Source organism: Oryctolagus cuniculus, chromosome 1 (genome assembly GCF_051225735.1).
Source record: "Oryctolagus cuniculus isolate XC-2025 breed Fujian yellow rabbit chromosome 1, ASM5122573v1, whole genome shotgun sequence".
NCBI lineage: Eukaryota > Metazoa > Chordata > Mammalia > Lagomorpha > Leporidae > Oryctolagus > Oryctolagus cuniculus.
In genome coordinates, this window is record NC_142867.1 from 34,064,501 (window position 1) to 34,207,753 (window position 143,253).

The 143,253-nt window shown below is 47.8% G+C and overlaps 1 protein-coding gene and 2 long non-coding RNA genes across 8 annotated transcripts; 2 read left to right on the top strand and 1 right to left on the bottom strand.

Moving 5' to 3' along the window:
* Window positions 1–36,272: 36,272 nt before the first annotated feature.
* On the bottom strand, window positions 36,273–113,994 carry LOC138849270 (uncharacterized). The gene is made up of 3 exons (XR_011387855.2): window positions 112,782–113,994; window positions 44,430–44,597; window positions 36,273–36,864 (listed from the first exon to the last, which is right to left on the bottom strand). It is a non-coding gene; the product is annotated as an uncharacterized LOC138849270 (long non-coding RNA).
* A 2,832-nt stretch (window positions 113,995–116,826) lies between these two features.
* Window positions 116,827–118,271, top strand: LOC149128355 (uncharacterized). Of its 2 annotated transcripts, none has more exons than XR_016218031.1 (2): window positions 116,827–117,099; window positions 118,155–118,271. It is a non-coding gene; the product is annotated as an uncharacterized LOC149128355 (long non-coding RNA). The 2 variants fall into 2 exon arrangements; XR_016218030.1 differs by lacking the exon at window positions 116,827–117,099 and adding an exon at window positions 117,728–118,055.
* A 4,071-nt stretch (window positions 118,272–122,342) lies between these two features.
* PAX6 (paired box 6) lies at window positions 122,343–139,384 on the top strand. 5 transcript variants are annotated; one of them, XM_051818783.3, is made up of 12 exons: window positions 122,343–122,424; window positions 122,795–122,856; window positions 126,404–126,534; window positions 127,316–127,357; window positions 127,452–127,667; window positions 128,407–128,572; window positions 134,397–134,555; window positions 134,999–135,081; window positions 135,288–135,438; window positions 135,547–135,662; window positions 138,041–138,191; window positions 139,230–139,353. In XM_051818783.3, the coding sequence occupies exons 2-12, from the start codon at window positions 122,847–122,849 to the stop codon at window positions 139,313–139,315; spliced, it is 1,311 nt and encodes a 436-aa protein (XP_051674743.1). In that variant the 5' UTR covers window positions 122,343–122,424; window positions 122,795–122,846; the 3' UTR covers window positions 139,316–139,353.
* Window positions 139,385–143,253: the final 3,869 nt, after the last annotated feature.

Here is a 143,253-nt window from a genome sequence, read left to right on the forward strand (position 1 = left end):
GGTAAAGCTGCTGCCTGCAGTGCCAGCATCCCATATGGGCACCAGTCTGAGTCTTTGCTGCTCCACTTCCAGTCCAGCTCTCTGCTATGGCCTGGGAGGGCAGTAGAAGATGACCCAAATTCTTGGGCCCCTGAGCCAGTGTGGAAAGACCCAGAGGCAGCTCCTGGCTCCCGGCTTCAGGTCAGTGCAGCTCCAGCCATTGTGGCTGTTTGGGGAATAAACCAGTGGATGGAAGACCCTTCTATCTCTCTGCCTCACATTCTCTCTGTGTGTAATTCTGACTTTCAAATAAATAAATAAATCTTAAAAAAAAAAACAATGTTGGAGATTTATGGGATACTATCAAACAAACCAATATACAGGTATTAGGAATTCCTGAAGACATAGGAAGAGAGAATAGATTAGAAGACCTTTTTAGTGAAATAATTACAGAAAATTCCCTAATTTGGAGAAAGGAAGGGACATCCATTACAGGAAGCATATGGAACTCCTAAAAGACATGACCAGAAAATATCTTCACCACAATACATTATAGTCAAACTCCACAGTAAAAACATAAGAAAGGATTCTAAAATGTGCATGAAAGAAATGTCAGATTACTCTTAGAGGATCTCCAATTAGACTCACAGCAGACTTCTCATCAGAAACCCTACAGGCTAGGAGAGAATGGTGAGATATATTCCAAGTATAAAGAGAAAAAAATTGTCAACCCAGAACACTGTACCCTGCAAAGCTCTCATTTAGGAATGAAGGTGAAAGTGAAATAAAGGCCAGCGCTGCGGCTCAATAGGCTAATCCTCCGCCTAGTGGCGCCGGCACACCGGGTTCTAGTCCCGGTCGGGGCGCCGGATTCTGTCCCGGTTGCCCCTCTTCCAGGCCAGCTCTCTTCTGTGGCCAGGGAGTGCAGTGGAGGATGGCCCAAGTGCTTGGGCCCTGCACCCCATGGGAGACCAGGAGAAGCACCTGGCTCCTGCCATCGGATCAGCGTGGTGCGCCAGCCGCAGCACGCCGGCTGTGGCGGCCATTGGAGGGTGAACCAACGGCAAAGGAAGACCTTTCTCTCTGTCTCTCTCTCTCACTGTCCGCTCTGCCTGTCAAAAAAAAAAAAAAAAAAAGTGAAATAAAGACCTTCCATAAAAACAGAAATTGAAAGAATTTGTCACTACTTGTCCAGCCCTACAAAAGATGCTTAAAGATGTGCTACACACAGAAACACAAAAACATGGTCACTACTACGAAAACAGGTGAAGGCAGAAAGTCTCCCAGTAAAAGCACAAAGGAAATCAAATAAACCAATGGGAAAATTTAAGCAAAAATCACAGGGCCAAGTCCTTACTTATCAGTAGTCACTTTGAATGTGGGCACCGGTTCAAGTCTTGGCTGTTCCACTTCTAATCCAGCTCGCTGTTAATGCACCTGGGGAAGTAGAAGAAGATGGTCTAAGTCTTTGGGCCCCCACACCCATGTGGGAGACCCAGAAAAAGCTCTGGCTCCTGGCTACAGGTAGACTCAGCTCCAGCCATTGCAGCCATTTGGTGAGTAAGCCAGTGAATGGAAGATCTCTCTCTCTCTCTTTCTGCCTCTCTGTAACTCTGCCTTTCAAATAAACAAATAACTTTTTCAAAAAGTCAAGAAATAATGGGAAATATAAATTTTTGAAAAATATAAAAACAAGGTTATAAAACTCATAAAAACATATCCAAGCGAACAAAGCAATGAAATGAACTGAAAATAATTAGAAATAGGAAAAAAAAACTTCAACAACCTTCTGAAATTTCCAGATAGTTTTGTAATATTCCTTTCATGTTTTATTACTTAATTTTTCATAATGTCAAAACCAGTACAAGAATATTACCACAAATCAAAATATAATACTAAAATTATAATTAACATACCCACTCACCCAGAGACACCCAACATTGTTAATTCCATCATGTCTGTCCATTCAGACACATTTCTGTATACACACACAGTATGTGTTGTCAGAATATCTCTAACATTTACTACTTATAGTACCTAATTGAACCAATCCCCAATTTTAGAGCATTCAAGTTGTGTTTGCAAATCGTATAATAATGAAATACACAAATGAAGCTCAGTTTAAGAGTAAAAAAATGAAAAATGAAAAAAATTTATAAAACCCTCTAAGGGATTGCAAGTCCTTCCCACTGTGTATAAGTATAAATTCAATGTCTGTGGGAACTATTTTTCCTTGATCACTGGTTCAGCCAAGAAGTTAACTCAACCATCCTGGTTTTGACCAAAGTTTTTTTTAGTTGAGTTACTTAATGGAACTATTAGCTTTGCATAAAACCAACCACGGAACTGAGCTCTGCTGAAATTGCTCCCTCTACTCAGCTCTAACTGCTTTCTGGAAGAAGAGAGTTAGTAGCCATCACATAAAACTGCTCTCAAGATAGATTTTCTTGATCAGGAAACAACTTTATTTCTCACCCAAACAATCAAACCCAGGAAGAGTGAAATAACCTAAAAAACTTTAATTCTTAAAACTCTTAAAGTCAGAAATGCAATCAGTAAACAGCTGTGTGCTTCTAATCTGGTTGGACTATAGGGCAAAGATGGGGGATTCCTGTGAGTTTTTTAATAGCAATAGTTAAATTTATGGATACCAGGAACTGCAAAGATGAGATGTTCATGCTGACTCTCCATCTTCCTGGCCACCAACAGACATCACTAATCAATCTCAGCTTTTTCTCCCCAGGTCTTACCTAATGCCATCCTCCAGTTCGTTAGCTACCCTCTGATCACCCTGGTTCTTTCTGTCCATTGATGCCACAATTATTTGTCCTGAGCTCTTTTTCCCTTCAAGTCTTCTCAGCTGTCACTTCTTAGGCAAAGTATCTATCTAGAGTTCTTCTGCATCTTGTTATTTTGTATTACAGCTTTCCATTTTATTTCCTTAATAGCAAGCATCTTATCTAAAACTATATTGATTCTGATTTTGTTTGCTTGTTTACTAATTTACCTTCTGTCTCCCCACTAAGATCCAACCTCTTTGTCAGTGGGAACATAGCTATCTATTTTTGGCTCTATCCCCATCATTAGAGTGTGCCTGGTGCATAGTAAGCCTCCTGAAATACATGAACTAACTTCAAAAAGTTTGTGGAAAATTGTTATGTTCATACAAAAAAATTGAAATCTGTGTGTAGTCTTTTCACAATATGCATTTTCCATGAACTTTTTGAGGACCCCTTGTATGTGTGGATTTAAAATTTTTATATCAACATAAATGTATCTTTTAATTCCATTTTCCCAGAACTTTTTGAAATACCGTTGTTTAATAAGTAGAAGAATGAGTTCAGCACTTACCACAATAACTGAAGTCATGAGCCAAGATGATAATAACAATAATAATAGCAGTAATAGAAGAATTAGGAACTCACATTCACTAAACCCTCATTATATGCCAGGCATTAGTCTAAGAACTTTATTTTTTAAATTTTTATTAGTATAAAGAGAACAGAATTTATATGTAAATTAGGCTAAGAACTTTAAATGCATCACCTCAAACATTTCTTTTTTTTTTATCTTTTATTTAATGAATATAAATTTCCAAAGTACGACTCATGGGTTACAATGGCTTCCCCCCCATACCGTCCCTCCCACCCACAACCCTCCCCTTTCCCACTCCCTCTCCCCTTCCATTCACATCAAGATTCATTTTCGATTATCTTAATATACAGAAGATCAGCTTAGTATACCTTAAGTAAGGATTTCAACAGTTTGCTCCCACACAGAAACATAAAGTGAAAAATAATAGATGATTTTTTTTAAATGATGATGAAATCAGATCAGACCTATTGTCATGTTTAATCCCAGTGAGAGTCAAGTTGGGAATTGACAATTTCTTCTTCTTTTTTTTTACAGATCAGTTTAGTGTACATTAAGTAAAGATTTCAATTGTTTGCACCCCCATAGAAACACAAAGTGAAATATACTGTTTGAGTACTCGTTATAGCATTAAGCCTCAATGTACAGCACATTAAGGACAGAGATCCTACATGAGGAGTAAGTGCACAGTGACTCCTGTTGTTGACTTTACAAATTGACACTCCTGTTTATGGCATCAGTAATCTCCCTATGCACCAGTCATGAGTTTCCAAGGCTATGGAAGCCCCTTGAGTTCTCCGACTCTTATCTTGTTTAGACACGGTCATAGTCAAAGTGGAGGTTCTCTCCTCCCTTCAGAGAAAGGCACCTCCCTCTTCGAAGACCTGTTCTTTCCACTGGGATCTCACTCGCAGAGATCTTTTTGCCAGAGTGTCTTGGCTTTCCATGCCTGAAATACTCTCATGGGCTTTTCAGCCAGATCCGAGTGCCTTTAGGGCTGATTCTGAGGCCAGAGTGCTATTTAGGACATCTGCCATTCTATGAGTCTGCTGAGTATCTCACTTCCCATGTTGGATCACTCTCCCCTTTATTTATTCTATCGGTTAGTGTTAGCAGGTACTAGACTTGCTCAAACATTTCTTACAACTGTGTAAGAACGATCTTTTATGAACTCTGTTCCACAGTTGAACACATAGAGACCACAGGGAAGAGACTCACCCAGTTCACCTGGCTACCAAGCAGGAGTAGAGAATTGAGCACAAGCCTCAGAGAGTGTATTCCCCTGAACTCCCAACCCCCTCGTGTTTCAGTCACCTCTTCTTTGCTTTTCCTGACTCTGGCTCACAGGTGACAAAGTCAACAAAACCAGTCCTAGAGGATGAACCAGCTTGCCCAGTGTCATACAGTTAGTGAGTGGCAGTGAAGGGTTTCAAACTCAAGTCTCAAGTCTGAAAACTCCAATCACTCAACGACACGTCTGGCATGCTTTTCCCTCCTTGCTTTGCTGTCCCTTGCTAGAACTGGAAGACTTTGTGTCTTGAATGGTTTGTCTACCTCAGCATCTCTGTTTGGCTCAAGAACACTCACAACAATGCCTGGCATGTGTTTCAATCAATATTTATTAAATGAACGAACACTCATTCACTCATTTCAACACACCTTTTGGTCACAATGTTCCATAGTAGAAAGCTATAGGGAGATGTTACCCACTAAAATTTGTTAGGATAGCCAAGTCAAAGTACAAATGGCTGCTCTATTTTAGAGAGATCAGAAAACATGAATGCTTAACAATGAAGATCCTAGTGTGGGGAAATCGGGTTATGCAAATATCTTCAAAGGCTGTAAAAGAGACTCTCTTCATTTAAGGGGATTTATTAGCAATTTATACCTATTTTCTTTCACTTGCCCTACTTTGCATTTCTGCTGCATTGAAGTTGAATGCCCCATCCAGACAATCTTCAATACAAACATAACAGCCGAATTAAGGCTAGTGAAGAAGCAGTGTGTTTTTTTTAATAGTGAGGCTTAAGTGCCTGAACAAATTATAGCCCAGCTAGCCAGAGCAGCAATGAGCCATTTCAATTGTAAATAAACACACGCAGAGCCTACAGACAGCTAGGGTGCATGGGAGACAGTTCATGGAATTCATTAAAGCCTCTGAAAGGTTAAAGAAGGCAAGATTGCATTGGAATCATTGTCACATCCCAGCACCTGGAACATGAGCAGCCATGCAAATGCTGAATTGAAGGTGCTGAGATAAATATTTGCCAAATGAAGAAATGCGTTTGGTTTCCATGTTGGCCAGCTTACTTGACGTTATGATCAGATGACTCCTGAAGAGGACCGGGAGGGCTCAGCTCCTTTCTTTATTCAAGGCAGTAATACCTTGCTTGAGGTTCAGATCCTGGAGGAAGAGCTCCAAGGCGCACCCTGGAAGACAAGGGCTGTGTAACGGACACATTCACGCGTGGCTGGCATTCTTCCCTGCCTCTTCAAATAACACCTTCCTCATTCTTTCCTGGTGAACTCTCTCTCCCATTCTCAGCCACTCCTGGTTTAGGTGGAGATGACTCCTGTCTAGCTTTAGGGCAAAGTATGTCACCCAAGCCTGGCCAAACTACATGATATCCTGTGGCCATACTTATGTGTCTCAGACTAGCCCTTCACAACCAGTGATTTTTAATCCTGGAATTTTGATGGAATTCATGGGAAACAGGAGATACACTTTTCCCACTGGAGTTGCTAGGAAAATAGAGTGAAAATGAAGCTGCTGTAATATGCATATGAGCAAAAAGTGAAACCTTGACTGGGCATTAAGCAGAGAAAAAAACAAAGCTGAAGAATAAGGAGAAGTATACCAAGATCCCAAATCCAACCTCACCTGAATGCATATTGTCTTTGGAATTTTAATGCTTTTAGATGCATGAGAAAATTTCATACACCACCTCAAATGTTTGATATTGAAAAATCAAGGTCCAGAAATATCCTATCATGGAGTGTCTTGAAAGATACATCAATATAAGGGAAAAAATAGCTTTAAAAAGAGAATAGTAACACCAGAAGTGGTCTTGAAAGGCATCAAATTATCCCAACATGACAATTTCTACTTTGCACTGTGGATTAAGAGCTGTAAAAATGTTTGTCCTTTCTGACTCAGTAATTGCAATTCTGGGACTCTGGCCTAATGAAATAATCTTAAATAACAAAAAACTTATATATTCATAGATATTTCTCACAGCATTATTTAAGATAACAGAAAATCAGAAAAAATCTAACCACCTAATAATAGAAATAGTCTAATAAATGTTACCAAAAATATTATAAAGTTACTAAAATTACATTCATTCAAGATTTATGGGGCAGAAATTTGGCACAGCAGTTAAGCTCCTGCTTAGGATGCCTGCATTCCATATCGGAGTAACTGAGATTGAGTCCTAGCTGCTCCATTTCTCTCCATTTCTGATCCAGTTCCCTGATTCTGCACACTCTGCCAGGCAACAGATGATGGATCAAGTACTTGGGTCGGAGCAGGCACAGAGTAAAGCTTCCACCTGCAACTCTAGCATCCAATAAGGGTGTCAGCTCGAGACCTAGCTGCTCCATTTCCAAACCAGCTCCCTGCTCAGGTACCTGGAAAAGCAGTGGAAGATGACCTAAGTGCCTGGGCCCCAGCACCCATGTAGCAAATCTGGAAGAAGCTCCTGATCCCTGGCTTCAGCCTGGGCTAGTCCCAACCATTGTGGCCATTTGGGGAGTGAACCAGAGGATGGAAGATTTCTCTCTCTCTCTCTCTCTCTCTCTCTCTCTCTCTCTCTCTCTTCCTCCTGCTGTTGCTGTTGCTGCTGCTGCTTCTTCCTCATTCTCCTCCTCCTCTTCCTCTTCCTCTTCTTCCTCTTCTTCTCTCTGTAACTCTGCTTTCAAATAAATGAATACATCTTTAAAAATAAAAGTACTTGGAGTACTTGGGTCCCTGCCACCCATGTGGGACACTCAAATGGAGTTCCCAGTTCCTGGTTTTGACTTGACCCAGCCCTTGTTGTTGTGGCACTTTAGGGAATGAATGAGTGATGGAAGCTCGCTCTCTCTCTCTCTTTTTCCTTTTCTCTCGCTCTTTTTTTTTTTTAACAGGCAGAGTGGACAGTGAGAGAGAGAGACAGAGAGAAAGGTCTTCCTTTGCCGTTGGTTCACCCTCCAATGGCCGCCACGGCCGGTGCGCTGAGGCCAGTGCATCACGCTGATCCGAAGGCAGGAGCCAGGTGCTTCTCCTGGTCTCCCATGGGGTGCAGGGCCCAAGCACTTGGGCCATCCTCCACTGCACTCCCGGGCCACAGCAGAGAGCTGGCCTGGAAGAGGGGCAACCGGGACAGAATCTGGCGCCCCCACCGAGACTAGAACCCCGTGTGCCAGCGCCGCAGGTGGAGGATTAGCCTATTGAGCCGCAGCGCTGGCCTCTCTTTCTCTTTTAAATGAAACTAAATAAAAATGTTTTTAAAATCAGCTCTCCTTTAAAAAAAAGCAATTTTAAACAATATGTTTACATGTTACCAAAAAAACAAACAAAAGTTTTGTATTGTGCAATCATACTACATATTTTTTTTATTCGTGACTGATGAGAAGAAGTATCTCTGAATGTTAATGTTGGTCATCTTTAGGTGGTGAGGTGATGAATGATTTTCTTCTCCTCTTACTGTTTATTTTGGGGTCTAAATTTTCAATAATTAACAAGTTGTATTTTGAAGTGGAAAAGCACATATTAAACTTTTTTAAATAACTCCCTAACCAGTTCCCTGAAGAAGTCAGCCGGCTTCAACTTGGATATGCCAGGTCTACCCCCTCAAAATCATGAATACTGGTGAGCTCATAGAAGCCCAGAAGTACAGCCATGGAGGAGGAGGGGCAGGGGGACGAGGAGGAGGAGTTTATTTGTTGTCCATTCTATGAGTTTAAATGAAACAGGTTGAAAGTTATTATCACTCATCAAGTTTTATCAGTGCAGAGGCTTAAGCAGTAACTGCTGTTGTCGAGAGTATCCTTTCACTGTTAACCTTATTAGTGCAGAAAGGTCAAAGCACACTCCTCAGCATGATGTTTTTCAGGTATTTCTGTCCTGCAGTTGCATAAATGGGGTCTCCTAAAGCAGAAGTGGAGTTCCCTTCCCCAGAGCTCTCTTTCTTCTTGCATTACCCAAGCAGGCTAGCCACTGAAAGGACCTAGCTAGCATTAGTTCTGTTCCTTGTCCAGAAGAATGGCCACAGGAGGATAGAACAGGAGAGAAGGAGAAGCAAGGGGACACATTGGTGAAATCAGTGGCTTGGCTATTTCTGTTATTAGTTGATCTGGCACTGGAACCATCCAAATCTCACTCAGGACCCTGGGCAAACATAGCTCTCCCTCCAAATGCCAAACTCTTGGCCATCATGTGGAATCCAATGGAAAACCATTTTGGCTGCCATTTTGTTTCTCAGTGAATGAACATAAGGCATGTTCTGGGTCCCCTTGCTAGAATAGCATGCTGAATAGATATGGATATGGCAGTTCTTGTAGAATTGCCTGGATAGGACTTACAAGCAAGGGAGAAGAGTGAAATGAATATTTGTCCCAGAGAGGAACAGGGAAGGGGGAGGGGTTTAGGATTTGCTTCTTCACATTCTTGCATCTACCTGTGGACAAATAGAGAAGCAGCAGGTTCTCCACAGAGCCATGGGCACAGCAGAGACTCTCTAAGGTGCAGAGGCTCCTTCTGAACCCTTCTTGATCTCCCCTTTTCCAAAAAAGCTGGTAGTGAGAATGTAGAACTTGGTGGAGCAGTTAAGATGATGGTTGGGACACCCACGTCCCACATTGGAGTAGGTAGCTTGGAGTCCTGTTTCCACTCCTGATTCCTGTCTACTGCTGGTATAGACTATGGGAGACAGCAAGTGATGGCTCAAGAGGTTGGTCCAGCCACCCATGTGGGAAATGTGGATTGAGTTTCCTGCTCTTGGCTTTAACTTGATCCAACCCAGCCATTGAACACATTTTGGGGAGTGAACTGACAGATGAGAGCTCTCACTGTCTGTGTCTTTCAAGTAAATAAATAATTTAAAACAAAATAGCTGTGGTGCCAGTCACATTAGCCTCAGAAGGACATTGGTACTTGGTTTTATCTCCATATGTTAACAGGCAATAGCAGGTGGTTCCACGGCAGATAATTGATCATTAAGCACTCACCATGAAGTAGCTTATGCAAAGGACTTTATGCCCATCAACTCCTAATAACAACCCCGTGGAATAAGTATTATTAGCCGTCAATCCCCCCTTCCCAATTTTACCTTGGAAGAAATTGAGGCTTAGAGAGTTTAAACAAATGGCCTGAGGTCACACAGTTGGAAACCGCTAAAATGATTAAGACATAGGGTTACCTGATCCTGACCCCAGAGCCTGTGCCCCTCATGATTTTGCACCCTGGGGATGTGTCATTTCCACAAGCCTCCCTTTTCTAAGCTCTAGACAGAAGTTCAGAGGTAGATACAGTGTGTGAAGATGGTCCCACAGCAGCCTCTGCTCCACCCAGCATTCAGAGCGTCTATTTTCAGACCATGCAACTATAGATCACAGCTGCTGGATGAGACCAGTGTCTTGGACCAGGAAAGCTTCTGGGCAAATGGAGATCTCACTTTCAAGGGGAGCCAGGGGAGTAACCATTGCACCTGCTGTGAGGCCCACCGGCAAAGGACTAACAGTGGCCCCAAGGGTCAGGAGCTGGATGCAAGGAAGGGATGATGCCTAGCCCTGGGATCAATGTCTTCCAGGAGTCTCTTTAAAGACCACAGTACCCAGTGTCTGCACTGGTAGCAGCTTGGCTTTATGTGGCCCCAGAGGTGCCACTCGGACACCAGGGAATCAGGGAAGAGGACAAGGGCTAATGGTCTCCCTCTTGCACGGCCAGGGCCTTCTGCCCTGAATGCTCACGTAGGGCTCAGACCTCTTAGCACCTCTGTTCCCTAAAATGGAAGGAAGACAGCAGGAAGCTAATACCCGAGCCACCAGAGTGAACACAGTCATTCCTCCCAGAGTTCACTTCCGTCCCTGGGTCCCGGCCACATTCGTGGAGAGGAACTGGGAAGGGAGGCTGCGATGCAGCAGGCCCGGGAGGGGGAGGGGCCCGGGGGCTGTCGGGCCCATGTCACATTTGTTTTCCCTCCTAAATAGTCTACAGGTGCATCTGGCAGAAGAGGCGTAGAATTCTAGAGAGCAAGAGTGCAGAGAAATTTCTCTGAAGCATTCAGCAGCTTCGCCCGTGACGCTTCTCACGACGGTAATAATGTAAACACTCACCCGTTAGAGAAAAAAACCTCCCCACCATTAACGACACCGGCAACCCTATTAAAATACAAGTCTGATTTGTGTTTAATGATCTTGAAAGGAAAGTAATTGCTTGAGTATTACCATTCAAATGTTCTCAGAAGCGCAAATAATATTTACAATCGGATTGTCCCTCAGAGGGGATGGGTAGGCAGTGCTCCCCAGGCCGGCGGAGGCTGAGGCTGGGGAGAAGTGACCTCGGCAATTGGCTTAAAGGTTTTGAAGCTCAGTATTTATTTTCCTTTTTCTTCTTTTCAATTTCAATTGCACTCCTGGGAAGGTTCCTACCCTCGTTTGCTTTTAAGGAAGAAGATGTTGAGAGGAATGCTTTTATGGTACAAAGTGTTCTTTTGGAAAGCAGTAGAAGGCATTAATGTTGAGTCAGTGTTTCAGGCAGTTGGGGAGAGCAAGATTACATGGTTCCTGAGAGAAGTGAGGCCAAACCAAAACCGCCAGGATAAGGAAGAGATCTAACGAAGTCGTAGCCCAGACAGGTCCGTTTTCCTGTCCAGGAGCAGCTCAGAGACTGCAACGTGGGTTTACGGTGTGGGTTTACACAAAGTCAACCCTGCTCCTACAGGAGACACACAGCTCAAGGCAAGGAGACCAGGCTCTAACCACGCCCAGTGTTCAGGGCACAAACAATGCGAGAGTTCCCAGTTCAAATCCCAGCCTTGCCTTTAGCAGTTGTATGGCCTTTAAAAAAATAGTTTAACTTCCCTGATCTTCACTATCCTCATCTTTAAAATTGGAAGTGACAACCAGTCTCATCTCATGGGATAATCCTGGGGATCCAGACTCGGGAAGCAAAGTGCTTGCACAGTGCCTGGCAAAGGGTAGATCCTCTGCAGATGCCCTGACATTATTAATACTCAAAAAGGCGGCTGGTGCCGCGGCTCACTAGGCTAATCCTCCGCCTAGCGGCGCCGGCACACCGGGTTCTAGTCCCGGTCGGGGCGCCGGATTCTGTCCCGGTTGCCCCTCTTCCAGGCCAGCTCTCTGCTGTGGCCCGGGAGTGCAGTGGAGGATGGCCCAGGTGCTTGGGCCCTGCACCCCATGGGAGACCAGGAGAAGCACCTGGCTCCTGGCTCCTGCCATCGGATCAGCGCGGTGCGCCGGCCGCAGCGCGCCGGCCGCGGCGGCCATTGGAGGGTGAACCAACGGCAAAGGAAGACCTTTCTCTCTGTCTCTCTCTCTCACTGTCCACTCTGCCTGTCAAAACAAAAAAAAAATACTCAAAAAGGCGAGTGAGGCTCTGCCTGCCTCCAGTACCCAGCTGGCATCATCACTATTTTGATACTTGTGTTTTTTGCACGCTCAACATTCCTAGCACCTTGGTCTTCTGCTTGTGTGCTCAGTTCTTGGTACTCTTGCATCCAACAGGAAGTAGAAGCCACAGCATTTGTGCCCATTTTACAGATAAAGAACCTGTGAGAGCCTTGCAAACCTCACAAAGGAGTGAGCTTGGTGTCATGGGGGTGCTCCCGTCCCAGACCACACAGTCCTCCTGTCACCACCTGCCAGGTATGGACAAATCTGGTCTTCAGATCTTCCTTCTGAGCTGGAAGTCTGGGCCGGGAGGGTACAGATAGTGAGCTGCTGTAGTGAGAACAAGAAAACTATTTTCTTCCAGAGTTGGAAGACAAGGAGATGTAGCAAAACAAAATCTCATGTCTCTGCTAGATCACAGAGGGTTGGTCCCAAGCCAGAGGCTAACAAATGGCGGGTGGAGCAGCGAGCATTTGGCCAGTAGTGAAGTCACTACCTGGGATGCCTGCTTCCCACATCCTAGAGCCTGGGTTTGAGTCCCAGCTCTTCTGCTTCCGATGCAGCTTCCTGCTAATGTACACCCTGGCTACTTAGGTACTTAGGTGCCTAATACCCACATGGGAGGCCTGGATGGAGTTCAAGGCTCCTGGCTTCTGCATGGCCCAGCCCTGGCTATTGCGGGCATTTGGGGAATGAACCAGCAGATGGAAAATCTCTGTCTCTCTGCCTTTCAAATACTAAATAAGTAAGTAAATAAATACATAAATAAATTTTTTAAATGGCAGGTGCACCTTTGCCAAGAGTATGCCACACACTGTCTGTGTCCTGTGTATGCTTCCTACGGTCCCCTTTCCCCTTGCTGTCCCCTGTGGCCTCTTCCCCTCTTCCCAGGATGAGCTAAGGCTTTGCCAGGGGAGGGGTTCTCTGCTTTTCACTGAATAACAGCAGCTTACAGATGCCTGCTGCTCAACAGACTTCATAACCAGCAAAGACTTCCTTGTGTTTTTATCCTTAACTTTAGAACTGAGAGTCAGAGTCGTGTCACATTAGACCTGGAACTTATCTTTTATTGCTAATGGTACCATATCCCGGAGTCTTAGCATGACTCAGTGTTTCACCGCCGAAGGAGCATTCTGGCATCATCAGCTCCATCAGGTTATCCTGCAGAAAGGAAACTGGCCCAGAGAGATTAAGTGACGTGTTCAAGATGCCCAGCTGATACGAGCTGAGCCAAGTTTTCTGATTCAGGGTCCCAGCTTCTCAATTAGCATTAGATTAGGTTTGTCCTATTTGTTGGAGATTTGACTGTGTGTGTGTGTGCATGTGTGTATGTGTGTGTATCTGTTTAGAAGAGAACATGGCCATTTTAGAGGGAGTTGGGTAAGGCAGGGTTACTAACATTGAATAATGGCAGCATCCGTAAGCACCCCTGGAAATCTACAAGACTCTCTGTTCCTTATGCCTGCTTTGCTAAATAGTTTCTTTAAAAGTATTCCTTGAGGAATGGTCCCTGAGCAGCAGTGTCAGCATTTTCTGGGGGCTTGTTAGAAACCTGAATTTTGAAACACTGAGCAACTAATATAGCCTGTTTCCTACATCAGAGTGTCTTTTTTTGCCACAGGCAGAGTTAGACAGTGAGAGAGAGAGAGACAGAGAGAAAGGTCTTCCTTCCATTGCTTCACCCCCCAAATGGCTGCTACAGCCAGCACGCTGCGCCGATCCGAAGCCAGGAGCCAGGTGCTTCTCCTGGTCTCCCACGCGGGTGCAGGCACCTGAGCAGGATGGCCTGGGCCATCCTCCATTGCCTTCCCGGGCCACAGCAGAGAGCTGGACTGGAAGAGGAGCAACCGGGACTAGAATCCAGTGCCCATAGGGGATGCTGGCACCGCAGGCAGAGGATTAACCAAGTGAGCCACGGTGCTGGCCTATTTCCTACATCAGAGTGTCCTAATTTCATATGCAGGTCCAGCTCCTGACTCCAGCTTCCTGCTAACGCAGATCCTGGGAGGCAGCAGTGATGGCTCAAATGATTGAGTTCCTGTCACCTGTGGGAGAAAGCTGGACTGAGGTTTTGGGTTTTTGCTGGTCCAGCCCTGGCCATGGAGGGATGATAGCGAGATTCTCTCTTTCTCACTTCTCCGAATCTCAACTTTTAAAAATTAACGTGAGTTTTCAGAGTCTGGGAGACTTGGAGCATCAGATTCCCTGGAGGCAGGCCTGTGTGCTCCATTAACAGCAGCTCTGAGTTAGGACCCATCCTAGTGGTTAAGGGCCTGTGTCACAGTGGAGTAACCAGAAGCATGGGCTGGGACCACACAGACTTGGGTTAAATGCTTTTCCTGAGCTCCGACACTGTTTCTTTTTCCCAAATTTCTACCTCACCCACTCCCTCACCTCCTCAGGTGTTGTTCAGCTATCACTTTTCGCCGAGACATCATCTGACCACCCTATTAAAAGTAGCAGTCTACCCGTCCCTACCACCACTATCCTTCATGCCCCATTTATTTTTTCCTATAGCACCCATCATCTATCTGTCTGTCTATCTATCTATATCTATCATCTATCTATCTATCTATCTATCTATCTATCTATCTCTATCTACCTACCTACCTACCTACTTACCTAGCTATACACTCGACATATACATGATTTGTTTCTTGTTGTCTCTCTCTCTGGTTCCCCATTCAAATGTAAGCTTTGCAAAAGCTTTGCAAAGGCAGGCAGTTGTCTCTGTTTTGCTCACTGCTGTAATCTCAGCTCCTAGGGCAGTGCCTGGCCAATTCATGGGTGTTTGTTGAATGAATGCATCACTTACTAGCTATGTGACCTTGAGAAGTCATATAACTTCTCTAAATCTCAGTCTCTTCATCTCTTCATCAGGAAAATAGGCATAATAGTCCTGGTACAGGGTTACTAAGAGGCATAAACAAGATTTTAAATTCTCATGCCGTAAGCTTCAGAGAATGGACAGAGTTCTGCAGTGTTCATTTATTCATAATACATTTTTCAGCCAAAAATTTTTAATTTTTTTATTTCTATTTTTTTTATTTAACAGGTAGAGTTATAGACAGTGAGAGAGAGAGAGACAGAGAGAAAGGTCTTCCTTCTGTTGGTTCACTCCCCAAATTTTCAATTAACTTTCTACATAGAAGACCAACTCTATATTAAGTAAAGATTTCAACAATTTGCATACACACAAAAATCGAGAACAAGTTTTACAGCTAATTCTTGTAGTATGACCCATTGAGGACAGAGGTCCTGCATGAGGAGTTAGTGCACAGTGACTCCTGTTGTTAATTTAACAATTAACACTCTTACGTATGACATCAGTGATCACCGAAGGCTCTTGACATGAGCTGCCTAGGCTAGGGAAGCCTTTTGAATCCACAATCTCCTTTTTAATTCTTTCAAATAGTATTAGCAGACACTAGTCTTGTTTATGTGATCCCTTTGACTATCATTATGATCAATTGTGAACTGAAACTGATCACTTTGACTAGTGAGATGGCATTGGTACATGCCACCTTGTCCATCTATACTATTGATTACTGTTACTATACTTTTTTCCTCAAAAAAACCTTTTGTTTAAGTAATATAAACTTCATACATTTCATAAGTACAACTTTAGTAATATAGTGATTCTTCGCACCATACCCGCCTTCCCATCCACTCTCCCACCCCTCCACCTCCTCCCTCTCCCATTCCCAGTCCCATTCTCCACTAAGATCTATTTCCAATTATCTTTATACACAGAAGACCAACTCTATACTAAATAAAGGTTCAACAGTTTGCATGGAAAAAAAAACTGTTTCTCAATAGTCAAGACAAGGGCTGTTCATTTCATCTTGAAGTTAATTTCACTTTATTTTTTTTTAGAAACTTAATTAACTTTAAAGAAGCACCCAAGAATGAATTATCCTATTTTTCAGGAACTGGGCACATAGCTCTAAGAAAATCAATGCATGCTTTTGTGAATCTAGCAAATGAGTGCGTTGCCTTCTCATTATGACTTTATGCGTTTTGGAATCTGAATGCTAGAACTGGAAGATCCTTTAGGGATCAAAGACAAACTCTCAATTTATGGTGGAAGATGCTGAGGCACAGAGAGGAAGGGGGACTCAGAGAAGGTTGTGAATTTGGTCTCTTTCCATTTTTTTGGCCATTGTTGTTAATTTTCAAATTCTTAAAAGAATTTTGTCTTCTTAACTTTTCAGGAGCTTAGAGGCTTGGTGCAATGATTGAGACACTGTTTGGAACACCTGCAATCTATATGGGAATGCCTGAGTTTGAATGCTTTTCTTCCAGTTTCAGTTTTCTACCAATGCACCTTCTGAGAGGCAGCAAGTGGTGGCTCAAGTATTTGGGCCCCTGCCACTCATGTGAGAGACCTACATGGAGTTCCAGGCTCCTGGCTTCTGCCTGGCCCAACCCCAGTTGTGGGCATTTGGGCAATGAACCAGCAATGGAAGATCTATGTCCGTCTCTTTTCCTTTCAAATAAAAAAAAAGAAAATAAATAAATAAAGCTTTAAAACTAAATTCATAAGCTTTGCAAGCAGGGCTCAGTTTGGGAGACTAGTGAAAGAGAAGAAGGAAGGCAATTTATGGAGCAAAGAACAGAGGAAGAGACGGGTGGTGTTTTGTGCCGTGATTAAGATACCGCTTGGGATACCCACATCCCATATCTGAATTCCTGCTCTGCTTACAACCCAGCTTCTTGTTAATATGCAGGCTGGGAAGCAGCAAGTGATGGCTCAAGTGGTTGGGTCCCTTAAATTCAAATGTGAGGCCTGGATTGAGTTCCTGGTTCCTGGTTCCTGGTTCCTGGCTTGAGTTTGCCATTTTCCGGGACGTTATAATATTTGTGAAGTGAACCAGCAGATAAAGATTGATATCTCTCTCTGTGTTGCAAATAAATAATAAGTTAATTAATTAATTAATTTTTAAAAAGACAAGAGGGAAAGAACCACCTAGACCTGTTTTACAGAAACAAACTTTTTCTAGGAGCAGGACCTTCAGCATAAGTTTGGGGAAGATTCAAGAATCAGTGTAAATCAAGGATATTCATGAGGACAGAAAGAAAATCATAGGGATAGTGTTCTGTATTTGTGTGTTTTGTGCTCTGAAGTTATTCGTCTGACATCTTCTGCTCTGGTACTATAGCAGGCCTGCCTTCCAAAGATGTTTGTTCCAGCTGTTTATTGCTGCATAACAAGCAAGCCCAACATATGATGGCTTAAAGTGACAACCATTTTGTTATTTCTGCCATTATTGTGGGTCAGAATCTGGGCAGGGCTCAGCTGGGTGATTCATCTGCCTCAAATGGTATGAACAGTGGTCACTTGGTGTTCAGCTGCTGGATAGGCTACTCTCAAGGGTCTAAGTTCAAGGCTTCACTCACATGTCTCTGTTTTGGCTGGGATGGTTTCAAGTCTGAACTGACTAGGACTGGGGACCAAAGCCTACTCATGGCCTCTACATTCAGAGGCCTTATAGAAAGCAAAGCTGAGTCACAAAACTTTCTATGACCTAGCTTTAGAAGCCACAAAGCATCACTTTGACCGTACTCTATTGATCCAAGTAGTCACAAACAAACTAGATTTAAGAGGCAGGGACTAGAAGCCGGCGCCGTGGCTCAATAGGCTAATCCTCCACCTTGCGGCGCCGGCACACCGGGTTCTAGTCCCGGTTGGGGCGCCGGATTCTGTCCCGGTTGCCCCTCTTCCAGGCCAGCTCTCTGCTATGGCCAGGGAGTGCAGTGGAGGATGGCCCAGGTGCTTGGGCCCTGCACCCCATGGGAGACCAGGAAAAGCACCTGGCTCCTGGCTCCTGCCAGGATCAGCGCGGTGCGCCGGCTGCAGCGGCGGCCATTGGAGGGTGAACCAACGGCAAAAGGAAGACCTTTCTCTCTCTGTCTCTCTCTCTCACTGTCCACTCTGCCTGTCAAAAAAAAAAAAAAAAAAAAAAAAAAAAAAAAAAAAAGAGGCAGGGACTAGACCCATACCTCAATGAGAGGAATGTCAAAAAGTCAAATTTCCATGACTCCAGTGATGAGTACATTTATCTCAGTGTCTCTGAATGGACCTTATGACTACTACACCTGACAGAAAGTCATGGAACATGGAGCCCTCATGAAGCAGAGGTCCATGGTAATTTTGTACAAACCAGTGTGTCTCCTCAATTAAAAAAAAAAAAACACATTATGGAAAAACTCCTAACTTTCATCTGGTTTTCTGATAATTGTAGTATGCACAGAATTTGATATGACCATTCTGACATATGTCTTTAGTGACCCTGAAACTGAATGATTAGGAAGTTTGGCTGATGGGGCCGGCGCCATGGCTCACTTGGTTAATCCTCCGCCTGTGGTGCCAGTATCCCATATGGGCGCCAGGTTCTAGTCCCGGTTGCTCCTCTTCCAGTCCAACTCTCTGCTGTGGCCCAGGAAGGCAGTGGCCCAGGTGCTTGGGCCCCTGTCTATAACTCTACCTGTCAAATAATAATAATAATAATAGGAAACCATCACTGAGTACTTTTTGAGATACTCTGCTATGTACTGCATGTGCATTCTCTTATTTAATTCTCACAAAAACCCAAGGAGTAGGAACTAGTGCTATCTCTGTTCTGCAGACAAGAATAGTGAGCCACAGAAGGTTTATGTAAAGAAGCTCAAAGGTACGGAGATAAGATGCACTGGAGCTGCAACTGGAAGCCAGCTAACCTACATAAGAAGCCCTGGCTCTTGATCATACCTGTAGTGGAGAAAAGGGCAAGAAGGAAGGAGCCACAGCATCTCAGCCTATGAATATTTGCTTTGGATACAAGGTGATTGAAAGACAGCAAGGGCCAGCACTGTGGCACAGTGGGTTAATGCCCTGGCCTGAAGCACTGGCATCCCATACGGGCTGCTCCACTTCCCATCCAGCTCTCTTCTATGGCCTGGGAAAGCAGTGGGAAGATGGTCTAAGTTCTTGGGACCCTGCACCTGCGTGGGAGACCTGGAAGAAGCTCCCAGATCCTGGCTTCAGATGGACGCAGCTCCAGCTGTTGCAGCCAGTTGGGGAGTGAACCATCAGATGGAAGACCTCTCTCTCTCTCTCTCTCTGCCTCTTCTCTCTCTGTGTAACTCTGACTTTCAAATAAATAAATAAATCTTAAAAAAAGACAGCAGAGATAAATAAATAAACAAAAAACAATACTAAGCCCTTGCCTTTTCTCCTGAGCTGCCAGTCTCCCCACGTTCAGCCTAGAGTCCCTCACTGGCCAGGCTTGCAGACAGCAAGTGATTTCTTCTTTGACACCTCTCTTCTGTGGACAGGTACTTAGCTTGCTTTCAGTCCCCACACGGAAGAAGAGCCAGCTGAACTGGTCTCCTGCCAAGCAGCAGGAGGCCTGGCCAAGGCCAGAGGTTTGTGTCGGGGGAATCCCTCATTTGAGAAAATGTCCAGGAAAGGGCCTCAGGGAGGAGCCATAATTCGATCTGAAATTAAGAAACGTATCTGTGGCAGGCGCTGTGGCGTAGTGGGCTAAACCTCGGCCTGTGATGCCGGCATCCCATATGGGCACTGGTTCATGTCCCTGCTGTTCCTCTTCTGATCCAGCTCTCAGCTGTGGCCTGGGAAAGCAGTAGAGGATGTCCTAGGTGCTTGGGTCCCTGCACCCACATGGGAAAACTTGGAAGAATCTCCTGCCTTTGGACCATCCCAGCTCTGGCTGTTTCATCCATTTGGGGAGTGAACCATTGGGTGGAAGACCTTTCTCCCTCTCTTTCCCTCTCTCTCTCTATAACTCTGCCTCTCAAGTAAAATCTTAAAAAACAAAAGAAACATATCGGGGTTATGTTTGGGGAAAGAATTTTCAGGGCTTATAAGTGGGAGCCAGCTTGGCCTGGGACAGAGTTCTATGACCTGGAAGCCAGGTGACATTGGCCCCATCAGAGCTCTGACATAGATATCCCATGTAGACCTCAACAAGCAGCTTCATCCACTGGCCTCTGTGTCCTCTAATGTCACTCCTTGCTGAGATGCCCCTCGTGGCCCCTGTTTCCAAATATACCCCAAAAGAGCTTGAGACATAGGCTCAGTTTGCAGCTCAGAGAATGTAGCAAAAACCCCTGGCCCCTTGACCCAACCCTTTAAACAATTCAGTAAGAAAAATACAGTCACGGGCCATGTGGTCAGGGCAGCCAGAATCTGTTCCCTAAACGTCATCAACCCCAAATCCCCTGTTCCATCACAAAACTGTTGTTCAGGCAAAAGAACGGCTGGATGTCATTCTATTCCTCATATCTACCGCAGGAAAAAGTGGGGCTCGGGGGCGTCAGTGGGCATTGTTACAGAGGCTCACAGCTGGGAAGGCATCCTCACCCTCATGTCACCCAACCCTGCTTGCTCACTCTTGGCCTCTGTCAATACGTAGCTTCACAGAGACGTGTTGCTCTCTCACTATGAAGCAAGTTCACACAAATGGAAATTGTACCTGATTGGATCAGAACCAGACTGCATTGCTCCTAATCAAGACAACACACTGCAGGCAGAACCGCACCCCCGAACCTAGTGGCGCGCTTCCTGTTCTCTGAGTTCAGCTGGTCCTGGAACTCTTGTCTCTACACTAACGTCCATATTTCCAAGGAGGCTTGCTGCAAGCTTGCTCATCCTCTCTAGAGTTCCCTGTCTGTTTACTTGTCATGTTTCTCCCCCACCTAAAGACCATCACACACTCTGAGGGGGTTCAGTTCATTCTTCTCCCTGTTAGGACTTTCAATCATTTCCTCTAGGGCCTAATCTCAGGACTCTGCGTCTTTTTTATTCATTTCTTTGTCTCAGTTGAGCAAGGACCCCCCAACAACTCCAAAGAAAGCATGACAAAGCCACCAGCCTCAGGATCTACCAGGTAAGACATAACAGGACTTCATTGATATGCTCAGGCCTGGTGGTTGAGGTCTCCTGTAGTGAATGATTTTCCTTTCTATGTAAGAATTTCTATTATTGTTCCAAGAATTCTTGCTGCCCTTATCTGTGAGAAGATTGTACCTCCTGCCCAGTTTACATCAGGCATGGGTATGTGACTTGACTTGGTCTCCAGTATAGGAGTCGTAGTGACACATGTCACATTCGAGAGCCATTGCACAGTGCTGTCACTGCCCTCTTCCCTCCCGGGAGAGCTGCATGACCTACCTTGCAGCAGCTTCTTCTTCGGCCTGGATCCCAGGGTGAAGGAGTGCAGGAGAGTTGCAGCTTGAAACGGGCACTCGAAATTTCACAGCTTGAAATGTGACACAAGCAAAGAAGACACCTTTTTGGAGTGGGCCATGGAGTTAGAGCCATTTGCTACCGCAGCACAACCTGGGAACAGCAAACACACATCTATGGTGAAAACAAAGCTGTTCCCGAAGGTCTAAACAGGACGGTGGGTCTGCTGTCTTCCTAAGAGAAATGCCTTCTCCTCCTGCACTGTTCAGAGAGAGCTGGTTATCACAAAGACCCTCAACGAGTGGAGGGAAAGCGTGAGTATGTACACAGCCCTGCCCAGCTACCACGGTCTTCATATTACACAAGGCCTCGCTTGCCCCATCCACCAGCTGAGGTGTGGTGGACAGGCCCTCTTCTTTCCACTTGGACAATAGAGAATCGAGAACCAAAGGCTTAAGGCTCTTGCCCAGGGCAATGTAGCTCTTTAGTAAAACAACCAAAACTGGTGCCCAGGCCTTGTGCTTCTCAGAGCGTTTCTGCTCCACTAAGCTTCTCACTGGGGAAATGGAGCGCTGCCTGGGGCCTCCCATGTTTGAGTGCTTTGATAGGTCACGGATCAGGCAGAACCTTAGGTGGTTGGGTGTTCCCATTCCACTCACCTAAGTGTGCTTTTAACACAGCATGCGGGTAAACGTGTAGGCTTTAAGTTGACTTTTGGGGAAAGGCTATTGCATTTTGAAACATTCCATCTGCAACATTAATTGAACAGGACCTCTTCAGATATTGGCTTAGAACAAATGAAAGCTGCTATGCATGCTGTGAAATATACAAAACAATACTTGTGCTGGAAGGTCTCTGGGCAAACCTCCGAAGAGATTTTGAGCCAGTGCAACCAATCAGAACTCAACAATACCCAGATGGTTCTTCAAATGATGGAACTCAATATCTGAAACCATGAATGACCCTTGTTTAGTGAGTAAATACAAATGCTAAGTCATTCATTTATGTTTATATAAGAAATTCTTTTATGTTGCTGTAACTACTGTGTTTGTATTAACCTCATTGCTATAAATAATGATTATAAGACTACTAAATCCTGTCCTTGATAAAGGCAGAAATTTTGAATCAGTTTATGTGAAAAGGTACAAGCAGGTGACCCAAGAAGGATGCACTTTGTCTTGTAGTGACTTTGGCTTCCCAATGGCCTGGCTGAGTTCCAAGCACCAAACCACACAGCCTTGCAGAAGGAATGAATCAACCTAAAACCCAAGGCCACTAGGATCCTGAGAGACACCTGTTTCAGCACCTCCCGGCAGCAACTGACTGTCAATTTGTGGGTCCAAGTCAGAGCTGCATTTCTGGGCTAGTATATTGCATTTACGTATTTATCAAGCATCTATTAGAGACCCAGTAGTCAATTAGATGTTCAGAAATCGATAACTGAGAAGTGGAAGTTAATTTTGCCCTCATCCTCCCTCATTTAGTAATTCCCTCACTGACTCCACACTCGGATGTTTTACCTCTTCACCAGCATTTACTTGTAGCTCATAAAAATTGCAAGGATTCCCTTTATATGCTTGACTCAAAATTATTTAATTGGGTGGCACAAGATGTTAGTAAGAAGGGGCTGGCGCTGTGCATAGTAGGTCCTATGGTGCCAGCATCCCATATAGGTGCAGGTTCATGTCCTGGCTGCTCCTCCTCCACTGCAGCTCTTTGCTTATGGCCTGGGAAAGCATTGGAAGATGATCCAAGTACTTGGGCCCCTGCACCCATGTGGGAGACAGGAAGAAGCTGCTGGCTCTTAGTTTCGGGTCAGTCCAGCTCTGGCCTTTGCAGTCATTTGGAGAGTGATCCAGCAGATAGAAAATCTCTCTCTGTCTCTCCCTCTCTCTATCTGTAACTCTGCCTCTCAAGTGAATAAATAAATCTTTAAAAATAAAGTCTATTTAAAAGTGTACGGAAAACATAATCAGTGTTTCTTACCCCTAGATGAATGATGCCATAATCTAGGGGAGAAAAAAGAAGAGATAAAAGAACAGGGAGTATAGGTATGAACTGGTCCCCAAGGAAGTACCTGGTGCCCAGGGCCAACTTCAGGACATGTGATATGGAGGGGCTGGGACTGTGCTTGGGTGGGGCCAGGAACATAACAGGCTTCTGTGTTTTCTTATACCAAACCATGTGCGGGGGTGGTCGTGGCTGCAGCAGCTCCAAGTTGGGTCTAGACAGGCCATATGAGTTCCCACAGACCATGGAATGCCATGGCTGGGGCACCCAAGGGTGGCACAGAGATGATAACTGAGCCTCGAACAGCCTCTAAGGTTTCCATGGCCCCAGTGGAGCATGAGGGGGACGGAGAAAGGGCAACACTAGGGGTGCCCTTGAGGTCAGATGAGAAGTTTACACAAGCGACCCCTGAGGACCAGTGCTAAAGACCCAGCTGAAGCAGAAATCTCACAGCAAACACTGGACGGGCTGCTTGATGGCAACTGAGGACCCGGGGTCCCAGTCTCCAAACTCATTTAACCTCCTTCCCCAGAATAAAAACCAAATTACTACTTTGAAAACAAGGAACTGAGTTTTTTTAATTAATTAATATATTTGAAAGGTAGAGTGACAGTAAAGGAGAAAGGGAGAGAGAAAAAGAGAAAGAGAGAGACTCATTTCCTATCCACTGGTGTACTCTCAAATGGTCACAACAGCCAGGGCAGGGCCAGGCTGAAATCAGCAGCCAGAATCTCCATTTGGGTCTTCCACATGGGTGGCAGGATCTCAAGTATTTGATCCGCCATTGGCTGCCTCCCAGGTGCACTAGCAGGGTGCTGGATCAGAAGTGGAATAGCTTGGACTCAGACTTACAGTCTGATAATAGAAGCAAGCATCCCAAGTGTCAGCTTAGCCCACTGCACCACTGTGCCCAGTCCGAGACCCTGAACTGACTGCAATTATGATTCTTAGCAGAATGAAAACCAAAGTATGAAATTAATTTCATTTGTAGAAAACTTAAGTTATGTCTCATGCACATCTGAATTTGTTCTTTTTCTTTTACTTTTTTAAAGATTTATTTGTTAATTTGAAAGGCAGAGTTAGACAGAGAAAGAGAGATCTTCCATCTACTGGGTCACTCCCCCAATTGATCACAAAGGCCAAGGCTGGGCCAGGTCAAAGCCAAGAATCAGGAGCTTAATCCATGTCTGGCACGTGGGTGCAGGGGCCCAAGCACTTCAGTCATCTGCTGCTGCTTTCCCAAGTACATTAGCAGGGAGCTGGATCAGAAGTGGAGCAGCCAGCAGCTTAACCTACTGCACCACAATGCCGTCTCCTCTTTTTCTTTTTTAGGGCAGCCTTCACTCTTCACTGATTCTCACAGGCATTTTGTGCCACATGCTCTCAGTGACAATGCCAATGAACCAGTTCCAAGGACTGGAGAATCAAGATTATGAGAAGGAAGGAGGGGACTGTTTTATCCTTTAAGACACGAGAACTGGTAGCACATGTTTACCTTTTTTTAAAGTACTGACTACAAAATAAAAGACAACCAAAGCCATATGTGATGTGGTTGGTTTCCATGTCAAAACATTAGTGATGGCCAGTGTGGGTGATTCATTTGTACCATGTGTTTCATGTAAATATCTCATGTCAACAAACTGACACTATACCAGCCCCACAGATGGGAGTAGTGGCAATTAAGAGCCACACTCTTAGCATTTTTGGAAATCTGGAAGGAATCCATGCAATGTGGTTACAGGACACAGGTTCTTGGCCATCTGCCTCCAGGGCCTCTGATGCCTTAGCACGGCAGACATGCCCAGTCAATGCCCAGCTCACTCCAGCTCATCCCAGGCCTCCTCTTTGCATGGGTAAAGCCACAAAGACTTGCTCCCACTCAGCGACTTTAGAAAGAAAGACCTCGGCTTCAGAAAACCACTTTGGACAAGCTCCCGATGAGGACTGGGTTTGCTTTCACACACCCCCACACACACGTTTGTGTCACCAAGACAAGTGCTAGTGGCTATTGCAGAAAGCAGAAGGGGGATCCCTGAAGTGCAAGAGGCCAGGTAGGGTCACTCCTGCCCCCCGCCAAATTGTATTTAGGGTTGAGAAGGAGAAAGCAGAATGGGTGCAGTTAATGGGCTATTTGGTCTCTCTCTCACTAAGCCATGTGAGAAAGTGGGTCAAGTGTCATTTGTTTTGGACTGAGCATGAGAAGAAAGCATCAAATACATCTCACAGGGGCTGGGGGGTATTTCTTTGTTCTGTAATTGGACGCTCAGAGTGGATACGGATGACACTAGTGGAGAAAGTAAGTCAATTAACTCCTTAGTTTTGAATGTTAATGAAAGAACATTTTCTGCACAAAACCTGGTGCTGGAACTCCTGTGGGGAAGTTCCAGTCCCTCTGCCTAGAGGCCCAACCATAAATTCGGTACTGTTTGTCCTGCCGCCACCTAGCACAACGCTCTCACCTGCTGCCAGGTGCAGGGGATGGGACCCGACCAGCTTCTGGGTTATTGTTGGACATAAAGTGGTCTGGCCCTGGATCAAAACAAATTTGGCCCTTTAAAGTCTTTGAGGGTGGGGGAGAGTCCTGAAGACAGTGACAAGACCATAATAGATCCTTTATGAAAGTCTCTGTTCTCAAATGACATTGAGCCTGGTGTTCCGAGGTGCTGACCTCAGAAGTGCAGTCTCAGAGGCTTGGAGAGGTTGTGCTATAAATGGATGCTGTGCAGCTGTGAGGGGAGCTATTTTGGGATCCCAGGGGGTCTCATTTGTACTTTGAGTTAGGAGGCTTCCAAAGTGAAGGAGGATCATCCTGGAAGTGGGAGGACCAGACTGGACCACACACAGTCCTCCCTCCTCCTGCTCCCTCTCCTGCCGGAACCATGAGGCTCCATTCCCTCTCTTGCTTTGTAGACTTTCGCAGCACAGGGTTCTGGGGCCCTGTGAGAATAGAGGAGAAACACAAGAGGGAGAAAGGGAAGCCAGTCGCCTCCCAGCCTAGAGTCCTGGGGAAACTTTGTGTCCTCAGCTGCATCCTAGATAAGACCACGCTGACCTTTGCATGACGGGCAGAGTTGCCAAGGCCTCGGGCACTTCTTGCCTCTTGCATGCACTTCAGTGGCTTTCAGTCTGGAAGTAACTTGGGAGCTGAAGTGATAAGAGAGGGTGTCAGACTCATCTTCACTGCACAGTTCTGGCGACTGTGAGGGACAAGGGGGACTGGCTCCTTCGCCCTCGTGGCCCCAGTCACCCAGGTGGGGGTTGGTAGACGTGCGTTTCTGTGGCCTGAGAGTCCTCTGAGCAGCACAACTCTCAAGGGCAGCTCTTTTCCCGCTCCTTTCTGCCTAGTCTGGAATCACTCATTTGGTCGGGTAAAGCTAGGAGCCAGGGCAGCTTCATTGTCCCTATCCCATTAGCCTGTGCTTAAGGGATCAGATGAACGGCCACTATCTTGAAGAAAGATGGCGGGCCTCATGGAGCCACTTACAGTGCGTGCACAGGTGTTCTTCAGAACCACCCAAAACGAAGATGAAATCCTGCCTCAGTACATCCTAGCAGGGTGGCCTTTGGCAAGTCTGCATCTTTCTGAGACTCAGGCTCCTACTCTGTAAAATGGGAATAACTCTCACATATGCTTCATTGTGAGAATTAAATGTGCAAAACATTCAGCACCATGCATGGTACATGATCAGTGCGTCCAGAAAGGTAATTGATTTCTTATCATGAAGAGGAGAGAGAGAAATGAGGGCATCCTGTGTCACTGTTGAGGGACTTTCGTGCTCTGGATTGAATATTTGTATCCCTCTCAAAATTCACACATTGAGGGGCCAGGACAGTGCTGTAGTAGGTTAAGCATCCACCTGAGGAACCAGCATCCTATATGGGTGCCGGTTCCTGTCGTGGCTACTCCACTTCCAATCCAGCTCTCTGCTATGGCCTGGGAAAGCAGAAAAAGATGGCCCAAGTGCTTTAGCCCCTGAATCCATGTGGGAGACCTGGAGAAAGCTCCTGGCTCCTGGCTTCAGATCATCCCAGCTCTGGCCATTGCAGCCATTTTGGGAGTGAACCAGCAATTGGAAGACCTCTCTCTTTGTAACTCTGCCTCTCATATGGAATGCCAGCACTGCAGGTGGCAGCTTTACCCACTAGGCTACAGTGCTGGCCCTAAAATAAATAAATCTTTAAAACAAATTCAGACATTGAAACCAAACTCCCAGTGTGATGGTGTTTGGAGGTGGGGGTCTTTGGGAAGATATTTTTAGATGAGGCCCTCGTGCTTTTCCCAAGGATGCTAAGCTCATTCATGAGTGACAAGGTGGGTAGAAGGGACCATGGATGCAAACTCTCTCTGCCTTCCACTTGGACCTCAGTCTGGCCCTGCTGGTTGAGCCATGAGGAGCTCCTGCTACTGACAGCCCAGAAGGCCAGGTGTTTAAGATAATTACCACCTATGCCCAGGTTATAATTTCTGAACAAATGTCTCAGCTCTACAGGAGAACCACAGCAGGAAGCTAAAGAGACTGCAGAAGAGTCCATATCTGGTCTTATGCATGAGGAAGTGAAGGCTTGGAGAGGTGAAGGGGCTTACCCAAGATCATGCAGCTGAGAGCAGCAGAGCCAAGAAACTGAACCAGGTCGTCCACTCCCGTCCAAAATTGCTCATGTGCTGTAACCCTGAACAATATGATTAGACTGGATTTCTAGAAAATGTCTTGAGTTTAGCCAACTGGTTTTGAGTTGTTGTTTTGGGGTATTATCTGATTGAATGTTGTGCAATGAAGGATTTGACTTTTCATGAGAAATCTATGATTTGTAAAGTTTATCACATGCTGATCTGGATTTTATTATTCCCCGAAAAAGAAATCTTATTGTTGGGTGGGAAAGGACACATACCCAGCTCACATAAAAGGGACTTTTCCATGTGTGTAGGAAGCAACAGGCCTAGAAGATTTCCCAACACCCTCAACAGAACCATTGGGAGCATGAGTTGACTTCAGCCACTTGTAAGGCCTGGCATGAGCCAAGAAGCAAGGAGAGCGACAGTGCTGTGGAAGCTGTTGGTAAATGAGAGACCTGACATCAAGAAAGTTTCAAGAGCCAGATAGCTGCAGGGACTTCCTGATGGTGCAACTTCCCTAAATTCTAGTTGATCCTGAGTAAGTATGAAACTACCTGTTGTTCTAAGACTGTCAGACTCTCAAAGGAGCCCAACTCATCCACAAAGTCTTGACCTTTCCAAAAGTCATTTGAGAAACCAGTCTGCATCCCTCTGAAAAGCAAGCATTTTATTTATTTATTTTTAACTTTTATTTAGTAAATAAAATTTCCAAAGTACAGTTTATGGATTTCAATGGCTTCCCCCCCCCATAATTTCCCTGCCACTCGCACCCCTCCCATCTCCCACTCCCTCTCCCATTCCATTCACATCAAGATTCATTTTCAATTATCTTTATATACATGAGAAGTAAGTACACAATGACTCCTGTGACACTCTTGTTTATAGCGTCAGTAATCTCCCTAGGCTCTAGTCATGAGTTGCCAAGGCTATGGAAGCCTTTTGAGTTTGCTGACTTCAATCTTATTCCAACAGGGTCATAGTCAAAGTGGAAGTTCTCTCCTCCATTTAGAGAAAGGTACCTCCTTCTTTGATGGCCTGTTCTTTCCACTTGGATCTCACTTGCAGAGATCTTTCATTTAGGTCTTCTTTTTTTTTTTCCAGGGTGTCTTGGCCTTCCATGCCTAAAATACTCTCATGGGCTCTTCAGCCAGATCCAAATGCCTTAAGGGCTGATTCTGAGGCCAGAGTGCTATTTAGGACATCTGCCATTCTATGAGTCTGCTGTGTATCCCGCTTCCCATGATGGATTGTTCTCTCCCTTTTTGATTCTATCAGTTAGTATTAGCAGACACTAGTCTTGTTTGTGTGATCCCTTTGACTCTTAGACCTATCAGTGTGATCAATTGTGAACTGAAATTGATCACTTGGACTAGTGAGATGGCATTGGTACATGCCACCTTGATGGGATTGTATTGGAATCCCCAAAGTCATCACCCATCATTTTCTGGGACATTGCCATGTGACCTTATGATGTACCACACAAAACATGAAAGGGGTACTATTAACAATTTTCCTGGGACAAGCTGTGTACACTGTGACTGCTCCTAGGCACACCCAGATGTGTAATTATCCCACTTATTAAAAAAAAAAAAACCAATATGAGAATTTCCTCTAGAAATGAAAAACTTGGAATTTTTATGCCTTGTTTGGTTTGATGCCTTTTCCCCCCACTTAACCAGGAAATGGGCTGTGGGAAAAGGGGTGAAAGCAAGGGAGAAGAAGGCAAAAGCATGGTGATCTAATCATTCCCGTTGTGCTAGGACTGTCAGGAAGTTCAGAGTTAAGTTTGATGTCAATTGCTTCAGATCCCCAATGCAATCATCTTCTCTCCTCTTTCCCCAATCCCATTTCCCCCCTCCAATTCACATGCTCCTTGAACATGCTCCCAACACACCACACCCACATAGGGTGCTAATCTTAATCAACTACTTCAGAATGCTCTGAAGGCAAATCAGTGCAGCAAGCACACCCCATGAGTTTTCGGACATCACATACTCAGCCTGATTTTTCCACAAACTATATGAAATTCTAAGAAATTCTAAAACAAATCATTTCATTACACAAACACTTTTTGAACCCTCATTATACACTAGAAAAGTGACAGGGATATTATCAGAGAAAAGAATAGACAAAAATTCTTCCTATATGGAGCAAACTTTCTAGTGAGAGAGATGGACAGTAAGTATTATACCCAACAAATAAGAAAACTATTTAACAGGTTAGAATATGATTGATGTAATAAAAAAATTGAATGGGATGAGAATAATTGGGAATGTAAATGATTGGGGTGCAATTTATGTAGGGTGATGAGGATTGGATTCTTCTGGAAGGTGACATTTGAGTAGAGTGGACACATAATTTATCATGCAAAATGACATATACTTAAAGGTTCTAGGGGAAGCTACTTTTAATCACGCTGAGACAACAGGAGCAAACTGAACTATCCTGGACAGACAGGGACCTAGGGTCACCCCACATGTAAGCAAAAACTTGCAGGAGGGGAGAGGATCTTACACAGCAGGTACCTAGGGGAGGGTGCAGTTAAGAAAGAAGGAACAGCATCTTCCAAGGCCCTGAAGCCAGAGCACGACTCACAACAGGAGGAAGGGCAAGACATCCAGTATGGCTGGAAGGGACTAAGCCAAGGGAGAGTGGTTGGAGATGAGGTCAGAGAGGCACTGAGGACCCCAGGTTGTACAGGTCATTTGTAAGAGCTTTGGCTTTTCCCTGAGATAAATAGGGAGACACATGGTAAGTGATTTGGCTTATATTTTACCAGAATTCACTTTGGCTGCTGTGTTGAAGCTAGACAGATGGGTTGATGAGTAGGAAAACAGGGAGATCCGTTTGGAGGGAGCAGTGGAATTGGTAAAAAGTCAGAGTCAGGATATATTTTGAAGGCAAAACCAATAGGATTTAGAATATTTTAAATTTATTTAAGAATCAGAAGATGGAGGGGTGGGCCCTATGTTGGTTCGCTCCCCAATTATCTAGGACAACTGAGCCCTGTCTCCCACTAGAGTGGCAGGAACCCAATTACTTGAGTCATCACTGCTGCCTCTCAGGGTGTGAATTAGCAGAAAGTTGGATCAGGAGCCAGAGCCAGGAACCGAATCTAATTACTGTGATATAACATGCTGGCATCTAACCACTAGGCTGAACAACCATCCTCAAAAGGAATTTTTTAATTGATTTAGAAGTCAGGTGTGTGAGGTGAGCTGAGGATAACCCCGGGCTTTAAGGCCTGAGCTGGTCAGAGGAGATGTGTACCATTTTCTGAGATGGGTGGGGCAGGGGATGGCGGGGAGCAGGTGGAAAGGTGAAGAGCAGGAATGATCAGGAAGTCAGTCACAGTCATGGGAAATGAGATGTCTATGACATGGATTACGGAGCAGTAGTCTGTGGAGAATCCCAGAAGGGTCATCTAGAGGAGCCTGGGGTTCAGAGGGGATGTGTGGACTGGAGACACATCCAGGAGCCAGCAGCCACATGGAGAATGTGACCCTCCACATCTCCCTGACCACCTCCTGCACCTCAAAGCAGCTCAACAACCCTTCTAAAGATCAAAATAAACAAAATTAATCAGGATGTTCATACTCTGAGGCCATACGAATCCTGATTTTTTTATGAAGTCTTTTCTAATTATTTCAGCCCCTATGGGATCCACTTAACCCATATAATTGTCTGCCTTGCTGATTCATCAATTAGCAACTATCTATGGAGAAAATTCTGTCTACATGGCCCAGTGCTGAGCGATGTGGGGGTTGTGAAATGAGAACACCTGGTTCCTATGCTCAAAAAGCTGATGCTCAGCTGAACAAACAAAACCAGCGTTACCCAAGCCCAGGCTCTCCGAGGAGTCCCAGTCAGCTGGGGGAGACCAGGAGGCAGGCTCCTGAGTCTTAAATAAGGAAGGGGAATTTAGAGGACATATTTTTGGAACTTGTTGTAGATGATCATTAGAAGTCATCCAGCGCTAAAAATCCACAGAGCAAGAAAAACTGACTTTTTCTCCAGAAGTGGAAGAGTTGATAGGATGGGGTGGATGCCAAGCACGGGTAGAAAATGTTACACACTAGCCATGCCCTAGGGACAGGAGTGAGAGTGTGGTGGGAGGGGAGGTAGTGAAAGATAAGGCCAAAGCAGATGCTACAAGTGGCCAGCAACGTAAAGGAATGTCAGGCTGGTTCCGGTGACACACCTGGTGTTGCAGAGTGGCATGGTCAGTGGCTGTGCCACAGGAGTAGACTGACACATGGGGTGGGCAAAAAAGCAGCAGTGAAGATCTCATCATTGTCTGGGCGTGAGGTCATGAAGGCTTGACATAACAGCTGATTAGGAATGAAGAGTAACACAGAACGGGAGACCTTGCAAAGCAGAGGAAGGACAGGGTGGTGAGTGGGGAGGAGGGAAGCCAAGAAAGGGAAGCCAGGACCCCTAGATTACAGGCCTGAGACTGGATGGCTACCTGAAGGGGGCTAGGCTGCCTGTTGGCAGGGGTGAACTCAGCTACAGTAGGTCACTTGCAGTATCGATGGAGCATCCAATGGCAGAAAAGGGTCAAGGTCAAAGACAGAAGAAGTCAGTCAGTCATGTGAAGCAATGGGCAGGATAATCCCAACACAGAGTAGAAACCTTATGTTAGGGAATTAGTGCCCTGGGCATACCTGTATGTTTTACCTCCCCAGATGGATGCTTGGCCTAATTCTTTCTTATATTCTCTCAGTCTATTGAGAGGCCAAATAATGTGGCAACCAAGCACAAAGGGTCTGGTGTCCGACTTCCTCCATGTGAGGCCTGGCTCTACCCAGCACCGACTGCAGCTCTGGGACTCTGGAAAGTTGCTTGGTTCTCTAAGTCTCAGTATCTACATCAGATAAATGGGGAAGACCACAGAAGTTGCAGTGCAGCGGTTGTGAGGATTGAAACAGATAATAATTTGAAATAAGAAGTATTCAGTCACATCACTATTCCTAGCCATGGTCACATCTTGGTAAACGTCCATACAATTTCCTAAGCTAACGTCCCAAAGCAAAGGTTAGGGGGAAGAATGAACATTGAACAACTGCTATATGCTCAGTTAACCCTCACAACAATTACTCCCATTTTCCAGACTGCAACACAGGAGAGGTTGCTAAGCTTGCTCAAGGTCACAGCTAATAAGCTGTATGTGTTCCTATGCATTCAAAAATTCAAAGAGAACATGTTCCAAATTATTTTTCTCACTGAACTAAGCTACATATGGTATTAAAATCTCAACAAGTATCTATTATACCTATCATCAGAAAAAAAAAATTTCCACTTGGGGGATGGGCAGGGCAGTGTGGAAGGCAGCTAATCCAAGAAGGGTTATGAAGAGCCTTGGGGTTTCCAGCCTCTGCTGAACATGACCCTGAACCTCTAGGAAAAGGGTGAACCAAGTATAGCACCGAGAACTTAAGGATCCAGCAGGGAAAAGACAAAAAGAGAAGATGGGTAAGTGTGTAATGTATTTGAAAGAGATTTCCATCTAAGGTTGTTAAAATAATAGAAAGGTTTTCATGCTTAAAAGGATAAACTTCCTTAATCTGTCACATACTCTTAATCCCTGGATGAGATGTCTCTGTTCTTTGCAGAATGGATACAACTTCCTTATATATTGACCCCTAAGGCCTCAAAATGGCACAGCAGTGATTAATTCTGTCAAACTGATGTCTTTTGTTAAAACACACACACACACACACACACACGAGCACTGTACAGTCCAGATTAACACTAAGGACGAAAGTTTGACCTTCATAGATTTTTTTTTCTGAAAAAAGCATGAGAGGAAGTCCATTGATGAGGGAAAGGTTACTCTCGTAAAGGTTGCATCAATTAATTGAATCCTGTTTCCTAACCGAGCATCTCATCCGTCAGAATCCCTGTTATTGCCGTGTTTTAAACCCGTAATAACAGCAGATGTGTCAGACACATTAGAAGAGGTCACTTTATCTCAAAATAGTTGGAAGTCACTGTGCTGGCCTTGTAAGAAGGCTGGAGGAGGCGCCTCAGCTTTGACAGGAGGCAGAGGGGAGGTACATGTAGACCCCCAGGAGATGATGGGGGGTCTGTTGGGGAGCAAGGTGAAGTGGCTTAAAGGAAAACATGACCAAAAATAAATAAAGGAGAAGAGCATCTTCATGAAAGTTTACGTCTTAGGTACTCTTTGCCGAAGACTTTGGATTGTGGCAGATGCCTGAAACTGTAATTTGAGCCAACTGACAATTTATTATTGAACTCCTACTGTGTTCCAGGCATGCAAATATGAAGGAGGATGCAGTATGTCTTCTCAAAGAAGCCGTAAGAGATTAGAATGCATGTGATAATTCCTGTCTACACGCACACACACACACAAGTGCACACACATACACACTATAATGGGCTGAAAGACAGGGTGGCCTTCAATTCTGCAGTGGGTCCAATGGACCTAGGAGGTCACAGAAAACTACCAAGAGGTGCCTTCGGCTGAAGTTTTGCAGCATATCTATGATCAATTTAGCATTAATTTGCGTCTGGTTGCCCACAGGCCTCTTGAGAGTCAAGAAATTAGTTCTGCTACTCCTAGCTTTAAGACTCCTGCTTGCTATTCTTAGTTTTCAAACAAAGCCTGGTGGGAAAGCAGTAGAAATTCTGAACCTTTAGAACAGACTGAGTAATTAAAAAAATAAAAGAGATTGAAGCTTTTATTTCTCAGAGATTGGACAAGTTTTAAAATTTTCAACATAAAAGAGACGAGAATTTTTTAAAAAAATATCTTCCTGTCCAACAGAGAGCGAGTGATACTGGGCAGAGGTGGAAGAGAAAGATAGGACAGACTGCACGATACCCCATCTTGACCTCCACTCCCCCCAAAGAAACATCCACTGTCATCCCATCAGGTGCTGGATCCCCTAAGAGACAGGGGATGGAGGAGACTAGGTCATCTCCACATCCTTAAACCCTGCGTCCAGCTACTTCTCTTGAGTTCCACCCCTCACCTTAAGGCAGTCAGTCAGTCAGTTATAATAGACTGACCGACAGCCTCCCAGAACACCTGTTCTCCAATCTGGGTCCACATTTGCACACACTGAAAACCTGGTTTCTTTTGTGCCCATCGTGTTGCTCTTGAAGATCCAACCCACATGGTTTTAGGTAAGTGACTGAGGTCCTTCCAGGTGAGGAGGTCACTCTCTGTTGTCCTTGAAGCCTCTGGCAAGTTCTTCAGTCTCCCAGAGGCTGCCAATTTGATCAACAGGTTCTTTGCTTCCTTTGACAATTTTTGAAAAAACAAATCCTCAAGTCCCTGGCTAGAAACACGTTCGGTCCTTCCCAGCAAACAAACAACTCACTTCCCTGGTGCTATCTGACTCCTGGTCTTTCCATCTCACTTGCTTCTTCTCAGGCATTTAGATAACCATTGTCCTTATTTGACCAGCTAGAGATTAAAACACAACAAAACAAAACCTTAGAAGTCGTGCTCACATTGGGTGACCTCTTAGTTAGCAACTTCTCCTCTGTCTCTAATAAAGGGCCAATGTGCCTCCTTATCAGATCCTTGTGTGTGGTTTACCCAAAGGACAGTCATCTATTGTCTTTTTGTGTCTAATGAATTGGGCCTTTTCCTTGGACTGTGATACAAAGCCAAGCCCTGCAAGGACACATTTCACCAAAATGATGAACATGAAACATCACTGCATGCCTGCAGCCATGCTTGTTTTTGTTCCTGGAAACAGTCTCTTAAGAGTTTACCCTTATACTCACAAGTGATATTTTTCCCATGACTTTCAGATTATCAGCTTTCAAGGTCCAGGGCATATTCTGTCTCACTAGGAAATCCTTGCTAACTGCCCCAGCCCATAGAGACAAGACATAGGCAGTTCATGAAGAGTAGACCACTACCAATATGATAGCTCCCAAGGGAACCTGCCAGGCTTCAAGCACCCGGTAGTTGTGAACTCAGGGTCAAAATGATTTGGGAGACACATGGTTGTCAGATGCCAAGCAGGAGGTCTCTTCAGGGCCAACCTGTCATACTGGGAGTCAGAGAAAAGGCCCAATGCCACAATACTTGAATGGAAAGAACAAAATAAGACAGTGAGAATCCAAGCAAGAATTCATTCCTTGGACTAGAAAGCCCTGAAAGTAGAGAGAGCTATAATTCATGGAGCAACTGGAGCTAGGGGGTCACAATTAGATGTACAGCCTGGTTTCAGTGAACACAAATGATGGCCCAAGGAACATACAGAAATTTGGGGAAGAGCCCATAGGGCTACATGAGGTCATAGGTAATAACAGGGTCCTGATAACACCCCTAACTAGCTTACTCAGCTCTTAGCCACTGCATCTCTAACAAGAAATAATGATAATAATACAACTTCCCTCCGGGGGTTGTTGTAAAGATTCAGTGAGATGATGGATAAAGGCACTTTCTTTCATGCCTAGCATATACTGCATATACTATATGCCTAGCATATACTCCAACATAACAGTTAAAATGGAAGATTCTAGAATTTTTTAAAGATTTATTTTATTTATTTGAAACACAGAGTTACAGAGAGAGGTAAAGCAAGAGAGAGCAAGAGATAGGTCTTCCATCTGCTGGTTCACTCCCCAACAGGCCACAATGGCCGGAGCTACACCAATCTGAAGCCAAGAGCCAGGAGCTTCTTCTGGGTCTCCCACACGGGTGCAGGAGCCCAAGGACTTGGGCCATCTTCTACTGCTCTCCCAGGCCATAGCAGAGAGCTGGATCAGAAGTGGAGCAGCCGCGGACTCGAACCAGTGCCCATATGGGATTCTGGCACTACAGGACAGGGCTTTAACCCACTGCATCACAGCACCAGTCCCATATAATTTTTTAAATATGACTGTACAACTTAGTAGGTGAGTAACTGTGATCAACTTAAGTCCTGTGTATCAGTTAACTATTGCTACATAATAAATCACAATTTTGTTTTTAGTTCTCACAGGTCTGTAGGTCAACTTGGAAATTGACCGAAATGAGATGAGCTTGGTGCTGATATCTGTGCCCGTATGTCTCATCTTTTCCTTGAGATCAGAGAGTTAACTCATATACAGTCTTCTCCTGCAAGAGAGCAAGGAAAAACATTCAAAGCCTCTTAGATCTAAGCCCAAAGTGGAACAAGGTCACTTTTGCCTCATTCTATCAGTCAAATGAAGTCACACGGCCAAACTCAGTATCAAGGGATAAGGGAATGTACTGATGGGACTCAAGACATGTGACCCCAAAGTATAGCACCTTGACATCTGCACAGCAGCAGCAGGAAGGTCACCCTCACCTGTCCTCTGCTCTGCCACCCTTCTCCCTGCTAGGCCATGAGTCCTAGAGGGCTCCCCGACTTCTCCTGGAGGCTGGCTGTAAAACCCTCCTGGGAGAGGTGCTCTCCATGCACTCTGGAGGAAGGCGCATCTTTATTCCCGAAGACAGCACTGCAGAGAAGAATCTGAACAAAAAAGGAGGCCTTGGTAAACTCTCCCCCAGTTCATTCACAATCCTTGTGTCCAATGATATTTCCCCACCACTGTCCACTCTTCATGAAAATTAGCCTAAGAGTACACTAATGTAGCATCTGCTTGGGTCTCGCTTTCCTTTGGAAGTCTCTCATGTCATGTTAAACTAACATTCAACACATCTTTGTTGTGAATCTCTCCTTTTGTTACAGGAGCCACAGCGATGCACCTGGCAATGGGTGAGGGAAAGGTACTTTTCCTCCCCTGCAGCTCTCTGCTCCTTTTGTAGAAAGCACTGAGAGGTTACACGACAAAGGCACTGGATATAGGAAGGAGAGAAGAATGGCAATGTTCTAATTTCCCACATTCTCTACAGCTCGATGCTTCCATTTACAGACTGGATTAATAACAGACCATGCCTCACAGCATAGTAGAGGGTTAAAAAAGACAATGTATGCTAAAATACCTTGCACAATTCCTGACACGTAAAGCGTTCGATAAATGCTATCTTGTTATTATTACCAAGAACTATTTTTATTGATACCTATTTTTCACTATTGTCAGGTTGGCATGTCCCTTCTCCTCGCCCACGTCTCCCCTACAGATGTTGTTTCTTTGTGTCATGGCCCTTGCTATTGTCTACAGAACTATTTCTTGCTCTGTTTTGAAACTGCTCAAATCCCTTACTTTTGGGACCTGCATTGTTGCATAGTGAGTTAAGCTGCTGCCTGCAGTACCGGCATCCCACATGGATGCTGATTTGAGTCCTGGCTGCTCCACTTCCAATCCAGCTGTCTGCTGATGTGCCAAGGAAAGCAGCAAAAGATGGCCCAAGTGCCTGGGCCCCTGCACCCATGTGAGAGACCTGGAAGAAGCTCTGGCCTCCTGGCTTTAACCTGGCCCAACTCTAGCTGTTGCAGCCATTTGGGGACTGAACCAGTAGATGGAAGATATCTCTCGTCCTCTCCCTCTCTCTCTCTCTCTCCTCAACCCCTCACCCCTCTCTCTGTCTCTGTAACTCTACCTTTCAAATAAATAAAATAATTCTTAGGGGCTGGCGTGGCATAGTGGGTAAAAGCTGCCACCTGCGATGCTGGCATTCCATATGGGCACTGGTTCAAGAGCGGGCTGCTCCACTCCCAATCCAGCTCTCTATTAATGTGCCTGGGAAAGCAATAAAAGATGGTCCAAGTGCTTGGGACCCTGCACTCACATGGGAGACTTGGAGGAAGTTTCTAGCTCCTGGTTTCAGCCTGATCCAGCCCCAAATGTTGTGGCCATCTGGGGAGTGAACCAGTAGGTGGAAAAAATTTCTCTCTCCCTATCCCTCTGTAACTCTGCCTTTCAAATAAATTTTAAAAATTATAACCAAAAAAAAAACTTTTAAAAATAAGATGTGCCTTTTGAAAATCTTTTACTTATTTATTTGGAAACAGAGACAACGACAGAGAGAGAACCTCCCTCTACTGGTTCATTCCCCACATGCCTGCAACAGCCAGGGCCAGGCCAGGAGCAAGTCAAGGTCTCCTATCTGGGTGACAAATACAAGTATTTCTGCCACCACCAGCCACCTTCTAAGATGCACACCATCAGGAAGCTGGAATAAGAGGATCCAGGACTCAAACCAGGTACTCCGGATGGGATGCAGGTGTTCCAAATGATGTTTAAACTGCTATACCAAACACCTGCCCCTGAAATCCTTCATTTCAATACCAAATAGGGGTACCTCTCTCCTGGTGTCATGTGCCTCCTGCTGTGGTACACCAAGAGATCACAACACCACTTCTGTGCTATTCCTGCTGAAATCACGTAACTGAACTTTAATCCTGAGAAAATCATACTGAGGTACATTCTATGAAATAACTGCCCATACTCATCAAGAAAGACAACCATGAAAGACAAAAAAATTAAAAAAGAAAACCGGGTATGGACTACAGATGCAGTTAGAGTTGGGCAAACTGCAGCCACCAGGTCCAATTGGCTTGCACCCATTTTTGTAAATAAAGATTTATTGGAACACAGGCGTGTCCACTCATTTATGCATTGTCTATGGCTGCTGTTTGCATGACAAAAGCAGGGTTGAGTAGTTGTGACTGAGATCCTGCAGTCCATAAGCTGAAAATACTATCTGAACCTTTACAGAACAAGATGTGCCCACTCCCATATGATTTCAAAACTTCTGCTAATTTTCCTGATTTTAATAATTGCACTGAAGTTATATAAAAGAATGACCTTGTTCTTGGGAAATCCACATTAAAATATTTACAAGTAAAGTAGCAACTTGTAACTTACTCTCAGATGTTCAGGGGAAGTATTGCAGAAAAATGATAAAGTCACTGTGGCAACATGCTAACGATTAGTGAATCTTGGTAAAGAACCTGCTCTTGGGAGTTCAGTGAATATAGTCATCCCTGGGTAACTGGGGGGATTGGTTCCTGGACCCCTGCAGATACAAAAATCCAAGGATATCCATCTCCTTTTTATAAAATAATGTAACATTTGCATATAACCTACACACATCTTCTTGCATACTTTAATGTCTAGATTATATAAATTATAATACCTAATATAATGTAAATGCTATGTAAATAGTTGTACTGTATTGTTTAAGGAATGAATAATGACAAGAAGAAAAGTAATTACAGATGCCTTTTTTTCTGAATATTTTTGATCCATGGTTGGTTGAATCCACAGATGTGGAACTCATGAATGCATGTTTTAAGTTTTCTCAAAATAAAGAGATTTTCAAAAAAAAATTGCATAGGCTTTGACAAAAAAATCACACTTAGGAGATTGTCTCTCTCCCATACACTTTGTAAGATTCCCACCAGCCCTGCCCGGTTCTCTTTGGAATGGCTTCTCTCAGGGCAGGAGGCCCTGGCCCTCGGCTTCCTCCAACATGCACCTGCCCTGGCCACTGCCCGTGCTACGTGCGCCTGCAGTTCGGCTTCACGTTCTCCCCCTCTGCTTGCCTCGTTGATTATTTTCCTGATGGAGAGTCCATCTGAAAAATTCCCACACTGGACAGAAACATGGAGTCCATGAAACTCCCTGCATGTTGCAGCTGGACAGGGCGCCTGGCCACTGCGGCTCAGGGATGTTTCTGTCTTAACGATTTCATCCCCTTCAGGGAGGCCACGAACCAACCAGATGGCAAAATCACATAAGACACAGCACCTTCCAGCCCTGCACTGCACTCCTCCAGGCTGCCTTCAGCCTTGTGCTCTCAGCCACCGGTGGAGGAAGCTGGAGCAGAGGTGGTCGGGACCTATTTTTCTCTTAACCTTGGAAGTTCAGTGGGGCAGAATTTTATCTTAAGGTGTGAGCTCTGTTTTTCACTCCTGTACCCCGAGATGTGCCAGGATGGAGGATATAAAGCTGGATTGTTACTCCAGATTGTTACACCTCATCCATAATGTTCTCGCCACACACTCAGAGACATTCTCCTCCCCTTGACTGCGTTGAGTAGTAGGACCAGCCTGGAACCTGAAAAAGGAGGCGAGAAAATCCCCTCTGCTTCCTTTGCCATACGTCATCTTATTTTGTCCACACAGCTATCCAGGATGGACAATGGGACAGAGACTGTGATTTCCATCGAAAACATCAGAATACTGAGGTTTGGAGAAAAATAACTACTGGCTTCAGTCACATGGTTAGTGTGTGAGCACTAGGATAAAATGGAACAGAGAATGAGAGGCTGGACACCCCAGCATTCATTGCAGCACTTCCAGTTAATTCCATGCATTTAATGCATGCAAACCCCAGGTTTCTCATCTGCGAAACCAGGATGATAAACCCACTCCTGGGATCAGTGGTGAAACTGAAGTGGAAGAACCTATGAGCACTTCATTCAGTGCCTTCCAGACTTAAAGCATATCATTAGGGGCCAGTGCTGTGGCGCAGTGGGTTAAAATCCCAGTCTGCAGTGCCAGCATCCCATATGGGCACCAGTTCAAGTCCCGGCTGCTTCGCTTCTGATCCAACTCCCTGCTATGGCCTAGGAAAGCAGTGGAATATGGTCCAAGCCCTTGGGCCCCTGTACCTACATGGGAGACTGTCGCTCCCCGTCTTCGTGGAGGAACGACACAGGACCCTGCGCTGTTCTTTTGTCTGCTCGGCCCTCCCCAGGTTTGCTGCTGGTTCTTCCCGGGTTGGCTGCCGACCCTTCCACCTCCGTGGAAGGGCGGTTCCCCCTGGCCACTTTCCCCACTTTTGCAGGGGAGCGGCACACCACCGGCCGGCTCTCTCGGGGGCTGCACAGGTGTTCCCCTTAGATGTTCCCCTTAGATGTTCCTGGTGCATGTTCTCTCTCCTCCTTTATAGTCCTCTTCCACCAATCCCAACTCTGCTACCCACACGCCAAGTACGCTGCTCTCCTCCAACGCTGCTCTCCTCCAATCAGGAGCAGGTCCTACAGTTTATTGGTGGAACTGGAGGCAGCTGTGTAGAAGCTGTTTCTCCCTTCTCAGCGCCATATTGTGGGAGAGCAGATGTATAGAATAAGTCTTAATTCCAGTAACTTAGTCTAGTCCGAGTTGCTCCCAGTTGCTCCCCACAGGAGACCAGGAAGAAGCTGCTGACTCCTGGATTTGGATCAGCTCAGCTCTGGCTCTTGCAGTCATTTGGGGAGTGAACCCAGTGGAATGAAAGACCTCTCTCTCTCTCTCTCTGGCTCTACATCTGTCTTATTCAACTTTATTTATTTCAAATAAATACAATGATTCTTTTTCTTAAAGGCATATAATTAATTCCCTGTCCCCACCTTCCTCTTCTTATGTGCAATCTCCGTACTCTGGGGTATGAATCAAATCAGCATGTGGGGGGGGGGGGGCGCTCTCCTGAGCCAGCTGAGGTTAGCTAAGGTGGTCCTTCCTGTGCTAAGGTCTAGCTCAGAAGCGGAATCTTGGAAGGCTTAACAGCCAAATAAATGGTAATGCTCACGAAGAGTGTGTTTGCTGAGCATAGCTCATGAACTACGTGCTAGTAAACCTGGGGCAGTTGACTCATTCCTTCATGTCGTTCAGGATCGCCTTGGTCGTTACGTACAGTCTCCTCCATACTCCAAATGTCACTGAAGCCGAAGATCTGACATCTCAGCCCCAGACATAAATCCTAATAACTGGGAATCAGTCAGGCTCATTTTTAAGAATGACAGGAGGTAGAGCCTTAAATTTTTTTTATTATTACACTCACAAACTATTAACTACTCAGACTTCATGAGTATGGCCCTGTGCACTGGTAAATTCACAATGCCCACAAGACATGTGCTTCTCCTATAGAAAAGCTGCAAAAGAGCCCGGAGACTCCCAGCCGGCCGTGTGGGCTGGTCGGACAGCACCCTTAATCTTCAGTCATACATGAGAGGCTACGGCAGCTTGCACTGCCCTGAATGGAGGTAGGCTCTGGGGAATACTTGTCTCTACTGGTGGATGTTTGGCGCAGAAGCACTGTGGATGGTGTCAGGTGTCAGATTTCAGCGTGAGGTGTTCTGCAAGCAGGCCTGGATCCTGCTCATCCAGACATGGCCAAGTGTGGCCCATGGGGCTCTACAGTGTTTAGTTAGCCATGGTTCCACCCAGCTGACCATGTGGGGTCAATGGACTGGACCTCTCACCAAGCCAATCTACTCCTCAGAGATGTGGTTCAAGGTCAAGGAGGAGAATGTGTGCAGCAAGAAGACTCTTAGAATGACCACTCCCCTCATACCAAAAGGCTAAGTCTCCCCCTGCTAGGGTCATGGAGGCCATTTTTTTTTTAATATTTATTTACTTATTTTGAAAGTTGGAGTTACACAGAGAGACAAGGAGAGGAAGAGAGAGAGAGGTCTTCCATCCGCTGGTTTATTCCCAAATTGGCCGCAACAGTCAGAGCTTCACCAATCCAAAGCCAGGAGCCAGGAACTTCTTCCAGGTCTCCCACGTGGGTGCAGGGGCCCAAGGACTTGGGCAATCTTTTACTGCTTTTCCAGGCCATAGGAGGGAGCTGGATTGGAAGTGGAGCAGCTGGGACTCGAACCGGCGCCCATATGGGATTCGGGCACTGCAGGCAGTGGCTTTACCTGCTACACCATAGCACCAGCCCCAGAGGCCATTTTTAAAAGTTAAAAGTGATCCCCAAGCAAAGGAGCCACTGTCTTGAGATGCCTCCCCCCCCCCCCCCCCATGCTGAGAGCAGCATTGACTGGATGGTGACAGTGGCCTGGATTTGGTGTCTCTCAAACTGACAGAGGAAGCACCTGTTCCCCCATTCAGTTTCATTTCCATCCATCTCTCTCCTCCTAGCAGCTCCCTGATAATTGGATCAGTAGGAAGGAGGTGGGGGGAAGGGGGAAGAGACAGGGATGGGGATATGACTCATCCACTGTGTGGAGCACACCCAGAGACAGGGTAAAGCCTCCTGCTTCCTTAGAAATGTGGACCCCAGAGCAGGGGTGGGGAGGAAGGCAAGCCCCTCCCTCCCGGTGAGGACACAGACCAGAGAGTTGATGGGAGGCTTCGGTCAGACCCCTGGGAAGCAGAAAAGGAGGCCTTCAAGAACTTCCTGACAGTTGGGTTTTTTCTAAGGCCTAGTGACTCTGAATCTTCATGTCCCAACAGTGACTTCCAGCCTTCTATTTGGGATATTAGAAACTGAGAAGAATGCTTTAAAAAATGAAGTGCCTGGCCGGTGCCACAGCTCACTAGGCTAATCCTCCGCCTGCGGCGCCGGCACACCGGGTTCTAGTCCCAGTCGGGGCGCCAGATTCTGTCCCGGTTGCCCCTCTTCCAGGCCAGCTCTCTGCTGTGACCTGAGAGTGCAGTGGAGGATGGCCCAAGTGCTTGGGCCCTGCACCCCATGGGAGACCAGGAGAAGCACCTGGCTCCTGGCTTCAGATCAGCGCGATGCGCTGGCTGCGGTGGCTATTGGAGGGTGAACCAACGGCAAAAAAGGAAGACCTTTCTGTCTCTCTCTCACTGTTCACTCTGCCTGTCAAAAATAAATAAATAAATGAAGTGCCTATATTTTCTCTTCCTATGGTACCAAAAGTCTCTGAGTTAGAATAAAAGAGCCTTCTATCCTAAGTCAGAAGACCTCAATTAAAAAAAAAAAAAAAGTGGTCCCATCTCCAACCCCATTCTCTCAGGAAGTTAAGGGTTGCCCTCCCCATTTCAGAAAAGTCAGAGTGATTAAGAGACTCACCCAAGGTCACCAGCACAAGTGCCAGAGATTCGTGCGGAAAGAATGAAGTGGGGCTTCATGGTCTCCAGCTCAGAGCTGCCCAGGTGGGGAGCCTCCCTTAGTTTCTGTGTGCAGTGGGCAGTCAACTTCAGAGAGAAAAGATCTCCCGGATCCAGGTTGTTCTTGATCCTAGACAAAATCAGAAAGGAAAAAGATGGAAGAGGATCCTTGCGGCCTCCACAGTGCCTCCTGAGAGCACCTGAGCTGCAGAGGTGCAGCATGCTGTCCCCTCATGTCTACAAAGTTCCAGATCTGCCCCGATTCTTGTCCCTGGCCTGGGCAGAGCCTGGCGGGCACCTCTCTCCATGTGGCTGATGAGGGGCCTGGGAGATTCCTGTCTCCATCACTCTGGGAACAGACACAAAGGGCGCTCTCTCCAGAGGATGTGCAGCTCCATGTAATTGCACCTTTTCTCCAGCCATGTAGAATGGAATTGTTGGGAAGACCCCATTGATTGTGGGCTTGCGAATCACTGGGCTCCAACTGGGACAGCTGATAATGATAATGATCTTGCGTTTACACAGACCTTTTCATCCAGATGGACCCATAGAGCTCAGCAGAATTTACAACCAATTGTGTAAGCACAGCGCGAAACTCTGCCCTCTGGGAGAGGCTGCCAGCTCCCACAGAGGTCGCGCTACCACTAGGGTCTCCGTCAACATCGACCCTTCAGCGGGAGCACATCACAGGCTCATGCATTTAAGCTGAGAGAGTTTGGGGATCACCATAGCCCCAGCACAAAGCAGGCTGCGCTGGGCAGCTGAAGAGCTAGGGCTGAGGGAGATGCAGCTGTGTCAGGGAAGCAGGATTCGGCAGAACCCCTTCCCGGAACATGTAGCATAGCGGGCGGCAGAGGCTTAAGGTGGGGAGACACTGGGTTCCCCAAGATTCTCATGCTGCCTCCAGATCAGCAACTCCCACAGTGTGTTCAGTGCGGCACGAGTCCTTGTGTGAAGCTCCTTGAACTGAAGGAATTTGGGGGTCATTCAGAAAAGGCTCAGCTGGAGTCCACCCCACCAGAGGGGGTCACAATGCACTTTAGGGTGTTAAAGGCTCTGAGGAGTTTCAGAGCCAAGAAATGTATCTAAGCTGCAGGTAGACCACCCCAAGCTGATTGGACCACAGTGTCCCTAACTTCCTTTGAAACCTGCAGAATGCAGAAGGCACTGTCAACTCATCTGCTATAGGGTCAGATCCACAGGAAATCAAGCCTTCTGCTCACATGTGCTCCAACCCAAGATGAATGGATTCTGCTTTGATCTGATATGCCATCAAAACGCCAAGCAGTTGGGACCCACCATTGTCTTTCCTAACCATGGGGAAGCTGAGGCCCAGGGGATGATGTCACAGGCCAGACTCCACAGCAACTTGGTGGCAAACCCAGGACCAGCCTTGATCCCATGACTATTATACATGACACAACCATAAAAGTTATGACTTCCTCTGTATACAAAGTCAATTAAAAATGAAACTTACTGAAGAATGGGATGGGAGAGGGAGTAGAAAGTGGGATAAGAGTGGGAGTGGGAGGGCGGGAACGGGGGAGGTGAACCACTATATTCCTAAAAGCTGTATATATGAAATTTGTATTCATTAAATAAAAACCTTCTAAAAAAAAGTAATGACCTCTTTTTAAAAACAACAATACAGGGCCGGTGCTGTGGCTCACTTGGTTAATCCTCCGCCTGCGGTACCGGCATCCCATATGGGCGCCGGGTTCTAGTCCCGGTTGCTCCTCTTCCAGTCCAGCTCTCTGCTGTGGCCCGGGAGGGCAATGGAGGATGGCCCAAGTGCTCAGGTGCCTGCACCCACATGGGAGGCCAGGAGGAAGCACCCGGCTCCTGGCTTCAGATCGGCGCAGCACCGGCTGGATTGGCCATTTGGGGGGTGAACCAACGGAAGGAAGACCTTTTTCTCTGTCTCTCTCACTGTCTAACTCTACCTGTCAAATAAAAAATAAATAAATAAAAACAAAAATACACACAAGATGTACTGCTGCAGTCACGTGTGGCTATTTAGATTTGTAGTTTAAATTTATCAAAATAAAATTTAATGATGGGATTTGGCATAGAGGTTAAGACACTGCTTGGATGCCTGCATATGAGTACTTGGGTTGGAGTCCCAGTTTCGTTTCTGAATCCAGCGTTCTACTAATACATATCCTGGGAGGCAGCCATGATGGCTCAAGTACCTGGGTTCCTGCTACCCATAAGGGTGATCCCAGGATTGAGTTCTGGGCTCCTGGCTTCAGTCTAGCCGAGCCCGAGATGTTGTGGACATTTGAGCCATTGGAGGGGAAATCATTCTCTCTCTCCCTTTCAAAGAAATAATAATTTAAAAATAAATTAATAAAATAAAATTCAGTTCCTCTTTTGCACATTTCAAGTGTTCAATAGCTACATGCTACCACATTGGACAGTGCAAACCAGAACATTTCCATCATCACAGACAGTTCTGTTGGGCAGCCCTTTTGTACACTCATTGCAAATATTTTATCCACAGTAACAGTAGACTCAGGGCTTCTTGCTGCATTGTCTTTGGGACAAGGCAAAATCCTGATTTTCTCCGAAGAGAAAAAAACCCTACATGCTGTATAAGAACGTTATTGATCATCAAAAGGTAAACTCTACTGAGAGGCAATGATCATGGCATGACCTAAAATCACACCTAAAAGGGAAACAGAATGCTACACCATTTTTAAATCTACTTCCTGCCTCCAAGTTCCAAATTAAATTATATCTCCATCAAATGGGCCACTCAACACCAAGATGGGAGGGAGCAGTTTTGCTACACGACACTGTGGGGTCTCCCTAATCTCCTTCATTGCAGTTACCTTGATAAATAATCACCAGTTACCCAGTATCTGATTACTTTGTCTTTATAGCCCTGTGGTTGCCTTTTGGACCATGTGATAAATAGGCATGGTTGATTTCTTTTCAACAGCTGTTCAGTCACTCTCCACTCAGCCTCAAGGAGGCAATATTACTGCCAAGGTCACCTTTTTTTACTCTTTCTTTTTCCCTTGCTTTGTAATTAGTAGCCTATTTTGTAGAGCAGTTTTAGCTACACAGCAAAATCAAGCAAAAAGTACAGAGTTCCCACATGCTCTCATTCCTCAAACCCCAACCCCAATGCACACATTTCCTCTCCCACCATCAGCATCCTGCATACAGTGGTACAATGAACCTGCATTGCTACATCATTGTCAACCAGAGTCCATAGATTACATTAGGGTTCACTCTTGGTATTGTGCTTTCTATGGGCTTTGGCGGTGTTTAATGACATGTATCCATCATTACAGTGCCATGCAGAATCATTTCCCTGCGTGGAAGTCCCCCATGATTTACCTATTTCTCCCTCCCTTCACCCACACCCCTGGCAAGCATGCTCCTTTTTCTTTAAGAGCTCTGTTCATTTTCTGGACATTCCTACGCCCAGCTGCAGCCACTGCTTTAGTACCCATCTTATAGCTGGATACATTGGAGTCCAGGAACACTATGCAGTGCCTGCGACCACGCTGAGGATGCTAGCTTTGCTCTGGGCTCCCGGCTCTGGCTTGGGGGCAGATTCACCGGGCCCTAGAGCCCTCCCCCTTCTCTCATTTGTCACCATGACCTCATCCTCCCCACTGTGTGGCCTCCCAGCCAGCCCCGGGCTGCGGGAGCATCATCACTGCTGATTCTGTTCTGGGATTCTCATGTTCATTCTTTTCTCAGGATCCCCCAGGTTGCTCAGACAGAGTGGCTGCCAGTCAGCCCCAAGAGTCCTGGAATTTGGCCTCAAACCAAGTTTGCCTGGGGCCAGTGCTCTGCCTCTCCCTGGCCTGGCTGGCAGTCAGAGGGAAAAGACTGAGCTAAGCTCCTTGGCTCAGGGAAGAGAGCATCAGAGCTGGCTTTTAACTTTCAGCTTCCTTACAAGGTCTGCCGTCAATTGTCGTATCGCTCAGGTGGCGGAAGATGCACAGCACTTCCCTTGGAGCAGAAGCCCAGTTTTCTCTTAGCGCCATCATCCACGGTGAGCACAGCTTTGAAGGTACTTTCCCACGGCCCTGCTGGGGCAAAGCCCACCCTGCCCCCATAGTAACAGGATTTTTAGCCAGGCACGATGGCCACCCAGAATAACACCACGTTCCTCCATTTCCCGTGCAGCTAGATGTAATTTAGGTTCTTGCATTGCGAGTTGTATGGGACTGGGGCATGCACCTTCCAGGAAGAAAGGGAGCATGAACCGGTTCTCCCTTTTTGTTCTTCCTTCTACCTGGAATGGGACATGAGAGCTGGAGCTAGAGCAGCCCTCTTGGGTCATGAAGTACCCTTGGAAACAGAGCAATGCAGAGTACCTAAATAAGAAAACAAAAGCCTGCACCCATGACACAAGGTGACATCACCCCTGGACTACTTTCCTGTACTTTTACGTAAGAGAAAAATAAATGTTGTATTGGAGACACTTACTTGAGGCTTTCTGTCTGACCCAGATCAGCTTAGTACTAAGTAATATACCTGCTCCAAGTATTAACAGAATTAACAATAATGAGAAAAAAGACAAGAAAGCTGCAACTATGAATAGTCATTGTGTCCCAGGCATTCTTCTCAGTACATTAAATGTAACATCATGTTTAATCCTCACCATGGCCCTGGGAGGTGGATACTATGATCACCAGTGAGGCAACTGGAGTTTATAGACTCCGTCACCGTGGCTGATAAACAGTGGGGATGGGTTTCACAACAGTACTCCACAATACACCAAGGGCTGAGGCCAGAACTTGCAAGTAGGAGAGAAGGTGCAGGTAGGGTGAGGTGTGGGGGGGGCGACCCAGCAGCTGCAGGACAAGGCACCAGGGGTGCTACGCAGAGCCCTCGGGGATGCCTGAGGGTGTTTTAAAATTTCAAAGGAAACAGCAGCGCTCGACATCTGTCAAACCCAGCAGAAACTTCCAGCACAAGATGGGCAGCTCATCATTTCAACCTTATTTACTTTGTGTGCCACATTTTTTGGTGCTAGAACTGTTGAGGGTAAAGTGCACTGCTTAAGTAAATCTGGGGCTGTTTGGGGCCATGGCTGATAATGGAGCCAAGACCCAGGAGAGAAGGCCTGGAAGACCCAGGGCAGACATTTCTAACGGTGTCGTTCGAGCGCCTGTAACCAGCCCCACCTGAACTCCTTCTGCGGCACCAGGAGCCATGTTTGTAATTAATCCACTCTGAACTGGGTTTCTGCAATTGCAACAGAACGGTTGTGGCCAACACAGCTTAAACAGGCTTTGAAAAGTGGTGCGTGGAAGGGAGCTGAGGAAAACCGTCTTATTACTTCATTTGAAGCAGGTCCTTCAAATGCTACAGGAACCAGACTTCTGGGTTCCCACTTGTGGGTGAGAAGGTTAAAGAATTGGGAGTAGGGGTGAGTGAGATGAGATGAGGTGAGGAGGCGTTATTATCTGCTCTGGTTTGAGCTCATTCTGGTTCCCGAGGATGCAGGGGCTTCTGCAGTAGAGGGAGACAGCGCCTCTCCAAGGTCGAGATGTTCGGAAGCTCGGCCAGGATGTCGCTTCAGTCTCCTCTCCCGAGAACAGTGATCCCTCCCAGGTAAATGTTAATCCGTGAATGAGAATCGGGCTCAGACTGCAGGCTGCTCGCGGCTGCCCCAACCACTTACTATGCATGTGATGTTGGATTCTTTTCTTTCTTTTCTATAATATGGGGACATTGTTTGGGGCATTACACAACAAAGTATATGCAAATGCTCCTAGCCCAGTACCCAGTCGTAACAGACATGGCTCATCTAACAAACTTGGGCACACAAGGGGCACTTGATGACCTGATCCTTACAGAGATCATACCCAAATGCCCACTGAATTGACTTAGTACATCTACTCTCCTCAAAACAAACGAAGACTGCCTCATATTTAAGACATCAGGATCTAAGCGACCTCTTGACTGCAATAACCAGCATTTACAAATACATTCCATGTACCAGGGATCACACCTAGCCCAATAACACAGGGAGTGAATACAACATAGCCCTGACCTTGGGGAGTTTCCAGTCTAACCTTGACCGAGAGGAGTGATTAGGTGAGGATTTTTACAGAACAAACATGCCTGCTCTACAAAGATTCTGAAAGAAAGAACATAAAGGGTGTTTTATTCCAACCACTGCTCCTCTCCTGTGTGACATGAACACACCCATGTTGTTCAGCTCATGCTTGAACACTTCTAATGGGAGTCTCACCCTCCCCCCCACCCCAACCAGGCTGCCCAGTGTGTCTTTGTACAGCTCCAACCATTGAGAAGTACAGATAGGAAGTTTTCTCTGACCTGCAAGTGTCAGCTATTCTATCAGCTCTCTGCCTGAATCTGACAGAGAACAAAATGAGAATTAGATACGTGTGGTGGTTTCAGCATGAGACAGTTACTCGGTTTAATGCCAAATACAAAACAGAGAAGAAGGACGAATGCGTTTGCCAAAGGGAGCCCTCCCCATGGGCTTTGGCTTGGCCCCAAACTGTTTGACAAAGAGCCACAAAGATGGCATGGTCAGAGCACACCAACCAAATGCATGCGCTGCTCCAAGAGTGGAAACATATTTGGCTCCATGAAAACTTAAGCATTATTAACAGTTCCTTTCAAATTAGAGCGCCTTTCTTTTCGTTTTTTATTTTTAAAAACCTTTCACTTTCCCAGTCATTGAAAACATTGAACTTCAACATTAGCCTTTCTCTTTAAATCATTTTCCTCTACCTAGATGTAGACTAACCCATACAGTATCCACTAAACAACCACATTTAAATAAAATTTGAAACCGAATTCTTCATTCACGCTAACCACTTTGCAGGCACCCAGTTACCATGCGCAGGTAGAGGGCACCATATTGAACACTACAGACATAGAACGTATCTGCCACTGGAGCAAGTTCTAGTGCACCGTCCTAGTCTGCCGTAAGGTGACACTCTGACCTTGTAGTTGCTTTAGGCTTGGAGGAAACAAGCAGGATATTTTTATCAGACAGACCTGTAGTCCAACCCCAGCTCCACACCACTTAGTAACTGTGATAAGTTACAGCACCTCCTTGAGTTCCACTTCAAGTCCTCCTTGCGTAGGGTACTGCCAGAGATACCTCATCCACACACGCTATTTGCACCTCATTACACTGTTGGCAACTCACTGCCTTGGATCTGAGTTACTGATACACGTGTCCAGCTTCCCCGCTAGCCAATGAGCTCCCTAGGGCACATTCATCTCAGCTTCCCACAGTGCACACCACAGTGCTGGCCTTGTGGCACAATCTCAACTGATAGTAAAGTTAATGAAATGACTCTCTGTGGGATGCATGCAGATTTAAACAAGGCGCAGTTCCTGGTCTCTCTTGCTGCTTCCAAGAAAAATTCAAGACTTGAAAACTAATAAGGGGTTGGTTGATCAGCACATTAGTGGATCAACAGAATAACAGAACAAGGGGCTTCAGAAAGTTTGTGCAAAAATGGGCTTTAAAGATAAGGTGGGGGCTGTTGTCACCTGCAACCCTGGCATCCCATGTGAATGTCAGTTTGAGTCCAGGCTGCTCCGCTTCTGATCCAGCTTCCCTGCTAATGCTCCTGGGAAGGCAGCAGAAGATGGCCCAAGTGCTTCAGCCCCTGCACCCATGCAGGAGATCCACATGGAATTCCAGGCTCCTGCTTTTGGCCTGGCCCAGCCCCAGCCATTACAGCCATTTGGGGAGTGGACCAGAAGATGGAAGATATCTTTTGCTTCATAATTCTGCCTTTCAAATAAATAAAATAATTCTTAAAAAAAAAAAAAGATAATGTGAACTTTCCAAAGCTCCCTTGTATAGTAGCTAATGAACATTTACCATGTCACTGTGCTAAGTGTCTAATACACGTTTCATATTCGCTGAGATAAGTTTCATGTTTCACCTACCAGATAGCGGATGAGGAAACTATGATCTAGGGAGGTTGAATGCTTTCCCTGAGGTCACACAGGCAGTCAGAAGTGGAGCTGCTGTTGACTGTAGGTTAACCCTAGAGACCACATACTGGGTACTCTCCTCACTTGCCTTCTGTGGGGCACTAACAGGGTAGCTCTTGGGATCTATAAGCCCTACTACTACGCTTACCCTGAAGCTGCAAACTCTGAACCATTACACACCACCAAGATGACCATAAGTTTCCCTCTTCGGGCTTGTCCAATCAAACCAGCATCAGGCATTGGGCTTAGGTGATGGAAGGTGAAAATCTGTAAGCAACTGGGGCTTTCCAAATCAGTTTTCTGAAATCCTAATGAGATGAGAGGGTGAGCATTGTGGCACAGCAGGTTAAGTCACCCCATGAGATGGCTGCCCTCCATATAAGAGTGCCTGAGATCAAGTACCACTTCTACTTCCAATCCAGCTTCCTGCTACTGTGCCTGAAAGGGGAAGGGGAGCAGATCAAGGCCCAAGTACTTGCATTCTTGCCTTTGTGGGAGGCCAGATGGAGTTCTTGGCTTCTGGCTTCAGCCTGGCCTAGCCCTGGCTATGGTGGGCATTAAGATTCTCTCGCTCTCTCGCTCTCCCTCCCTCTCCCTCTCCCTTCTCTCTCTCTCTCTCTTTCTCTCTCTCTCTCTCGCTCTCTTTTTTTAAGATTTATTTATTTTATTTGAAAGGTACAGTTATATAGAGAGAATGACAGAGATAGAGAGCTTCAACCTGCTGGTTCACTCCCTAAATGGCTGCAATGGCCATGGCTGGGCTAGGCTAAAACGATAAGCCAGAGCTTTATATGGGTCTCTCACATGGGTGCAGGGACCCAAGCACTTAGGCCATCTTTCACTGCTTTCCCAGGCACATTAGCAAGGAGCTGGATTGGAAATGGAGCAACCAGGAATCAAACTGCCACCCATATGGGATGCCGGCACTGCAGCTGGCAGTTTAACCCACTACACCATAGCACCGGCCCCATCTCTCTCTCAAATGAAAATAAAAAGTTTTGAAAAAATAATAGCAAGCACTCAGGATTTCTGCTCTCAGACTATGCATGCATGCTCCCTTTGACTTGGGAATTTGCCTTTAAGGATTTCGTTCAAAGAGACTATCCAGGAATGTGTGCACCCCACAATTTAGTCACAAGGAGATTCACTATGGCACTGGGATAAGAGAAAAGAGGATAGAAACAATCCAAATGTCCAGGAACCGGGGAATCAATTAAATAAACAAATCATGTAAGTTGCAAAACTAATCATTCCAAATACTATGTTGGACGCACATTTGAATGTAACAGAAACATTTGGGGGCATATTAAATGGGGGAGAAACAAGTTAAAGCAATTCGCATCTTTTGGCCCCATTTTTGCTGAGTAGTGGTAGAGAGAGCTCTCTGCAAGGGCAAACACTGTCAATACTGGATGAAAGGTTCGGGGGCTGTTTTCCCTTCCTTCTGTTTATTTTCTGGTCTTTCTACCATAGAAAGAGAATTTAACGTTGATGGTTTTCAAAAATCTTTTTAAGGGGCCGTTCTTGACTGTCCTGTTTCCACCAAGGCCCAAAGACGCTTCTGCCTCCCTGGAGGAGAAAGACTCAGGATGCCTCACGGTGGAGCCCACAGCACTTTCCCATTCCCGGGCTAACAATTGGCCTGCGGTTTTTATGTGCAAGGCTATTTATTTTCCAATCAGAGGCATTGAGTCGGGACTTCTGGGGGTAAACTGGTAGCTCTGGGCAGCTTTGAAGCGTCACAAGTGGGAGGTTTTGTCTCCTGAAGATTTAGGACAGGCTCTCCCCTCTGTTTTATTGGCTTCTTTTACATATGTATAGCCCCAGAGTGGGCTGGGGGCACTGCTGGCTGGGCTGGACCTCCCCAAAGGCTAAACCCCTCAGGAACCCAGAGGAATGGTGGAAACTTCTCAAACATTGGCCTCTTGCCCTCTACCCAAACCATCACTGAAAGAAAGACCCTTCCTTTCTTCTCTGTCTTCTGTGTTTTCTTCTGAGGTGAGGAGAACGTGAAGGTGAGAACCTGAATGTGTCCAGATGGGCTGGAACCCTAGGCAAGTCGCTTAATTGCTCCGAACTACAAATAACACCCTCATCTGTGAAATGGGCCCATAACTTCTATTTCATGAAACAGATTGTTGTAAGCAATAATTAAGAGCATGACCATAGAAATGTGGTTCCTGGGACACAGTGAGCACTCATTCCGTAGAAGCTACTACGATTTCTCCTCTTCCCTTCCTTCCATCCCTCCTTCCTTCCACCCACTCTTCCTTCCTTCCTTCTCCCCTTCCTGTCATCTGTTAAGGCTGAGTTGACACATTCTCGCAGCTAGAAGACTCGTTCCAACACAGATAGACTCTCCATCTATTCCCTAACTCTCTGCTCCAGAAATTTTGCAAACCCCCCACTTCCAAACACCCCCCACCCCCCACCCACACACACAGCAGCCCTGGCTGCGGTTTTCAGCGTGGCCTTTGCATTTCCCGTTGACTCCGGCCCTGGTGCAGGGACAAATTGGACGAGCAGAGCTTAAGTGTTACCACTTTGGCTCCTCCTCAACAGGGACTGAGCACAGATGTTTGCAGGAGCAAGCCGGGCCCAGTAAGAATGGGAGCATTGTGTGCGGGCTCACACAAAGGCCCAGTGGCCCCACTCGGCTGCCAGCCTCCCGAGCATCCCCTCTTTACGCATTGATTTATTAGGCCAGGGATGAATGAAAACGTAATTAATATTACTGAAGCATTAGAGTCTATTTAATTTAAATGCCACTGAATATTTCACTTTCAGCTGGGAGTGACAATGTGCCCGGGCCCGGCTGGTGAAGGCCGGGGCCATCTGTTACCCCAGCGAAGGAGAGAGACAGGGGAGGCCGAGAGTGCGGGCTTTGTGGACATTCCAAAGGTCCACCATCATCATTCAACTCAAGGGCAGCTGAACCGCATTCCTGCACACGAGCCCCTGGCCCGCCCCGCCCGCCCCGCCCGAGGGGGTTTACAGAACAGGCAGGGGGAGAATGCAGAGAATGAGGAGACCCGCGCTGCACCAAGCAAGCCCACGGGAGGCCAGGAAGCTGCAGCAGGAGGAGGGGCAGGAAGAGACAGAAACGCAGGGGTGATGAGGCGCTCGCTGTTTGAGGAATAAGAGTTAAGCAGCGAGAGCTGTGCTGTCCAACGAGATAGCCACTCGCCGCGGGCGGCGCTTCCAGTTAAAATGAAACAAAATGAAAATTCAGCCAGTTTCATATGCCCAACAGCCACATAGAGCTCGTGGCCATTGCATGAAACAGGAGCAGTAGAGCAATTTCCCCGTTGCCGAAAGTTCTGGGCAGCACTGTTCTAGAAGGCGATTGTGCCTACCTAGTTAGAGGGACGGTGGCCCCAGAAATCTGCCTGAAGATTCCTGATTGGTTGATTTGCGGGCTCTCTGGGCCTCTAAGAATCATTTGCCAGTCAAGAACAGGTGCTGTGGTGATTGATCATGTACCTTCAAATCCCAGGGCTGGCGTTTGCCCTTGAACAGTTATTTAACCTCTGCACAACTCAACTTTCTTTTGTAAAGTGGAGATCATCAATAATGAGGCCTGATCGATTATGTTACTGAGGGAAATCTTCGCAAGGTGCTTCCACGGGTGCCTGGCACACAAGGAGAGTACAACATGTGTGAGCTCTGATTGGTGGCAGAGGCTAAAGGGGAGAATGATTTGGGAGGAAAGAGGAGATGCTGTCCTGGTGGGACTGAGCCAAAGGGCTAAGCCGGATTTGAGTTCCAGAGGATAAATCTCCAGGCGGCCAGCTGGGGGCCCAGGTCCTGGTTTCTGGGGCTGGAAGAGGAAGTGATGGGGATCCCAGGGCACTTGGTAAGGCTGCAGCAGGAGCAGGAGCAGCAGGAGGGGGAGGTTCCGTCCTTAGCGAGATGATAATTAGCCCGGTGGGTTCTCGCATAATTGGGATCATTTGTTCTCCTGGCTTTTTCTCTGACAAACTGATTCCATGCCAGGGGAAAGCTGTGTGACTCACACCTTGCCATGCCAATTAGCTGATAAACATCAAACGTAAACAAAGATGGCCTAATTAAAACTAGTCACTAAACCTCTGTGAGCATCTTGTCAAAATTGCACCAACACTCTGCACCCAGGCTTGTGTTGGGTCTTGGGAGCTAAATGAGGGATTCCGTGGAGAATCCACAGATGTCCCCTCGAGAGGGGCCCTGAAGGTGACAGAGGAAGCAGGCAGAAGGCGGAGGAAGGGACTGGCTCAGCCCCTTGGGCAAGCCTCTCCCTCCACTCCAGCGGCAAACCTCTACATGTCCTCGCGCGTGCATGTCGCACAGCCACGGCTGCACTTGGCACTGGAGAAGCATCTCATGCCTCATTTTTGTTTCCATGAGTAGTTTTCGGTGGGGTCATGTTTTTTTGTGCTTTGGAAGCATCTAATCCTGACATTCTGCAAACACAATTTTCCTCCCCGCACCCCAGAAAAAAAAAACAGTAATGATATCTTTCCCAGTTTACCACTCAACGTCATGGTAAGAACCAAATAAGCCTAAGTACATGAAAGCCCTTCCAAAAGATAGACCTGTGATTCCGCCTTCCGTCGTTCTCTCTGGCCCAGCAAAAAGAGTGCTGTCTTTGGAGTTGGATGCCCTTCAGTCCAAACCTCAGCTGTGCCACTAACTATGTGGGCAAGTCACTTAACCGCTCGGAGTCTCAGTTTCCACACCTGGAAAATGGGGCTGGTGAATTGTACCAAAGTAGGACTAAAGGTGGCAAAGCCCTCACCACAGAGCCTGTCATACAGCAGGTGCTTAAAGATGATGGTTTCCTACCCTTACACTCCTTTTCAGAAAGGGAGGGAGCTCATTAAACCAAGAGGAAGAGGAGAGGAGAGGAAAGGGGAAGTAGAAAGGGAGAAGGCTTTCTTATGCTCCGTCCTCTATGGACTCCTACACCCCTCACTCTATCCTTTGATTCTCTCTCCTCCTAACTTTTTATTTAAGTCCCAGTTCCTTAGTGTGACAAAGAAGACCACCAGGATCTGCGTTCCTCGCACACCTCTTGTCTTATCCTTCCCCGGCTCTGTACCTCCCTCCCACACCCACTCCATACCCCCAACCACCACAAATTACTGGCAGCTCCTCAAAGGCACCAGACAGGGTCACACGGCCGTCATTTTTTCATATGCTATTCTCTCTCCCCGGAAGCTTCCCACACGGGGGAACTTTCTCAACTCTCAAGTCTCTGTTCGAGTCTCTAGGAAGACTTCCAGGCACTCTCTTCTCTGCCCCCTTCAGCCCAAAGAAATAACCTTGCTGTACACTATCTGTATGTCCAACCACTGTGTGGCAGTGCAAAAGTGTGTGAACATGTGCGTAAGTGCATGAATGCGTAAATGGCTGAACTACATAGCAGGTGTTTGTAACCGCTCCTACATCAAGGCGTTCAAATCTGGTGGAGGAGACAGATTCGCTAACTATGTTATACTATGTTATACCTTAGCGAGCTGCAGGGTGCTTCATTCAGGGCACACCTGCCCTCCATATTACCCCACGACTGGGTCCCCTGAAGGGGAGGGACCCTGTCTTGAGATACGTGTATCCTCAGCATCTACCACCATACCCTGAGCAAAAGCTTTGGGTGAGGAGCGAATAAATGAGGGCATCAATACATGCATGAGTTAAGAAGCAAACCCCTCCTTTGTGTCAATGATTTTTGTCTGCCGTCTGTCCACTGGAGTCACAGTGGTCTTTTGGAACAGTGCACACCCCTGGGCCAGAACCTGTGCTTTATCCTGTGCAATACGAAGCCATTAGGGCCTCTCCCTTTATCTATGACAAAGCTTTGTTATTGTTTTGCCCCTGCACTACAGGTATTGGGCAAAAATAGGAAACACAATTAAATGGAAATGAAACGAACATCACCTGTAGAGAGCCAAGCGCGTTCCCTTTGGTCTGTGCCCTTCCAGACTCCTGTCTATGCAGCTGCTGTGCATACAGAACCACAATTACACGCACGGACTCTGGGGCCAGGCTGCCTGGGTTCAACATCCCCCTCTGCCACTTCAAGGCTATGTGAACTAAACTGTGTGTATTGAATTTTCTCTAATTCCTGTGCCTGGAACAGCCAACATGCTAAGATGCCGCATTTTGGGTAGCATGTCCTGAACCCATCACAAGAATCCTAGGCTCACTGTGTCTTGATTTTTTTCATCCATAAAGCGAAGAGAATACTTATGTCTGCTTGTCATCAGGAGTAACCTAAAGGTCATCCATGCGAAGGGTGTGCTGCTTAGTAAGAACTTGACACCTGTTGGCTGTTCTTACTCATACTGTTTAGTCAAGATCTCCAGTGCTCATCCAGGGACCCAGAGCCACTGGCGTCCAAGAAGGGTGCGGAAGGTTTGTCAGCAACTCTGAGATGAATCGCCCAGTTGAGCTTTGACGTCCCCTGCCCTCCTGACCCAGTGCTGGTTTCTGGGTCAGCACTGAGAGCACATCCACGGCTGAAATGCAGTTCAATACCAAGTTCAAGACAATACCAGTTTCACGGAACCTTCTTAATGTCAACAAAAGGATTAAAGCTGCTCTCAGCCCTGGCTAACACTCCAGCTAGGCCGAGTTTGCCCAGATAAATAGAGACACAGTTCACTATCAGTGTTCTTTACGCTGTGTCACCTGAATGAGGAAACACCCGCTCGCTGACAGGATGCAGGCCCTTACCAAGGCCCTACTGTCTGCCAGGCAAAGAGACCTCTTCTGCCTTCCAGCAGGTGAGTTAGAAAGGGGCTAGTCCTCCAGAGGCTGGGAGCCACACGCTGGCCCGCCTGGAGCAGTGCAGAGCACTCCCAGCACCGGGAACCTGAGGGTTGGTTTTGGCAGTGGCCCTGTTTCCAGAGCGATCATCAGGACCGTCGCTGGGGTTGTGGAAAGACTGTGGGCTCAAGCCCACGCTGCCATTTGCCACCTGGGTGGCTCAGCACTTCCATTCTCCTTGTTGCATAAAGTGCTACCTCCTGGCGGAGGGGCTGCCGGGCTGTGAGGCGATCCCAGGCACACAGGATGTGGTTAGAAGGCCACCGAGGGGAAGGCCGTGGTCACAGAGCAGGGAGCTCAGAGAGCAAGCTCAGGTCCTGGCTGCCTGCTCTCCCTGGCCAGTGGACAGCGCTCCTGAGTGGGGAAGTGAGAAGACTGTGTCAAGCAGCGCTGATAAAAGCAGTCCCTTTCCTGTCCCCAGACTAAGGACAGTTCCAGCAAATGAGCAGAGCTGAATGAGAGGGAGAAGGACACTCTGTGATGTTTGGAGGAAAAAGCACTCAGAGGAGGCCAAGCCGTGAACTGCAGATAAGGGGCCCTGCAGGAATCCGCCCAGCCCAGATGGAACCCCCAGCCTCCTCATTGCTGGACTTCAGACTCAGTCCCTATTCAGATGCAAACACCAGGAGGCGCCTGTGTATTGTGGCCAAGCACTCAGCATCTCTTCGTTGAGGGCCAGAGTTGATAGGGAAGGGGTGGGAGAAAGGGGCGTGGAGGGCCCTGGCCAGGAGCACAGGAGGTGACTCAGACCAGGAGAGGTGAGCAGAAAGTGCTCTGCTCTGCCCTCAGGCAAGAGGGTCCCTGCTCCAGGGCCCCCCTCTCAGCCAAGCCGCTCACAGAGGATTGGCTCTGGGGCCAGGACTTGTGGGCCGTGCTTCCTCTGGGAAAGCCAGCTACGCATGAACCAAGCGGCTTCATTTGACAGCGGCTCTAGCACTGAGTGATCCTGGTGGAGCCTCTCCATTGCCCTGAGTCTCAGTTTCCCCATCTGTAAAATGAGGGCAGGAATCTTTAGTTCCACGGTGGGGTGTGAGGTTGGCGGACCGGGAGCACTCAGCCTGTGTTGGCTCTGGGTAGCTTTCCAGCAGATGTCAGCTCAGTCCTCCAAGGACATGGCTTCACGTCTGTTTAAAACAAGCTAACGAAACAAAACCAACAGAACCCCAGTGTATCCTGGCGTCCGGATTGCATCGTGAATGGGAAAGGGACATTGCAAATGGAAAAACGGGTTGCGTGCAAATGACGTGTGTGGCTTAGCTAATAGCGCTACCGATGCTGATTTGTTAGGTTTGATAAATGTACCACAATCATGAAAGATCTCGACATTAGGGGAAGCTGGGTAAAGGCTATAAGAGAATTCTCTGTGGGTATATAGACACCCAAATGTTGCCTGAGATTTGAATTAGTCCAAGTACTGATCTCCAAGTGTTGTTTATTATGGCCAAAAAAAAAAAAAAGAAAATGACCCAAAATTCAAACAACTGGGAATTTTATACAGTTGGTGACAGTGTGCTCATATGAAAATAACTCTGGGGTCAGGCATTGTGGCACAGCAGTTGGGCCACTACTTGGAAGCCCACATCTGCTATTGGAGTGCTTGGTTCAAGTCCCAGCTACTCCACTTCCAATCCAGCTTCTGCTAATGCATGCTCTGGAAGGCAACAAGTGACGGTTCAAACACTCGGGTCCCTGCCACTCCTGTCGGAGACCCCAGCGGAGTTCCTGACTTCAGACTGGCCCAGCCCAGCTGTTGTGGCCATCTGAGGTGTGAGCCCACAGATAAAGGTATCTGCCTCTGTCACTCTGCATTTTGAATCATAACACTTTTTTAAAAATGTAAATGTGTGTGATTTTATTTGTTGATGTTCATCAGTTAAATATTTTTGGCTAGAAGGAACAGAAAAACATGATTCAACCTATTTAAAGTAGACAGAAAGTATTTTCTATCTAAAAATAACCCAGAAATTAACACATATGAAGCTGCTGTAGATTTAGCAAGGGATGGCGCTAGAGAGGCGGCTCCAGAGCACCTGCCATCTTCAAGGACACTCATTTGCCCCAACCTCTGCTCCCCGTCAGTCGTGCCAACACCTCCACCAGAACCATATTCCATCCTTGCTACGGGCACTGGTCATGTTATTTTGACTAAATCAAATCATCTTTTACCCCAGAGATTAGAAATGGGGTCTGCTTTCCTGCAAATAAGTTGCCACTCAAAGGAGGATGGATGCCTGAATGAACACAGAGTTTCTGAGGCAGGCATTTAGTTTAGTGGTTAAAACACAATTTGGGGGCTGGTGCTATGGTGTAGCAGATAAATCCACCACCTGTAGTGCCAGCATCCCATGTTGGTGCTGGTTCAAGTCCCGGCTGCTCCACTTCTGAGCCAGCTCTCTGCCATGGCCTGGGAAAGCAGTGGAAGAGGCCCAAGTCCTTGGGCCCCTGCACTCATGTAGGAGACCTGGAAGAAGCTCCTGGCTCCTGGTTTCAGATCAGCCCAGCTCTGGCATTTGTGGTCATCTGGGGAGTGAACCAGAGGATGGGAGACCTCTCTCTCTCTCTCTCTCTCTCTTTCTCTCTCTCTCTGCCTCTCCTTCTCTCTATATGTAACTCTCTCAAATAAATAAATAGTATTTAAAAAAATTTAAAACAGCAACAACCAAAAAAAAAAAAAAAAGACACAGTTTGGGGGAACCAGCATTGCAATACAGCTGCTTGCAGCACTGGGATCTCTTATCAGATTGCCCGCTCAAGTTCCAGTTACTCCACTTCCAAGGCAGCTTCCTGTTAATCTGTTAACATTCCTGGGAAAGTAGTCAAAGATGGCCCAAGAATGTGGTCCCCTGCCACCCATGTGGGGAACCTGGGTGAAGTTCCTAGCTCCTGGCTTTATCCTGGCCCAGCCTCAACCATTGCAGTCCTTTGGGGAGTGAACCAATGGTTTGAAGTTCTCTCTCTGTCTCTCTCTCTCTGCTTTCCCTGTATCACTCTGCCTTTCAGATAAGTAAAATAAATCTTAAAACAAACATACCAAAAAAAGGACACATCTTGAGATGGCTGTATCTGTATCAGAGCACCCCAGATTCAAATCCCCATTCTGCTTCCTGATCCCAGCTTTCTGCTAATGCATTCCTTGGTGGGTAGTATGTGATGTCCCAGGTAGCTGGGTTCCTCACACTTATTGCTTGGCTTTGATAGGAACGTCATTCGTGGAGCCTCTCTATGAAAGGGCATCCATGAAGCTTTACTTTTGAAATGGGTCCCCTGATTGCATGTCCAATGTTAACACAGGCAAATAGACCATTGTCAAGCATGGCTACCACTGGCAGTCACCCCAATTCCTCAGTCCACACTGGGAACTACAGAAATGAGCATGAAGAGTGGAGTGCTTAAATTTTGTCCTTTTGGGACCAGTGCTGTGGCACAGTGGGTTAAAGCCCTGGCCTGCAGCGCTGGCATCCCATATAGGCACCAGTTCTAGTCCCACTGCTCCACTTCCAATCCAGCTCTCTGCTATGGCCTGAGAAAGCAGTGAAAGATACGTCCAAGTCCTTGGGACCCTGCATCCATGTGGAAGACCTGGAAGAAGCTCCTGGCTCCTGGCTTCGGATCAGCTCAGCTCTGGCTGTTGTGATCATTTGGGGAGTGAACCAGCAGCTGGAAGACTTCTCTCTCTCCCTGGCTCTTCCTCTCTCTTTAATTCTGTCTTTCAAATAAATAAAATAAATCTTTAAAAAATTTTAAAAAATAAATTTTATCCACTTGTCCTTCATAATATGTATTTTCTAATCATGATTCCAAATAGTTTAGTATGACTTGTTCCCTAATTAGTGCATGTATGTGGAGTTTACAGGCCATCCAGACTAAAGTATAATTTTCCAAATATCTGCATCCCACTGGGTATGCCATCAACTATTTCCAGATACCCATGTCCAAGGCACAGCTTCTAGACTGCCAAACACCACCATCAACAGCATCTCTGCAGCAATTAAGAAGCTCCAGGAATTAATTTACTCCAGTGTCTTACAAGAGTCCAGTGCCATGGAGGCCTCACACTTAGACCATTATTTCTCAAAGACTGGCCCAAGGACTGGCTGCTTCAGAATGACTTGGGACACTTTTCAAATGCAGTGTCTCTGGTCCGTGGCAGGCTTCTTTAACTGGTATCCCAGGAGCTAAAGAATATGCTTTTTTTTTTTTTTTTTGAAAAGCAGAGATGCAGACAGGAAGAGATCGTTCCCATCTGCTGGTTCACCCTCCAAATGAGGCTAATGCTGGGAGCCGAGGGCTCAATCCAGGTCTCCTAGGTGGGTAGCAGGAACTCAACTACTTGAGCTATCACTGCTGTCTTCCAAGGTCTGCACTGGCAGGAAGCTGGAGTCAGGTGCGGGGGCTGAATATGGAACACAGGTACTCCAATATGGGATGTGGGCATCTTATGTAGCATCTTATCAGTTGGGTCAAATGCATACCTGCTTGCAAGAATCTGCATTTTAGCAAGCTCCCCAGCTCAGTCTGATTCACATGAGAAATCCCTGGTGGAGCCACTTTCCAGACCAATCTTTGACATGTGTCTTGTTCTGGAACAAGCAAGACAAAAATAGCAAATGAAAACATGGCTTCCTACAGAACACTTCAGAGCTGCCCATTCGGAATGGTTCAGCGTGTCTTCCAGAGAATTATCAATGATATCTGTGCTAGTCAGAAGGCCAGTTAGGCCATTGCTATCAAAGCCCAAGTAGCAGCAGCTTTAAAGGATAGATTCTGTGACACGTGGTGGTCTGGGTGGAAGCCATGCAGGACCTGTGTGCTACTGACAGTCCTTCCAGCTTGTAGCTCTCCCATAGTCAATACATCTCTCTCTCTCTCTCATATATCATGGCTTCCCCAGATCTGAGCCCCACATATGGGTTCCAGTCAGAGGGAGATAAAGATGAGTGGAGAGTACAGCCTTTTCCCTTGAATGGGCATGGCCCTGAGGTTGTATATATCACATATCTTCACATCCCTCTGACAACTTCAAGCTGCAAAGGATTCTGAGCAACATACCACTCTCTCTTTTCCTGTGCTCAAGAAAAACTTGGAAATTTTCATACTAAAAGAAACAGGAAAATGCTTATTGGCTAATAACTCTCAATAAAGTAATCAGACTCATAAGAGCTGTGTGTGCGTGTGTGGTATGTGTGTTAACTCAGTGTTCTAGTATTCTCTGACTGCTTTAAAGTTCAACTGCTTTCCTTCTTCAAAGATTATCAGTTAAAATGCAAGACATACAATTGTATTTTAATTCCAATTACACAGCAAATGATTTTTAATCTAAGTATTTAATACAAGTAGTCTAAGTAAATACTCAGATTTAGTTGGTTCTATTGTGTTCTCATCCATTCATTCAATATGTCAACTCCATGTAGTTAGGAACCAGAAGCTGAAATACCAGTTTTATCACAAAAGGCAAGAAGTGGATTTTATAGTAGTCCTATGGCGTGAGATAAGCTTACTCCCCTCCTGAACGATGATGTTTCTACAGTGAAATAAATAGTCCTTTCTGCTGAGAAGGAAGTCAGGGACAAGAAATGAAACGCAAAGCAGAAACAGTGGGGACAGTGTGCAAACTGGATGGGAGCTGTCACTATGGGAGCACAGAGGCACATCCATAATAGCTCAGACACAGCACCTGTGACCTGGAGCATATGACCCAAATCAGGGAATTCAGTATCCACTGCAGAGATGGCAGACTTCAGGGAGAATAAATAGATTGCAGAAAATGCATGAATACAGGCAAGTTAGGATGCAAGCCAGAAGGTTCTGAAAAACACAACAGAATCTTTGTTATAGAGAAGCCAGATTACTTTCTACAACATGATGAATCCCTGATGGACATTATTTTGTCACAATTTGAATGGTTTACAAACCCACAGAAGAACATGGACTTCTAAATGAACAATCTGGACCAAACTGCAAGTTGTACAGTGTGTCTGTAGGGCCCCACAGAGGGGGCACATGTTGGCTGGGGCAGCAACCAAGCCATCCTGGGTGAGTCATTCCCAACCAGTGTCAGCCATTGTCTTGGGGCCAGCATTGTGGTGCAGCTGGTTAAGCTTCCACCTGTGACACCAGCATCCCATGAGAGCAGCAATTCAATTTCCAGCTGCTCCACTTCCAATCTGGCTCCCTACTTATGTGCCTGGGAAAGCAGCAGAAGTTGACCCAACTTTGTGGGCCCCTGCCACCAACAGGGGAGACCCAGATGGGGTGTAACTCTACTCTACAAATAAATAAATAAATAAATAAATCTTAGAAAAAATACAACCCTCACCTTGTATCCTCTACCTTCCTCTTCCCCAGGTGGGGCTGACCAAAAGCCTTCTCAAATCCTCTAGCCATTTCTGACAGGGTCAAAGTGGATATTGTTGGGTCCTCCCCATGCCTTAATCTGAAATCCTTGACCACTCCCCAAAGCTGGCTGCAGGGTCCTCACTACATTGGCCACTGCAGTTAGTCTTTCGTGCAATGAAGCAACTCCTGTGTACGAGGAACAAGCTGAGGGGACTTCAGTCCCAGAACTCCTACCAAGTGTTTGGATGTCCATTACAGACCAAGAGCCTCAACCAGAATCCCAGCAGGCACCAGAGCTCAGTTCCCTTCCCTAACTTTAGCCTCTGTTTCCCAGAGTCCACCTGCTCCTTGGGGTCCTGCCACCTACAGAAGGATCTCATAATGCAACTCTTTTCTCCAGAGTACATGGCCAATGAACTCCTCCCATCCAATATCCTGCTCCCTGATATTCCCCTCAGAATTAGGCCAACAATGGTTCTCAATCAACAAAGACACATCAAAACTACTTATGGGGCTTTTTCAAGATCCAGGTAACCAGAAGTCACTCCATTTTCCTGTACCTCTTGGGAAATGGGTATGTGTATTTTTGGAAGTCCTGTAGATGATCAATGGTTTCATTTGAAAAGCAGAGGCAGACAGACAGAGATCTTCCATCTGTTGGTTCACTCCCCAAATGCCCACAATGACTGGGCTGGGAAAGGCAGAAACCAGGAGCCAGGAACCCAATCCAAGTCTTCCATGTGGGTTGCAGGCACACAATCACTTTAGCCATCACTTACTGCCTCACCATAGCTGAAATTAGGAGCAGAGGCAGGACTCCAATCCAAGAACTTTTATATAGGAGGCTGGTATCCCATGTGGCATATAACTGCTATACCAAACGCCTGCCCCAACAGATCACTCTGATGTGCTCCTTAGTTGAAAATATCTTGCACAAGATCCTCTGCCTTGAACTAGGGAAGGCTTCCATAGTCAACTTAGTTCCGTTACTCCCAACCACTCTTCCCTTCCCCTCTGCCTCTCTGCTGCTGGAATGTGAACATGCCTGGCCCATGACTCTTCCAGGACTATGACTGACAGGCTCCCTGGAAATGATAGATGAGCTAGGGAGTGTGTGGATCAAAATAAATTGACAGAGCAGGCACTGTGGCACACCAGGTTAAGCCAGTGCTTGGAACATCCACATCCCATATCAGAGTGGCTAGAATTGAGTCCTGGCTCCACTTCCAACCCAGCTTCTTGCCAAGGCATAGATGATGGCCCAGGTACTTGGGTTCCTGCCATCCATATGGGAGATCCAGATGGAGTTCCTATCTCCTGGATGTGGCCTGACCCAGCCCTAGCTGTTGTGAATATTAGGAGAGTAAACCAGTGGATAAAAGATATTTCTCTGCCTCTCCCTATCCCTCTATCACTCTGCCTTTCAAATGAATAGTCTTAAAAAAATTAACTTGACTCCTGTCCAACATGTTATGTGTAAGTCAGATTTTTGACAAGACCGGGTGTTTCTCCAAGGTGATAAACATTTATTCTCAAAAATGCCCTTAATAAATTGAAGTTCCAACTGAAAAACTAGACAGAAATTGTTGGTAGTGGCCACAGTTTTCTGAGTCATCCCACAGACCAACGGCGCTTGGGGACTCCCCAGCACCCTCCGTTTGAACTGTCTTGCAGCCCCTCTGAGCGTTGGGCATAGGTTATGCAAAGAAGGAAATGACAAGTGTCACAGAATAGGGTGATTGTATTTATAGAACTACCTCTACATATGTATTAGCTACAATGTACAATAATATTGACTATCAATCTCCTTGCCACAACAAAATGCAAAGAATAGAACAACAGCACAACACGAAGGCTACCTTTCCTTCTACTTCCTCTTGTCATCTCAAGCCTTGCTCCGCATCCCTAGCCCTGCAGTGCACCCTTCAGACCCAATCTCATCTCCAATTCACACCCTTCTACTTGGCTGGCTCTCTGGGAATGTATATTGATGTGCCACCACCCCAGCCATTCAATATGATTCTGTCAATTCACTGTGCGTTTAGTCGGCACAATGCCAAGCACCGGGTTTAGCTATTTCCTTTGAAATTCACCAGATATTTTTCTGCTGGAGATATTGAATCAGCATAGCATGTGTAGTCACAGCATGACCTTACACTGTAATGAGAGCTGCCCTTGTGCTGCGTCTGGCTGGAGTGAGTGCTTCTTTGCCTCGGCTTCCTTCTGGTTCCCCTGTGCCCTTACCCTTCTGCCCTGGCTCTTTAATCTCACTCCTGTTATGGTCCTCAAGGTTTTCCCATCTCTGCCTTGGAACCTAGCAAGTCACAGACAGCCCTTTGAGGCACTCACCTATGCGTCCATTTAGTGAGCGCTTACTACAGTGAAGATAGTTGCAACTCAGAGTTTGTTAAGATCTAGAATTTGAACTGGGTTGCATTATAGTTGGCTGTCTACACTGTGACTCCTCATCCATAGACTCAGTCAAACATGGATAGATTAAAAAAAAAAGAACAAGGAAGAAAAACTACAATTGTATTGAACAGGTACAAACTTTTTCTTATCATTATTCTCTAAACAATGTAGTATAACAACTATTCCTGCAGCATTTATATTAAATATTATAAGGAATCCACGCTTAAAGCCACAGGAGGATTTACACAGGTTATATGCAAATACTACACCATTTTAAGGAACTTGAGCATCTGCAGTATTTGACATCCATGGGGATCCTGAAACAAATGCCCCATGGATACTGATGGATATCTCTATTAATAAGGGGTTTTAGTTGCAGATAACAGAATCCTCTGTGGTTAGTTTAAGTACTAGACTTACTGTAAGGTACTAAACAGATTGCAGAGTTTCCAAGAGTCATGTCAGGCTGGGAGGTATCCATGGGAGAAAAAAGCAATACCTTGGGCTGGCATTGTGGTGTAGTAGGTTAAACAACCACCTAGAATGCTGGCATCCCATATAAGTGCCAATTTAAATCCCAGCTGTTCCACTTCCAATCCAGCTCCCTGCTAATATGCCTGAAAAGGCAATGGAGGATGACCCAAGTGCTTGGGCCCCTGCACCCATATTAAGACCTGGAGGAAGTTCCTGGCTCCTGGCTTCAGCCTGTTCCAGCTCCAGCCATTGAAGCCATTTGGACAGTATACCAATGGATGGAAGACCCCTCTTTCTGTCTTTCTCTACTTCTCTCTCTCTCTCTAATTCTGCCTTTCAAATAAATTTAAAAATTGTTTAAAAGACAGTAGCTTATCACCCATACCACAGGGTTGTCCTACAGGAATCCCCACTCCATTTCTTCATCCTCTGTCATTAGCACCTGTGATGCCAGAGACTGAGCACTAGCAAACGTGCCTCCATCCCAGAAGAACCAAATGCTCTACCATCATGCTTGTCAGGATACTCACCCGACATGTGGCCCGCATCTTTGTTCCTCATTTCTACCCCATGTGTCAGATGAATAAACCCATTTGAGGGGTGATCATTTGCTGCAGCAGTTGGGATACTGGTTAGGACACCCATATCATACATCAAAGTGCCTGGTTTGAGACCCACTTCCTCTGCTTCTGATCCAGCTTCCTGCTAATGCACAACCTGGGAGGCAGAAAATAATGGCTCAAATGCTTGGGTCTCTGTCAGCCACCTGGAAGACCTGGATTGAGTTCCAAGCTCCTGACTTCAACTTGGCCCAGCCCTGTTTGTGGGCATTTGCAGTGTGAGCCAGTAGATGGAAGATCTCACTCCATCTCTCTGCCTTTCAAAGAAAATGAAAAGTAAATCTTAAGAAATCTTTTAAACTGGGGATTTTTTAAAAAAAGTCATTTGGTAGAACTTTGCTGCTCAAGTAAGCATACTGCAAGAATTTCAGCAGATGTAGTTTGTCTCTCTATTCTGTATAATAAGGAAAAGGAAGGGGTGATGTTGATATGAGGATGTAAAGAGAGATCAAAGGTCACTTCGTGTGACTAAGTGTGAAACCTTTAAGGATAAATAGATGTTCCTACAAAGGATGAGAAAAAGCAAATCCAGGCAGAGAGGAAATCTTGAGATAAGGCACTGACATGGGAAGGAACAGGTATGTTTAGGGAGAGATGAGACATTTAGCACAGCTAGATGACTAGTGAATGTGCTGACAATAGGGTAGAAGAGAAAAAGACAAAAGGAGAGGGACCAAGACTTGCCAACTGGGAAAGGTCTTATATGCTCTTAGAAGCTTGACCTCAAGCTCAGATTTGGGTGGCTTCCTCAGAACTAAGTCTGCAAATTGTCCATCAGATGTTTCTGCCCCAAACACTGACCCTGATTCACGTCAATCTTTTCCTTGTCAAATAGCACCCAGGAGTACGTCTTCTACTCAACAAATATTTACTGAGCTCTGACTTTGACCTGGCCGTTGTTCTAGGAGCTGAGGACACAGTGGATACATTTTTTCCTGATGCCCCACAGCATCACTCTGGGTTCAGGTAGACCCCTACCCTCTCGAGGTACTTTGTCTCTTTATGTCACTTGGTTTAGTGGTATCTCTTCCATGCAACAACAAAATCTTTTCTAAGAAAATTTCTCAGTGTTGTTCATGATGCCATATTTTCAATCTTTGGAATTTCAAGGCCATTTCCCCATAGTAAAGAACCTGAGCAATCTTCTCTGAAGTTGTAATTAGATAAAGTTTCATTGATTAGGCTGGCACCACAGCTCACTAGGCTAATCCTCCGCCTGCGGCACTGGCACTCCGGGTTCTAGTCCTGGTTGGGGCGCTGGTTCTGTCCCAGTTGCCCCTCTTCCAGTCCAGCTCTCTGCTGTAGCCTGGGAAGGCAGTGGAGGATGGCCCAAGTGCTTGGGCCCTGCCCCCGCATGAGGAAGCACCTGGCTCCTGGCTTCCAATCAGTGCAGTGTGCCGGCCGTAGTGGCCATTTGTGGGGTGAACCAATGGAAGGAAGACCTTTCTTTCTGTCTCTCTCTGTCTAACTTTGCCTGTCAAATCAAAAAAAAAAAAAAGTTTCATTGATTAGAGTTTGTTTTAATCTTAAGAAATCTTTATATCTAAGATTGAAGCTATATCTACATTATGAAGACACAGAAACATTGTTATGTGTCAAAGTTTTCCATTGTATCATAATGATAAAGCAAAATAAAATCTCTGGCTTTCATTTCTATATATTAATCATATAATAGTCCCTCCAACCCCTGCACACACACACGGCATCTAATAGACAGCTCCTGATCTCATATAATGAAACAAAATAAAGGGCAAAACCATTGAGTGTTTAGAAGCATGAAGTTTGCAAGACACACCTTAGTTTAAATATGGCAATGTTCTATGGCGATCTTGGAAAATTTCAAATTCCTAGCAAAAGATGGTACTATCCCAGCCAGCACTGCAGCTTACTAGGCTAATCCTCCGCCTGCGGCACTGGCACCCCAGGTTCTAGTCCCAGTTGGGGCACCAGATTCTGTCCCAGTTGCTCCTCTTCCAGTCCAGCTTTCTGCTGTGGCCCGGGAAGGCAGTGGAGGATGGCCCAGGTCCTTGGGCCCTGCACCCGCATGGGAGACCAGGAGGAGGCACCTGGTTCCTGGCTTTGGATCGGCGCAGCACACCAGCTGTAGCAGCCATTTGGGGGGGTGAACCAACGGAAGAAGGAAGACCTTTCTCTCTGTCTCTTTCTCACTGTCTAACTCTGCCTGTAAAAAAAAATGGTGCTATTCCAAAATATTGTTGTGAAAATTAAAGTAAATGATGCTGTGAAACCCTAGCACAGAATAACAGGATAGTCAGTTACTAAACAGGTGGTTGCTAAACAGATAATCACTGTTTCTTTGGAGGACCTTGATTTGTGAGATACACATAATACACAAATATACATGATACATAAATACACATCATGTATGACAGTTGCACTCTCTCCCTTGGCTAAGGAGAAACTGGAAAGGTAGCCTAGGCCAAGAGATTATTCAGATCCATGTGTGTAACTAATGACAGCATTCAACCCTAAATTGTGAGCAAATCCGATGGTGTAACCAGAGGTGTGAATTTCTACCAATTCAAGATCCAGGGTCACCCTCAACAAACCTGCCTACTTCTGAATGCGTCTGGAAGCTCCAAATGCTTTGCTGGAAACTGAGGGGTGCTGTCGTAGTCCACTAGGGCTGCTACAACAAAACAGCATAGACCAAACAGCTTATGAACAACAGAAACTTACTTCTCACAGTTCTCAAGGCTGGGAAGACCAAGATCAAGGCACTGGTAGATTCAGCATCTGATGAATGTCTATTTCCTGGTGCACAGATGATACCTTCTCACTCAGTCCTCACATAGCAAAGCATAACAAAGCTGCCCTCCCTCTCTCTTGGACCTCTTTCATAATAGCAGAGTCCCACTCATGAGAGCTCCACCCTTGTGATCTAATCACTTTCTGAAGGCCCCCATCTCCTAATAGCATCACATTGGTGGTTAGTTTCATGAACTGTGGGAGACACAAACACTCAGACCATAGTAGGTGGGGAGGGAAATGGGTAGTGATTCAATTTCTCTAGCACCCAAACATTGAGTGGTTTCAAAAAAAAGGAAAGGTGTGGAACTTTTCTGTATCCCCAATATCTTTGAAAGTGGCTATTTAGGAAGACAGCCGTGATTACACATAGGAGCATAGCTAGTGGCACACAGAGGGCTGGCATTCATTGAGTTATTAGGGACTGCCATGGTTCAGGCAGCTCACCAGTCAAATGTGCTGACTCTGGATTTTGGCTTTCAGGATTCAAATGTTGACTATGCAGCCAGTGACTTTGGTCTAATTTCTTGGCTTTCCTCAAAGTATATTCCCCCACTCCCAGAGGCAAATGTAATAAGAATACCTGTTGTAATATTTTCCTGGGACTGCTATTAAAATACTACAAACCTGTGGCTTACAACAATAGAAATTTATTCTGTCACAATTCTGGAGGCTAAAAGTCCAAAGTCAGTCTCACGGAGCTGAAATCAAGGTGTCTACAAGGTCATGGTCCCTCTAGAAGCTCTAGGGCACCATCTGTTTCTTGCCTCTTCCAGTTCCTGGTGACCACCAGAATTTCTTGATTTGTGGCCTCTTTATTCCAATTTCCATCTCTGTGATCACACCACCTGCTCCTGTACAGTTTGTCAGAGTTTCTTCTATCTCCCTCCCATAAGAATGCACGCGATTACATGGAAGGCCTACCTGGATAAAACAGAATCATCTCTTAATATACAAATATCCTTTTGCCTTTAAGGGAGCATTTACAGGTTCCAGGGGATAGGACTTGGATTTCTTGGGGTGGGGCGCGTTTTCCGCATACCACATCTGCCTGTGGTCTTACTGTGAGGGTGGAAAATATACTGATAACACATAGTGGCTAGAGCATGAGAAGTGTTCAGTAAACCTTATCTGGTACCACCAGGCAAATCTTGCCTATTGAAAAGTGACCTAGACCAAGGAGGGATGGAGGCAGCCAGGAAGGGGGCTGGTGGTGGTTGCACCTAGACATGTTAAATGTTAGTGCTCGTGTACCTCTCACAAACGTCCCTCACGCAGAATTCCTTGTGTGAGAAGTTGGAGGGTGTTGGAAAGAATCTGGAAATGATGCCAAAGAGCTTCGTCTCTTACTATTAGCCCATGTTTGAAAATTAATGATTCATCGGAATTTTATCCTTACTTCAATTACGAAATAAATCATCTTCAAATTCTGAATAATGAAAACCTCCATGTTCTGGAACTTTTTTTATTTTTCACTTTAGCTTTTAGTCTGTTCTGGAACATTTCAAACGAGCTGTGCATACTAGTCTTTTCTATGTAGGCATGAAGTTGTCCTTTGTTGTGGCTTCTAAAATCTCTTAGTTCCAGAGGTGCAGACAGAAGATCAAGACCGACTATTTCCACAGCTGCCCCTTTTCCCACAAGGCTGCCAGGTGAGTGGTCAAGACCAGGAACATATTTGCACTAACAAAGACCTGCCACTGACATTGGTTCATATAACCTTCTCCTAACTGTCCTGGGAGAGGGACAGGTACCAGGAGTCCCAGTTTTTTTTTAAAGATTTATATTATTTATTTGAAAGAAAGAGTTACAGAGAGAGGTAGAGCCAGAAAGAGAGGCCTTCCATCCGCTGGTTCACTCCCCAAATGTCTGCAAATGCCAGAGCCAAGCTGATCCAAAGCCAGGAGCTTCTTCCAGGTCTCCCACACAGGTACAGGGCCCCAAGGACTTCAGCCATCTTCCACTGCTTTCCCAGGCCATATCAGAGAGCTGGATTGCAAGTAGAGCAGCTGAGACTCGAATCAGCACCCATATTGGATGCTGGCACTACAGGCCAGGGCTTTAAGCCACTACACCACAGCGCTGGCCCCAAGTCCCACTTTTTAGATCTGGAAAATGAGGTGAGAAACTGAAAGCTCAAAGAGTGAAACAGACCCGGTCAACGGCAAGCTAGACTGGAACTTGAGTGTTCTGTCTCCTAAAGATGCCAGTGGTACAAGAGAGGGAATTAGGAAGGAGGAGGGCGACCCTGAACAAGGGCAAAAGGAGGTCTGCAAGAGTCAGAAAGAAGAAATGCAGGAGAAAATGGAATGAATGAAGTCAGAAATCCCAACTCAGCCTTCTGGTTTCTCCTAATTAAAAAAGAGGCATGATTCCTGGGCAACGATTTGTGTGGATAAAACTACAAAAGCACAGGCAACAAAAGCAAAACTAGATGAATGAGGTTTTCTCAAACCAAGAAGCTTCTGCCCAGTGAGGGAAACAATCAAGACAGCCAAGAGGCAACTTGCAGAGTGGGAGAATGTATTTGCAAACTGTTCATCTGAGCAAGGATTACTACCCAGAATAACAGGGAAAACAGGAAACAACAACAACAAAATCTAGTTAAGAAATGGGTTAAGGATTTGAGTAGACATTTCTCAAAGAAGAAATACAAGTAGCCAAGAAACAGACAAAAAAAAAAAAAAAAAAAAAAAGAAGTGCTCAGTATCAATAACCACCAGGGAAATGCAAATCAAAATCACAATGGGATAGCAACTCATTCCAGTTAGAATGGTTATTATTTTTTGAAGATTATTTATTTGAAAGGCAGAGTTACACACACACACACACACACACGAAGAGAGAGAGAGAGAGAGAGAGAGAGATCTCGCATCTCTAGTTCACTCTCCAAATGCCACAATGGCTGATCCAAAACCATGTGCCAGGAGCTTCTTCCAAGTCTCCCACGCAGGTGCAGGGGCCCAAGCACTTGGGCCATCCTCCACTGCCTTCCCAAGCCATAAGCAAAGAGCTGGATCAGAAGATACACAGTTGGGACACAAACCGGTGCCCATATGGGATGCTGGCACTGCAGGCAGAGGCTTAACCTACTATGCCACACCACTAACCCCAGAATGACTATTATTAAAATGTAAAACAATTTCTGGCAAGGATACGGAGAGGGGGGAACCCTTTAGACTGTTAGTAGTTATGCAAATTAATACAGCCATTTTTGGAGAACAACATGGAAGTTCCTCAAAATCCCAAAAGTAGATCATATAAAAAAAAATATGAGCCAGCTACTCCATTCCGTATGTATTTTGGAAGGAAACTATATCAGCATATGAAAGAGAAACTTGCACTCTCATGTTCATAGTAGCATTTCAAAATATGAAATGAATCTTGATGTGACTCAATGCATGAACAGTTAAAGCAAATGTGGCAGATATACACAATGGGATATTATTCAGCCAAAGAAAAGAATGAAATCCTGTCATTTGCAGCAGAATGGAGGGATCTGGAAGTCACTGTGTTAAGTAAGCCAGACACAGAAAGACAAATGCTGCATGTTCCCTCATATGTGAAAATTTTAAAAAGTCAATCTGAACTTAGAATACTGATTACTAGAGGTTGGGAAGAATGGAGGGAAAGGGGATAGAAGTTGATTGAATAAAGGCCACTAAAATACAGTTAGGTAGAAGTAATAAGTTCTAGAGTTCCACAGCACAGTGGCATAATGAGAGTCCACAATAATGTATTATACACTGTATAAAGAGCTGGAAGAGTTCATAGTCTCCAAGCATAAAGAAAAAGAAATGAAAATGCTAATTGCATTATTTGATTAGTTTCTGCTGTATACTTATGTTGAAACTGTGCCCCTATTTGTATATATGAAATGCATGAAGTTTGTATACCTTAAATCAATTTTTTAAAAAAGATATTTGGTGCTGATGCTGTGGTGTAGAAGATAAAGCTGCCACCTGTGGTGCTGGCGTCCCATATGGGCATCAGTTTGAGTCTTGGCTGCTCCACTTCCGATCCAGCTCTCTGTGATGGCTTTGGAAAGCAGCAGAAGATGGTCCAAGTGCTTGGGCCCCTGCAACCGTGTAGGAGACCTGGAAGAAGCTCCTGGCTACTGGCTTCAGATTGGCACAGCTCTGGCCATTGCGGCCATTTGGGGAGTGAACCAGAGGATGGACAATCTCTCTCTCTGACTCTCCCTCTCTCTGTCTATAGTGATGCCTCTCAAGTAAATAAATAAATATTTTAAAAAGGATTTTCAAAAAATAAACATTTTTCTGGAACATTTTAAATCATAAAAATTATAAGTATTATATGTTAACCAAAAATATTTAATATTAAAATGGAAAGTTTAAGTGCCAGTAAGCCAGCCAGTTATTTGATGTATGCACACTTATTTCAGCTGATTCCTTCCTTGGGTTACTTTTACTTGATACTAGTGAATAAGGTACATGACTATTCACTAGTTCTTTTTTCTAAACCATATCCTCCCACCTGGACTGGTTTCTGAGCAGGTGCGAAATTTCTCTCATAATTAGGACAATCAATTGCTTTTGTTTACTCCAAAGATATTTCTCCAAGAAAGTTGAAAGGCAGAGCACATGCAGGTGAGTGCAGGGTTGAGGACTACATTGACCACCAGCTGAAAATATTCACATAAGCGAAAGTTTATGGAATAAATGTACCTGCTTGTGTGCTTTACTCAGCTCCTTTTTTGCACTGTAATTCTTTCCTCTTCCAGGAGGGTGTTGTTTTCCAAGCCAACTGCATTTCCTGTTTTTCAACTTTTGCAACATTACCTGGAGGTTTCATATAGTGCAGATGATATTACAGTTACCAGCACTTGTAGTGACAGAGCCACAGGCATACCAGGGGAAGTGGATGTGCTCATTGAAAGAGCCTGATGACAGAAAGAGAAACCGGGTGTGAAATGACACAGCTAGGATCCCAAAATGTACTCTAAAGCCGTGCTTCTCAAACGCGACTGCACATCACAACGCTCCAACGGGCTCAAAAACAAAACAACTGGTAACTGGGCCCCAACTCAGATGAGTAAATTGTTATTTCTGTGGATGAGGCCTTGGCATCAGATGATCTATGTATAGTCAAGGCCTGAGAGGCAATGCTTTAAATAAAAGACCCAGTGATACACCAGCATCTCCCTCCACATCCTTTGTAGATAGTGTTATATATCCATATTTACACTAAAATATAGCATGAAATGTAAGCATTTCCTACCACAAATTTGGGCTCTATTTCTCAACAAGTTCTTCTGGAGTCCTCATGCTTCCATTATTGTTACAGAAGATTGAGACTATTTTTTTAAAATTTGTTTTGACAGGCAGAGTGGACAGTGAGAGAGAGAGACAGAGAGAAAGGTCTTCCTTTTGCTGTTGGTTCACCCTCCAATGGCCGCTGATTTAACACTTATTATGTCATGAGTTCATAGGGAATTGGCTTCAGCAGCTTGGGCTTTTACCACTGGTTCTGACAGAGTGGACTTCTCTGGATAGAGTGAGCTGGCATTTAGTTGAACCCAGGTACCTTTCTCTTTGGCTTCCTTCTTTTTCTGATCATTTTCTTTCACATGTTTCAGGAAGCTCTCTCAGCTCTTAGAGGACTTAATATGCTCAAGGTGCACATTTATTCTCTTGGCAAGAATCTTGCCCTTAACTTTTTTTTTTTTACAACAGTGCCAACAGCATGCTGGGTAATGCTATGGTCTCTTCCAGTTTTTCCATGGTCACATTTACTGGACACTCCTTTTTGAACAGAACCCATTCCCTTTATGTCTACAGTGTCACCTTTCCTGTAAATGCACATGTATGTGGCAAGAGGAACAACTCCATGTTTTCTAAAAGGCCTGGAGAACATGTAGCAGGTGCCTCTCCTCTTTCCCTTTGTGTTGTCGTCTTGGTGAATGACTGCAAGGTGGCGGTTCCTGCGAAAAGGCTCTTTCTCTCTAACTCTGCCATTCAAGTAAGTAAACAAATCTTTAAGAATCCATTTTTACTGAGCTCACCGTAATTTCTAGGGAAACTTTCTGCATCTAATACTCTCATTATCAAACTGACCACCAGAGTTTGTATCCTGTGATTGTCAAAGAACTCATAATGCCACAATGAGACCACTTTCTCTAGTCTCACTCTGGATGATACCTAGCATTAATAGAAACAACAGTAACAGTTAATAGCTTTTACTGCATGCTAGGCTCTCTGCTAATCATGTACCTGCATTATCAATCTCTAAATCCCCACTGGATTTTTATTTGTACCATTATCACATCCATTTTACAGATGAGAAAATGGAGAATCAGAGAGGGTAAATTATTGGCCTATTATTATACAGATAGTTAGTGACAAAGCTGAAATTCAAGCCTAGCTCTGGCTAACTACAGAGCTTATCATTTTAAGCACCATATAGATTGAGTATCCTTTATCTGAAATGCTGGGACCAGAAGTGTTTCAAACTTTGGATTTTGGAATGTTTGCATTAACATAGTGAGAGAGCTGTCTAAACAAAATTCATTTGTTTCATGCACATGTTATACAAATAGCCTGAAAGTGATTTTATGCATGAAACAAAACTTTATGGTATGGAATTTTCCACCTGTGGAATCATTTTGGTTCTGAAAAAGTTTCAAGTTTTACAGTATTTCAGAATTTGGATTTTCAGAATTGAGATGCTCAATCTGTAGGTCATCGCCTAAAACTAGTTATAAGTAAAATTCTGCTGTAATGCCTAGATCTGCAAAATAACAGAATATTCACTGTGCATACCCAATGGGTAGTATTGGCTGTCATCAGAATTAGAAAACTTAAAGTATTCTATGCCCAGCACTTTCCTTACTTGCTTCCCTCCCCTAACAGTCAACACTTTCCCCATACCCAGGGAGTTTATGTTGCTTGGTCATTTTCTACTTGATAGATCAATTTGCACCATTTGGGAGTGGTTAGTAACAGCTTCACAAGTTAGTCCTTATGGAGGTAAATACTTTAAAAAAGAATACAAAGGTACTTCAAGAAGTTTGTAGAAAATGTATATTACAAAAAAAAAAAACCTATGTATGGCTTTCAAACATTTTTTGCACCAAAACAAATTTGTCTTTTAATTCCACTTTTCCATGAACTTTTTAAAGTACTCTTGTATCTACAAAAAGTAGTGCTTGGCCAAAGAAAGAATTTACCTACTGTGGCACCTTAATGGAGGTGATATTTGATAAAGGAGCTCTTAAACGGAACACACTAAAAAAAATCACCATTGCAGGTAAATTATTGTGCACAGGACACTGTAATTGATATTTAGGAAAAAGGAGACCCAAGACATATGACTAGTCATTCCTTCCCTTCAGAAACTTATCATCAGGGTTGGTATTCGGAGCAGTGGTTAAGACACCCCTTACGATGTTTTCATTCCATACCAAAATGCCTGGGTTTGAGTCCTGGCTCCACTTCCTTGTCCAGCTTCTTGCTAATGTGCACTGGGGAAGTCAGCAGTGATGGCTTAGGTAGTTGGGCTCCCATCATACACATGACTGAATTCCTGCTCTTTACTTCCACCTGGCCCAGCCTTGGCTGCTGTGAGAAAGGAAGTGATCTGCCCAAAGTGTTACGACTAACTTGAAGTGACTCCATGCTTCAAACTCTGCCCCCCAAGTGCCTTGCACCCTCTCTGAGCTCCTATGGGTTTGCGTACCTCATGGCACAAAGCCAACGTGAGACAGAATCCACACTAATAATTTGAGCAGAGACCATCTAATGTAAAAAAAAAAAAAAGAATTATTTAACTAGCAACAGGGGAGTTGCATGGGGGGGATTTAATTGTCTATGATTGTTCGCTGCTCTTTAAGAGTCCCCAGTATATTATCTATCCCAAGCCAGATTGTTAACTCAAGGACAAAAAAAGTGTTTGCGCATCTCTCCTATTCCTCTATAAAGCCATGCATAATCTTGGGCACAAAATAACTGGAGGATTCACACTCAAGTTCAAATCCTTGTTCTGCTATCTACTAGCTGGGTGACCTTGAACAAATCATTTGGGCTCTCATCTAATGCCTCGATTAAAAAGACATAGAAAGAATAAAATGAACTAATAAATGCAAATGACTAAGCCAAATAAGTGGTGGCAACTACTACTATTATTGCTATTAAGATGCTTTCGTTCCTCGTTTTCTGAAATGCTGCCCAGTACAATAATTGGGACATTTGAAAATCAACAAGCCATTCTTTGACCTCATTTGCAGGCAAATCTGTCCTTTGGTCTGCTGTAAGGAACTACCATATGTTACTCAGCCCTATTTTGAGCATTAGCTTTTTTTTTTTTTTTCACAACAGTACCAAATGTTAGCGTCAGGTCAACACCCACCCTTCCCCATCCAAAATCTCTCAAGCATCAGCCCACTAAAAGTTGGCCTTCTTTAATCCAAGGGTGATATTTCTGTGCTTGGTTAACTTTCCTCTAGCTTTCAACATGAGCCAATTGGCTTTAATCACAGGATGTTATCAAAAAAGATTGGGCAGATTATGGGTAGTAATAGAGATAATTGCCAAGGAGAAACAAGGAAAAAATAAATGAAACTTCCATCTTGGGGTGAAATAAATGGCTTTATTATGGGGTCAGGAGGGATGATCCCAAAATTCCCCATCCAAGAGAAAATGCATAATGGTAGTTTGGGAGTTGGAGAATTTGGCAGCAACAACATTCATGGATCAAAACAGCTTTTAAGGGACAACCTCAGGGGATTGCATTTCTATAAAAGGATGAGATGTTTTCTTTATGCTGCTGAAAATGCAGAATTAGAGCCGACTAGAAACACAGCTAGCTTGTCCGTCACTATCTGCAAGAGACAAGAAGAAACATGATGTTCCATTCTATTAGGGCAATGGACTAGATTTCTCCAAGCTTTCTGCAATCCATCTGGGCAAGTCTTAAGAAGCAGGAAAGAAATGCTCCAACATACAACCTGGTTCAAAATGAGTTGTTCTAGGGTTATTGCCATCATATTGAATTTAATGGGAACCTTTACTTCGAGCTCCAATTATTCTTCTTCCAAATGAACCAAAGCCAGCAGTAGAATTGTGTTTGCCATGAGTGGCATTTTATTTTATTTTTTAAATTTACTAACTCAGAGAGAGAGAAGGGGAAAATAGAATTAGTTCCCATTCCATGGTTCACTCTCCAAATGCCCACAAAGGCCAGGGATGGGTTAGGGCTGAGGCTGGGAAAGGAACCCAAATGCTGGAGCCATCAGCACTGCTTCCCCAGGTGCACAAAAGCAGGAACTGGGTGTCAGGAGTCAGAGCTGGGAATCCAACCCAGACACTTCAGTATGGGAGGAGAGCTGAATGCCTACCGTGAGGCTGAGTGCCCACCCCGAATGGCATTTTCAAACAAGCTAGTGATGTGAATGGTCTCACACCACAGAGCACTGAACGATTCTGCACACAATGTCCCCCTGTGACTGCCAATCAGGCCTCAAATCCAAGTAGAGAGTCCACAGCTCACCATGATTCTCACTTAGGGCTGCCCATGAACTATCAATGAGCACTGGTGATAGAGAATCAAAGATGGGCTCAGAAGGAAAATAGCATAATGTTAAAATAACTTTATATGACATATTGTAGGCTGCATAATTTTCCACTTACATTGAAATTCCTCCACTGACTTATTTAGAACACCCCCAGTTTCTAGCAATATTCAGTCTTACATTTTCCTCCAAGGACTTCTTCCATTCTTACATAGTAAATGCCCACTTAGCGTAAGGAGAGAAAGCAAGGACCCGGAAGTGAAATGATTTGTTCCAAATGCTCCTAATCTTGGGAGGAGGGGAAACTGAACCCACCACAGCTCTTCTGTTGACAAATGAAGCCTGGTTAGAGTTAGCCAGGGGCCGGCGCTGTGGGGTAGTAGGTAAAGAACTCTCTCTCTCTCTCTCTCTGCCTCTCCTTCTCTCTCTGTGAAACTCTGACTTTCAAATAAATAAAATAAATCTTTAAAAAAAGTTAATCAAAAGTTTTATTTATCTTTTTTTATTTATTTGAAAGGCAGAACATAGACAGAGATCTCTTTGGTTCACACCCCAAATGCCCACAACAACCGGGGCTGGGCAAGGCTGAAACCAGGAGCCTGGAATTCAATCCAGATCTCCCATGTGAGTGGCAGAGACACAAGTACTAGGGCCAGCAGCTACTGCCTTCCAGGGTGTGCATAAGCAGGAAGCTGGAATTAGGAGCCAGGACCTGAATCCAGGCACTCTGATATGGGATGATGGTATCCCAAGCAGTGGTTTAACCACTACAACAAATGTCCACCCCCAATATTCATATTTTTAAACAAGTCATGTGCCTTATCAGTTCTGATTCATCTTCAATTAAGTCCTTCAATAAGCAAAAGTTATTTGGAATACACTGGAAATACCAGGAAATCCAGCATAACAACCATCACATGTGTGAATAGAAATAATTACTGGCTTTGATTATATGCCTCAATATTTTCACCAACTTCTATCCTTAATAAGAACTACATCTGATTGGAATTGCTTAAATCTTTTTCATGATTTCTCCTTACAAGCATCTTCAGATTTCAGGCTTAATTAGAATTAAATTGGTGCCTTGAACAGTTATTCTACCCAACATTAATTTACTGGATAAGAGGCCATTAATATATAATCCATAATGTATATATCCCTAATGGCATGATTTTTAAAACTTACAGCTCTAGTCACAACATTTGGATTTAAAACCCACCACAAGAACAAGAAAATCCATTTATTGTACCGAGCTCTTTGAAAGCAAATGCCTTTTTAGTAACCAAAGAATGTGCCCCCTTGGAGAAAGTAAATTGCAGCCCATTTCCTACACAGATTGTTATGTTCTCTGCTGGTTGAAATCTCCTCCCCAGGTTCTGTGCCCTAAACAAGGCTCTCTCAGCTCGACTTTGAACCTGTGTAAGCTGGAGTCAGTTGAAGAATCAGTCCCATGGTCTCTGGGCAGTTCCTTCCGAAGTCCTGGCCAGCAGTATTCTTACAACGGGGTTTGACTGTTTATTCAAGTTTCTGTTACCCAGAGCTGAGAGCTTCCTCCTTGGGGCCTCTACCTAAGAGTGATCACGGTTTATTACCTATCTATCTAAAATTCAAGCCTGGATGGCTTTTAATTTTTTGATGCTTAATGTAGAGAAAATAGAATTGCTTTTGATTGATTCTGCCAAACTCCATGATGCATGTGCCTCTCTTATTGTTCAATGGGTCATAGGAAGCCAGTAACACAAAACTCTCTCTCCAGAAGGGCTAGGACAACGGAAAGATTGGGCCAGGTGCCAGGGCCATGTTCCAGTCTACAGTTATTACCTCTGGACTATCTAGTTAACCTTACCCAAGTTATTTAAAGTTTCTGAGTCTGGGTTTCTTCATCTTTCATAATGTGCTTAACATACAGTTATTATAAAGAGCAAATGACACTGTGAGTATGAATGTACATATAAATGTAAAATCATTTTGATCACTTAGAAAATATAAAACTAATCTTTAAAAGATACATGTATACTGTGTATCACACCTACCTGGCAGAGCACCAGTTACATTATAGGAAATGTTATAAGCTATAAGAATAAATCTATGTCAATTGTCTTTTACAAAGCATATTTATAGAGCTATAGTAAAACCTTCAAAAAAAAGTGCAAGGTTTTAACAAAATGCCAAGTCAGGTTCTCTTTTGCAAATTTTAGTCTGTATTCAACAGCAGAGGCCAACCTGGTTTCCTAGAGTTGTCTGAGCCTGAGAGAAGCACAGTTATATTTTCATTGACAATTCTTCTCCCTCTATAAATCAACATCATCTCCTCCAGGCCCCCTCTAAGATCCAGCAGCTGTCATAAGGTTGCCAGGTAGAATAATGATTCAGGACACACAGACCACACTGCCTTATTGAACGGTTCCCAAGCTCACTGGCTCCGAGACCAATAAATCATTGCTGTACAAGTCATCTGGAAGGCAAGGTGCAGCACACAGGCGAGAGTCAAGGTTCTATGGTATTGCGAGAAAGCAGTCATTACTGGCAGAAGGAGGGTATTTTAATTTCCTGATTTTAGTCAGGAATAAATGTTCTCTTAATTCTTTGCATGGCTTCCTGTCTAGGTGTTTCTCATCCTCTGAATATTTAATCCGCCCACTTCAGAGTTCAGACACCACGGTGTTTTCCTCTTTATTTGGAAGCTCTTCCAGAGCCCTGATGTTTTCTTAAAATGTGACACTCAGGTTCATCCTAACCTCTCCCTGCAGAGATGACATACTGAGTAAAGACTCAGCCTGTTTTTGGTGTCCCTAGCAGATGGAGACAAAGTTATTTTCCACTTTTGCTCCAAGAAACAAGGCAATGTTGCATTGCCATGTTTTGACTTTTCTATATTGAACAATTAGAAAAATAATCATAGCAGGGCTGGCACTGTGATGTAGTGGTAAAGTCACTGCCTGCAGTGCCAGCATTCCACATGGGCACCAATTTGAGTCCTGGCTGCTCCATTTCTGATCCAGCTCTCTACTATGGCCTTAACTTTGAAGTCAAACCACAGTCTTAAATTCACAGGGCATTTCTAAGTTTTCAACTCAGACATTTCTTACAGTAGAGAATGGAGAGCAGAGAGGTGAAAGTACCAGAAAAACACCATCAGCAAAGTGGAGTGCAGAGAGACTCGGGCAGAATGACGCAGGCACAGAGAAGCTGAGTGTATCTTCAGTTTCATCAGCATCTTTCACCAGGACATCTTCTACTGCTTAGTAGAAGATGGCCCAAGTGCTCGGGCTCCTGCACCCGCGTGGGAGACCCAGAAGAAGCTCCTGGCTCCTGGCTTCAGATGGGTGCAGCTCCAGCTGTTGCAGCCATTTGGAGAGTGAACCAGTGGATGGAAGACCTCTCTCTCTTTCTCTCCACCTCTCCTTCTCTCTGTGTGTAACTCTGACTTTCAAAAAGATAAATAAATCTTTAAAAAAAAGAAAAGAAAAATAATAGTCGCAAGCTCTCCCCTCATTGTAGCAACTTTATCATTCATAAAGCCCCTGGTTCTCCATCCTCTCACCATCCTGGTCTCTTCTTAGGAGAACTGACTGCACATGTGTTCCCAGATGTTAGCAACAGCCTGCAAGGGGAATAAGGATTTTGTTTTTTAGGGGGCATCTGAGACTCCAAGGGTTATGGGATTTGCTGATGAAACTGAAGATACACTCAGCTTCTCTGTGCCTGCTTCATTCTTCCCGAGTCTCTCTGCACCCCACTTTGCTGATGGTGCCTTTTCTGGTACTTTCACCTCTCTGATCTCCATTCTCTACTGTAAGAAATGTCTGAGTTGAAAACTTAGAAATGTCCTGTGAATTTAAGACTGTGGTTTGACTTCAAAGTTAAGATGAGAAAAGGGGGAAGGGAATGCCTCGTTCTCATTTTTCCAGGAACTGCTTCTCTTTGAAAATCATCTGTAAATCTAAAATTATTTCAAAAATTTCTTTTTAAATAATCTGCTTAACACCCAAAACCAATGTCTATCCTTTCTTTCATTGAGTTCATTCGGCATTCACTTACTGAGTGCCTACTCCCCGCCAGGCACTGCTCTAGGCACTGAGCAAATGGTGCTGATTCAGGTTCCCACACTCATGGAACTTATAACTGAATGGGCAGAGCAGGTGTAATGAATGGTGCAATGGATAGGTTGCTATAGGAGTAGAAAACGGTACCAGATCTGTTCTGGTGGTCAGGGAAGGCTTCCTGAAGCAGTGAGTATCTTAGCTGAGACCTTAAGTGTGAGAAGGGGGTGGCTCTATTTGAGAACTTCCAGGCAGAAGCACAAAGAGCTAAGCCAGGAAAGAGGGATCAGGAGAAAAGTGAAGAGCTGAGGCTAGCAGAGAGAGACCACCATCTGGAGAGGAAGGCAGGGAGGGACTAGGTCTTCTGGGTAAGCGAAGGTCTTGAGATTTCATCCTGATGGAATGAGAAGCCACTGGAGAGTTGGTGTATTTTTTTATAGGCAGAATGGACAGTGAGAGAGAGAGAGACAGACAGACAGAGAGAAAGGTCTTCCTTTTCCATTGGTTCACCCCACAATGGGCACTGCGGCCGGCGCACCACACTGATCTGAAGCCAGGAGCCAGGTGCTTCTCCTGGTCTCCCACGCGGGTGCAGGGCCTAAGGACAGTGGCCATCCTCCACTGCACTCCTGGGCCACAGCAGAGAGCTGGACTGGAAGAGGGGCAACCGGGACAGAATCCGGCTCCCCGACTGGTTTGGACTAGAACCCGGTGTGCCAGCGCCACAGGCGGAGGATTAGCCTATTGAGCTGCGGCACCGGCCTACTTGAGAGTTTTAAACACACTATGTAAGTATGTTGTAATCGATTTATGTTACTCTGTGTATTTCCCTGCTTCTTAAAACAGTACCCCTCATGTCTGGGAAAGAGTTAGATTTCCCAATCATTAGTGATCCATAAGTAACTTGGCATTTATTCTTTTTTTAAGGATTCTTTTTTTATTATTTATTTATTTATTTATTTATTTTAAAGGCAGAGTTAGAGGAAAAATAGAGGTCTTCCAACCGCCGGTTCATTCCCCAGATGATCACAATGCGCCAAGCCGAAGCCAGAAGCCAGGAGCCCAAGGACATAGGCCATCTTCTACTGCTATCCCAGGCCATAGCAGAGAGCTGGATTAGAACTGGAGCAGCCAAGATTCAGACTGGCACCCATATGGGATGCGGGCACTGCAGGCCGGGCAACTTAACCCACTATGCCACAGTGCCAGCCCTGACCTATCTCTACTTTTAAGTTCTTGTTTTAGGAGAGGGGAGAGGAGAGGACATTTGGCTAATTGCACCAGGACCAACAGCCCAGGAAACAGAGTATCCCCATCACTGACAGCAGTCAGTCTCTAACGCAGTCATTTGTTATTCAAGGGCTTTTTTAGAGGGGGAAATTCCAACAGAAGGTTTCCCTGGGCTTTTTTTTCCTGGTAAAGGAATCCTGCTATTTGTCCCCAAAGCTCTTTTGCCTTAGGTGATTGAATTTAATTAAAATCTTCTTTATTGATGCCTTCATTGTGTGTGGGGGGAGGGGGATTGGGGGAGTGTGAGCAGGTGAAGATACTAGGCACTGGCCACCCCACACTGAAACAACCCTCCCATTTTGGGATCTCTTCCGTATTGTCAGAGTCTCTGTGGGAGGCAGGGCTCTGGCTCCCAGGATGGGTGTGTATGACTCAGGAAAAAGACTTGGGCTCAGCTATCTGGATCTCCCTACCCAGACCTTTTGAGTCTTAAGTACATGATGCAAAGACACAGGACTATCTGGAGTTCTTGCTGGTGGAAGGCAGTACTGGCATCAGATTCAGGGATATGGGTGATAGCTGTCCAGAAGCCAATCAGACTCTGTAGCATGCTTTGGGCTGCAGTTCTGCTGCCTGCCTGCCTTTGCTCCTCCTGGTTTGTTATTCTCAATTCTGTGTGAGTATTCAATACCTCCCCAGTGTGTTCTTTATTTGCAGGCATTTTTCTGATACTGGTGACCAAGAACTCTGACAAGTAATAATCACAGTTCACACTGATCCAGCACTCACTATTTTCCAGGTGGTGGTATTCTCTGTGCTTTCCTATAAACAGTGTCTCCTTTAATACTCAAAAAATAGAGAAGTGGATTTTGTTGCTAACGGAGGGAAGCCCTGTGTCAGAATAATTTACTTGAATAAGAGAACGTGAAAGCAGGCCCCTTTTTAGGCCCAGAGACCAAAAAGGCTTTTTCTTGAGTAGCGTACAATTGAAGTATCTGAAATGCCTGAGAATGAGGGAATAAATAGACAAATTATGGCATAACCACTCGAGGGAGTAGTCTACAACCGTTTAAAATGATGATTAGCAAAATGGAGTTGTAAAGCAAGAAAAGCTTTGATTGCAACTGTGTAAAAACATGAAAGTAAATTTTCAAGGAGTATTAGGATTGTGTGAACCTCCAGGGCTGTACTGTGAGGGTGGTGATTGTGGGTGGCTTCTCCTCTATTTCTAAACTCCCTCTAGCATTGTTGGATTATATCTATTATTTCAAAAGGTAACACTTCCCCTCACTACTTATTATTCCATTGCTCCAGGATTAGTCTTCCTCAAGTGTGGCAAAAACTCTGTAACCTCCCACTTAGCAATCGTTCAGGATAATAAAAGTCAGGGCAGCTTTGAATTCTGTGTTAACAGGGAGAATTTTGATGCCAATATTCACCCCAAGTTTTCTGTATAAAATCCAATATGCATCAACATTTCCAGCCCCATCAGTCTCTGTTGTGAAGTGAAAGCCCTACCCAGATGTGCATACGGGGGCATCTGAGCTCCTGCTCCCCTGCTCCAGGCATCCTGCTGCACTGCAGGGCTCTGTCTCCCACAGGGAGCTGGGAGGTCCACTTTGGTTCATGACAATTTGTAGAAACGATCCCTCATATCTTTGACTCACATATCTTTTGAAAAAGATTTATTTATTTATTTTAAAGGCATAGTGACTGGGCAGGAGGGATGGAGGAAGAGAGAGAGAGAGAGTCTTCCACCTATTGATTCACTCCTCAAATGCCTATAATAACCAGGGATGGGCCAGGTTGAAGCCAGGAGCCAGGAATTCCATCCAGGTCTCCTTTGTGGATGGCAGGGACCCAAGTACTTGGACCATCACCTGCTGCCTCCCAGGTTTCTTAGCAGGAAGCTGGATTAGAAGTGAAGGCAGGATTCAACTCCATGAATTCCAATATGGGGTGTAGCCATCCTAAGATTTTATTTATTTATTTATTTATTATTTATTTATCTATTTGGAAGCCAGAGTTACAGAGAGAAGAAACAGAGAAAGAGGTCTTCTGTCTGCTGGTTCACTCCCTAGATGGCCACAGTGGTCAGGGCTGAGCCAGGGAGAAGCCAGGAGAGTCTTCCAGGTCTCCCACATGGGTAGCAGAGGCCAAAGCACTTGAGCCATCTTCTGCTCTTTTCCCAGACCATTAGCAGAGAGCTAGATGGGAAGTGGAGCAACCAGGACAAAATGACACTCATATGGGATGCCGCCATTGCAGGCAGTGGTTTTACCTACTCTGCCAGAACTCTGGCTCTGAAAAATGCCATTTTTATAGGTAATTAACTACCCAGTAGTGGGCATCTGGCACAGTGGTTAAGATGCCACTTGGGATGCCCACATCCCATATCAGAGTGCATGGATTTGAGTCCCAGCCATGCTCCCTCTTCCAGCTTCCTGCTAATGCATAACCTGGAGGCAGCAAGTGATGGCTCAAGTCATTGGGTTCCTGCTACTCAAGTGAAAGACCTGGATTGAATTCCAGTCTCCTGTCTTTGGCCTAGCCAAGGCCCAGCTGTTATGGGAATTGGGGTGTGAACCCATGAATGAGATCTCTCTCCCTCTCTGTCTTTCAAATAAATGAATATAAATAAATGAATATTTTTCTTTAAAAGCTTGAACAATTTATAAAAAAAGAAATTATTCCATACCTATCATTCCTGTTACTCAATTAACAGCATCACCTACGGTGTGCAACATGGCAGCCCCAGTAGGTTACACTTCAAAGCCTCCGAGGTCATCAGGATCTGCAGGGTTCTGTGGGTCTACCTTGACATTGCTTTTGACAAGTGAATCACACATCTCCATATCTGATGCCTTTTCACACATTTGTAGTTTGTGCCTTGTTGAGGCACTTCCATAAACAATCTTTGAAGTCCCTTCTGACCTAAACATTTCATAGAGTGATCTTATTTAATAAGAACCGCTAAATAGTTCTGCTTTACTGAATACATTTCAGTGTTAAAAATGTAAGAGCCTTGTGGCCCATCAGTTCCAATTCTTCATAATTTTCCCACAAATGTACCCACGCTCACACAATATGATGTATGTTTAAGAACATTCATTGCTGTTTTGGTTTATATCAGCAAATGACTATTTTTAGACTGATTAAATAAATTCACTACATAAATACAGTGAAATGGAATAATGTATTTGCAAGGTACAATACAAAGGTGAAAAAGCAAGACAGGTTTATGAGGTCTTTCCAGCTCCATGAGGAAGTGGGGCAGAGAGACTGTATACATGCATGTGTGTACATGCATGTGAGTGCACAGTTATCCGAATGTATGGATTATCTCTAGATAGATATACAAGGCAATAATGGTTGCCTCTGGGAAAAGGAATTAAAAAGAGAAAGGAGAGTTGTCTTCCAGTGAAAGTCATTTGGTAAATTTTCTATCATGTGCATCAGTTACTTATTTAAAAATAACAGCAACAACTTATAGATTTGGATTTTCCTTAAATGTTTAAGATTGAGATGGCCGGCACCGTGACTCACTAGGCTAATCCTCCGCCTGCGGCTCCAGCACCCTGGGTTCTAGTCCTGGTTGGGGCGCCGGATTCTGCCCTGGTTGCTCCTCTTCCAGGCCAGCTCTCTGCTGTGGCCCGGGAGTGCAGTGGAGGATGGCCCAAGTGCTTGGGCCCTGCACCCGCATGGGAGACCAGGAGGAAGCACCTGGCTCCTCGCTTCTGATCGGCACAGCACACCGGCCTCAACGCACTGGTTGTAGCGGCCACTTGGGGGGGTGAATCAATGGAAAAATGAAGACCTTTCTCTCTGTCTCTCTCTCTCACTGTCCACTCTGCCTGTCAAAAAAAAGATTGAGAATTAACACAATCCTGCTTTGATATTGACTGAAAGATGAGTTCTGAGCATTGGCTGCCTATAGTAAGGGTCACCCATCCCTTATGTTCACCTGGCTCATGCTAACTCTTGTAAGAAGAAGTTGAAGTATTTCTGCAAAGGACTACATTTTTCCTGACAGGGAGCTCCTGGACACATGAGGCTTCCTCAGTTTGCTCTCCCAAGGTTTGGGCTGGGAGACACATCAGGCTTAAAATTAATCAGAGGTGCAGATGCAGATGCATGAATATACACAAATGCATTTGTAAAGCACCCAGAACAATGTCTAGCAGTTAGTAAATATCCCCAGATTTTTACAATATTTACTTGCCTCTATAAAGTAAAATTGTTAAGATCCTTGAAAATGGAACACTCTTTTGAGAAGGCAACATATCTCCCCTATAATTTTGAAGGCAATTTGAGCACAGTGAATAAAGATTTCCCATTCAGCTATCACCATTTGTTTATACACAATCTCAAACATTGCTTTTTCAAGTTGTTCCGTTTTTGTTTCGGTTTCTTGCCGTTAACCTCTAACTGTTAAGTAAAGGGAAGTCTAGGTCAGTCGTTTATGCAAAGGCTCATACTTCTGATCTTCTGATGGATTTTAGGCACGAAGCCTTCAGGGAGAGAGAGGAAGAAACCATATTATAACAAAAAAGGGTCTATCCAGTTGTATGCATTTTATGATTTATTTATTGAAAAGGTGGAGTTTGAGACAGAGAGAGAGATCTTCCATCTGGTGGTTCACTCACCAGTTGACCACAAATAACAGCCAAGGCTGGACTAGGCAGAAGCCAGGAGCCAGGAACTCCATCCAGGTCTCTTACGTGGGTGCCAGAGGCCCAAGCACTTGAGCCATCATCTGCTGCCTTCCCAGGAGCATTAGCAGGAAACTGGCTCAAAAGTGGAGGAGTTGGACTTGAACCAGCACTCTGGTAGGGGATGCTAGCACTTCAAGTGGTAGCTTAACCCATTGAGCCATGAGGCCAGCTGCCAATTATATTTTTGTTTCAGCGACCATGGTGCTATACCCACCCAAACTATTTTTTGGAGGTTTATTTATTTATTTATTTGAAAGTTGGAGTTACACAGAGAGAGAAGGAGGGACAGAGAGAGAGAGAGAGGTCTTCTATCCACTGGTTCACTCCCCCAGATGGCCAGGCAGGGTGGGAAGAATCACCATGTTCCTAAATCTGTGTTTATGAAATGCATGAAGTTTGTATACCTTAAATAAGAGGTTTTTGGGTTAAAAAGTAAACAATAGACATAACAAACAAATTATAAAGTAAAAAAAATATATTCAGGGCTGGCATTATGGTACAGTGGGTTAAGCTGCCTGGCTGAGCACCCCAGATGAGTCTGGCTGCTCAGCTCCTGCTAATGCACATGGAAAGCAGTGTAGTGAACCAGCAGGTGGAAGCTCTCTCTCTCTCGCTCTCTCTCTCTCTCTCTCTCTGCCTTCCAAATAAATATTTTTTAAAAATAGAAAAAAACAGGGGCCGGCGCTGTGGCTCACTTGGTTAATCCTCCGCCTGCAGCGCCAGCATCCCATATGGGAGCCGGGTTCTAGTCCCGGTTGCTCCTCTTCCATTTACATGACAAATGATTGCTATTCTTAACATATAAACACTCCATTTTTAATAAGCAAAGAATTCAAACTGGCTATTAAATATATGTTAAAACTATATTAATAAAAATTGCAACTGAAAATTGGTGTCACTTCACTTGCAGCACCAGCGTCCCATATGGGCACCAGTTCATATCCTGGCTGTTCCTCTTCCAATTCAGCTGTCTGATGATGGCCTGGGAAAGCCATGGAAGATGGCCCAAGTGTTCAGGCCATGTGGGAGACCTGGAAGAAGCTCCCGGCTTCTGGCTTCAGCCTAGCCCAGCCCTGGCTGTTGCAGCCATTTGGAGAGTAAACCAGTGGGTAGAAGGTCTTACTCTGTCTCTCCCTCTCTCTCTCTCTGTAATTTTGCCTTTTAAATAAGCAAATAAATCTCTTAAAAAATACAAGTCTCTTCCATTTATTTGCTTTACTTTCTGGAATGTACTTTTTTAAAGATTTGTTTATTTGAAAGGCAGTGACAGAGACACAGAGAGAGAAAGAGAGAGAGAATTTTCCATCTATGGGTTCACTCTTCAAATGACCACAATGGTCAGTGTTGGGCCAAGCTGGAGCCAGGAGCCAGGAGCCAGGAACTCCATCTGGCCCTCCCACATGGGTAGCAGGGGCCCAAGCACTTGGGCCATTTTCCCCTGCCTTCCCAGGTGCTTTAGCAGGGGAGCTGGATGCAGGGCAGCTGGGATTCACCAAGCATTCCCATATGAGATGTCAACCTTGCAGGCAGCAACTTGACCTGCAACGCTCTAACTTTCTGGAATGTATTCCATGGAAGTATTTAAAGATAAGTATAGGGGCCAGCACCATGGCACAGTAGGCTGGTCCTCCACCTGTGGCGCCATCATCCTGTATGCATGCCGGTTCTGGTCCCGGCTGCACCTCCTCCAATCCAGCTCTCTGCTGTGGTCTGGGAAAGCAGAAGAGGATGGCCCAAGTTTTTGGGCCCCTGCACCCACATGGGAGACCAGGAAAAGGCAACTGACTCCTGGCTTCAGATTGGCGCAGCTCCAGCCGTTGTGGCCATTTGGGGAGTGAACCAACAGATGGAAGACCTTTCTCTCTGTCTCTCCCTCTCACTGTCTGTAACTCTAGCTCTCAAATAAATAAATAAAATCTTTAAAAAAAAAAAAAAAAGTATAGGGGCCAGCACTGTAGCATCGTAGGTAAAGCTGCCGTCTGCAGCGCCGGCATCCCATATGGGCACTAGTTCGAGTCCCTACTGCTCCACTTCTGATCTAGCTCTCTGCTATAGCTTGGGAAAGCAGTGGAAGATGGCCTATGTCCTTGGGCCCCTGCCCACATGGGAGACCCGAAGAAGCTCCTGACTCCTGGGTTTGGATAGGCTCAGCTCCAGCCATTGTGGCCATCTAAGGAGTGAACCAGCAGATGGAAAACCTCTCTCTCTCTCTCTCTCTCTCTCTCTCTCTCCGCCTCTCTGTAACTATGCCTTTAAAATAAAAATAAATAAATCTTTAAAAAAATAACGACAAGTGTAAAGTTAGCTATAAGGATAGTCACAGCAATATTAATTACAATCATACACACACACATACAAAGAAAAATTAGGAAGAACTGACTGTCCATCATTAGAAAGCTAGCTAAGTAAAATATGATACATCCATAGGATAAAATGCTTATCAATATTATATTAATACATATGAGAAAATGGTAATTCCATATGCATAGAGAAAAAAATCTGATCAGATGACTATGGCTCATAAAGATGTACAAATCTACAGAGTGTTTATAGAAATGTGCTCCACCACATTAACATGATTTTTCCCCTGGGTTGCAGAGTTTTACATGTAATATTTTTAAATTATCTTTATTATATCTTTCTGTATTATTTTACTAAAAATATGCCAATTTTACAAAACATGAAAAATACTTAAAAGATGTATTTATTTATTTGAAAAGCAGATAGAGTACAAGAGATGGAGCAAGAGAGAAAGAGATCTTCAGTCCACTGGTTCACTCCCCAAATGCCCACAAGGCTGGAACTGGGCCAGGCTTAAAGCAGGAGCCTGGAACTCTATCATGGTTGACAGGGACCCAAATCCTTTGGCCATCTGCTGCTTTCCAGGGTCTTCAGGAAGCTGGATCAGAAGCAGAAATGGGACTGCATCCCAGCCCTCTATTATGTGAAGCAAGCACCCCAAATGGTGACACAACCCACTGTACCACAAGACCTGCTTTTTTTTTTTTTTTTTTTGACAGATAGAGTTAGACAGTGAGAGAGAGAGACAGAGAGAAAGGTCTTCCTTCCTTTCCACCCTCCAAATGGCTGCTATGGCCGGGGCTACGCTGATCCGAAGTCAGGAGCCAGGTGCTTCCTCCTGGTCTCCCATGCGGGTGCAGGGGCCCAAGCCCTTGGGCCATCCTCCACTGCCTTTCCAGGCCACAGCAGAGAGCTGGACTGGAAGAGGAGCAACCGGGACTAGAACCCAGCTCCCATATGGGATGCCGGCGCCGCAAGTGGAGGATTAACCAAGTGAGCCACAGCACCGGCCCCGCTCTGTCTTCTTTTACAAATTGCAAGGAAGTAAGTGATGAAAAGCATCTACTTTATATAAAGAAGCATTTTTCTTGAGGATTTTACTACCCATTAAAGTGAACTGCACATTATTTTTACTGCTTGAAGTCCTCTGAATAAATTTGTGGCTGTTCTCTTCCAAGGACTCAGTCAGGAAAGATTAATCTGTGGCTTGGGTTTAAGAAATGAAGCCATTTAAATGGTCTTAAAAACCAAAGAGGACATTATTGTTCATGCAAATTATTGGTGCTTTAGAGGATCCTGAGCTTCAGTGAGCACTGACTTTCCCCTCCTTTGCACTTTATTTTAAATCAGGAGAAAGGCAATGGTTGGTGGGGTGTGGGGGTGGGAAGGAGCCTTGTGGTGGAAGCATCCATCTGTCCTACACGTTTGGAATGAGAACCCTGGAGATGAGTGGGCCTTGGAGATGGCAGCAGGACCTTGACTTGGTGATTGCAGTTACAGATCAAGGTGGACACCCTGTGCCTGAAGACTTCCCTTCATGGAAATGAATATACACCTGGCTCTAGTACCTGTATCCAGCCAGAACACAAATAGAGCTTATTACCAGTGATCAGGTCATTGTCCCCAGGTAGCAATGGACTGAGAAGCAGGCTTGCACCCAGGTGCCTCTCAACAGCCATTCTTCAGCTATGGTCTCCACAGAGCCCAGAGAGAGTGGGACCCTTCCCCTTAGAGAGCCGGATCAGCTGCGTGAGCCCTGGGATTCAACCCAGGGCCAAGTGTATTCAGTGCACAGATTCTCATCTTCCTCTCTGTTGGCTGACAGATTGATTCTTTGCAGACCTCTGGAAGGAGCCAACGTACTGATAAGCGTGTAGGGAAGGAAGGTCGCTCCTATACTGGTGCAGGAGCATAAATTGAGGCATGATTTTAGGAGGGGGTTGGCATTTGGGGAGTGAACCGGCAGAAGGAAGCTGTCTATATCTACCTCTCTTTATCTCTCTCTACCCCTGCCTTTCAAGTGGATGAAAAATAAATAATACAAAAAAGTGAAATGCTATGGCAATGACTTGGAAAGCTATCACTGTCAAATGACCTCTTCTTAAAAGATCAACAATTTACTTCATATATATGTGTTTGTGATTGCAACTGTCTAGTTAGTATTGTGAGGAATTTGATGGGTTAAATACGAAGCAGTTAATACAGATCCTTCCTTAAAAAGACATATGTAGGCCAGCGCAGAGAGAGAGGTCTTCCATCTGCTGGTTCACTCCCCAATTGGCTGCAATGGCCGAAGCTGTGCTGATCCAAAGCCAGGATCCAGGAGCTTCTTCCAGGTCTCCCACATGGGTGCAGGGGCCCAAGCACTTGGGCCATCCTCTACTGCTTTCCCAGGCCATAGCAGAGAGCTGGATGGAAAACGGAGCCTCTGGGACTCGAACTGGCGCCCACATGGGATGCCGATACTGCAGGTGGTGACTTTACCTGCTATGCCATAGCACTGGCCTCCATTTTCCTTTTTTTTTCTTTGCACGTGGGCCGATATGGGTTGACCAGTTAGTTCTACTTGGCATCTGCCGTGGACATGTGACTAAGTTCTGGCTAAAAGGATGTGAACAGAGGGATGTGTGCCAGTTCCATGAGAGACCTAAAGACCACAGACAATGCCAGCTGCACTCTCCTTCTGCTTTCCAGGAGCCAGAGGCTGAGGAAATGGTCCATGTGGACAAAGACGATGGCCTTGGGGATTGAGGAGTCCAGATGCCTGAGCAATCACATAGAGCAGAGCTGCTGCCGTCCAGGAAACCCTCTTCAAACTTTAGAAGGCAGACGAATTAACTTCCATGTCCTTAACCCTCTGAATTATTACTGGAATTATTTGCTAATACTGTGTGTTATGGCCTCACTCTAACTAAAACAAACACTTCAGATGCTGAACCTAAAACTCACTCCCTTCAAGGGCTGGAAAAGAAGTTTGAACTTCAGCTCCCACCCCCAAACTGAGTAGTTTCAAAATATGAAAAACAAAACTGTTAAGTCAGTATTAATAAATGTTTACAAGACTAAAAGAGTTTATATTATGTCAACATATCAGTTGTAAGTCAACTCATAGGTTATTTTTTTAAAGATTTATTTATTTTACTTGAAAGGTAGAGTTATAGAGAGAGAGAGAGGCAGAAGCAGAGAGAGGGAGAGAGCTCTTCCATCCGCTGGTTCAGTTCTTAAATGGCCACCATGGCTGGAGCTGGGCCAGTCTGAAGCCAGGAGCCAGGAGCTTCTTCCAAGTCTTCCTTGTGGGTGCAGGGGTCCAGGCATGTGGGCCATCTTCCACTGCTTTCCCAGGTGCATTAGCAGGGGGCTTGGATTAGAAGTGGAGCAGCCAGGACTCGAACTTGCACCCACATGGAATGCCGGAGCTGCAGGCAGTGGCTTAATCTGCTACGCCACGGGGCCAATCCCAACTCATATGCTTTATGTAAGTGTAATAAAGTTTAACTCCAATAAAAATGAGTAATTCATTTCTATGGGGCTGGCATTGGGGTGCAGGCATCCCATATGAGGTCCAGTTTGAGTCCTGGCTGCTCCACTTTACATCCAAATCCCTGCTAATCTGCCTAGGAAGGCAGCAAAAGATGCTCCCGTCCATATGGGAGACCTGGATGGTGTTTCTGGCTCCCAGCTATGGCCTGGCCCTGGCTGTTACAGCCATTTGAAAAGTGAATCAGCAGATGGAAGTTCTCTCTGTCTCTCTCCCCCTGTAACTCTGCCATTCAAATAAAATAAATAAATCTTTTAAAAAAGTCATAATTTCACATTTTAAAAAAAATTAATGGTTGACTTCTAAGAAATTCAAGCTTATCAAGAAAATTTATAAAGTGTTAATAGCAGGGGCCAGCACTGTAGCACAACAGGTTAAAGCCCAAGCCTGCAGCATTGGCATCCCATATGTGTTCCAGTTTGAGTCCCAGCTACTCCACTTCTGATCCAGCCCTCTGCTAATGCACCTGGGAAAGCAGTGGAGGTGGCCCAAGTGCTTGGGCCCTTGCACCCTCATGGGAGATCTGGAGGAAGCTCCTGGCTCCTGGCTTCAGATTGGATCAGCTCTGGCTGTTTTGGCCATTTGGGGAGTGAACGAGTGGATGGAAGATCTCTCTTTGTCTCTACCTCTCTGTGTAACTCTATCTTTTCAAATAAATAAAATAAATCTTAAAAAAAAAAAAAAACAACAATAGGCCGGCGCCGCGGCTCACTAGGCTAATCCTCCGCCTAGCGGCGCCGGCACACAGGGTTCTAGTCCCGGTTGGGGCGCCGGATTCTGTCCCGGTTGCCCCTCTTCCAGGCCAGCCCTCTGCTGTGGCCAGGGAGTGCAGTGGAGGATGGCCCAGGTGCTTGGGCCCTGCACCCCATGGGAGACCAGGAAAAGCACCTGGCTCCTGGCTCCTGCCATCGGATCAGCGCGGTGCGCCGGCCGCAGCGCGCCGGCCGCGGCGGCCATTGGAGGGTGAACCAACGGCAAAGGAAGACCTTTCTCTCTGTCTCTCTCTCTCACTGTCCACTCTGCCTGTCAAAAAAAAAAAAAAAAAACAATAGCAAAAATGTTATTGCTTGACATGATGTAGGATCGGGCCTCAAAGTCCAGGGACTTAGACCTGAGATGACCTTGACTGCTATTTACTAGCTCAGTTACTCTGGACAAGTTGTTTTCATCCTCTTTAAAACAGAGAGGGGGCAGGAAAGTAATATCTATTTCACCACACTGCAAGGAGAATTAAAAAATATACATTTTTTTACTTTATACTCATTATGGGAATGTCTGGAAATGAATATATTATGTACATTGTAGGTTTCTGTAGAATCTGTGTTTGAAAATAGTCTAGGAGTCAATTAAGTGCCTAATCCAACAAAATTACCTTGAAAGAGCTTTAAAGACACAAATAGCAAGGCACCTGTCTCCAAACAGCTTCATTAAGTAAGTCCTGGGATTCTGTATATTTAAAGTTCTCCCGGGGCATGGGCTGTTAGCCTAGCAGTTAAGATATCCACCGCCCACACTGGAATACCTGAGTTCAGTTCTGGGCTCCAGCTCCTGATTCCAGCTTCCCTGAGAATTTAGAGCCTGAGAGGCAGTGGTGATGACTCAAGTGATTGGATTCCTGCCACTCACATGGGAAACCTGGATTGAGGTCTTGGCTTCCAGGCCCTTGGGGCGTGAAGCAGTGGATAGACATTCTTTCTCACTTTTGCTCTCCATCTCAGCCTCTCTTTGTCTCTCAGCCTCCCAAAAATTCAAAAACTTAAAATAAATAAAGCTCCCCTGTGCATAAGAAACTGGTAGCATTGCTTGCTGCCAATGCATAAGAACTAGGTGAATGGATAGCAAGGCAAGAGGGAGAACTTCCACAAGATATTTTTTGAAGTTTAGAATTATGAAGTCACATTTTAAAAGTAGCCTTATTAAAGTTATTTAATAAATTGATTAATAGATAAAATAAATATTCCTGTAGTGTTTCTGATACAGCTGGCCATGGTCAGGAGTTCAGAAAGTAGGTCAGTTTTCCCAACTCTCCTTCCTGCGGAGTTAGCCTCTATTACATCTGTCCACTTGAACATTCCAAGTGTCCACTCACCTTACATTACAAAGCAGGACAGGGAGTTGTTGGACAGCTGTAGTTGCTAGTATGTCACTTTGTTCAAGTCTGTGTCAAGGTGAGGGGTGCTATAAACATTATCACATAGGTGGGACAACATTTGGCCTACAGCACAACTGGATTCCTCCACAACAGTGAGGCATTTGGTGGCAGGACTTACAGGGTATGACTTTTGTGGGTCCCTATCTGTTACTAAGACAGAAAACTGACATTGATTTTATCTTCAGATTTTTGCTTGACCTGCCAATGGGATTGTGGCTTGGTTATCAGGGAGCTCTCAAGCCCGTATTTATTCAGCATTGTGTCTATCTTGTCGCTGGTTCTTATTATCTCATACAAATGGACATCCTTCTTGCCTAACCTAGTATCTTGAAGCAGAGAGAGCCAGCCAAATAAACTGAAACTTCAAAATTCAGGCAACAGAACCCTGCCTCATCCTGGGACATAAATGAAATTTCTTGGTAAATAAATGTGTCAATCCCCAATCCAAATGCACTACAATAACAAAAAGAAGAAATCACCTCGAAAGAATTGAGTAGGAAGTGTTTAATTGTGCACTTGTTTTCATGATTTTGGAATAGAAACCAGTCCTTTCAACTCGAAAGACTATACCAATTGCTTCTACTTTCCCCACCTCCACCACCAAATTCCTATTATTTGTTCTCATTTGAATGGTCTGAAACTGTCAAGTAACAGAAAGGTTGTTATCAATACTGCATCTGCCCCAGATGGATTAGAGGGAGAGTGATGCTTGTGGCTCTCTGTAATCCCTCCATCAGCTCCAGGATTTCAAGTTTCTCCAGGGAATGTGGCAAAGCCACAGGAAATCCCCAAAGGCAAGATGTTGCAGGCTGCTCTCTCGTTTAGCTGCCAAACACACAAAAAGTAATTGCAGGCAAGAAAATAAGAGGAACTTCTTCCTTGTCTGCAAATCCGAGGTGGCTGAGAGCATGAGTTGTTTTATTCGTCCTGAGCGTCACTGAGGCCTGTCAGTCTCTAAGGAACACATGCTTCCTTGCACATCTCCTGTTTCCAAAATGAACCCCAGAGCCACCTGCTTCAAGTAGCCTCATATGGAGCCAGAGATGTGCACTGATGTTGCCTCCAGTCTAGTTCTGTTTCCAAGTCCAAAATAGATTTGAGGGAGGCTTTGAACAAAATCTTTATATTCCCTGTGCTTGAATTCCTCTAAATTGAATGGCATTTGCCATTCACTTTCATCATGGAATTGAGGGGAAATAGCTACAATAGAATTTGTAAGGGGGAAAAAAAAAGGAAAGAAAACAAGATATTTGAGCAGATTGTAAAGAGAAAACAATGAGACATAACATAGCCATTCTTTACTCTTTTAAGCAGTAATTTACATTTATTGAAATTCATACTGCACACATAAGCTATGAGAAAATAGCAAGAAAACATGGGGCATAGGTGAGAATTCTAATAGAAACATAGAATGAAAAATACAGAATACTGTGAGCTGAAAAATTCAGATTCCTTAGATTAAAACATTAGGATCACTAGCAGCATAATAGGCAATTCTGACAATTTTTTTTTTACTCTGAAGCATTTCTGTTAGCATTGTATAGCACTATATATTAAATTCCCAGTATATTAATTTAAAAATTGCTATACACAAAACAAAAAAATCATTCTTATTTATCACAAATGCATTTGATTTTTTAAAAGGACTTAGAGATGCTGAAGATATTTTACTTAAAATACTCATTCTACTATAGGAAAGTTGGATGGGGAAATAAGCACATTATAAGTGGGCTTCCTAGAGCATCCAGGCCCTAAAGTGCCCACCACCACTATCAGCCATGGGGATATTCAAAAATAAGGAATAATTTATGAACATTCTAACAACAAAAATAGAGTTAAAATTAATGTTTTATGTCATGTCTGTGTTTAGAAATACTTTCAGACTGCAAAATCATGGATAGATCCATATTTGGGATGTGCTTTGGATTTGTTTTTTGAAAAGTACTTATCAGTGAAGCCTATGCCTCCTGACAATTTTTGCTGTATTTTGGGAGAAAAGTCATGATAGTATTTGTATTATATATAGAAACTGGGAAAACTTTAACACCTTTGTTCTCCCAGTTTTAGTGTCTCCAAACTTTGCATTCTGTTTCAACATCTGTGCTCTGTATTAAATACAAAAGCAGACAATTAAAGAAATCCTCATTTCCAATTCGCAGAAGAGCCAAACAGGGTTTAAAAACTTTTTTTTTTTTTTCAAATATCACGTCTATGATTCGCATCCTCCCTGTGCGTGCCTGGCAGAGGAAGCTGCAATGAGAACCCTCTACAACCCCATCGACGAAGGGGGGTGAGTTCTGGGCGACTTCTCTCTCTTCCATGCAAACAACTGGAAAGTAAAAACGTCGGGAGTGAGGGAGGAAGTCCTTAAAAATATGGACGACCTCTAGGGAATAATAGTTCGGTTCATTATACAAATAGGGAACTGAAAGGTCGCCCCTAGCCCTGCGGGCTTCCTCAGCCAGACAGAGTCCAACACTCAAGTTTTGAAACTATGAACTACAGTATTCTGCAGATGATTGCGCCTGCTGTTTAAAAGGCCCCCGCAGAGGTCTAGTCAAAATATTTGCATTCCTCGCAGAAACGGTAACGCCAAGGGAAAGAGAAACAGTGAGAGGACGAATCAAAAGACTTTTCCTTTGCTCAGGCAGCCAGCAAAGGTGTCAGGCCGCCGGGTCTTGCGTTCTCTTGGTTGAAATCTGCAAGGATCACACAGCTTTCCGAAACACGTTCCTCCGTAGCGAGGTGCATTCGCTGCCTTCTGTGTCAAAACGAGGGGCTGAGTCGTTTCTGGACGCATTTATAAAAAACCTCCATCACCCCACCCTGAGTGGACATGTTTAATCGTCCATGCGTGTTTCCCGGGACACTGCACGGACGCCGGATAGAGACGGGTGAGTGACGGGCGAGTGTCTTTTCCCCCTAGAAAGTGCAGCCGGGGGCTCATCGTGAATCAGTCTCCGGACGGTAAGGTGGTTCGAGGCTGGGCGGCGGCCCGGGCGGGGTAGGGTGGAGGCAGGAGCGGGCGGGGGGCGCTCATTAGCGAAGGAAATGACCCAACTCCCTCCCTTCTGTTTTCGCAGAGTGCGTCACGCTGCTGTCCGCTCCCGGCTAGCGGGCGGCTGCACTCGCTGGCTCAGGCCGGGCACCCGCCGGCCAGTCGTCCTCCCTGTCCCGCGTCCTCCAGCCCCTGCGAGAGACCACCAGGGGAGTCCGCGGTGGGAGACACGGCCGGGAGCTCCGGGCCGGACCCCAGCACCCTGCGCGTGAACTTCTCCCGACCCAGCATTCTTCCACGTGGGAGTGGAACCGGGAGTCCAGGAGCCGGATCCGAAATCGCCGAGGAGCCTGGCCTGGAACCCCTGACTGCCGGTCGCGGTGGGCGAGGAGGCGCCAGGCATGGAGACACTTGGGCATCCCAGGCTCCGGCCGCGGCACTCCGGCCGCCCGCGTCTCCTAGAGAGAAGCCGCTCCTGGCCTGCATTAGGCGCAATGCTCCATTATTCCTGTTCGAACAAGTTAAAAGTAAGGGTTGGGCCGGGAGGCCCCGGGCTGGGGGTCACGTGCGCCTCCGTCACTCCGGCTCCCCCTCGCCTCTCCGGTTCGAGTTATGCCATCAAGCTAATATATTGTGACTGCTCTTCTCTCCTGTGACAAAGGCTTGCAGCTGCCTCCAAATCAATAGACGTCAAAGAAATATGAAAACAATAGTGACACAAAACTTAAATCCTGGCTGGAGCCCACATAATCAGAACTGTGCTTCTGTTCTCCAAGCCACCTATTCATTTATCCCGAAGTTTAGTCAAATTTTTATTCCGGTACCTTTTCCCCCAGCAGATCCCGCTACATCTGTCGGGTTTGTAATGTAATTTGTAATTACTGCCCTTCATGTGGTCCGGTGCCTTGAACCATCTTTAATTAAAAGCATAATTAAGGGAAGATCTAAAGAAAGACAATAACCAGATGGTCTTTTTTTTTCTTAGAGGAGGTAGTTGCGCAGAGAGGGGCGCGAGGTCTGTCCCTGGCACCCTGTGCCTGGGGAGGGGGTGGTGGGCCCAAGCGGCGCCTGCGCACTGCGGAGGCCTTGGCCTCGCGCGCACCCCGATTCCCGCCCCCCACCCCCCTACCTCCACCCTCGCTTGGAGGCCGCGGCCAAAGGTGAGCGCCTGCATCCCCGCAATGCAAACAAACAGCCTTTCTTCACTCTTCCCCGGTACTCCCGGGGTTTGTGGTGGCCTCCGGAGCCCAGCACAGGGTCAAGGCCAAAGCTCCCTATCCGCGAAGGAGCGCCCGGAGCTGAGCCAGTCCCGCCCTGCTAGCGAGCCTGGGAGCTCCGAAGCAGAAAAGGAGGAAAAAGAAGAAAAGAGGACCAAGAGGGCTGGAAGGAAAGCGAAAGATTGGCGCGGGGGATGTGGAGAGAGAAAACAGCCTAGCCAGGAATCCCTAACCCACCGTCTCCCGACCCCGCCCTACTAGAGTCGCTGGGGGACCCTCTCCTTGCGCGCAGGAGAACCCCAGATGACCAGAGGGGCAGAGCCATCTCCCGCAGCCCTGTCGGGCAAAGTGGCCCCTGAATGGCGAATCTCTCGGCTGTGGGCCCCTCTGTGACCACTGGTCCCTGGGATGTTCAGAATAAGCTGGGCGAGGGAGGGGGCGCAAAGGCCATCTCCATTTGTATCCCACCCCCCAACCCCTACCACCACCGCGAACTGAACAGTGCAGGCGGGAGCCAGGGTTTCTGCACCAGCGCCGCGTTGCGCCGGCGACTCGCGCAAGGATTCCGAAGTCGGATCCTGGAAATTAAACTGTGGTGCAGTGGCAAAGATGTCATTATGTGACTGCTCACATTCAAAGTCAGGCAGCAATGAATTGTAATCATTTCAATTATCTTCAATACACTTTTCTTTAGGACACAAGTTGTCAAAGATTGAATAAAAAAAAAAAAGAAAAGAAAGTACATTCTTGCGGCTCCGTGAGTCCATTTTCCAGACGGTTTGTTGCTCTTGCTGCCTGACTTGGTTTCGGCTTTTATTCCCCAGCCTGAGATTCTCTTACAGACCCCGCCGGGGTGAGCGAGCCCCGGTGGCCCTCGCCGCATCTCGGGCTCTGCGGGCCGGCTACCCGGGTCGCGAATCGGCCTCCGTGCGCCTGGCGCGCGCATTTTGGTTGCTTTCAGGTTTAATTAACTTTGAACAACAAATATGCCTGGAGCTCTGGATCTGGCGTCGCCTTAGGGAAGGGGGCCGTCGTATTGTATTTTGCGTCCTTCCCAGCCTGGGGCAGGGGGTGGATGTGGGCTGGCGGCCGCAGCCTTCGCCCCCCGAGGCCAGCGCCGCGCGTCAGAGAGGCACGTGCTGGACTGCGCCTGCACCTCCGAGATCCCTGAGAGAGCCCGCACCGTCTCGTGGCAGCCCCGACAAGGCTGGAAGAGCCGGGCTCCGCGAAGTCCGCCCTCCTCGGTTGAAACTGCCCTTAGCCTGTGCTCGCGTGCTCCTGCCCCGACCGTGGGGCCGTGACGACTCGGGTGTGGAGCCCTTGGAAGGATGGCAAGGCACTCTCCGCTTCCAGCCCGAGCTGGGAGAGTCCAGGGTCGCTTTGAAGCCCCAAGTTCCTCGCGCCCATTAGAATTAATCCCGATCTTTACACTAATATCGCTTCTCGGGTTTTTATTATACTCATTTGGGAGGAAATGAGCTTTTGCCAGGCAAATAGCACCCCGCACCCCACTTCTCATAGCTGCGCAGGGCCGGAGCCTGAACAACCCCGCGGGCAATCCCCGAGCTGACGATATTATATTTGTGAAATGTCCTTTTGTTGAGGCTTTTAACACCTTCTTATAACGAATCATTTGTTCTTTTCTCTTTAATTTTGATAGACAATTAGCCATCAGAGATACACCAGTTGACTGTAACCGAGCATTAAACTCGCCTTTATGTAACGCTAATTTAGCATAGCTGCTTTGTTTAACTTTGCTATATAAGAACCAGGTTTTGTAGCAAAAAAAAAAAATAGGTGTAATTTTATGTGAGGCTTCATTTCTTTTGGCCCTGTACGCAGCAAGCCCTCTCCTCTTTGTGAAGCATTCTGCTGGGGCCTGACGCCATTTCCCGTGCCTAGCACCTGCAGGCTGGGGGAGAGAGGGAATTAGCATTGATATAGATTTAGTTGAAATGTAATCTCTTAAATCTGTCCAAGATTCGGGGAGATAATTACACTTTCACTGAATTGCCAGGGGTCAGCGTCTCCGAGGACCTCAGGAGTTGATTTACTAACAATAGTGTTACATAAAAAATGGCGTTTGAGATTATAATGTTAATGGCTGCGGTCGCTGGGGAATGCGCCCGCTTCCAACTAATTCCCGGTAACTTGTGTGTCGCCTCCGTTTCCCTCCCTCCCTTTCTGCCCCCGCTCTGTCTTTGCAAGGATTCAGAGGCTTCGGGTGTGTCGATGTGGTGGCAGGCTCCGGGAGGCCAAGACTAGAAGCTCTGGGGCCTGGGGGTCATGCGTTTTCTCTTCGAGTTCGTGGCGACAGGTTGTGGCCTCGACGGCAAGGCTGGCCGCCATTCCACGAGGACCAGGGCGAGGGCGCAGGCTTGGAACACCTCGCGGCGATGCTGGCGAGCTGGGGCGCGGAGGCGCACGGCAGCATCGGGTGGAAGTGCGGCGTCCACCCGCACCGGGAACCGGACCTGCTCGAGTCGCTGTGGCCTCGCGCCTTGGGCCGCGCCCGTCGCGCTGCCCCGCTTGCCCGGAACTGTGGCTTCTAGCGGCCTCGAGCTCCCTGGCCCGGTGAGGACCAGGCCCTGCTCTGGACCTTACTCGGCCGCCCAGGCCATGCTTCCAGCCTCAGACTGGGGGCGCTCAACCTTTCTGCTCTAGCTGGAGTTTGGCCAGGAGGCTGGGACTCGAACTTGAGAAGCAACAGGAGTCCAGAGTCTAGGTTCTGGGGTGGGGGTCAGCTTTAAAAGAAGGAGTCGTCCTCCTCTGAGGGGTGGAGACGGGTACGAAGTTTGCATTCCCCTAACCGCTCGTGAAACTTCACCCACAGCGGTCTCTGCCCACATCCACCGTGCCTAGACGCCACCGGACACCCCCACGGCGGCCGCTACCCTGGAATCCTACCGGGTAGTTCCGGCGCTTCGCTCCTCCTAGGGCCTCACTAATTTTATGTGAATGGCCTTAGGTCGCCCAGGGGCCCTTCAAGGCACTGCCGTCCCCCCCTCCCCCCACCCCGCCCCAACTGGGTACGAGAGTCCGGGGCGGAACACGCGGCGGGTTTCGTGGCCTCCTGCAGGGCGGCGTTGGGCGGGCAAACAGAGGAGCCCAGCACTTGGGAGCGTCCTCAGGCCACTCCAGCTTTGGGCGGCCTAGGCCTGCCCCTCTGGACGTGGTGGTCGCTGAGACCCTGGGTCCGGTCCGGGATCTCCGGTGTCTAATAGAGCGCCCAAGGGGGCGCCCTGCTCTCTGACCTGTCCTCCAAACGTGGCCACTCGGGGAGACAGCGGGGCTCACCCTGCCACACCTGCGTTGCTGGCCTTGCCCAGGCTCTGCCTGGAGCTGGGAGCTTTGCTTCCCTGAAGAAAGGGTGCTGGAACCGCAATCTGAGGGTCCGAGAGGAAGAAGCAGCCGCCGTCAGACTAACAGACTGTCACTCACCTTACCGAGCCCTGCGGGTTTGCGGACGGACTCAGCCAGCGGAGGTCCCGGCGCCCAAGGCCCTGGCGCTGGAGGGGGGTGTGGTGGGGTCCCCGAGCCCCGCGCATGTTTACGTCGGTGCCCCCTTATCTTATATGTAACAGCAATATATATGTTAATTGAAAACTTCTGAATTTAAAAAGGTTGTGACAAGTTATAATTTGTCCTGTCAATGCCTGGAATCCTTATTTATCTCTTTAGCTTGCCTCCCGCTCGCGCCTGTCAGCTAACAGCTTGCCTAACTCGTTGACTTCCTCACTCATGGCACGGAAATGACAAATGTGCTGTTTTATCCGTACAATTTATTTCATTATTGTTGCCAGCACGAAACATCACAATCAATCATAAGGAAGTCCAGTTGGCAGGTGTCAATCTTGGTGTGTTTTTGTACGTCTCAGTCTATATTTAATCCAATTATAAGGGTCACGGCATAAGTGCCAATCCTCTTGTTACAACTCACATCTTATTTAAGATTTAAAGTAAAAAAGTCAACTCGATCACATGGACCTTTTGGGAGAAGGGAGGGGACACAGTGGAACCTCCCCGCCTCCTCTCTCTGCCTTCACCTCCAGTTTAAATTACGAAGCCATCACTTTCTTATTATTATGAAAGAGTTTCAGGGGATCCGAGTTTTATGAACATTTGTGTGCAAATGAAGGCTCTCCTTATTTTGCTAAAGTAGAAGCAGGCTTAATGATGAGAGATCTTTCCGCTCATTGCCCATTCAAATACAATTGTAGATCGAAGCCGGCCTTGTCACGTTGAGGAAAAGTGAATTTCTAACATCCAGGACGTGCCTGTCTACTTTCAGTGAATTGCATCCAATCACCCCCAGGGAATTCAGCTAATGTCTCCATCTCCACCCGGACAAGGGAGAGAAAGAAATCAAACATGCTGCCACAAAACCGACTTCATAGGAAAATGTTCAGAAAGAAAGAAGCAGCAGAAATTGTTCTTGAATTGCTTGTAGTAGAGTTTTCCTTAGTGGGAAAGCAAACTGGAAAGACTAGAGATTTTCCCCAGGTTCAGAAAAACTTTTGTGTGATACGGTAGAAGCGGCAGAAGAGAAGAAATTCAAAATTGGTCTGAGAGCAGAGAAACTACAGAAGTACATAGAAGCATGCCCTTTTGCCGCCCTTTTGAGTGGGGTGAAGAGATGGCAAATATTATCCTTACTAACTAGCCCCTTTTTTTAGTGCTTGAAGTCACAAGAAAACATTCCCCCAGTTTTGATTTAACATAAAAATTGTTAAAACAAGTTTGCTGTTTAAAGCAGAGGAGGTAGAGGAGAGGGAAGAACCGGAGCCACGTGGGTTCATGGCCACCCTTGGCTTGTCCAGCTCTTTGAAATGGCACACTGAGACACAGTGCTTTTCTCAATAGTGTGAGGACTTCACCCTCTTTATTTTTATATTGAAAAGCATGATCAAAATCCTTTATAAATTAGCACCCACCCCAGGAACATGTGCTTTTAAAAAAAAATAGAAGTTATCAGGGTGCATGATGGTCCACACTTAGTAAAATGATATTGAAATAGTTAAGTGGAAAAATCCACTTCTACTTTCCACTCGTGGAGAGACTTCAATGCCCATTCTCAATGAAAAGACAAATGCCAAATCAATTCCCACCCACTCTGTAGCATAGATCTGGCAGAAGGGGCTCCGCCAATCTGGAAGCTGCTTTATTTGCATACAGTAGATAAGGAGGAGAGACTAAGACCCAGACCGAGAGAGGTGGGGGAAAGATACCTTGGACAAGAACAACAGATCTCGGCTACAGTTCCAGCCAAAGCGAACTCCCTCCCCGTTGGCCCCTCAGCAGCGGCTCTGACCACTCTAATGTCGGCTCTTGTCCCCTTCGTCCTCCACCCCCATGCTCTGCCCCACTCCCCACCTCGCCTCAGTTGGCTGGAAAGGAGACTGCTAGCCTGGGAGCTCCCGCAGACTGGGCGGCTGCCCAGCTAGCTTGTGGCAGCTGTGCAGAATCAGGGCTGGGCCGCCCTAGGTGTGGGACAACTGCAGTGTGGGCTAACCTGGGCTGAGGGAAGCCTGGAGGAAAAGTTTAGTTTTCTTGCCGATGCTGGCCCTTTGCACCCCTCCTACAGCCTGCCTCAGGTAGCACTGGGCTTCTGGGGCTCCACGGATCGTGGACGACGCCCCAGGGCCGCCCATGGAGCTGGGGGCTGGCGTGGCCTAGAGAAGCTGCCCCTGTCCAGGCGGGAGGAAGCCAGAGCTCACAGGCTGAGCACCGGGAGGGCCCTGGCTTTGCATGGCTAGGGGCAGGTGCAGATGGGAGCCCCTGGCGTCCGGTTCTAGTAAGGTCTCTGGAGTGCTCCCGAGGTCAAGGGCCACCCGGCGAGCTGAGTTTCGGCGACGACTAAACCTGCATCCTCCCGGGTGGCGATCCCAGCGCCGGCTCCCTCCCGCCCCGCCTTCTGTGCCCGGGGCAAACGGAGAGCGGCTCTTGCGTTGGCCTGGAGCTCGGAAGGGCCTAGGTCCGGCCTCGCCTCCACCTCCACGGCTCCCGCGCGCCCCAGCGCGCCCTTTATTGACAGGCAGATAAGCAGGCGGGGGCCGTGGCGTTTCCAGCGTCGCTCTTGAGCACCCTGCTGGGTTGCAGGGATCCGCACGCACTTAATGGCCTGGACTCCAAACAAGTCCCAGCAGCCCTCCCGGCGGCCTCCGGCTGGACAGGGGCGGGTGGGGAGCGGGCCTCGGAGGCACACTGGGGGCCCAGGGCGTGCTACTCAGGCCCAGGGCCTACCCGCAGCCGGCACTCCAAAGGGGGACGGTGGAGACCTCCAGACATTTGGGGCCGGGGGCAGGGGCTGGGCCAGGTCCTGGAGGGCGGAGGGGGTGAGGAAGAAACTAGGTCACGGGAGATGGCCGATGGCGGGGAGAAACCCGAGCCAAGGCGTCCCAGAGCGGCACTTCCTAGTGAGCTTAGGGCGACAGGACCATGGTAAGGTCCAGGCCCAGAGTAGAGTGGCCAGAGGGGGCATGCAGGCTCCTTGGCCCTAGCACGGAAGGACCAAGAGTTGGACTGGACAGAGGAAATGTGGGCAATGTTTGGAAGTAAGAAAATCCACCCCCCACCCCCGGACTCCCATTCTCCCCTGCCCTCACCGTGCCCTCAGGACCTCCAAGGGCTGAGCAGGACAAAGAAAATCCAGCAGGGCTGGGACCTGGCCCAGCCCCGAGGAACCGGCAGTTGAGCTGCCCGGAGTCGCCTCCAGGTCAGTGGCGAAGTTCCGCACCTGTCCAGGTGTGCCCGGGGGCGGGGCGGGAATCTCTCAGTCTCAGGCCAGGGTGCCATCTGTGTTGTGCTCTCCCTTTTTCGCCGCCCCCACCCGGTCAAGGTGCGCAGAACTGGCCCTGGGGCCCCTTTCCGGCCCAGGCGCCCCCCCCACCCCCCGCGCCTCCGACATGCACATACCCGGGTCCACGCAATTCCACCCCACCGCTTCCCTCCGGCTACTTTCCGGGGACCGGACCTCCGACACTTCCAAAACCTAGATCCGGATAGGAAGCTAAGGGCAAGGAGATTGGAAGTCGAGAAGCCCCCTTCCTTGGTGACAGGGAGAACTGGATCTCTGCCTGCATCCCAAGGTAGGCAGGCCCAGATCCGCTAAGCGGTCTCCCAGGACACAGGCACAGACTCCAGGGCAGTAACCCGCCGACCCCTCCCCAATGTCTGTTGTTCCCACAGTGCCCAGAACGGGGGGGGGGGGGGTGGGGGAAGAGAATGGTGGTGGTGGTGGCCTTCAGCATCTGGAGTTTTCCTATTTTCCCACCCAGGCCACCAAGTCAACGGTTTAATAGTTTGGAGTTTCCCTCGTGACAGACTATTAGTCTTGGCCAGGACTTCGGCTTCCTCTGGGAAGCGCTCTCTCATTCCCTCCCCGAAACCCCTGTCCACGCGCGCCAGGGCTCCCGAAAACCAGCGCTGTCAGAGGCCCCTCTCCCCCGCGGCGCGCCCTCCTCTCCCTCTGACGCAGGGACTCCCTCGGGAATCGGAGGAGGGGACAGCGTGGTCACCTCAGAGGCATCCAGGCCAACCTTGGGGACAGGGACGGTGGCAGCCTCGTGCCTGATACGGCTGGACTAGTTTCCTCGAAGGCTGAATCTACGTCCCGAAGGAGAGCAGGACAGCAGCGGGACGGACTGGGCGTGGGCAGCGGCAGCCACAGGCCGGACGTAAGAAGGCCGAAGCAGGGCATGGAGCGGGCCAGACCCTGGGTGGGGAGGAGGCGGCGGCTCCCGCCTGGCCGGAAAGCCGGTCTCCGCAAAGCTGCGCCCGACTCGGGCCGCCATGACGTCACGCAGGCCGGGCAGCCAATGAGGACATTGCTGGCGTGGATATTAAGGAAAGTTAGCGCCTGCCAGAGCACCCTCTTTTCTTATCATTGACATTTAAACTCTGGGGCAGGTCCTCGCGTAGATCGCGGCTGTCAGATCTGCCACTTCCCCTGCCGAGCGGCGGTGAGAAGTGTGGGAACCGGCGCCGCCAGCCTCACCTGCCTCCCCGCCCTCCGCTCCCAGGTAACCGCCCGGGCTCCGGCCCCTGCTCGGTTCGCGGCCCCCGCAGCGCCTCTCCGCTGCCCGCGACGGGTGTCCCGAAATCGAAGCCCGCCTCAAGTGGCTCCGGAGCTTGCTGTGTGCTTTTAGAAGGAGGCACACGGAGATGGAAGGGAGTTACTGAGGGCGGGACAGGAGCGGAGGGAGGGGAGGGAAAGGGAGGGGAAGGGGGACTCTTGCGGACCGTGCCTTTCTCCAAAAGTAGCAGAATGCTCCCGTCTCAAGAGCGGACTTTCAGTCGGGCCCCGAGCTGGGGATGGGGAGCGGAGGTCCGTTGCTGCTGTCCGCAAAAGACCGGGAGAAGGGCAGGCGGCAGGGGTACAGTTTGCACCCAGATCTCTCCCTTCTGGCAGTTTATGAGGTTCAGAGGTGCAGAAACCCCTCGCTGCGCCCGGAGCGCGCGGAAACGCCCCGCCGCGCGCGTCCCGCGGAGGCGCACCGAAAAGTTTCCCGCGGTGGCCAAGTGTAGATGGTTGGACGGCGACAGCGTCTTAGAGCCGGGGTCCGTTTCTCCGAAAGGAGCCGAGGACGGAAAGAATGAGGCCCGCAGAGCCGGGCAGCTCGTAGAGCCCCCAGCGTGCGATTTGAGCTCCACTTCGAAAGACCCAGTAATTAGCGATTCTCACTGAGCTAGAACGCGGGCTCGGGTTACCGCTGGCGCTGGGCTCGCAGCCTCGGCGGGAAGCGTGTGGGCGCCGAGGGCCAGGGGCCGCCGTGCCCCACCACCCTGCTGCCCCCTCCCACCTCCTGAATGGCCGGAACCCGGTGCCAGAAGTTTTCTCCTAAGTGGGTCCGGGAAGGGACAACCTCAAAGCTGAGAGTGACTCGTGGGGTCCGAAAGTCCCGGGCTGCCAGCTCTTTAGCAGCTCCAAAGGCCCAGGCCGGCTTAGGCGGGGCACGGAACCACCTCGCCTGCGGGGTCGCGGCCGCCACAAGGCCAGCCTGGGGCTCGTTCCCCATACCCCCCAACTCGCGCTCCTGGCGCCCCCTTTCTAGACCTTCGAGCGGCAGCGTTGGAGCACGCTGGGAGGGATCTCGGGCACCTGTCACAGGCGCTCGGGTCTCCCGCCCTCCTCGAAGCAGTGGCCTCCCCCTGCCTACCTCGCCCGGAAGCAAGGGAGCGAGCGAAGGGGTCGCTCGGCCGCGTGCCTTACCTGGGCCGGGGTTCCTCTCGGCGGGTTCCTTTCCCCCGAGCAGGGCGGTGAGCAGGTCGCCCCGCTTCGCAGTGGGAAGTGGACCTTCTCCTCCAGTCATAAATCAAACCCGGCCATCCTCGGGCCGCCTCCCTCATTAGAGATGTTTATTGGAGATTGTGTTTATTCGGCTGTCAGGGCGAGAAAACGCGGTGACATAATTACCTCTGACCGGAGTCCTCGCCCGGCGCCCAGGGCGAGCCGGGGCCCTCCTCCGTCGCCTTCTCGCTCCGGCGCCCTCCTTGGTCGCAGGGTGAACGTGCTTTGCTTGTCTTTTTTTCTCCCTCAGACGTCTCCCATAATTTGGGCTACTGGAGGAATGACTAATTCAAGTTTCCCCAGGGCCTGGGAGGGGGGCGGTATTTATTTTAGAATTTGGAAGCAGGAGCAGAAGCGGTTAGCGGGGAGGAGACCGAAGGAGCGTCCCGGTCGCAGCGCAAACTTTCCGGAGCACTGGGCCTCGGAGCGCCGCAGCCTGGCCGCAGGAGTTGGGGGCCGGCCTGGAAGCGCGGATGCCGACACTGGTAGTGGTGTTTGTTGCTTCATTTTCCATTCTCTTTCCTCTCCGGAGGAATCAGAAGCTTCAGGGCCCCAAGCTGATGAGGATTCTTAAATTCTCCCGGGCCGAACTCCGCAGCTCCTCCCCCGCCCCTTCGGTCCCCCGACTGCCCCCGGGGCGTCGGTTTCTCCCGCTAGCCAGGTTTGTAAGTCACCATCTGTGGGACTGGGTTAGGAAATGATGAAAAGCGCCGAATTGTTCTCTAATTGAAAATATATTTTTTTTGGAGAGCCCGCTAACAAATATCTGGGATCCCAGCTTTTGATCCCTTGCTGCCGCCTCTGTTCTTCAGCCGCTAATAAAACTCGCATTGAGCCCCTTAGTGCCTTGATTAACAGGCAGATTAACTCTTACTGGGGTTGGGAACAGCTTGTCCCAATCAATGTCACTTTAAAAGCCCGTCAGGATGCGCTTAGCTCGGGTTCCCTGGCTGCTACAGCGAGCCAGCCATGCCATTTGCTCCCGCCCCCTCCCTAGCCTCAAATCCCCCAGCGAAGCCCCCCAGTTTCCAACCGGGTGTTCCCAGCCACACCCGTAGGGACACTTTGCAGGAGTCTGTCCCTGGCCTTTAGAACAAGCAGCGGCCGAGAGAGAGATCTCCAGAGAAAAAGGACAGAGGTGGCCTTGCCTGCTTTTCTCTTGAAGCTGAACTCTTGCCTCTTGGGGGTGGAGGTGACAGAGAAAGGAGAGATGGGGGATTGTCCTAGAGTGACAAAATGGAAAGCAACCTTGCAAAACAAGTATTTGCAGAAATCAGAGTGCCTCTGACTCTGCGTCCCTTACATGTGGGTTTTATCTAGACAACAGCATGTAGGGGATGGGAGGTAAAATCCTGGGGATCCCAACTTCCAAACCTGGTCCCTGGGAGACCCAGCTAGACAATTTTTTAAGTATAGGGGTGGGGGACTGAGGAGTGAGGAGAGGAGAGAGAAACTTGCTTCCCAATGTGAACGGAAGAGGACTGGATGCAGAGTCCCTTGACGCTTTAGCCGCTTGGCAGGAGAGGAGGGAGGGTGAGGGCACCGGGGTTCTCCCAGCTGAACGTGGCCACAGCTTGGAGGCGCCGCAGGGCCGCATCCGGCCCTCCTCGGCTTCCGAGAACTCTGGGCTCGGTGAGGCTGCCGCGTGAGCCGGAGCCAGGCAGACTGCTGGAGAGGGGAGAGGGAGAAAAGGCCCCGAACAAGAGAGGCGCCAGGAACCCAGCGGCTGGAGCCTTTGCCTTTGACAACAGTTGGCCAGCTCCGCCACCCGGGGAACGCACCTTCCCAGGGCCTGCAAAAGGAGAAGTGTTTGCAGCTCTGAGAAGGGATGCAGGTGTTCTGTGGAGACTTTCCACCTCCGGAGAAATGCCAGTCTTCCCAGCACGCCAGCACCGCGCCTCTGCAGCAGTTCCGAGAGGTCGGGGTATGGGGTGGGGGAGCCTAGGTTCCCAAGCTGAACGCTGAAAGCACATCTCCCGAGAGCTGGGCACTTCTTTGCCTCGCCAGAGGCTGCCACCGGCCGGCAGATCTGACGGAGCCGGCGCAGGAGAGAACCAGGGACCGGTGGGGGCAATGTGCTGCCCCGTGTCCCCCTTGTCCATCAACACTGCTTAGAGATTGGGGACGCCCTCCTGCTAGCGGCGACCCCCCTGCGCGACCCCTTCGGTACAGACTACCTCCAGCCACCGGGTGGGACGACTCGGGCGGTCTCCGCGGGAGCACAGCGGCGGGCCGGGGGCGGGGGTGGGGGGGAGTCATCCCCTGGCACCAGGGGTCGGCGGGGGAGCTGGAAGGCCTGGGGAGAGGAGGGGAAAGAGGAGAGCGAAACCTAAAACGCACTCCGCGCGTCTCGGACCGCGACTAGTGGGCCTCGGCCGTGTTAGAAGCCGCCATTAAAATGGCGACCTGAGAGGTGTCCCAATGGTGTGCACACCTCTGACCGCGGCGCGCCGCACCTCTGTCCCGACCAGGTCACGGAGCCTACGTAGCCCCCTACAGCAGGTGCTTGGTCGAGGGATTGAAGGGCCCCATGGGACAGAACAGCACCCCAGCCTCTCTGAGGCGAGATTTCGCTCTCACTGCTCTCTCCGAAAACTTTGAAAACTCTGCCTCCCAACGCGGCTGAGTCCAGCCCTCCGCCCCCAAATATTGACACACTGGAAGCAGCCAAGTCCTTTTTGTTTGTTTGTGCACAGGAGTTTCCAAGAGTCCTCCCCCCACCCCCACCCCACCCCGGAGACCCCATCCCCACCCAGTGACGTCAGTGGCATTCACTCGGCGTTCCGCGCCCCTTCGGATTTTTTGTGAAAACTTTTCTTCGAGTAGAGGTGGGGGTTGGGGGTGCGGAGAAGGAGCTGATTTGAAGAGCCGGTGCCCTGGGGGGAAATAGCAACAAGATTATGGCTGCTTCTTTCCGCGGCAAAGCTTAAGAAGGTGCTAATCCACTCGGTCGCTAATTGAGAGGTTGTAAAAATGATATTCGCCTCCAGTTCGGACAGAGGCACTGGACTTTCTTCTTCTCGCTCACGCTCATTGGCCTGGAGTTCAAGCTCCTTTAACGCTTGCTTGGGAAGTAAAAGAGAAGAGAGAGAGGGGGGAAAAAAACCGCAGATTCTTTCTGGTCTGGGACCCGGGCAGCTGTCCCATTTCCAGGGATCGTCCGAAAGTCTCGGTCCTACGAAATCTCGCACCGGAGGCTGTGGACCCGGGCACCGGGCGCCACCTCCTTCGCCTCCGGCCGGGCTTTTCTCCCAGCGCCGAGCGCTCCTGGGCCGTGTGAACGTGCACAGCCGATCGCCCTCCCTTGCAAGGGGGAGGGAGAAAGATAAGTGGGTCCTGGATGACCCCCAGCTGTGGCTCCAGCTGCAGAGGCCTCCGTTGCCCGGAAGCTCTGCTCCGGCTCCTTGGTCGCGGCGTTGCTGGCTCCTGAGCAGGCGAGAGTGTGCGGCCCACAGCAGGCCCGGAGGCCCCAGGCAGCCCTAGAGCGTGCTCCCCGACCCGGCTCCCAGGGGCTTCGGTGGCGCGGGCGGCCAGCGAGCGGTCAGCTGAGGGTGAGCAGGCTGTGTTGGTGAGCTGACTTGCAGCACTTCCCATTAGTCACGGAGAGTCAAGCGGCTTCCAATTCCAGCCTCCTGGCCTCGGCTCTTCCAACACCATTCTCTGCCCGGTCCTGGGGTGTGTCCCGAAGCTCAGGCCTTCCCATTCCCGGCTCTACCGGCCTTCCGGATCCGAGAGAGCTCGGTACGGCGCTGGACAAGGCAGCCGCCGGCTCCCCTGTCACCTAAACTGCAGACTCGGAGGGACGCCTTTGGAGTGTACTGAGGTGTGTCGTAATCGTCCAGCATTCAACAAATGGACTTCTGGTGTGTGGTCAGAAGAGAAAAGCCATTTACTTACTTTGCTCCCCGGTTTCCTGGCAGCAGCTGAAGGGGAGCTGCCTGCGTGGACCGGGCTGACCCAGGTCGTGGCGCGGACGCCCGGGCACTACGCACGGATAACCGGTGGCACACACACTGACACACGCTGGCAGAGCCACACCGCCGGCGGGGACACACATAGGCGCTCTCCCGGCGTTGGTCATCCCCGCACCCCCACGCTCCCCCTCCCCTCGGATCCACCCCCTCCTCTCGGGCGCCTGGAAAAGCGGCCGCACTTAGTCAACAAATGGCACGTGGGAGAAGTTGGTGAGTGTTTGGTGAGGACTCTTCAGGGCTTTTCACAAGAACCCTCTGTACACAAAGTAAGTGGCGTGTTTACTCGGGCCTCTCCAGCCGGGGCTGCGCCTCCGCTCCGTTGCGCACCGCGGCTTCCGAAAGGAGAATGGAATAGAAGAAAGGGCCGAGGGGAGCGAGGGTGGGGGAACGGGCAGGCCCGAGAGGCCTAGGCTGGGGAGGCCACCGGTCTCCCGGAGGTCTCGGCCTGGGCTTTGCCACGGCCTCTGCCTGCAAGACCCTGGGACGCTCCCGCCCTTTTCTTCTTCCCAGAGGCCAGGTGGGCTAGGGTGCGGCCACCACTGAGCTCCGCGTCCCACTGTGGGGAGGCGGGGAGGGCGGGCGGAGGCGGGGCGGCAGGCCACGCTGCGCTGGAGTTGGCAAGAAAGGACAGCGCCGTGCTGCAGAAACTTGCTCCCTCCTAGGGCTGGGAGTCCCGCACCCAGCTTGGGAGGATGGGGGAGTGCACCCCTCCTAACCCTCCAGCCCAGAGGCCTTCGCTCGACCGCTCAAGTTCGCGGTCGCCGTGCGCGCGGTGCTGACTCCCGGAGCGCGCGGAGCTGGGAGATGTCGCGAGCGCCAGAGCCCGGGCGCGGGGGCCCAGCGCCGGGGAGAGGAGCCGGGACCCACCGGCGGAGCCGAAAACAAGTGTATTCATATTCAAACAAACGGACCAATTGCACCCGGCGGGGAGAGGGAGCATCCAATCGGCTGGCGCGAGGCCCCGGCGCTGCTTTGCATAAAGCAATATTTTGTGTGGGAGCGAGCGGTGCATTTGCATGTTGCGGAGTGATTAGTGGGTTTGAAAAGCGAACCGTGGCTCGGCCTCATTTCCCGCTCTGGTTCAGGCGCAGGAGGAAGTGTTTTGCTGGAGGATGATGACAGAGGTCAGGCTTCGCTAATGGGCCAGTGAGGAGCGGTGGAGGCGAGGCCGGGCGCCGGCACACACACATTAACACACTTGAGCCATCACCAATCAGCATAGGTGTGCTGGCTACAGCCACTTCCCTCACCCACACTCTTTATCTCTCACTCTCCAGCCGCTGACAGCCCATTTTATTGTCAATCTCTGTCTCCTTCCCAGGGATCTGAGAATTGCTCTTACACACCAACCCAGCAGCGTCCGTGGAGAAAACTCTCAGCAGCAACTCCTTTAAAAACACCGTCATTTCAAACCGTTGTGGTCTTTAAGCAACAACAGCCGCACACCCAAAAAAAAAAAAAAAAAAAGGCAAAAAAAAAAAAAAAAAACCCCAACCAAACAAAACTCTTGACAGGAGCTTTGGCGACGACAGAGGATGCCTCATAAAGGTGAGTCCGCTTTTTTCTTCTTGCTTTATTTTTATTGCAAGATTCAGGCAGGTCTGCCCCTTCCTCCCCCTCTCCTTCCTCCCCTCTCGCTGGTCCCCTCCCCCACTGCTGCGCCGGGAGAGTTAGGCCGGGGAAGTTTCCACGCAGGAGCCCAAACTTTCTACTTCTAGCGAAAGCCCGCATCGGAGGGCGACGGCCGGCGAGCCGGAGCGAGAGCCGGAGTGGCGCGGGGCTAGGGTCGGGCGGCTGGCTCAGCCCCTGCGGTAGCGCCAGCGCTAGCGCGGGCTCAGCTCGCAGGAAGAACTGAGGCTCCAGGCGCCGCAGCAGCCGCGTCTCCCGGCCCGGGCTTGGCCAAATGCTCCGGCCGGCGGGACAGGACCCAAAGGCTCTGCGGTGCCCAAGGCCGGGAACGGTCGCCGAGAGCAGCCGCCGCCGGCTGCTTTGTCCAGCCCGGGGCCCAGCGAGCGCGCAGAGAGCGGGGCGCGCAGAGAGAGAGCCGGCTTGCCGCGTCGCCGCCCGCCTGCCCGCCCTCCGGCTTTGTGCCGCGCTCGGCTCCGGCGCAAAGGAGCCCTCTGGCATCGGAGCGCCGAGGGGCACAGCGCCCGCCGCCAGCTCGAGCGGAGGCAGTCGGCAAGGCAGCCACAAGCTGGAGGCAGAGAGAAAAGAGCAAGCGTGTGCAAGCCGGATAGGAAGCCACCAGGCCACCGCGGTTGGACGCGCGCGCCGAGGGAGCTGGGAGCCGAGAGCGAGGACTGCCAGCTTCCATCAAGCCTCCAGGCTATTGCCCCCAACTTATTGGAGCGCGGCTCGGAACGTGAAACTCTGCTCCCCAGGCGCCCCCCACCCCTCTTCCTTGCCCTGCGAAGGCCAGGGCGTGCCCCGTGCTGCAGCCCCCCTAGCTCGGTGGGTATTTTTTCTTGTCTTGCTCTGATCAAGTCGCATCCGGCGTTGCCATTTCAACAAGTTTCGCGGTGGAAAGGTGGTTTAGGTTTTGTTTTGTATTTTTTTTTAAGTCCTGATTTTGGTTTTTTTTCCTTTGTGAGGTTTTAGAAAAAATCGATACGAAAGCTTTGGGTTTCTCCTCCTCTGATCGCATCCTCTCCCAGCTAATTAGGCTGAGTAATTTGAGAGCTTTTCGATTCTAAGACCCCAGGAGGAAAAGTGTCTTTTCAAAGTTCATAAAGTTGTTGCCTCTTTCCTTGTGCGGATTTTCTTAGTCTCCCTGCGCCATAATAGCTCTGAATTTTAGCAAGTGTAATTGGGGGAAATGGAGTTGAATTTCAAGTGGAAACGCTTTCTTTTTCGAGTGCTGCAGCCCGGCCCTTCAGTCATGACTGATTTCTCGAAAGTTTAAAAACAAAGTGAACGTGGTTTCTTTTCTTTCTTTCTTTTTTCCCCTCTTTCGCTCCCAGGCTCTCTAAGCCATTTTGGATGGTGTAACTCGAACTTGAGGACGTTTGAACAGAGGGTGGGAGCGGGCTAGGAAGCAAAAAGCAAAGATCTTGAAAACTGGGCGAGTTTACTGAGGGGAGATAATAGTTGTTGCCATTGACACTACAATATTTATTTATTTATTATGTTTACCACCAGTGACCTGTGCAAGCGTCCCAAGGCAGTGTGATGAGTTGTTATCTTATTTGGCCCTAGAGAGTAAAACTTTATCAGCCTGATTGCTGATTACTCTCTGGCTGGGGGCAGGAGGACAGAAAGTGAGCACTGCACTCCAGCTAAGGAGTTTGGGGGTGGATTTTGAGAATGAAGCAATTGAAACAGCGACAGCATTTGAAAGTTGAGCTTGCGATGGGGACGGGGAGGGGGCAGTGGCCTAGTGGATCAGACCCTCAGCGACTTGAAGATGTCTTGGAGACTTCTTCATCCTGGATGTAGGTCTAAGACCTGGCCAAGGCTATACAAAGCCCCAGGCTGGGCTGCGGGGCTCCAGCAGTGGTTGCAGGGTCTGGATGCTTTGCACACCCGACTGCTTCTGAGAGTTAGTGTGCCCTGCTTCCCTGGTTGCTTTTACACTAAGTGTTAATGATTACTTAAGTAATTAGATAGCGTCTTAGTAGGGCGGGCGGGGGGGGGGGTTGGTAGTGGTGGTAGTGGTGGTGGTGGTGGTGGTGGTGGTGGTGGTGGTTAGGAATGGAGCAGAACCAGGAACTTGAAATGCTACCACCTTCCCAGTTGCTTAATTAGCTTAGCCTTCCTGGGATCAACTAGAGAATTTTTAAAAATGGCATCAAGAAGGTACCAGCCAGGACGGGAACATTTGATTGTGATGGTGCATGGTGTGTGCTCGGGAGAGGAGTTCAGGAAGTTTTACCCATGCTAGGGGAATTCAACTCCCTCTCGCCTACACCTGCTTCTGCTTTGCAGCTTCAGAGTCAGTTCCACATTGGAAAGGGACTTTCTGAGTTGGAGTTGGGGTTTCTGCCCACCCAGGGCATGGCTATGGATGTGGGGTCTGAGAGACAGAAGGGAGGCATTGCAGAGCCCACCCAGCCAGGGGTAACTTGGTAGCTCTCTGCTGTGGCCAATATTTGCAGGCCACATTCGGATGCTGAAGAGTCCTCCTCCTCTTAGGTTTATTTTTATGAATTGAAGCTACCTCCCAGCTAGTTAAAAATTAGACCACGAATGGCTCTGAAAAGAAAAATGTATTTCTTGAAATCCATTGTTGGCAGGCAGGTAGGCAGGCAAAAACTAATAACCATCGTAAGCAAAACAGAAAACGTGCAATTAAAAAACAGGGAGAAATGATTCTGTGATTGTTTCATTATTTTATTTCTCTGTCTCTGTCTCTTTTTGGGCAATCCTCTTGAATGGGCTCTTTATTGTAACTCTCTCTTCCCAATTGAGCTCCCCACGGTGCCGTTGTATCTTTTTACAGCCCCTAACAACTCACACCAGTAACACAATTACCTCCAGATATTTATAACAAGAAATTACTTTTCTATTTTCTCCATTCCCCCACTTCCCCCCACCCCTTGTTAAGGAAAGGTGGGGAAGGAGTGGTGGAGGGAGAGCCTTGGGGAAGCTGCACAGGGTCAGGACTTATGAAGTGGGAGGCTTTTCCCTTTGTGAGCTGGGGAGTTGTTGGTGCGTTCGGTTGGAAGCTGTGTTGCTGGTTAGGGAGACTCGGTTTTGCTCTTTGGGTTCGGGAGAGCCAGAGAATAGAAGCCATTGTTCGCTGTCTGTCGGCTTTGTCGGCCACGCTCACCCCCTCCTGTTCGTACTTTTTAGAGCAGTGAGGCGAGGTAGACAGCGTGTGTCACAGTACAGTAAAAGGGGGGAAGATCTAAATGCCAAAAGAGAAGTTAATCACAGTAAGTGAGGTTTAGGGGAAAAAGTTGGGCTTGCCACTTTTCAAAGTCCCCGAGGGGCCAGGAGCCAGATGGAGAGGGGTCTGGCTGGGGAGCTTCTGTGTGTTTGGGTGGGGGTGGGGGGCAAAGGAAAAAGAATAACCAGAGAGTTGGGTTGAGGGGAGCTGGGGTGCTGAAATTCCACAAGGAAGAGGGGAGTGTGGCCCTGCAGCCCTCCCAGAATGCTCCAGCTTGTACCCTCAGGCACTGCGAGGTCCACCGAGGTCCCTTTCCCTGCACCTCCAAACTTCAGGAATCATGCTCTCCACCTCCACCCCACCCCCCAAGTTCCTGGCCTTCACTGCTTCCTCTGTTTTCCCCTTCCTCTTCTCTTGGTTCTTTATATTTTTGGCCAAGGGGGACCCCCAGCTTCTCGGATTCTCCATCTCCCCCAATCCAGGACAGAGCACCCTTTTCCAAAAAGGTGGGGACTTGTGTGGGAGAGGCTGCTGGAATTGAAGGTGTGAGGCTGGGGCTGAGTGTGTCCTGGCAGTTCCCTGAGTCCTTGGCGCCGGCTCTTCCCGGAGGGTGGGGTTCGAGATTCCCCGCACCTCCGCGTTGGAACTGCTGTAACCTACCCTTCTCTCCCTCTGTTTTGTCTTAGGGGGAAGACTTTAACTAGGGGCGTGCAGATGTGTGAGGCCTTTTATTGCAAGAGTGGACAGACATCCTTGATATCAGGCAAGTTTTTCCGAGACTGCTTTGGGCTTCAAAACCTGAAGCAGTCCAACTCATAATGCTTCTTCATTATGGTTCAGATGGAAGAAAACAAATTCAAAATTGGGTCATCATTTCTCTGATTAAAGGGTTAACTACTAAAGGATTTAGGGGAAACAGATTGAGAATGTTAGAGTGTTTTATTTGAAGCCCCAAAGTTAGCTTTCGCAAGCACTGGAGGGCAGAGCCGAGTGACCCTCCAATCGCCCCCAAGCTGCTCCAGGGATCAGTTCCTAAAGGAGTGTTCTGTCCTGGCCCCAGGCCCTGCCCTGTTGGGAGTCCAGGCCTACCTGGTGCAGCGGCCCGGGATTAACTCCAATTTTCTTGCTAACAGAGCCCCCAAATTCGAGCCCCGTGGGATCCTGCGGCCCCCAGCCAACGCCAGCATGCAGAACAGTAAGTGCCTCTCGTTTTCTCGGGCCTGGGGCTGGGGACGCGTGGTGCTGCGGGTTGGGGTAGGGCACAGGGGCTGGCAGTGGCCGCGCTGGCCAGGTCGCCTGGCAGGGGTAAAAGGCCGGTGATCTGCAGTGACTGCGGCCCACTCGGCATCCAGCAGCCGGCGAACGGAGGGCGTTTGCTTTGCGGTTCCCGATCCTGGAGGAGCAGGGGCTGCGCCCTCCAGCACAGCCCGCCCGAGTTTTTGAAGCTGCGGTAGAGAAACCCCATCCCCCCCAAATCCTGTAACTCACACCCCCCTCCCCGCCCCTGCCCGGGCTCTGACCCCGGGGAGAGGGGCTGGGCTGAGCAGGGCGGGGCGAAGGCGTCTCCTGGTTGCACTGGGGAGAAGGAGGCCCCTTTGGGCTTAGCAGAGGCTGAATGCTCCGACCGGGGGGGGGGGGGGGGGGGTAGGGGGCTTCCCTCCCCCAGTCACTCTCAGGGCAGGCAGCTCCTCCCCTCCCCACCCCAACTACGGGCCTAGAAGGGAAAGGGCGCGGAGCACCCCAGCCCGCCCGCAGCGGGGTGGGGGCGGTGAGCGGCGCTGTGGGAGCTGCTCCCGGCTGCAGGAGAGAGCAAGGTCTGCGGAGAGGGTGAAGGCTGCGCCCAGACGTTGCAACAGCTGCAACTGCCCGGGCCGGGTTGTCGCGGGCCTGTAGTGCTCGGTTCTTGTGCCAGGGCTCTTGTGCCTCCCTTCTTTGCTCTGCCCAGGTCCTGTGGGCCCCCACCCGCCCTCGTGCCCAGGTGCTAGGTGCCTTCGTACGGCAGGGCTAGACCAGAGCTACAGCCTAGAGGCCGAATGAAACCAGGGCGGGCAGGGGTTCACCGCAATCTGTACGCGGCTTAAGGGCTCGAAGCGTGGAAGGGCCTAGATCTTCCAGCAACCTGCTCTTGCCGAACCGCGAGGGCTCCGAAGGGTCCTCGGCGCCCAGCCCATGTGTTCCGGAGGCGCCGGTCGCCCCCTGGTGCTGCTGGGGCTGGTGGAACAGGAGGCTCAGAATGGGCACAGGGGCGGCAAGCGACACGGCAGATTTGCGCAGAACCTGCCACACTCGGAGGCCTGACCCGGGAGGCACCCACCTTGGCGAGGCGAATGCCTTTGGCCACCCCAACGTGCGGCTGGCTTCCCTGCCCCTGGAGTTGAAGCTCCTCAGCCCGCAGGTCCCCGGGTGGACCCCGCCGGCGCACGCAGCGCTGAGCGATTGCCCCCGCGGCCTGGCTGGCGGGCCCCGAGGGGCGCGGGGTCGCGGGCCGGCCCGCGGGGCTTTGTGCCGCTCGTTCCCGGGTGTGCGCGAGGCGCGGAGCATCCAAATTGACACCATATGTTTTCCTATTAGATGCTTCGCGGTCGAATTCGAGGCGCATAATCATCGCCACTGGGCGAGAGCGCCAGCCGTCCCTAGGGAAGGGACACAATGATTGAGGCTTAACCTCTGAAGGGGAATTTAGAGTTGCGCTTCCTCGCTGCCATTTCGATGCTGGCAGAGGCGCCCTGGCCCCGGCGAATCCTGGGCGAGCACCCGCGGGCCGTAGCTGCGGAGGTAGCATGCCTTTTTTTTTTTTTTTTGGTCTTTTTTTTTTTTTTCTTTTTTGGTGGTGTTTGCGGTGAGCTGACAAGGGGTGAGGGCTAGCATGCTCCGGCCAGTACTTGAACTTTGGAAAGTCTCTTCTCTGCCTCTTCCGGACAGCCTTGCTTCCCGCCCCCCCCAAGGCCCCCTTGGCACAGACGCGGGGCTCAGTGAGGCGCAGCGGTGGAACAGACTTGGGAGGCACGGGAAAGCAATAAAGGGAATTTGGGAGAAACCGGAAGCACGGCTAGGCCTGGCTGTGTAGGAGAAGCAGTGTCCCCGCAGCGTCCCCGCCTGCGCTGGGCCCGGCCGGAGCCCAGATCCCCCAGACGCCTGTCACTTCTCATCGAGTTGAGGCTCCAGCCCCCCCCTTGGTGAGCAACCTCCCCCTCAACCACCTCAGCCCCAAGCCCTGGGCTACCCTGAAAACGCGGCTCCCCTCGAAGGGGAAACTAGTGCAGTTCAATCTCGTCTGAGTGATCTACAAATAGGGACGGAAAGGGTCGTTTTATCACGGTCCCGTTTGTCGTGACGATGCAATTTCCCGGAGCGGAGCACTGTCACAAAGTGACAAGGCTGCCACAAGCGCCCCGACTGATCTTTTCAATTAGCCTTCCATGCATGATCCGGAGCGACTTCCGCCTATTTCCAGAAATTAAGCTCAAACTTGACGTGCAGCTAGTTTTATTTTAAAGACAAATGTCAGAGAGGCTCATCATATTTTCCCCCCTCTTCTATATTTGGAGCTTATTTATTGCTAAGAAGCTCAGGCTCCTGGAGTCAATTTATCAGCAGGCTCCAAGGAGGAGAGAGGAGAGAGGAGAGCGAGCAGGGAGCCACGTCTTCTCCTGGGAAGGCTGCTCTCTAGAGTCGGGGCTGCAGGTTGGAGATTTTTAAGGAAGTGAAAGTCGGGGGTTGGCGTTGTTTGTGTGTCGGCGGTTTCTGGGGAGGGGGCTCACGCGGGGTGCTGACTCCTTCTGCTTGCTCTGTGAGGCTGCACTTGGGGGTTGAGACGGTGAGATGCACAGATGAAGGGCGGATGGCCTTTTCCTTTTCTGTTTCTGGATTTTTTTTTTCTCTAATGTCTGTCCCTGGCTGTGGGGAGGGCGGAGTTCAGCGGCGGAAGTCAGGCGAGCAGTGACGGCTCCGAGCCCCACTCGCGAGGCCCGGCTGCTCTGGGGTAGGAGCCGAGAAGCGGTGCTGACCCTCAGCCCATAGGTGGAGGCGCGGAAAACCCACACTGGGGTTCCTCGGCCACATATCGGTCGCTCTGGTTCTTCCCTACTTCTGACCATTTCCCTTCTATTAAACAAAACCGAACCAAACCCGGTGTTCGTGCTGTGCCTTTGCCAGAGTTTAGATCGCGACGGCGACGTTTCTGGACTTAAGTGTCCAGGGAGGCACGGAGCGGCTGTAGGATTTGCTGTTCTTGTTCCAACGCTGCAGAGACCTTGGAGGCTCAGTGTGGGTTCCGTGGAACCCACGGGTTTTGGTTGCAGAGGGGAGGTCTTGGGGAGACTTTTCTGGGTCAGTTGTTTGCTTCTCGTGGGCTCAGGGTCTGGCTGGAGAGCCTATGAGGGGAGACCCTGGGCTGGGCGCTGCGGGGAGATGGCAGCAGAGGGGCACCTGCGTTCTCCATCCTTGGCTTGTGTCTGAGTCTGCTGCTTCAGCAGTCCGCCCGGCTGGAGCATGACTGTGTTTGGGGCTGGGCTGCCCGATGCCCTGCATGGCTGGCTGGTGGTCCTGTTGTCGGCTTTTGATCGATAGCAAGGACCTGTTCGCCAGAGGTTGGCACGGGCTGGCAGGGCGCTGAGGATGCATTGTGGTTGTTTCTTCTCCTCTTTTTCCTTCTCCTTCTGTTCTTCCTCCTCCTCCTCCACTTCTTGCACCTCTACCTCCACTTTCTTCTCTCTGCTCTGCTCTGCTCTCCCCTTCCTCAGGTCACAGCGGAGTGAATCAGCTCGGTGGTGTCTTTGTCAACGGGCGGCCGCTGCCGGACTCCACCCGGCAGAAGATCGTAGAGCTAGCTCACAGCGGGGCCCGGCCGTGCGACATCTCCCGAATTCTGCAGGTGATCCTCCCGCCGCCTCCCCACTCGCCGCCCCCGCGGCCCTCCGCTCTTCATTTCTTACTGCAAACGCTGCTAATTATGGACCCCTCACCCTCGCCCACCCCTGTCCCCGTCCTCACTCCCTTGCCTTTCCACTTTCCCCTCTCCTTCTGCCATCCTTCCCTTCTCTTCCAACCTGGCTCAGTTACATAAGAGAATTCATCTGCTGAAAGGGGGGGAAAAGACATATGTGTGATTAAAAAGAAACCTTTTCATTTGGTAAAAACATTCATTGTGGTAACCTTTGCGAATTGGAATGAGCTGAGTGATAGAAGCCGACATAATTTCATTTCCTCTTCCCCATCCCGTGCTTACCTCGGATGTTGAGATCTTATTTGTACTCTTCATATTTATGAAGAATGAAGAATATATGTAGAGAGATAGATTTTAAGAGACAAATGCCATTAACCCCTCCCTAACTTGCATTTGCTCAACTGGGCATATTTTTTTAAGGAAAAAGAAATAAAAATTCAGTTTCCTCTTTGCTCTTTAAAAGATAACATCACTTGAAGCAAAGTCAGCCAAAAAAAAAAAAGCTAATCTGACTTCGTTTTGATGCATCTTTAGGCAGTGTCTAAGAAAACAGTTTTTTTTTTTAAAGAAAACTTTAAAATTCCATTTTTTAGTTCAAATTGTTTGAAAGTATCATATTTGTAGTTGTTAGGGCTACAAATGTAATTTTAAGAAAAAAGCTCTCTGCAGTAAGTTCTCGTACCATTGAAGGTATATTTTTGTGTTATAGACCCATGCAGATGCAAAAGTCCAAGTGCTGGACAATCAAAACGTAAGCTTGTCATTGTTTAATGCATACTTAAACAATTTTATTTTTGTCTTGAAATTATTAATAATGTGGTTTTCTGTCCACTTCCCCTATGCAGGTGTCCAACGGATGTGTGAGTAAAATTCTGGGCAGGTATTACGAGACTGGCTCCATCAGACCCAGGGCAATCGGTGGTAGTAAACCAAGAGTAGCGACTCCAGAAGTTGTAAGCAAAATAGCCCAGTATAAGCGGGAGTGCCCGTCCATCTTTGCTTGGGAAATCCGAGACAGATTACTGTCCGAGGGGGTCTGTACCAACGATAACATACCAAGTGTAAGTTCACTGAGGACCTTCGTGCTCCCTCCCCCATCTCCATGCTCCCTCCTCTCTACCGCTTCTCTCTCTGCCTCTTTCCTCGGGCCTCCCCCCACCTCCCTCCCCTAGTGTCGCTCGCTCACTTCATTTCTGTCTCCTCTGTACCTGGGGATGTTGAGAGGAGTGCCCTGACCTTTTTTTTGGACCACCTGGGAAATGGGAGTCAACTGTGGGGAGCTGTTCATCTCATTTGCATGCTGCAAACCAGAGGGTGGAAGCACTGGGAAAAGGCCTTGGAATCAAGCAGGAGAATGAAAACCAGATTCTGACTTGCTCCAAAGGTTCATTTGCCTGAACCTTCCTTCTGGCATCACACATTCATTTTTACCTTAATGTAAAGCAAGTGAAATGAAAGGTCTACTCTGAGTCTGAATCTCTTTGGGGGACAGTCTTTTAACAAAGCAACCGTGTGAGTTAAGTTACCAGAAATACCAAGCAATGATGAAGGACCCTTCCCTCCAGGCTCCCAGTTCTCTACCCAATTCAAATTCCAGACCCAAAGTGATGGCTGTCATTCTCTCCACTATATCTCGGGCCAACCCACCCACTATCCCAGCATGGCTGGGAGTTCTGTTTTATTTTTATGTGTTGAGGGTCCTTCTGTAAAGCAGTGGGCAGACTCAGATGGAGACTTAAGACGGGGTGATGTGTCTTCAGGAGACGCTACCATTTGGTTTGATTTTGGTTTGATTTGCAGGTGTCATCAATAAACAGAGTTCTTCGCAACCTGGCTAGCGAAAAGCAACAGATGGGCGCAGATGGCATGTATGATAAACTAAGGATGTTGAACGGGCAGACCGGAAGCTGGGGCACCCGCCCTGGTTGGTATCCCGGGACTTCGGTGCCAGGGCAACCCACACAAGGTAAAACTGAAGCAGTCATCCTCCCAACCCCTTCTATACAGCCTCTTACTTTTGCTGTCTTACCCCAACCTTTTCCTCCTCTGAGCTTCTATGCTTGGGGAATACGGCAGGGGACTGACTGCGTTCATTGACCTGGGACACATGGACTCGCACTGTATGTAGCTGGTGCTTGCTGAACTGTCTTGGACTGGGAATGTAAGGGTGGTGTATGCACTTGGCTTGTGTGTTTGTGGGTAGGCGTACACGGGTGTGGAAGCGCAAGCTGTGTGTTGCCCTATTCAAATTTGACATTAAAATGCAGGGAGAGCCCCCTTGCTGTAGAAGTGTGACAAGTTAACACACTGACAGACTGCGAAGTAAACATAATTGTATCATTTTACTTTTTGCTGTAATTGACAAATTATGTGACTATGAGTAGGTTGCATGGGAGAGGGCGAGCAGCCCCAAGCAGGGCCAAGTGGAGGATGGGGCATTGGAAGTGGTGGTTTCCCAACTAAGGCAACACCATCATCCTTGTTCCCCTCCTCCTTTGACGCTGGAGGGTCCCCCAGTTCTCACTCTGTGGGTGGTGACGTAGAGGTGCAGGGGTGAGGATACCGTGAGTCCAACTGCAGGGTGCCAGGATCGGCTCAGGGACTTCCAGGAGAGTCGCTGTGATCTGTAAGAAGTGATGGAGGAAGATGAGCGGGTGGTGCGTGGGTAGGTGGGGTTGCTCCCCACCCCCACCCCTCCACCGAGATAGCTTGGTCAAGAATAGGAAACAGTTTACTAGGAAGATTAATCGGTATTTGTTGTCCTCGTGACAAGGAGATAATATGCGGGATAATGGGACGTGGCGTCTCACTCCCGGGAGCACACCGGAGCCTAGGGGCTCTGGGCCGGGGGTGGCAGCCCAGGAATGGCGACGGAGCTACTCGCGGGTCCGTGCACTCTGGGACCAGCCTGGGTGCCCGGCGCCTGCACGGAGCCGGGCCGGAGAAGGGAAAATCGGTAACAGTATGCGAAATATCTGGTACAAAGGATGCTTCTGTCACTCGCAAGAATTTGTTATGGGAACAATCCTGTCGCTCTGTAATTGCTCATTAGAGAACGTTTTGTTTCTCATTAAGGCGACATGAATAAGCGTCTAGTTGAAGGAGACAGCTGTAGAAATGTTCCACAAGAGACCTCTGGACACGATTCGGCACCAATTGCCAATTAGACATGTCAGTTTTAAGAGCAGAAAACAATATAGGACGGACACTGGGAAGATAGGGAGCAAAGCGCTCGCTTCTTGTTTCCCAGCGCGGTGGCGCGGCTGCAGAGGCCTCCTGTCGCACGCAGGGTCCCGGCTCCCCTGGGCGACCCCACCCGCGCAAGCCCGGAGCCCGCGGCCTCGGGGAGCGCAGTGGGCGCCCAGGCGCAGGCCCGCTCCCGCCTCTGGTGAGACTAGCGAGTGACCTGGCTGAGTGTCGGCAGCCCCACCTCCGCCAGGTCTTTGAAACTGTAGGACTCCCCTGTGCACACCCTGGACACACCCAAGTGACGCCCTCGGGCGGGTCCCCCCTCCACCGCCAACAGTCTCAAGTCCTGCCGACCCCTCCCCCCCCAACAGTCTGGCCCACTCGGTCCTAGTTGTCTTGGGCAGGCACAAGGCACTAGGGGACCTAGGCGAGCTGAGCTCTGAGCCTCCGCCCTGCGCCATCCCCCCCACCCCCTTGCCCTCCCTCTCCCCTGGAGCGAGGGCTCGAGTTTGCTTGGGGCGCAGAGGCTGGACGCCCCCCTCCTGCTTCTTGGAGCCCGGACAGCAATCCGGAGCAGCAGCTTCCACCAGAGGTGGCACCCAGTTGGGGCAGAATTTCGTCCTGAAGAGCTAGCGAGAAGGAAACGAACACCTCACTGACCGCAAGGGCCTTTTAAAATGCGACGAGGGGGGACGGGAGGTGGCGCTAGTTCAGGAGCTTTTAACTTTTCGGGGACTAGTTAGAGAATTCGGGGTCATCAACTGCTAAGTCTCCCCTCCCCGCGCTTTAAACCCCTGGCCCGGGTTGGGGGCACGGGCCGTCGCCCCCCGCTGCAGGGCGAGCACGCGTGGCGCGAGCCGAGCCGAGTGGCGGGCGTGGGCGCTGCGGGCGCCGGCGGGGCGCTTCCGCTCGCGTTCCTGGGGAGTCTTCAGGCATTTTGGCGCTCCGAGGTGCCTCCTCCCTCCCTGGCCCCTTTCCCCGACTCGGGAAACGATTCCTGGGTCTGAAAGGGTCCATTACTCCAAAAGCATAAGGCGAGGTTAGGTCTCAGAAGGAGACAAATATGGTGTCCATCTGATCAACGCCGTGCGGCAGTGGATAAAGTGACGTCGTAGGCTGACAACAAGAGACAACTCTATCCAGCTCCAATTCTCCAGCGATTTGGTGGTTTTAGGGATCACGGAGGCACTTTTTCTTATCTCCCCCCCCAACCCCCCTAATACCCAGGCCTTCTATAGGATTTAGTCAGTCTCTCTTTCAACAGATGCTACAATGTTTTGATCCGCGCTCGGGAGCTGAAAAGGTGCCGCCACCGGGTTGCTATCTTTTCTTGCTTGTGTTCCGCCTCACTGATTAAGACACTAAGAAACCAAGGAATGATTTTATTTCCCAGCGTCTTCCCCCCCTCCCACCCCCTTCTCCTTCTTCCAGGAAACAAATCCTATCCCCAGCGTCAGATGGTCCTGGGGCTGGGATAATGGGAGGCGCTTTCACTCGCCTGCCCGCGGATTAGCCTGGAAGGTGGACGGCGCCCATTGAAGGCCCTTCTTACGCGGCCTCGAGTGGGCGCCTTTTAAAGAAGATATCTTAATTGTCTTCCACTTAGGGTTATCATGGGGGGCGGAATTTGAGATCCAACCTGTAGTTTTATTTTGTTAAAAGCTTTAAGAGTAGAAGGCAAATCCACTAAGGGGGATGGGGGGGGGGAGAAAGGCGCGCCAATCTAAGAGTGACCACTCGGTCACCGCCTGGCTGCAAAGAATTACTCCATTTAAAGTAGCAAAACCAAAAAAAACGGCACAACTCTCAGGTGTGCGCTCGCGGTGTGGGGTTCTGGCGGGATTCCTACAGCCGGGAGCTTCCCCTGGTTGGTTGGCCTTTCATTCCGCTCCATTTGTTTATTTTATTTTATCTTTTTTAAGGTTTAAAATTGAGCTCTCCTAGTTTGGTTCACTTTCCTCCCAGTGAATGTCAGTTGATGGTCGAGTCCACGCAGGCCCTGGGCGGCCATCGCGTGTGTGCGTGCGAGCGAGTGTGTGTGTTGGGGAAGAGCGGGGAGAGGCGGGGAGGGAGAGAAGAGGCATCTCCAAGCTTGAAAAGGAGGAAGCTGTCGGAGGAGCCCAGCAGAGCGAAGAAGGCTACCTACTGGGATCTCCAGAGGGAGACCCGGGCGGCTTTGTTCAATTGGTGAGATAGAAGGTGCCAGAGCAGGGACGGGGTGTGTCCTTCTGGGAGGCAGGGCGTGAGTGCTGCCCTGGGGAAATGGGGTGTGTCCTGCTTAGCACCCCCCCACACACACATACACACTCTGGACCTCGGACAGCCAAAGACTTCTCTGTGATTTCCAAAGTCAGTCTCCATGGGCCTTCTGGGGGGCCCCAAAGGGTGATTTCCAGTCTTCCTCCCTCAGTGCACCCGAAAACTGGCGGTGGAGGTCGGGTGGTGGTGGGGGGAGCTGCTCTCACTGCCCCCGGCCCGGCAAAACGCTTGGCAAAGTCACCCGGACAGTCGGGACGGTAAATCAGTTCAGACACTTGCGCCGCGCACGGGGAGTGCAGCGTGGCTCCCTCGGTTCTGCAGCCCCCACCGCATCTCTCTGGGGCAGCCCGAGGCGACCCCAGGGGAGCACCCCTCGCCCTCGTCTTCCTCTGCATCTTTCCCTCCTCTTCTCCTTCCACCCTCTTGGCGCTCCTTTCCGCTCTTTCCTCTTACACCTTTCTGGCTTCCCGTTCTTTGGAGCCTTTTGGCTCGCTCCATCCTCCCGCTCCTCCTCCCCACTCGGCCCCCGCCCTCCCCCACCACCGGCCCTGGACTCTTCCCTCTCCTTCTCCACCCCCCCCACCCCCCCCCCCCCCCGCACATCCACCCCCAGCCCTGGTCTCCGCCTCCCCCACCCCCGGCCCCGGCCCCCCATCCGCCCTCCATCCCCCCAGCCCTGCGCCTTAAGCCGCGCCGAGGCGCCCGCTCTCCGGACAGTGATTAATGATAGCAGAGCAGAGGGGTTAACACACTTCACTGAAAAGTCTGTTGACTGGGCTCCTTGTAACACAATGTGGCCCGCTGCACGCCTCAAGAGAATCCTTTTGTTGTCCGCGCTCATTGTGGCCTCCAAATTCTGCCCACGAAAGTTTGCCAACGCTCCTGCCCCAGGAGTTTAATAGTTTCCCTTACTTGCGGGGCATTGTGCGGCGCTGAAAAGCAGGCCCTCGCTATTCAAGTGTTGGTGGTCATCTCAATAGATCTCCAAGGGCCCATATGGTGGCCAGTGCCGATGAATCCGCCTGTTTAAATGGGGGAGAAAGTTGGGGTTTTAAAACATTTCAAAGTTCCTGAAAAGATCCCACTAGATCCTGTCACAATTCCCTGAACTCTTTGAAGGCGCTCGCCATTGTCTCCTGGTTATAAATGATATTCCTGGCCAAGTCGATTCCCACCAAAGCGCACCCGACTGGCCCCTCCCCCGCAACTGGCCATGTTTCTGGGATTGGGAGGGGGGCAGCCCCTTGGTGAGGTGTGGGGGGGGGGACCCCAGCACCCAAGCCCAAGGACCCAGCCTGTAGTGACCCTGGGGGCTCCAACAGGGCCCGGGCGCTTCTTCAGCAGGGGCTTTGCAGCAAGGTGCCGGGCAGCAGCCAGCTAGCCCATGTGCATGGCTTGCCCTCCAAGCAGCGAGGGAAAACAATAAAACTTTCCCCTGTTTAATGATAGAAATTACATTAAAAGTGGTGGAAATACCCTCATTAAAAATGTACCACTTAAACGATATGCCAAGGATTCAGCTGCCGTGGAGCGCAGTTAGCTAGTTAGTGAACTATTTCTTTTTTTAAAATTACACGTTAAAAATTTAAAAGAAATCTTACTTTTCTCTGGTGCAACACATTACAAAGAATGGACAGTCCTTTTATCTAAATATAAAATTCCATTTTCAGCAATTATAGCCTGTTCTTGGTGATGATATAATTACAGCTGTGCTCGTAATAGGTGTCAAGGCGAAGCGCACTCATACAATAGTTGAATAAAACTGCAGAACAATGCGAGCACTTCTAAATTCACAACCTTTAAAATGAAATTGACTGTGCAGAATTCAAATAAAAACTAGATAAATATTTTTTTAAAAAGATTACAAGCTTGGTTTGGTTTCTTAATAGCATTTTCTACAAACCTATCAACATCTAATTGATTAGATAGGAATTACTGATTATAGATCAGCTGAAATCTTGAGCATCACTCTTCTATTTCCCCAACACAGCCATAGGTAGGTGCATTGTGTAGGGAAAGGGAACTGGAGGAGGCACCTGGGGAGTCAGGGTTTACTTAGGAAAGATCATTTTCACAGGGAACTTCAGTGCTGGTGTTGTCATTTGAACAGCTGTGTGTGTGTGTGTGTGTGTGTGTGTGTGTATATTGCAAAGCCTTATCTTGAGAAAAACAGAAAGGAATGTCAACTGCTGTCTCTGTGACAAGAAGGCTGATGGTGACCCTGGATCTGTTTGGGGAGGCTGTCTGAATACACTGCTCTTGGAGTTTGTGACTAGTCCAGTGTGTAACTTGGAGGCTCCACGTTACTGCAGATCTCTCCTACCATCCTGTTCTTGTTTCAGATGGCTGCCAGCCACAGGAAGGAGGGGGAGAGAATACCAACTCCATTAGCTCCAATGGCGAAGACTCAGATGAGGCTCAAATGCGACTTCAGCTGAAGCGGAAGCTGCAAAGAAATAGAACATCCTTTACCCAAGAGCAGATTGAGGCCCTGGAGAAAGGTGATGGAGTTTTTCAAAGTAGAGAAGCAGGAAATCAAAGTAAATGCCACATCTTCAGGACAAAGAGCTAAATTTAGCCAGGCCCTTTGCTTAGAGGGCTGAAAAGGTTTTTTTTTTTTTTTTTTTTCTCCTCCAGCCCCCCCTCTCTCTGGGCATCTTTTCAGTGTGTTTTCTTTCTTCTTCTCATGTACCAGTAATTCATGAGTGTGATTTATAAGGGAGAAATGATGCGGCTGTCTCTGGCTGCAGGAGCGTTGTTGAGTGTACTTGTGTGGAACATTTCGTATGGTTCTGGTGGGGCAGTTCGCCCAAGGACAATTGACACCAATAGTTGAAACACTGGAGCAGGGGTTGTCTGGAGGTGGGAACCGGTGTGACCCAGGGATCGGTCCACACATTTTGGGTAGTTCTGGCATGACAGAAAGATCGATTTACTCTTTCAGAGTTTGAGAGAACCCATTATCCAGATGTGTTTGCTCGGGAAAGACTAGCAGCCAAAATCGATCTACCTGAAGCAAGAATACAGGTACCCTGGGAGGGCCCTTTGGTTGTGCACTTTGTGATTCATTCCACCGCAGGGGGACTGTCTCTTTACAGTAAACAGTAACAGGTTCAGCCTGCTAAATACCCTGCTGCCATGGTGGTGGCACACAGGCGGGCAGCAATGGGCGTGCTGGGGTGGGGTTGGGCTGACGACAGGCACAGGGCTAACCTGTTCCATCTGATTTCCAGGTATGGTTTTCCAATCGAAGGGCCAAATGGAGAAGAGAAGAAAAACTGAGGAATCAGAGAAGGCAGGCCAGCAACACACCTAGTCATATCCCTATCAGCAGTAGTTTCAGCACCAGTGTCTACCAACCAATCCCGCAGCCCACCACGCCTGGTAATTGGAGGGACTTGACGCTAGTACTGCTGACCCATGTGTCTGAACGGGGCTTGCTCCGGACCCTGACATCCACCGTGACTGCCTGTCGTTTCTGTCTCCCTGCAGTTTCCTCCTTCACATCTGGCTCCATGTTGGGCCGAACAGACACAGCCCTCACAAACACGTACAGCGCTCTGCCGCCCATGCCCAGCTTCACCATGGCAAATAACCTGCCTATGCAAGTAAGTGAGGCTGCCAGTGGCCTGCTTAACGGGGGCCTGCGGGGAGAAACGAGCAATGGGTCAGGGGCTGCACCCTTGGGAGCCTCCCTCCCCACAGTGATTGGCTTGACCAGTCAAGTTCAAGACAGCTAACCTAATCTCTTTTAGCTGATGGATGGATTGATTGATGTTTTTAAAAGCAAATAAAATTTGACTTGTTAAGTCAATCTGCCTTTTATCACATTGTTAGCTTGATAATGTTGGGTAGTAGTGGGGCGTGTTTTGAGTACCAGTGAAACTTGTACCAGAAAATGGAAATAATGCCAGCATGTTGGGAGGTAGTAAGAGGTTAGTATTTATAAAATTTGGCTTTATATGAATGTCTTTATGTTAACGAATATAGAATTTATATATACATTTTGGGCATTACAGAGGGTGCAAGTAAGAAAGTAGTAAGGAATAAAAAAGGGTTGGAAATGGGATTCATATTCACTGGTAAGATACGCTTTGTACAATGAAAAGGCTAGTTTTCTCTCTGTGTCTTTAAATTAAAAAGAGAGTAGAAGGTTTTTGCTGTGAATATGTGACGAGTTCGTGGCATTCTCAGTTGCCTTGAAAGCTTGATGTTCTTCACTGGGTACACGAGCCTGCTCTGAATTCTGACCCAAGAATTTATCAGCCCTTGCATTGCTAGGTCTTGTGCTAGGTACACCCTGTATAATGTAAGTTGTGTAAGGCAGATGCGATGCGGTATACGAGACCTTTGTTGCGAGATGGAATCTTGATGGGAAAACAGTCCATCTTGTGGTGGGCTGTGCTAAGATTCCTGTTTGTGCAACAATTAGAGATGCCGGCTGGTGTGACATTGGCCAGCATGAGCCCCTGCTGGAAACAGTGCTGGGGTTACACAGATTGTTTATTCTCCACTGAACATCTTTTGCTGGATTTCAAGTCCCAATAACAGCAAGATGAATGTTTCCCAGTCTTCAGACTAATACGGGGCAACTGGATAAGCATCTTCAGAAAATTATTCACGTGTTTATTTTTATTGCATCTGGATATTATTGGCCATAGTGCAATTGATGCAAATTAAGGGATTAGCAGTCCATTAGTTGGTGTTGCTATAGCTGCCTTGGAATTTTCCAGAAGTCAGGTTGCCTAGAGGAAGTGATTGCAGGAATTAGAAACAAATGCAAGCTGAAATTCTGACAGGGCCCTCAAGGCCTGTTTGCCTCTTTGAACTTGATGTTAGCAGTCGTCATCAGACTTTAATAAGGCCAGCGTGTCTTGTTCAGTTTTACATATTGTAACAACATGCAGGTTTCCCTGAAGCTGACAGAATGTGTATATGACATAGCAATTACAAACAAATAAATGTGGCCCCTCTGTTAGGGTTGTTTCCACATAGAGACTGGTGTGTGGAGGTGATTTATTTCAAATACAGACTTTAAAACTCTGCACAACTGATATAATTTAAAAGGCACATACATTCCTAAAACATAAAGAAAATAAAAGCAGTGACTTTAGTTTTTAAGAAAACTTCTCAATGCATTTTGGAGTGGGCGGGGCATTGGGTCCGTCCATCTGTTGATCCTGTTAAACAGAAACTTCAATGATTTTGCACAGGGCGGGTGTTGTCCTCTGAACTCTCCTCTCACGATCTCTGAGAATGTGGATCTGGGCACGTTAAGCATTTCTCCGGTTTCCGAAGCAGAGCAGGACCATCTTCTCCCTTGTTCTTGGGATCAAGATCCCCAGTTTGCTGCCCCAGTACAGACCCATGGGAGCTCAAGACAAGTTTTGTCCCAGCTTTGCGTAGTTAGTTAGAGGGTAGCAACCCAATTCAATGGATGAAACTCAATCGGAGCTTTTGGGCCTGTTGGGAAGTCCCAGCTAATTCTTGGGACTGGGTGAGATAATACATACTGCCGTTCTGACCACCTGGACCTGAGATCATTGTGAATCTGCATTGTCACAGGATATTTAATCCCGAGTCAAGCTATGAAAGGTTCCCAAGGCGGGACACCAAACTTCACAGAGAGCGCCTCCCTGCCCCTAAGCTGGAGATAGGGGTTTGGGGGTCATAGAATTCCCCTAATACAGATGGATTTGCAAGGAGAGGTGATGTGTTGATGGAAGTCCTTATGCTACAGTTTTCTGAAGATGCCAGCACACAGCAAGATGAAAATAGACCAAAAACATCTATTGTCAACCGTCTAGCTGGCCAGTTGTCTGAATTTACAGAGCTTTAGAAGCTTGAGGCGTAGCCAAGTTGGAGGCTTCGTCTCAGATTTTTCGTATGGAATGTTCCAGCTCTTGACATGAAGGGATCCTTAAGCCTGGGAATGTGGCTGTGTGCTATGTTTCTCAGTGACCACAGTTTGCCTTTCTCCTTGCAGCCCCCAGTCCCCAGCCAGACCTCCTCGTACTCCTGCATGCTGCCCACCAGCCCGTCAGTGAATGGGCGGAGTTACGATACCTACACTCCCCCACATATGCAGACACACATGAACAGTCAGCCAATGGGCACCTCGGGCACCACTTCAACAGGTGAGCTACTCCTCGCTGCAGCCCGCACACAGGGGGCTTCTACAGCTGCTTTTGCCAGGTCATCTCCTTTTTTTTTTTTTTTTTTTTTGGACAGATAGAGTGGACAGTGAGAGAGAGACAGAGAGAAAGGTCTTCCTTTTGCCGTTGGTTCACCCTCCAATGGCCACCGCGGCCGGCGCGCTGCAGCCAACGCACTCCACTGATCCGATGGCAGGAGCCAGGTGCTTCTCCTGGTCTCCCATGGGGTGCAGGGCCCAAGCACTTGGGCCATCCTCCACTGCACTCCCTGGCCACAGCAGAGAGCTGGCCTGGAAGAGGGGCAACCGGGAAAGAATCCGGCACCCCGACTGGGACTAGAACCCGGTGTGCCGGTGCCGCTAGGTGGAGGATTAGCCTATTGAGCTGCGGCGCCGGCCTAGGTCATCTCCTTTTAACCAAAGTTTGTCTTTAAAAAAAAAAATAACCTCTTAACCCTGTGAGGGTTTGTTGAACACTTTGCTGCCCTTGTCTCCAGGGAAAATGGCAAAGGTGAATCCAGTTAAGCTAGCTGTAGGTTGATGCTTTATAGGCCAAAATGATGTTTTTCTTGACAGAGCCTGAGACTAGGCTTTCTGAGGACAGATGATTGGCCAGAGTTTAACACGAGAACCCAGCCAGCAGCTGGGTTGAAACTTCTTGGCCTCTTTACTCCTCAGTTCTTTCTGGAGGAGAGACTTGGAATTCAATAGGTCCATCTGAAGGTACTTGAAATTTTTTTAGAAAAATGGAATGAAAAGGTAAGTTTATTTTGGTGCAAAGAAATCTTGAAATCTATGCACTTTTGGTAGGACACATTTTTCCTGAACTTTTTGAAGTATGCTCATGTAAACAGATGTCCAGTTTTGCAGGTGCTTTTTTTTTTTTTGACATATTTTTAATTTAGTGAAAAAATTGTTGGGACATTTGACAGATTCTTCTTTTTTTTAACTGATAAATTCATATCCATACCTGTCTCTCAAAGGGAATATCTACATGGCTATTTCTTTCATCCATTTCTAGGACTCATTTCTCCTGGTGTGTCAGTTCCAGTTCAAGTTCCCGGAAGTGAACCTGATATGTCTCAATATTGGCCAAGATTACAGTAAAAAAAAAAAAAAAGGAAATATTGTGATAACGCAGTCAGTGACTATGTGGACACGACAGTTGGGAGTTCAGGAAAGGAAAATGGCTGTTAGAAGCACTTGGGTTCTGCATCCGGGTCCTGTGTCATACCCCTGGGGAAATGGACTTGAAACAAGGACCTTTGCATACACAAGGCACGATATCAGTTGGAACAAATCTTCATTTTGGTATCCAAACTTTTATTCATTTTGGTGTATTATTTGTAAATGGGCATTTGTATGTTAATAATGAAAAGAAAAAAAAAAAGAACAATGTAGCCTGGATGGATGTTTGATCTGTGTTGGTCATGAAGTTGTTTAAAAAAAAAAAAAAGGAAACCATGATCAACAAATTTTTTTTTTCCACGAATTTAAGTTTTATCAAGATATATCGAATACTTCTACCCATCTGTTCATAGTTTATGGACTGATGTTCCAAGTTTGTATCATTCCTTTGCATATAATTAAACCTGGAACAACATGCACTAGATTTATGTAAGAAATATCTGTTGGTTTTCCAAAGGTTGTTAACAGATGAACTTTATGTGCAAAAAAGGGTAAGATATAAATTCAAGGAAGAAAAAAGTTGATAGCTAAACGGTAGAGTGTGTCTTCGATATAATCCAATCTGTTTTATGTCAAAATGTAAGTATTTGTCTTCCCTAGAAATCCTCAGAATGATTTCTATAATAAAGTTAATTTCATTTATATTTGACAAGAATACTCTATAGATGTTTTATACACATTTTCATGCAATCATACGTTTCTTTTTGGCCAGCAAAAGTTAATTGTTCTTAGATATAGATGTATTACTGTTCACAGTCCAATCATTTTGTGCATCTAGAATTCATTCCTAATCAATTAAAAGTGCTTGCAAGAGTTTTAAACTTAAGTGTTTTGAAGTTGTTCACAACTACATATCAGAATTAACCATTGTTGATTGTAAAAACCATGCCAAAGCCTTTGTATTTCCTTTATTATACTATTTTCTTTTTAACCTCATAGTGTGGTGTTACAAGTTTTGTTTCCATGTTAGATTAATATTTTAAACCAGTGATTATTTTCATATATACTCAATTTTATATCTTGAAGATCCCTAAAGAAATGATTCTTACAGATACCATAAATAGGAAAACAATTCCACTTAAAGCTTTGTGTAGATCTGTGCCCATTTATACTCACAACACATATACAAACTGGTAACACTGCCTAGCTAGCCATTTAATTTGAAAGCTCAAAGTCTAGAAATAATTTAAAAATGCAACAAGCCATTAACTAGGAATTGTTTTTTGAATTAGGGCTGGCGTTTTCAATCTGGGCAGATTTCCATTGTCAGCCCATTTCAACAATGATTTCACTGAAGTATATTCAAAAGTAGATTTCTTAAATAAGACTCTCTGAAAGCTGTTGCCTTTCTCAAACAGGCGCTCTCCCTTTTCTGTCTCCCTCCCCTTTGCACAAGAGGCATCATTTCCCATTGAACCACTACAGCTGTTCCCATTTGAATCTTGCTTTCTGTGCGGTTGTGGATGGGTGGAGGGTGGAGGGGGGGGATGTTGCATGTCAAGGAATAATGAGCACAGACACATCAACAGACAACAACAAAGCGGGCTGTGACTGGCCGCTGGGAGTTAAAGGCCTTCAGTCATTGGCAGCTTAAGCCAAACATTCCCAAATCTATGAAGCAGGGCCCATTGTCGGTCAGTTGTTATTTGCAATGGAGCACAGATCTGATCATGTTTAAAGTGGCGGCACGCAGGGCAGGGGTGCTTGAGCCCAAGCAAAGGATGAGAAAAAAATAAGCCTTTGTTGGATAAAAAAAAAGCCTGATGGAGATCTTTATTTCTGTCTGCTCTGTGCAACCTATAAGTTGATATTGCGAAGTTCTCTTCTGCAAACTTCCGTTTAAAGCCTGGGATTTCTGGGGTCTGGATTAACATGCAGAAACCTCTAGGGGGAAGGACACACTTCCACTGACTCACACTTGGCTTTTTTCATTTGTTTGTTTAAATCCCTGAAGGCAGATGATCCGAAATACAGAAATTAGCTGGAGGACTTAACCATGACCTTCTAGTTCAACCTCTCCTGTTTCCCACTTGGGAACAGATAATTGAGATTCATCACTCTGCCGTGCTCTGCACCAACACTTTTATGCCAGCAGTTGCTGCACATTGAGAAACACCTTTCTGTGTGGACTGCAGTTTGGGTCTGCGTGCACGTGGTTTTCTTCAGCGTCAGCCTGCACTGCACCCCGGCACCCTTCCGTGGTGGAGTGCACACACTGGTGCACTGTTGGGACAGCTGCCCATGCAGCCATTCCTGCCTCCTGGCACTTTGCAGCCCACGTTTCCCTCAGGGACGTGTGTTGAGAGAACTGTCAGGAAAGGGCCGTGAGGGAGGGGGTACTGCCGCTGCTGGCTGGCTTCTACACTGTGAGGACAGGATCCAACCACGTAGGATTTGGGCTGGGGTCAGGCAGCCAGCCGGTGGGGGCTGTTTCGTGGAAGCACAGATTTTGGAGAATTGGGTGTGGCATACTGGGTTCGAGAGCTGGGAAGTGGGCGTGGGCAGGGTGAGGGTGTGTGTGGGATCACTGGGGCCCGTCTACGTGTCTGAGCATCAGGGTGCCGGGCATGGTGGCACGGGCTGGTTTCGTCAGAAGTAGGTGGCTGCTCACGGCAGAAGCCCTCTGGTCCAGCAGCACTGCCTTCTGCCCACTCCCCGGGGAGGGGAGCTCCCCTTCTGTCCGGAGCGCTGGGCATCCTCTCCACCACGCCTGGCAGGCACGGTGCGTTGGCCTTTCCCTCACTGCTGAAAGAATTTGTCTCTTGCTTATTCCCTTACTGGTCAGGGAATTTAGGGTATTTCTGTCTTTATCAGTGGGAAATGTACACAGGGATGTTTGGATGGCATTTTTTGCAGCATGGAGACCACTTGCGATAGCCTCACTAGAGTCACAGGACCAACAGCATACCACGTCTCTCAAGGGAAACCAGGTACACAGAATCAGCGCTCAACATCTGAGTAACTTCAGGATACTCTAAGTTAAAAAAAAATGTGATTTACTGCAATGAATTTCCAAGAACATTTTTATCCCCCAAGCTAAGCCTCTTAACTCTTCAATGGTAAACAATTGGCTTCTTGATATGGCACACAGAACCATTTCTTCCTATTTTTTCTTTTATCATCATGAAGTTTCCAAAGATTCACGCTACAGAATTTTTTTTTTTTTTTTGACAGGCAGAGTGGACAGTGAGAGAGAGAGACAGAGAGAGAAAGGTCTTCCTTTGCCGTTGGTTCACCCTCCAATGGCCGCCGCTGCAGCCGGCGCACCGCGCTGATCCTGGCAGGAGCCAGGAGCCAGGTGCTTTTCCTGGTCTCCCATGGGGTGCAGGGCCCAAGCACCTGGGCCATCCTCCACTGCACTCCGTGGCCATAGCAGAGAGCTGGCCTGGAAGAGGGGCAACCGGGACAGAATCCGGCGCCCCAACCGGGACTAGAACCCGGTGTGCCGGCGCCGCAAGGTGGAGGATTAGCCTATTGAGCCACGGCGCCGGCTTACAGAATTTTTTTAAGGCTCTGCTTTCTTGGTGGATGCTTGCCATTTTAGGATGGTGTCTTTATTCTTTTGCTCTGGGCCTTTATGTCAACATTTTTTTTTTTTAAAGGTGTTTCTTCTCTGTATGTTTGGCTTGCCAAGGCCAAAAACATATTCTTCTCTTTTCTATTTTTCAAGAATAAGCTTCAGCTGTATTTTTGTTTTTCTTTTTGGCCTTGGTCTTCAATGGCTAAACTGCTCAGTTTTAAAGTTCAAAGTAGAAGCATTTAGTGTTGCTATTGTTAATTTCCATGCAGTTGATGGTGGCTATCTTTGGAAAGCAGTAACATGATGTTTTAGAAAATGACATTACCAATGGGCTTGA

Excerpts from the sequence above, each read along its gene's own strand:
- PAX6 (XM_051818783.3), top strand. Across the intron at positions 127,358-127,451 it reads AAGTGCTGGACAATCAAAAC|GTGTCCAACGGATGTGTGAG; the intron begins GTAAGCTTGTCA and ends TCCCCTATGCAG. Across the intron at positions 135,663-138,040 it reads CAAATAACCTGCCTATGCAA|CCCCCAGTCCCCAGCCAGAC; the intron begins GTAAGTGAGGCT and ends TTCTCCTTGCAG.